The sequence below is a fragment of the Eutrigla gurnardus genome, assembly GCF_963514095.1.
Source record: "Eutrigla gurnardus genome assembly, chromosome: 18".
Lineage (NCBI taxonomy): Eukaryota > Metazoa > Chordata > Actinopteri > Perciformes > Triglidae > Eutrigla > Eutrigla gurnardus.
Window position 1 is genome coordinate 15260945 of NC_139929.1, and position 144179 is coordinate 15405123.

The 144179-nt window shown below is 41.3% G+C and overlaps 5 protein-coding genes across 9 annotated transcripts in view; 2 read left to right on the top strand and 3 right to left on the bottom strand.

The window, feature by feature from the left end:
• Positions 1–784: 784 nt before the first annotated feature.
• On the bottom strand, positions 785–29811 carry prkdc (protein kinase, DNA-activated, catalytic subunit). Of its 2 annotated transcripts, none has more exons than XM_084034346.1 (86): positions 29545–29811; positions 28597–28673; positions 28411–28515; positions 28074–28148; positions 27783–27891; positions 27577–27689; positions 27367–27466; positions 27203–27258; positions 26889–26919; positions 26651–26808; positions 26384–26530; positions 26080–26244; positions 25760–25928; positions 25593–25642; positions 25332–25433; positions 24786–24935; positions 24437–24546; positions 24101–24260; positions 23874–23960; positions 23659–23778; positions 23123–23279; positions 22893–23002; positions 22378–22465; positions 22097–22260; positions 21865–22017; positions 20476–20583; positions 20159–20385; positions 19799–19893; positions 19485–19587; positions 19109–19242; positions 18744–18971; positions 18366–18592; positions 18077–18285; positions 17753–17885; positions 17344–17502; positions 16905–17108; positions 16595–16783; positions 16268–16372; positions 15979–16146; positions 15654–15781; positions 15253–15460; positions 14924–15102; positions 14667–14835; positions 14445–14504; positions 14281–14344; positions 14031–14179; positions 13799–13939; positions 13510–13629; positions 13277–13420; positions 12977–13128; positions 12231–12362; positions 12040–12151; positions 11734–11858; positions 11450–11599; positions 11060–11233; positions 10779–10877; positions 10448–10658; positions 10196–10370; positions 9907–10104; positions 9685–9800; positions 9470–9601; positions 9148–9327; positions 8679–8887; positions 8389–8527; positions 8092–8280; positions 7706–7930; positions 7441–7549; positions 7157–7259; positions 6913–7075; positions 6652–6826; positions 6019–6212; positions 5710–5893; positions 5383–5543; positions 4721–4932; positions 4531–4618; positions 4299–4442; positions 3990–4206; positions 3723–3790; positions 3399–3619; positions 3089–3181; positions 2889–2969; positions 2642–2713; positions 2357–2558; positions 1885–2073; positions 1505–1644; positions 785–1386 (listed from the first exon to the last, which is right to left on the bottom strand). In XM_084034346.1, exons 1-86 carry the CDS (start codon positions 29705–29707, stop codon positions 1182–1184), a joined length of 12309 nt encoding a protein of 4102 aa, XP_083890472.1. In that variant the 5' UTR covers positions 29708–29811; the 3' UTR covers positions 785–1181. The 2 variants fall into 2 exon arrangements, with proteins under 2 accessions (XP_083890472.1, XP_083890471.1); XM_084034345.1 differs by having other exon boundaries at positions 14445–14510.
• Positions 29812–31959: 2148 nt separating this feature from the next.
• Positions 31960–63217, top strand: arhgap29a (Rho GTPase activating protein 29a). The gene is made up of 23 exons (XM_084034347.1): positions 31960–32132; positions 33296–33702; positions 46329–46472; positions 49306–49402; positions 49961–50033; positions 50451–50511; positions 50922–51068; positions 51850–51914; positions 52010–52120; positions 52234–52314; positions 52767–52949; positions 53587–53724; positions 53862–54052; positions 55718–55887; positions 56004–56132; positions 57491–57589; positions 57717–57880; positions 58860–59048; positions 59680–59817; positions 60151–60386; positions 60540–60843; positions 60967–61075; positions 61238–63217. The coding sequence occupies exons 2-23, from the start codon at positions 33390–33392 to the stop codon at positions 62209–62211; spliced, it is 4116 nt and encodes a 1371-aa protein (XP_083890473.1). The 5' UTR covers positions 31960–32132; positions 33296–33389; the 3' UTR covers positions 62212–63217.
• A 329-nt stretch (positions 63218–63546) lies between these two features.
• abca4a (ATP-binding cassette, sub-family A (ABC1), member 4a) lies at positions 63547–95077 on the top strand. Of its 3 annotated transcripts, none has more exons than XM_084033458.1 (51): positions 63547–63674; positions 64131–64242; positions 64899–64992; positions 65112–65253; positions 65494–65633; positions 67064–67191; positions 67691–67888; positions 71293–71382; positions 72619–72853; positions 73018–73157; positions 75159–75275; positions 76024–76221; positions 78296–78501; positions 78583–78759; positions 78956–79178; positions 80143–80364; positions 80796–81000; positions 81104–81181; positions 81328–81516; positions 82175–82352; positions 82439–82570; positions 82744–82883; positions 83054–83191; positions 84298–84476; positions 84598–84700; positions 85221–85426; positions 85792–85846; positions 85974–86054; positions 87054–87229; positions 87504–87628; positions 87759–87857; positions 87941–88130; positions 88230–88324; positions 88651–88683; positions 88856–88961; positions 89066–89140; positions 89298–89467; positions 89598–89775; positions 89971–90086; positions 90312–90459; positions 90547–90670; positions 90881–91010; positions 91126–91246; positions 91358–91420; positions 91518–91624; positions 91732–91873; positions 92192–92326; positions 92448–92551; positions 92657–92749; positions 92836–93085; positions 94141–95077. In XM_084033458.1, exons 2-51 carry the CDS (start codon positions 64177–64179, stop codon positions 94258–94260), a joined length of 6960 nt encoding a protein of 2319 aa, XP_083889584.1. In that variant the 5' UTR covers positions 63547–63674; positions 64131–64176; the 3' UTR covers positions 94261–95077. The 3 variants fall into 3 exon arrangements, with proteins under 3 accessions (XP_083889584.1, XP_083889585.1, XP_083889586.1); XM_084033459.1 differs by having other exon boundaries at positions 81367–81516; positions 94141–95076; XM_084033460.1 differs by lacking the exon at positions 85974–86054.
• A 195-nt stretch (positions 95078–95272) lies between these two features.
• tecrl2a (trans-2,3-enoyl-CoA reductase-like 2a) lies at positions 95273–103520 on the bottom strand. 2 transcript variants are annotated; one of them, XM_084033462.1, is made up of 13 exons: positions 103393–103520; positions 101246–101296; positions 100958–101009; positions 100322–100366; positions 99106–99209; positions 98652–98767; positions 97603–97708; positions 97323–97395; positions 97116–97159; positions 96971–97028; positions 96707–96795; positions 96582–96627; positions 95273–96504 (listed from the first exon to the last, which is right to left on the bottom strand). In XM_084033462.1, the coding sequence occupies exons 1-13, from the start codon at positions 103414–103416 to the stop codon at positions 96377–96379; spliced, it is 936 nt and encodes a 311-aa protein (XP_083889588.1). In that variant the 5' UTR covers positions 103417–103520; the 3' UTR covers positions 95273–96376. The 2 variants fall into 2 exon arrangements, with proteins under 2 accessions (XP_083889588.1, XP_083889589.1); XM_084033463.1 differs by lacking the exons at positions 101246–101296; positions 103393–103520 and having other exon boundaries at positions 100318–100366; positions 100958–100993.
• Positions 103521–144057: 40537 nt separating this feature from the next.
• The window catches only part of olfm3a (olfactomedin 3a), a 19728-nt gene continuing 19606 nt past the window's right edge, over positions 144058–144179 (bottom strand). Inside the window, exon 6 of the mRNA XM_084034348.1 lies at positions 144058–144179. This exon is cut by the window's right edge and continues 1151 nt beyond it. The gene's annotated coding sequence lies outside the window, so the exon portion shown is untranslated.

Here is a 144179-nt window from a genome sequence, read left to right on the forward strand (position 1 = left end):
GAAGGAACCCGGGCCGACCCGGGAATCGAACCCAGGACCCTCTTGCTGTGAGGCGAGAGTGCTACCCACTACACCACCGTGCAGCCCAAGTGTATATCTGTAATCTTAAAAATATTTATTTATTTAATACATTTGCATGAGTCAACAAAATGCATTGCAAACTTTTCTGGGTTTTACTAATGAAGTATAGAACTGATGTGAAGCATTTTGGCAACCAGCGCTCCATCAGTTCTGCTTTTGTGGGCCTTGCAGCTGCCATTTCCTGCCTTGCACCAAGCAGGTTAACATCTCAGTTCAAAGGGAACTACTTCTGCTTTTTAAGGCTCAACTTTCACAACTTGGTTTTATATGAAGCCTTATTTCTAATAACAAAGCAGCAGTTTTTGTTGCAGTTGGCCTACAGTGATTTCATGTTTGTATTTATAATAATAATTGAATAGAATCTATGAGAAGATGCATCGAGTATTACTTCAAACACCTGTTGTGAATTTGGCCGTTCAGCTCCTCGTTAGTGAACAGCAAGTTATGCAAAAAGTACTGAAACATTGAACAGTTGGACATGTGCATTCCAAAGTTTAGTTATAGTAATTAAGTTCACCTGTAAAGGTTATAGTGCATTTTAGGTTCATCCTGAAGATATAACTCAAGTAATATTTAATGTGATATTCATGTCATATCAATTAATTTCTACGTTTGTGATATCAGTCTGTTGCAAATAGATGACCAAAGTGTTTATATATTTAGTAAATCAGCCTCTCACGCATTTTTAACATTCTTATTTTATTTTAAACTGATGTAAAAGACATTGATACATAGTGGTGATGACTGGTTCTCTTCAGTGCTAGTGCTAGGTTACCAACATTATGGTGTTTATGCTCATATAGCCTCTGATGCAAAAAGAAGAATCTTAGAATTTGACAAATTCCATACTTTTTCATGCTTACATTTCTGGATTTGAAGTCAACAATGAGATAATATGGTGATCCTGCCATACAAACTCTGCCATCACACAGTATATGAAAATTATCATTCACAACTACAAAATTCTTTGACATTATGACATTTTTTTATCACATTTTTTCTAAGATCTGTATATTCCACAGCTGTTCACCTATGATACGATGAGTTTCCCAATAATTGTAATTAATTACTATCTTGGAGAAATGCTACATATTAAAGAATCAGACCCACGGTTCCCAGCCCGCCCAAACTCTGCCGAGCAGATTCCGATCCATGGCTTGGTCAAGCAGACAGTCCACCTGATTCTCCACCGACAAGCCTGCAGCCGGGAGCTTAGCACGGATGTTGAGCTCCTCAGTCCCCAGGACCACAGACAGCATCCCCGGGAAGGCAGCGTCCTTCTCAAAGCCCAGCTTCAGCTCCTCACTGACAAAATAATGCAACATCTAATCACACACAAGTAGAACTGAAATGATGCCAGTAAAAATAGCTTTCAGTAGTTTGGATTGAAACCGTGAGGCCATGTTGTGTTTTGATGATGTACCTGGTTATAGCAGCTGGATTTGCTCCTTCTAGTTTTCTTCTCGCAAAGTTCACCTTCTGTAGGGGATACCAGTTGATTTCTTTGGTGTTCACGTTGTCCGTCCATGTGCCTCCTTTCTTCATCTGTTTCAACTCAAAGTTCTGTTCAGAGCAATGAGAAAGATCATTTGTACAACATAATTACTGTTTACACATTACAAAACAAGCTAGAGAAAACTTCACACCACATATTCTGAATGTATCACATTTAAATTCCCCTATCTACCGACATCTCCAGAGATTTTTTTCAAATAACCTTCTTCATCTGCAATTAATCTATCAGACCCCGACCGTTCAGAGATCCCATGTTTAATGGGAGCGTCGCAGCAGTAGTGATGTTACCTTCCAGTCCAGCGAGGGCTCCTTGACAAACACATCCATGGTGTTCAGCAAAAGGTCCGGCTCAGCACTGTAAGCTCGGAGGGAGTGGACCATGATGCTCTGGATGAAACCAGACTCCTTTAAGGGTTGCATGAGATTCACAAACTGTTGGGTCAGCCGGAAAGGCATGAGCTCAGGCACAGGGAGGAACTGTGAGGAAACACCAGAACGCACAGAGAGGGAGCTTTTATACAAGAGATGGTGGTGTCTTATTGAACAAGGTGCTGTCCACATGTATACAGCTGGACATTTTCACATAGAACCAGAAAACACATAGTAAAAACACAGAGTAAAGTCTGACTTCCTTCCTCCAGGTGTTGCTCCAGAGCCTTCACTTCCTGTTATCTAGCCTACTTTAACCCAGACTGAAATATCTTAACATTTAGTTCAAATACAATGTTTCCACTTCTGCCCTCAATGAAACACGACTAACCTGTGTGGCTGAACCAAAAGCGTGACCAAAGTCGATGCCGATCATGCCTCCTGTTTCCATGTTGATCATGAAGTTGGAGAGATGGCGGTCTCCAATACCTAGTATCCAGTGGCTAACACACAGCAAGGCATGTGAGCTGATGAAGTGGGAGCGCAGGGAAAGAAACGCTTCAGGACTGTTGCACATCTTCAGAAAGGCTCTCCTAGAAAATAAAAAAAAAGGGAAGAAGTCATTTTACTGCAAGTGTTAACATTAGCAGCTTTATAATGCAGAGTTTCAACTTACTTCAGGAGATCATGGGGGACATGCTGCAACACTTTTGAAAAGTTGTTGACCGTCTCGGCATGTTTCGCTTTCCTGTCAAAGGATGAATATGCTGTGTTTCATATTTGATAAAACAATTAATAAAGTGTTCCTGCTGTGGCAGTGTCTAAAGTTAAATAAAAGACTGAAAAAGGTTGTTTAAACAATAAACACAATCCAGCCATAACACTTTAGTTTAAGGGGGAAAAAAGACATTCAGGAGACTTACTTGTAAGCCAGTCCATACAGTACAAAGCCACTTAACTTCGGAGCAAAGGTTTGGAGCCAATTATTGTAGTCTTCAGGACACCTTTAAACAAAATGTATCTCAGTACATGTACATTGTATATTATAGCTCTGAATATGACATTCCATCAATAGACAGTGGACTGACATTGAAGTTATTGGAGTGAAAAGTATATATTGTACCTCTTTGCCCTTTGCTGTTCCTTCTCAGTCATTGTGCTATACAGGAAGTCTTTCAGAGTACTGGTGTTCTCCATCCATTCAATTAGACCAATTCTGTAAAGGCAGTGAAAGTGGCAAATTTCTCATTCCCAATACCTAATAAACAATTTGACAACATTATTCTCAGGAAACCGTGTTGAGTTTTATCGGTTACTTGTTCGCTGCTACTATCGAAACTGCAGGAAACAAGTTTAATCTAGTGGTACTTCAACTCGTGTAATCAGTATGCATGACGTTTAAGGGAAGGACAAAATGCTGGATGGACAGATACCTTGTGGTGATGGGAATGACTTGATAGGTGCGCAGCTGCATGCCTCTGCGTGTGCAGGCGGCGTCATGACTCAGCAGAATGTTCATGACAGTGAAGAGCTGCTCGATGCGTTGGTCCTGGCGGAGGTCCTCTCCACCCTTCACCAGGAAGGGGTGGTCACGTTCATCATCCCCACGGATGATCAGACGTTTGGGCCGACGGATGGAGTGCATCACTTTCACCTGCGGGGTGGACATTTACACTCATATACTGACCAGCCCTTACATGGGAAGTTCTTAGAACATTTACAATGTTATTTTATAGTAAACATCAATAAAAGCATACCCTTTCGTCAAAGCCTGTTATTTTTGCATGATACTCTGGCAAAGGTTTAGATCTGCCATCATATTGTCCTACAACCAGGGGAAGGAAAACATTTTCATCAGTGAACAGAATAGAGTTCTCTAAATCCATCGATGAACGCAGGTACGTCTTCATCAACACCACCGACCGTATTTCAGTTACTTTTATTTTACAACAAATGAGTTCGCTCCTCTCACGAGATTACGTCAAAACCGTCAATGTGCAACACTGGTTTTTAACTGCACTGACCTGGGATCTCCAGCTCATTGCTGAATGCGTCTGCTTTAAATCCACTCAGCCAGGGCGAGTATTCCTTCAGGTTCCCTGGTTCACTCTGAGAGCCACGAGAGACATGCATGGACCTTGCCAGCTCATCCACCTGCTGCACAAATCTTTTCTCTTTCCTCTTCTCAAACAGCGTGCCGCCTTTACATCCTAGCAGTTTCTCCACATCTTTTGCAAATTTCTATTAAAAGTACAAGAACAAGTATTTAAAAAGGGCATTATTTTTGTATACATGTATTTGCTGTACAAAAGAGATCGAAACAAACTACAAACTTTGATGAATTTCATCCGAAACGCTCCATGCCGGCCTCCGCTACAATCCCCAAGTGACGAGTGCATCTCGTCATACATTGCGCCCATCTGCTTCTTGTTAAAGCTCGGTTTTTCCAGTTCAGTTTTCACACAATCCCACCAATCCTGTGTGGACCAAATGGGTAATAATCAATGACAGGCCAGTTACCAGTAGGTGGCAGCTTGGTGCATTCATGGTTTCACTTATAACTACCCTAAAGAGCATCTCAGGGTTTGTCAGCTGCTGCAGTGCATCCACAAAGGTCTTCACAGGTCCTCCCTTATCCAGCATGCCCCTGAGCCTGTTGACATACATTACACACATCAATAAGCAGATGTATACATTATATATATATTATATTGCCATTCTCCTTACTTCCCCAGGCACAACATTAGGCATTTACCTGTTGACAAATCCCTGCTGCTGGTGGCCTGTAGCAGAGTCCTCAAACTGGTAACTCTCACTGCTGATCATTAGAGCGTAAACCAGTGCCTGAGGGTAGCACTCAGCTATCTGCCCAATGCAGTGCTGCACGGCCACAGCTTCTGGCTTGTCCAATATGGCCACCATTTGACTTATCCAGCCAATCAGCATCCAGCAAGGAACTGACACCAACTACAGATGGAAAGACAGCAGCGTCACCATTTACAACAGCAGGTTCTTCACTGCAGGTTTGACTCCCTTCCAAAGCTGAAACATTTTCTTTGAACAAACAACACAAAAATGGAACAGTCTGGTTTCCACTGCAGGTGTGAATTTTAACCTGAGACAGGGTGAGAAGAGGAGGGAGATGGGAGTAGAGTCAGAGCCCCTTAGCATTAAAAGAGGCTAGCCAAGGTGGTCAGGGAGGTGTTATATATCTCCCCTGGCCTGGAAACGCCTCTGGGTCTCCCCAGGAAGGGCTGGAAAACATTGCCCGGGAGAGGGATGTCCTATAAACCCCGTTAAGACCGCCGCCACCGTGACCTGGCCCCAGATAAGTGAAAATGGATGGAATGGAACATGCGATAAACTACATTAATGTGGCCTTATCTTCCACGCCATCCCTGGTTTTAACATGCTCACCTCTTTCATCATGAGGTCCAGTGTCTCAGAGGGGTACAACTCAATGATCTGCAGCAGACGGGGGAACTTGAGGCGAGCTTCCTCCGAGTTCATCTTCAGTGCTTTCAACAAGTTCTCCACTACATGTACAGGCAGCGCCATCAGGTCTGGAAACTGGCTTTCTGCAACAAAACACAACATGAACCAGGTTAGAACAGTGCATCAGTCAAAGTGATGGAGGGTCCTGTACAGGCAGGGGAACATAATTTCATCTCCATAGTGCATTCATCGGTAAATCAGAAGTAAGTGTTCAACAAAGGCATATACTTGGTTAGTAATATTACTCACCAGTGTCACTCTGCTCCTCCTCTCGCAGAAGTCTGTCACAGAAGTTAGCCAAAGCCATGTACGTGTCAGAGATGCTGCTGCTCTCCACAAAGTCCTGAGTATAAGACTGAAGCTCTTCATCAGCCTTTCTGGTAGCGTCACACAGCAACGCCAATGCTTTCACCTGCAGCCCCACTTTCACTTTCTGCAGAGTAAACAGTTGTTTACCAAATAAGATCTGTCATTTACACACCATTTGCATGTGCATTCTTTAGTCATGTTGCACACTATAGAGTATGTTTTCAATACGTTAACGTTTTTGTAGAGTACCTTTGGATTCTCATCGGGCCAAGCAGCTCCAGAAAGCTTTGCAACTCTCTCTGCTTTCTCAGCGTCAACGGTTTCCAGGACGGAGGGGCTCCTGCTCACAGCTGTGGCCAGGATGTGGAAAGACGTACCTTGGAGTATCTTTTGGTGTCTGAATAGTTTCGCTGTGGCACTCTGACAGTCAGCCTGAAGGTCCTCTGCAGAGAGATAACAGCTGACATGAAGCATCTCAACAGGAAACAACAGCAGCAACATTCACACTCATCTTTATGTGAATGTTGCTGCAACTTGCACAGTGTTGTAGTTTTCAAAATTGAGTGAAATCATCCCACTGATGTCATAAAGTGATCACCTTTTATCTAAAATGTAAAACTAAAATAAACAATGTCTTGTCAAGTTCAAGGGTCAAGTTCCATCACTTGAATACTCCAGAACAAAGTGTTAATGCTTAAAAACACCCAGCAGGTGGCGTATGATAGTTTCTGCTGCTGGTTTCATGCTGTTCTGCCGATCGACAGTTGGTGGCGGTAACGCACAGCAAACGGAGCAATACACCGACAACGGCAGTGAAGAAAAAGACAAATACTGTAATCACGTTGAGGCTGTCTATGATTACTGAGTCCTGTCCCTGCTTACCCAGGAGTGGGATGGTCTTCAGCATGGAACTGATTTGCTCCACAGGACCCTGGGTCTGGCTGCGTTTATGGTGCAAGCTGCTAAAACTGTGGACCCACTGCAGCAGCCAGCCTCGGTTCAGTTTGGCTCCTTTGTGAAGTTCCTTCAGCAGCTTGTTGGCCACAGGAAAGTTATTCTGAAAACATTACAAAACATTGGTAGGTGAGTTCGTGGTAAACATGTGACATCATGAAAAAGTAACTTCCAGGCTCGTTTCTTCACCTGCTTCCAAGCGCTGTCGGCCATTTGTAACTTCATGTTGAACTTGCAGTCATTTACTAATGTGTCAATGTCGCCTGATGGCTCTTGTGAACCGTCCACCTCCATACTATCACTGGGAGTGTGGCCTCTCAGCTTAACCCTGATCTTGTCCAAGAAGAAACATCTGAAACATAGAGATTATATTATTATTATTATAATATCTGATCATTAAAAAGAAGTAAAATACTAAAGGTATTTTTCTTACCGAGATGTTATGATATCATCCCATAAATTCACTGGATCTGCTTTAGCATCAGGGTACCGCTCGGTCCATAGTCTGGTGAGCCGCTTGAGTGAGCTCAAAGACACTAATGAATGAAACACAATGATAGTAACTCAATTTTGAGAGTTCAAAAACAGTTGCAGGGTTTTGATTCTTTAGTTCTTCCATAGAAAAATAAATCGAAGGATAAACCTTTCAGGTGTACATTTTCACTGTCGATTATATTTGGATGTTCATTGTGTTGAGTTTTAAAGATCTTCGCTCACCCTCTCCTTTAATGAACAGCAGGAAGTCCTGGATTTCAGTCAATGCCTGCACTGACTGCAGGATGGTCAGCCGACTCTGAGTCAGCAGCGTATCCACACTGGAGTAATTCTATAGGGTGGTGAGACAGTTTGAGTGCTAGCTGTGGTTGATTTGTATAAATGCCATCTGCTTATATTATACATAAACTGTACAGTACGTTGCTTTTAAAGTTATCATAAAATAATAATGATCTTTGTCAGACAGAAAGGAGGTGTAACTGCAGACCTGCATGAAGAGCTGCATGGTGTAGTTGGTGTAGTAGGTTGCGCGGTCATAGTCCTCCTGCAGGATGTAGAGCAAGCTGAGCTCTTGGCTGTAATGACTTTCCAGCAGCTTTTTGCGCTCCTCCACCCTCATGGCTTTGTCGATGAAGCTGAGGAGAGTTTGGTCCGTCTCACCCAGCTGCAGCTGCTTCAACATGCTGCGAATCATGTGCTGCAGGTACATATCCTGGCAGAGACAAAGCAATGTAGGTTGTCATTTCGAGCCATCCCTTCACGTTCAATAAGAGATGAAGAATGCTGTTTTGTTGGAATCGAAACCTGCAGGATGTCAGATCTCCCTGGTACATGACTGGGAAGTCCTTGACTGTGAAAGGTGAGATCTAATACCTGGTAAAGCGGGTCCGACCACATCATCTGGAGGTCGGGTGGGGAATTTGCATCTAGTTGCACAGTGGAGCAAAACTGAAGAGACTTCCACTCAGTCAGATGACTGTAGGCCTCCATGGCAGCTGTATCCCAGAAGTCCTTCTCAGAGTCGGTGGGCTCTTCATCGCTCCATTCCTCAGTGTTCAGAGCCTGCCGGTGTGGAAGAGAGTATGCAATTTTAAAGTTTTACTAGAAATGTGGTCAAACTGCACCAATCCACAAGCATGATGCTAGATTTATTGTACTGGGAAAAACTACCTCATTGTAAAGCTTCACAGCTTCTGCATAATCAGTGTTTGCTTCAGCTTGAAGCGCAGCACAGGTGATCGACTTGGTCCCAACTTTGCCACCAAAGATGCCGCGCACGACATCATAATCCTCCAAAGATCTGTAGAGCCTGAAGAACAGGGTGAACAAAGAGCACTCTTACTACTACACTTATCCATATCAATCACACTCTGAGGTCAGGTACGTGAATCTGGTAATATTACTGTCTCTATTTCATCATGGTATTGTCCGATACTGCTCTTGTATCAAGCTCAACACACTTTGCTAGGTGGATCCATTTGTTGGTGTCCGGGGGGATTTCTTTGCGTCCTCGTGACCTCTTAGCAGGAGGCCCATCCTGGCCACCGGCTTGCAGCAAGCCCTCTTCCAACAGCAGGATGCCCGACGGCTGCTGGAGACTCATCAGGCAAGTGGAGCTGATGGCTGCTGGACTGAGCTGGTGGAGCTCCTTATGCTGGTAGCACATATCCTAAAACACAACCAGTATTAACTCGACCCATCAGCTTTAAGCCTTAATCAAGCTGTAAAAAGACAAGGCTCCTACAATGCAAAAATCACATCAATGTAAATCAAGTACTACGCACTGACCATAAATGCAGTGCAATTGTGGATGTAAAAGCAGTCAGTATAATTAGTACAGGCACTACCTTCATTTTGACACCATCAATAAATGCTGTCATTTTTCAGATTTAAGACTTAAACTATTCAAATACTTTCTCAAGGTCACACCTGCACACATGCTATGAATGGAGGGAAGCACAGGGTGCTCTTGCTCAGGAATGTATTCATGGTGCAACGCAGCTCCTCTTTAATCCTCCCGCTCTCCTCTCTTGGTTTCTGCATTTCCATTTCTTGGAGGACGCCGGCAAACAGGGAGCTGAACAGCTGTTTGGCTAAAATCGGATCTCTCTGAAAGAACACGCAGAGTTAAAAAAATCAATTGGATGTGATCAAAGGTGCTTGTTTGCTGTTCTTTTGAGTATATTGTTTGTATTCATGTATATTTTCAGACGGCTTCTTTGTGGGGAGGACCCAGAGAGGGCAGCGTTACCTGGGCTAGAGCTTGAAGGGGGGCGATGAGGCTACTGAAAGGGATCTGGATGTCTGGGAAGTCTCCCACTCTGTAGTTACGATACAGAGTCACCTGAGCCTCTTTTCGCAGCCGTTGTTCAGCTTTTTCTTCCTGTGGGACACCGAACAGAACCACTGATGGTTATACACTACCGTTTTTAATAATCAGCATATTGGTTGTTGCATGCTTGATACCTTTTTCTGTCTTTGGTGCCGGATCTCTTTTTGTGCAAAATTCAAGCTGACTTTCTCCTGATCCTTGAGAAACCTTCGTTTCAATCTTAGGATGCTATTACGTTGCTCGTTTGCGGCTGTTGATACAGATAGAGACAACATGAAATATTCATTTTACAGAATTCCAATTCATTTGAAACACTGTTTCTCCCTTGCAACGTACTTCCTAACTAATAGACTAACCTCTAGTGCGACTGTCCACCTCATCGGTTGATGCAGTAAGGCGCTTTAGGCCGAAGCCTTCTCCTACTGGTCTCCTTGCTGCAGTTTGCCTCTCTGCTTTCTTATCAAACACCAACAATGAAGACTCGGAGCCAAGCGTGTACTCTGCTAGTGTGTCCACGCTGCTGCCCGTCAGCCAGTTATATGCTGCACGTCGACCTGGGAAAAACATAACAGAGGTAAATATACCTGTGTTGACCGGACTGCACAGCTACAGCTACAGCACATGCATATTGACCTTTAGCTGTACCTGCTGTTTGGGTTTGGCTGAACTCTAATGAAGTCTGAGTGGCTCGGAGCTTCCCCTTCATGCTTCCAGACTGCGATGCTGCCACGCTCTCTGGGCCTTGAGTGCTTTGGGTTTCAACAAACATGGGAGTCATCACTGTGCTCCTGAAGCGCCAGTTGGAGTCAATGACATAGTCCTAGAGAGTGGAGAAACGTTATTAATACGTCAGAAATGCACAAATAAAAATCTTAAAACTTGAACTCATCAACTGACCTGGAAGGTACACTCTGACAGCGGATACTCAAACATGTTCCGTTTGAAATCAGGACTCTGGCTGGTCATTTCAAGCAGCAGGTTGGTAGCTAGGCTTAAGAAACACCTTTCTATCTGACAGGAGTACAGAGAACCAAGCACCGTCAACATCCGCTCAAGGGTCGCTGTGGGGAGCCGCTTCTCCTGACTCCAGAAGTTACGAACATAAAGCCTGAAAACAGAATGGACAGGGATGGGTTTTTGTGGGATTTCATATGAAAATGGTTGAGATTACGCTTCCTTGAGTTATATACAAAAGGATAAATGCAAGTGAGTAATAGTGGGTTCTTACTGAAGGCCTTGGTTTTCTTCAGACAGTCCCTGAATTAATGTTTCTTTAGCTGCATTCAAAACCTCAACGGAGGTGTTGTCCTCCATGCTCTCTGCATCACTGGAAGCATAACAGACAGTATATCAATAAAGGCCATATCAGTGAAGTAACAATGGACTGCAAACAACAATACACCTGTCACTGCACATGCAGAATGTAGTGCAGTGAAAATGAAAAGCACTATATAAAAGTAACGCTTTTAGTGTAGTAGTAGTTTACCAAGCCAAAACGGCTCACAGTACCTGTAGTTGTCCTGGATCCACATGAGGATGTCATACATCCTCTCTCTGCACACTGGCGAAGGGTGGGAGACGAACGCCGTCACAGCTCCCAGAAGCTCCTGAAGCTCAACTGGAGTCAGACGGGCAATGATCTTGTGGATGATATCAAGACACGCTCTCTGCCTCGCTTCATCCCTGAATGAGTGTGCAGAAACATGGTCGCAGCACAAACGAGTCCTCAAATGTCTTATTCATTTACATAAGTACCACTTTAGAGTCGAACAGAAGTTCAAAACTTATTTAAAAGCATGCTGGGAGATTTCCTACCAAATCTACAGTAGTAGTAATACAAACTAGCCTGTAACAGGAAGACAGTCAACATGCAGATCAAGGAGTCTGGTTAGGATTTACCTGTGGCCCATCATCTGAATGAAGCCTGTCGTCTTCAGATGCAGAAAGATGTCTGGGATGACATCAGCTCGGCTCAGCACACACTCCAAACAATTAGTCTTTAAGATGCCGTGCAACTTTGGCAGGAGGGAGAACACATGGTTGACAAACCTGAGAAATAATAAATACAATAAGACTTAGTCACGATGGAAATACACTTCCCAACGCATGGGATTAAGTTTGCAATGCAATTTCCATACAGTAAGATTCATTCAATTATTAATTGAGAGGGAAGTAAAACTCACCGATCCATAAATGGAGGAAAATGCTTTGACACTTTGTTCAAGCAAATAATGAACTTGTCATCCATGTCTTTTTTCTTCAGATTTGTTATCTTAGTTGCAGCAAGACTGAGAAGCTCTTGACGGCGCTGAGACAATCATCAAAAATGAGAAAAATCAGATATTCAGTGAATAAATTTAAGATTATTGCCGATAACAGATAACATTTGAAGGGATATACATCTTATATTATTATTTTGTACTGAGGTGCTTTGAGGTGTCTTCAGACACAAACCTAAATGAAGTGTAACTGTAATGCAGGTCTCCTACATTGTCTGTTTCAGTCATATTCTTCAGGACGAGGCCGATAATTTCTGCAGCAGCTGCGTAGACGTCTTTAAACCTCACAAAGGACAAGTTGTTGGTGAGAGACTGGATGTACCTGGAAAAAGAACAGTCCATACAGAAATTAATAAACATTAAAGCTGCCCGGCGACATTTTGCTACACTATATATTTTACCTGTCATATTCAATTCCACATGAGGCATCGTAAGCAGGGAGGTTGTTGGCCAAGATGATTCCCAGCAGCTGAAGTCCAACAGAGTTGTCTTTGCTATTTGGGTCGAGGCCACAAAACTGCTCGTGTATCAGACTGTAAGGGAAGAAAAGAGATGAAGTCAATTCAATTTAATTTTCTTGAGCCAGGAAATACAGTGTATGACAGTATCTTACAGAATTACACAATGACAATACATTTCTATTATTCATAATTTGCATCTCAGGTCAATTTTCTATTGAGCTTTGAACTAGCAATTAGCATTTCGTCACACTGTTAAAATAATCGCCAAAGTAATTTTTTTTTTTTCCTAAATCATCTCCTCATGACGCCGGCCACCTATGGTAAAATCGCCTATCAGTTGATCAGATCATGTGATTTTACCCCTTTAAAATAATGGCCTATGTCAAGTGTGTTACACTTTTGGTGAAGTTTTTTGTTTTTCCTGAAAAACTTGAAAAAATGAGTTAGGCGATTATTTATCAGAGTGACGATTTATAATTTGGGTCAGTGGTTACAAAATATGTTTTCAAATGATAATAAAGTTTTGCGTTTGTCAAAAATCCAGCTAAGAAGAATAGGCAAATAAATGCAACTTTCAGCAACAACTTTGTGTCTATCTGGGAGTTCATCTTGAACTGACCATTCCCACAGAGAGACAGATGGTTGTCCAATGCTTATCAATTGTTCAGTGAGACTACAAGAGTTACCTGTAAGGCACGTAGAGACAATCTTTCCAGCACTCGACCAGGGTGCGAATGATCTCCAGATTGTGTCGGAAAACTGCCCTCTTGGAGTGGAAGCTATTCTTCATCAGGAACTCGAACAGCCGGTTAGCGAGCACTTCATCTCTGGGGTTACCCTGGGACAAAACAAGCCTGTTACTAATGATAATCCACTAGTGTGCCATCGTTATTTCATATTCTAAAATAGGCTTGGAGATACTCCCACACTGTTATTGTGTATTAATGAGCATATGGTTTATATTTAAAAATATAAATATTAGCAACCTTGGGGCTGACCAGGCTTGTCCAAGAGAGCGCCGTGACGATAATATCCACCACCATGAAATGGATCCCCTCTCCTCCGTTGTTTCCAGAAACAACGACCTGCAGGAGCGGCCCCAGCCAGTGCTTGGCATATGGTCGAAAAACCTGGAAAGATCAGTCGCAAAGATTAAATGGCCAAACAAATAGTGAACACAGGCAGAGCAGCAGCATGCAGTTAGTTGAGGTGCATTTACCTCCTCTGTGTTGATGATCAGCTTTGAGATGAAGAGTCTAATATTCAGATGTGTCGCCGGATTTGATAGTTTTGCATGAAGAAATTTCATCCAAGGAGGAAGTTCACTTGGCATATTTCCCTGTTTCAACACAGAGAGCAATGTCAGAATAATATTTTTATACAATTATATTAATTCTAGAAAATGACTAAATGACTGTAATTGATTGGATGTAAAACATTTGATGTGAAGCCATGTGCTTCTTTTCTCCAGCGCCACTTAAAGATATTATGGACAAAAAGATTCAAACCTGTTCAATCTGGGGGGTTATGTTGTTCCTTAGCATGTGCCCAATAAGAGCAGTCATGGTTTCCATGCATTCATGCTGATTCAGCTCATCCATTTCTAGATCCACCACTGCATCCTGTGAGGGATTTGTCTCTTCTTTCTCCTGGATGTACAAACAATGTTAAGACCGTCATATGACACAAAGCATGTTACAAGCTCTGTGCAGTTTTATGGAGAGAAAAAAAGTAACTAACTGTTTTAGCTGGGGTGCGTCTGTGTGCTTCAGGGTTTTGGGAGCTGATGGAGAAGCTTTGGACTCCGGTGGAGAAATCAAACTGACTCATCTCCTCACTCAGGCTGCTGTCAGCCATGTAAGACTGGGAGGACAGATACACCGGTGCTTCTGTGGAGAATGCAGTTGGATAAAATATAGTAAATTCAACCAGCCTGTGACAAAAAAATACATAATTCCAATCATTTAAAGCAGTTTGTAGCAGTAAATACCTCCATTCTCCTCGCTCACTTCTTTTCGAATCGTGACGTATTTCTTCTTTCTCTCGAGTGGGACCTACAGCGCCATATACATTAACAAACCATGACTGCAACTTAAAGTATAGTGTTAAACAACCAGGCATGTTAAATAAATAAATACATACATACATACATACCTCAATTTCAATAGGAAAGTTATATGTCCTTGCAGCATCAATGATATTCTCCAGAATGAACTGATTCTGGAGGAAAGAATACAAATCAGTCGTCCTGAAGCCTCCAATTATGAAAAGAAACCACTATCACCATGGATTAAACAACTAAACATGTCAAGGGATGTAACTGTAGTGCAACACTCCACAATGAAAGATGTGCTGAAGTGAGTTGGATAGAATTACCTTCTCTGGTTTCTCACTGAAGATGAAGCCGTGGTAGAATTTGGGCTCATTGAAGCTGCAGCTGATGACGGCGATGGCACAGTTGTACGCAGCACAGTGATAGAGTCTCCTGAGGTCGAGGAGCTGATCCTCACCGGCCATGTTCTCAGTGTATGCTTCAAAGCATGACCTTATTGAAATAAAATCCCCATTAATTCATGGAACAATAAGGACGTTTTAAATCAATGTCGTGTCACTGCTGGAATCCTGAGTCCTACTTGATCAAGGTCTTGGACAACTCATTCCCCTCCGTTTTGTCTAAACGACAGTAGGCTCGATTAATGCGGGATTCCTTGGAGTAAACCTCTTCTTTGGGAAGCCGAGAATACAGGAGCTCCATCAGCTTGTAGCAGCCGTTCTTCTTTATCAACTGGATCTCAAAGTCCATTACATTCGACTGAAATTGAGAAATAAATATACCAGAGTAATGAGCAAATATCTCCAAAAAACATAAACGTAGACAATAAAATCACAAAAACAGCTATTAAAGTGTTTATCGTTCATCTTCATAACATTCCTTCAAATGCTACGATGTTAAGAAGCAGACCTTTGTGAAACGGCTGAGCAGCAAAACAATGATGTCGGAGACATTTGCCACAAAGAAGTCATTCAGGGCCTTGGTGCTGCAGTGAGAGGTGAGAGGGAGCAGAACCCTCTCCATCATGGCCTGCAGCATGGAGCTCATCGGCACGTCACCCTGCTGGATCACCCCGTATGTTGTACACAGTAGCTGCAGCTGCCGCTCACTGCTTGACCTACATGTAGTCAGACATCGACAAACACACGGGTGTGGACAAAAAACAAGTGGTTCCTGTCCAACCAAATAATGCAAGGGAATATAACAATAGTGTGTTTACACAATTTAAATTACTTACACCTCAATTCAAGTAAGAAAGAAATAAACCTTATGTGTAACCTTATGGTCTCCCATGAAAAGGCTTTACTAACCGCTTAGCGATTCTTTGGAAACAGGTTTGGAAGGCCTCCTCCATGATGTGTTTTCTATCGCGACACAGAATCCCTGCCATCAGTTTGAGCAGGAGTGGACTCTGAGAAAGCTCGAGGGCATCCAACAACTAAAAGACAAAGAAATGTACGATTGGTCCAACCTTACAATCTGCCAAGTAAAACTCTTCTTACATGGCTATGCTCACATGGAAACTTGCAACCTGTCTCTTGACAACCTGAGACACTTGTTGTAAAAAAAAAAAAGAAAAAAAAAAAAAAAAAAAGAAAGAAAAGTCTATCAATCGTAAATCTGCATCCCTCTGACCTTTCGGACACAGTCCATGTAGTTGTTGCGGTGAAGCGAGCCCTTGGCGAACTCGTCTGACTGCATGGGGAAGTGGGACGCGACCAGGGCCTCCAGGGCCGTCTGCAGCTCAGCCAGCGGCCCCTCTGGCAGCGTTGTGAAGAAGGGCAGCACCAGCAGGGCCTGACTCTGAAGAGTTGAGGGAATACAACAAAAGAAACGTATACGTTTTCTTTCATTTAGTAACCCAAAGTAAAGTCATTTGAAGCAATCCATGACCCGGAGTCAAAACATAACCCCTCTCCATTACCTTGAGATTCAGAGGCAGTTTCATGTCAACCAGCAGCAGAGTGAAAGTGGAGAAAACCGGTCTGAATGCTTCATGGTTGATATCGACGCAAACAGAGGAGTCAATCTGATCACAGAGGGAATAAGTGTTCATATAGTAACATTAGTGGAAATCAGACAGATGGTTAAGCTTATAATGTACTGCACTGGATATTAGTTTCCTAGGCCTGGGCACACAAATGACTATATTACATAGGGGTGTTAATGTATTACTTTACTTTAATTTATTGATGAGATTAAGGTCGATTTTCTAGGGGAAATTGCAGAAGTAACGGCAGCTCTCTTATACCTGCAGGAGCTTGGAAAGCAGCAGAATAGTGGCAGTTTTGCTCTCTGGAGTTGATGATGGTCCTTCCCACCACGACTCCAGACCATTCCATCTTCTTAGCACCTCTTCAACCAGCTGTTTTCCCTGAGTCTTCCTCACTGAGCGCTCTCTAAAGCTGTGGTCCAGCATGCCATTCAGCAACACACTCACCTAAAGAGAAATCATTCAGGAGAAAAACCCACTTTAAATGCAGAAAAATAATGGTTCTTCACGGGTGCATGGCTACGATGCAGAAATTCAAAAAGGTGAAAAAAAGAGGAGAAAGAGTTACCATGCTGGGGTTTTGAGAGGAAGCTTTCATGAGGCGTGGTACTGCCATGTCCAGACTCCTCAGCAGCTCAGTGTTGATGGTCATCTGGAAGAGGCTGTAGAAGTACTCACCATGTGAGAAGCTCAGGAATTTATTGCTATGACTTCCAGAAATTGGCACAGACAGCATGATGGTGTTCAACAACAAGTCCACCAGTTGCTCACTCTGCAGCGAAACACAAATATACAACAAGAAAGCTTTGAAACACTCATGGAAAAGGAAAACTTCAGTATGCACTAGTATATTGGTACCATCGTATCATCATACATCCACTTTATCAGTTACATTTGTTATTTTCTAACTTTTTTTTCCTTTAGTCAGCTCCAATAACTCACCATATGTAGTGTAAATTTCATCTCATCTGAAAATCGAATCTAATCCAAAGAGAGGTAGCACTGACCTGCTGATTTATAGAGAAAGCAAGCTGAAGCAGTCCATCTGCCAGGTTCTTGGTATTTATGTTCAAGGATGGAAGGGCCTTCCTGTCCTCACCGGGTGCTATTCCTTTGTAGACGGTCATCAGGAGTTTGGACCCAAGTGATTTGCCATAGGTGGCATCCTTAAGCACAACAAAAACAACAACAAAAAGTGTACTTTATTGAAGGATATGCAGTAACACTAAGGAAAAATCCATCTAAGATCTACTTTTATTGTAAGTGATCAGTACATAAAGTAAAATGATTTGCTTAAGATCATTTTTAATATGTTTTGAGTGCTTAATTAATATGAAACTGAACTGCATGGCACATAAAGCTTATTGTGGATTAATGGTCACATGATCCAGCTTGAATGCGTCCCTGGTCACGTACCTGGCTGTGCAGAATAGAGCCGAGGAAGTCTGCTTTGTGGATCTGCTTACAGGAGGACAGAACCATTTCCATCTGGTCATGGCGGCTCAGGGTGCTGGACTGGTAGAAGTCTACAGCACACAACTCCTCTACACTGGAAGTTAATAAAGAAAATAAAACTTGATGATTCTACTATGATCCCAATCATTACGGCTCAATCATAGAGAATGCTCTAAGAGTTAGCCTCAGAAAACAATGAGAGCTTGTTTGTTCAAATGTACAGTCTATTTGGTTTTATTGCATGTTACCTCAAATGACAGTAAAAGTCAAAGATGACAAACATACCTTTTACAGGAGATTCTTTTCCACAAACTGCTTTCAAGGCGAGAGCGGTAAGGTGAGGCTAGCAGCTCTTTTAGTAAAGGAACACACACTTCTGGTAGGTTCTTCATTACCTCCACATCTGCCATGTTGAATCCTACAGTGGATGGCTCACACACCACCAGTGCGGTCAACTCAAAGAAATCTGAGACAAAAAGGTCTTGTTCCAGGAGCTGTGAATAAATGAACAAATATTGATAAAAAGAAGAATAGTGGCTTAATTAATGTTAGAACGTCTTAAATTCAGTGATACCTTCCATAACTCCTGGTCTCCTTTGACGAGAATCATGGTGGCAAACTCCAGCAGGCGGACGATGATGGTGCACTTGTTGAAGTTGTATTGGTCCACCTCTCTTGGGCTGAAGTGAGAGGTCTTCTTGCCGAGAGGGAAACAGCTCTCTGCTGCTGACAGTTCGTGGTTTGCCAGCTCAGTCAAAAAGAAATGTATAGCTTTCAGAAAGCTGGATTTCTCTTTTGAGCCTTGACCATGAAAGAAGAAAAAACTGTATTTATTGTCATATCTGCTGGGCCAAAACATTGATTTAATTTGATAATGCTTATAGGATAAGTCAACAGTGTAAGTTCCCTTTTACATGTAATACATATATAAATAAATCCACTATACACCTACTGAGCATGTGAGGCTTGATTATGTGTAAGTGGATGAAGGTGTTGTAACAGTCCAGGGCAGCCAGCAGGAGGTCCATCCACTGCAGGGTGGCTCTGACACTGAAAGGACCAGCCAGGTCCTTGAGAGTGGGCTGAGAGAGGAGACCTCCCCCCTCGAATCGGGAGATCAGGAAACCCTGGCCATTATCCTTCAGCATGCCATCTACCCACTGAGGTGGAGACTTCTTTCCTAATTGAGTCACACATATCACATAATGTATTCACATATATAACCAGAGTAAATTAAGTACTGCATTGTTGATTATGAAAAATATGATTTGAATTATGTTTGTTTATTAATCAGGTGAACAGTGTTGGATTGCTCACCTGGGAGGAGAGGAATGAACTCATAGAAGAGTTCCATGCATTTGTGGCGACACTCTGTCTGAGGCCGGCCACATTGTTCCAGAAGCCATAAAACCACATCAGAGAGGCACAGCTTTGCATCAGGTGGAAAGCCTCTGAGATGAGATAGTGACGGGACATTTTACATGCATTTATACACAGACATTACAAGGTCTTATCTTTGCGTGAACATTGCAGTAATTGAGGGGAGGGCACACATATAGACAATTTACCAGACTACTGAATTTATTTCAAAGCAACTATATCTTGTCATTTTGTTGAGTTAGATTCCCTAAGGCAAGGCATGAGAAGAGTCATGCCTTGTAAAAATCTAGCTGATACCCGTGCACATACCAACCTTGGGATGCGTGTCTTAGCACTGTGCTGATTAAGACTAGGGGCCTTTTGATTGATGATTCTTTTCAGATGATCAATGGCACTGCAACACTGCTGCAATGTACCTGGGGATGGAAGAGTGGCAAGAACAGCTTTCTGAAAATGTAATTAGAATTTTCATTGATGGAACCTCGTTGAACCCAAAATGACAGCATTAAAATAAAACAATACATAAATATCTTTTTAAATACGATCTCCATAAAATAAAATGCTAATGGTAATGATAGGAAAATCAGTGAATCCTGTCCTATAAAGCTGAAGTGGAAGAATACTTACCCATAGATCGCTCATCTGAATGTGCAAGAGCAAGACTTTCCACAAATATGACGAGAACTTCAAAGATGAACTGCTCCACCAAGGACTTTTCCTCTCTGCAGAGACACATACACCAGCACTGATCAAATACAGTACAACGCTCCAACATTTTGGTAACATTTTTTGGCATGAAAATATGGATCTAAAATATAAGGATGACAAAACCTTATCACTATCAGAATCAGCTTTCAATACCAAAACAGTCAAACCTCAAATATCAAACTAACATAACACCAATATAATATAACAAGCTTAGAGTTCTGTAAATGGAGGTCTGCAGAGAAGAAGAAATAAAGGGTCAAACAGGGAGAAGAGTCGTACCTGAACTGCCTGTAGATACTATTGAATGCCAAGGCTGCACCAAGTCTTTTGAATCCGTTGGGATGGAGAGCCAAGCTGTAGATGCGCTTAAACAAGGACTTCATGTTGGTAGGGCTCTTCTGTTGCTGCTTGGGAGTGGTTTGTTTGATTGACCATTTAACAAACTCCTCAATGCAGCGGCCACAGAAGTCTCTGAGAGTGCTATCTATGGGGTCAACCACACCGTTCTGGAGAGAAAAACAAAACATGCTAATGTGTGTACTGCAAATGGTAAGGCAGATCCTCTGGAATCCACGTTAGAAAAGACATAAACTTACCATAATTGCCTCTAGAACAGCTACTGTATCTTGACTCTCAAACTTCTTGTTGTTTGTGAACCAATGAATCAGCTGCATAACCAGCGGTTCAAAGAGCTGTCTGGTCACCTGGTAAAGAAATAATTAAATGACTGTAGACATCGTTACATAGCTCTCTGTAAGAACCAGGTTCTGTTCTCTCACATGCTTGTGTGCAACAATGATATATAAAGGAGAAATAAACCCACGGCTAATATGAAACCAAAATAACCAAGTGGAGGCTAGTAGGCTGCACATGAGACATGCAACTTTCAATAAGTTTGTAACTGTAGCGGCAAAGTCAACAAACTAGATGGCACTAAGCCTGTGGTGCTCTCTTTCCAGAAATCATAACCCAGTTACTCAAGAAAATCCACAATTTCATGTACAAACTCCTTTCTTGCCCTGCTCTCTGGTCTCCCGAAAAAGAGCATTTCACACCTTCAGCTGCTCCAGAACTCGGCTGCACGCGTGCTGACGAAGACCAGAAGGCGGGCTCACATTACACCAGTTTTAGAATCGCTGCATTGGCTCCCTGTGCACTTCAGGATCGATTTTAAGGTTCTTTTACTAGTTTTTAAGTGTCTTAACGGCCTCGGGCCTTCTTATCTGTCTGACCTGCTTTTACCGTATCGGCCCTCGCGGACCCTGAGGTCCTCCGGTACTGGTCTTTTATCTGTTCCCAGTGTTAGAACCAAAACCTTTGGCGAAGCCTCATTTTATCATTAGGGCCCTCGCCTATGGAACAACCTGCCGGAGGGCCTCAGGGCCACTGAGTCTGTTGATGCTTTTAAACGGAGGCTCTGGTGTAGCGTGTGTGTGTGTGTTACATGAATGAGGGTGCGGGGAGTGGGGATGTTAAAGGGGTTTGTTGTATTTTATTTTAATGTAAAGCACTTTGGGCTGCATTTTTATATGTATGAAAGGTGCTAAATAAATAAAGGTGACTTGACTTCTTTCGATTCGTTTGTACATGACATTGTTCAAAACGAGGGCTGTGGATTATCTTGAGACATTGCCGAGTCAAATGTATTTTTTTTGTCCCATTATATTCAAGAGAAGGAAGACTCATGTCACACCAAAAACATGTAGATAAACGTAAACGTAAGTGTAAATAACACTACAGGTAAGAGGGAAAATATGTATTTTAGATTGTGGGGTGCCTTACACCATCCAATCACATTTAGCCCCTACAAAAAAACTCAAATCTACACTGAGTACTACCATCTAATAAAATGTATTTAAAACAAGATCTAACAACATTCTTAAACTGTGTCTGTTAAACGTGTCTCTCCCTGTTTCAAGACATGAGGGAATTTTTCTTTTTTGGGGAGTTTTGCTTTGGGTTTAATCTTGTAGGATAGCACATACCTGATCCACATCACAGGCTAGACGCAGTAGCACAGGAAACAGCCTCTTGTGCAACTTGTACATCGGAGGCAAACTTTTCTGCCCCTCAACCATCTGTGCGCTCTTCCCAACCATGTAGACCACCAAGCTGTGGAGAAGCTCACAAGCTGCTACCTGCAGCACAAGAGAGACTGGATTAATATGATCGTTTGGACACCATTGTCATCACATCCGAGTATGTTAGTGGACGTACTTTGGTTTGTCTGTCACTTGTGGACAGAGCCAGTTCACTGATGTGAGGCAGAAACGGGTCGAGGTAGATGACTGGCTTCATATCAGTGAATGGCACCGCGAAGCTCAGCCTTTTCTCAGGATCCCAGGCCACAAATTTCTTCATCGTTTCCTCTGATGAGACCCCTAAACGTGAAAATAGAAGCCTATTGTGAACAAAAACAGCTAAATTCTCACAGTCTTGGTCACATGTTCTCAAAACATCACTCTGGAGCATGGCATGATAAGCCTGGATATCTTTACCAGTTACAAGGTTCCTGTTCAGCTTCCCTCCCAGGTGACCGAGCAACTTCACCACCCTGAGCCTCACCATGGCAAGAGGAGCGTCGTCCTGCAGTGAGGAAGTCATCAGTAAGCGAACAGAAAGGATTTCTCAAGAATATGAAGCAACTACACTCGTATCCATTCATATACTGTGCAATAACAGGTCATTCATTAGCACTTGCCCTGAAGTATTTCAGTTTGATAAGGAATTTTAATAGAAGTTAAATGACTCCTGCAGGAAATCCTCAGTCATTTTGGGAGTCTGTAAATTCCTGCATGCACGTTCTCCTTCTGTATTTGTATTGATGTGCTAATGCAGCGAACACACTGCTCTGTGGACTGAAGTTAACCCTCCATTAACCCTATTATACAATAACTGCAGTCAAATTGTAACGACTGGACATATTTCTGCATTAAGGTTGGAACATGATGAACCAAAAAGCAAATCACGCTCAAAAAACTGAAAGATGTCTTCCCACTTCCCCACCCAGTACCGTGGTGAGCTGGTTAGACTTTTTCAACAGCCTCGTCATCACCCGGCTGTATCCTTTGTCTTTTCTCGTAGACATAGAAGACGTGACCTCCCAGTTGCTGTCGTCTTTGTCTGAAGTCAACAACATCTGATTAGACTTTGTGAATTTGACCGATATCTTCATTTAATCATTTCATTTCAATCCAACCAAACAGAGGTGCCTGACCTCCCCTGATGCTATTATGGGCTTACTGTCGGAGGTGGTTTTCAAGTATCCATCCAGCAGAGGAAGGACGTTCACGTAGCAGTGCTGCATTGTCGCCAGAGGAATGTAGGAGGACCATTCCTCGAGGGCATCCAGGGCTACGTTGGCCAAAGGAACATGGCTCAGACCCAACTTCAGAGCCGCCTACACATAGAGGGGTTGTCAATGTTTAGGTTAGTTTGCATTCATAGTAATACCACTTGGAGTGACTATTTACCCATTAATATGAACTAACTACACAACAGTTTATTATCCACTATCAGCTATTTTAATTACTTATCCACAACCTTTAGCCAAGTATTCAATTTCACACAGTCTTAGTTACAACATGGTATGCGGACATATGCTTATTTTCAAATTGTAATTTCTACTTGATCAAATTACACACATTTTTTCACGTACGTCCTGGCAATTGTGAATTACTGCACTGAACATCTGTACATCTGCATTTTACGTTTTTTTGGAAGCTGTCTTCATCCATCCTGACCATAAAAACACAATGAAACAAGTTAAAGGATCCCACCTCTAGAGCAGGACAGTAGGCCTTGATGTCCAGAGCTACGATACTGTGGTGCAGCGAGAGGACAAATGTCAGGCAGGATGCCAGCAGCTCATCTTTGTATTGCTTCATTCTCACACACACCTAGTGGGAAAGCACACGTTACACACATCTCCTGCATGAAGCTTCTCAGTAATGACACATTTTAATTCACAGGAAATATTATAAAGAGAAGTTACCTCTTTTCCGAACTTAGAGAAGAGAGCAAAACAAGCACTTTTCACTGTGTCACTCTGGGGGGAGGTAGAGTTGCTCAGACCAACTCCCTGTTCAAAAACAGAAGAACGTTTACACTGAGTACTTACTAGTAATACAAGTAACAGTAAAGTATTGTAATTATGCCACAAAAAAACTAAGAACACAATCCAGTGCATTTAAGTGTAGTTTGTACTTGTTGAAATATCACCTGGTAGAACTTGATTCTCTTGGCGATTTTCATGGTGACAGAGAGCAGCTTGTAAAAGCCACTGACGAGTGGATTTCGAATGGAGTGGAGGATAAGTTCATGGCTTAAGGGATACATCCAGGACTGAAAATACTCCAGGTGTTTATTCAGCAACAACTCGCTGCAAAAAAAGGAAAACATTGTTCACCTGGGAGTGACGTCTGAACACAGAGTATGTTCAGTTTAAAGGTGATAACAATGAGGGTGTCTTTAGGTTTCATTAAGTTAAATTGGACATTTTTAAAAGACCCTTCTAGTGTCTGGTAGACCGATCTCCCATGTGTGGTGTCCCAATACCTGCAGAAGTCAACCAGGTTGATAAAGGCAGTGAAATCTTTGATCTTATTGGGCAACAGATGAGCTGTAGGGTCGGAGGAGGGCAGGACGTGGGCCGCATCGTCTGGAGCCTGATAGACAAGAGGCAAGTGCCATGTTAGGAAAAGCCTATGAGGAAAACATTATTTTTAAATTAAAGTTCTTACTCCATGTAAAAAAAAAAAAAAAAAAAAAAAAACTGTGGAAAAGGTGTCTGGGACACATATCTTGTCCACTCGCCAATCTGATTGTATGCACAACTTTGCATTTTTTTATTTGACCTGTGCATCTTTAATGGCCGTCAATTAAGTATATCAACGTGGGATCTCACCTCATCTCCCGTTGTCACTTTCTGCACAGACAAGTCCAGTTTTTCCACAATTCGGAGAATTGATTTCACCAGCTCATCATAAAGCAGGCGGCTCAAAGATAGGAGGGTAGCGTTCTGACTTTCAAAAGCTCCATCCAAAAATCCTGAATCCTGCGGAGGACGACACAATTGTGACAAGGACATCAAATAAAATGTGCTTCCCTGCAGCATAACCAGCAAAGTGGAGGAGACAGTGGTGGTTAGTAAATATAATCTGTCTCAGGATACAATGTAGCTATATTTGATTTTCAAAATGATGGACATGCCTTTGTAGAATTTATATCATGCAGTTACAAGCATTCAAAGTAGTTTACAGCAGTACAGTTGGTGATGAATAATAATATGAAAATAGGTTATTTGATAGTATTTATAAAATGTATAACTACAGTCTTCAAATGGGATGCTTAGTGGCCAAATGATATGTAATGTGGAAAAAATAACAGGCTGTCCAAACAAAGCTTTTGAAGTCAACTCTAATAAAACGTTAAAAAAAGCAGATTGCTATACCTTCAGCAGGTCACAGTCTAGCAGGCTTTTAAACAGGGCGAGATAATTCTGACTGGATGGAACTTTCCACTTTCCAGTACGAACTTGGGAAGACTCTGTGTCCTGAGAAAAGAAGGAGAGAAGACACATTTCTTCTACCAACACAGTACAAAATTGGCACTTTTTATTTAAGGAGCAATAATTAAACTGCAAATAAAACATTCAGCTGAGTAAATGCAGACAAGGGTGTAAATTCAACAATAATAATATCAGAAATCTGACCTCAGAAAGCACGATGGGTTTTGAACAGACACGAATCAAGCCCTGGTGCACTGAAAAATGAGCGGAAGTGAATATTTTGGCCAATTATGTGTCTCGTCTCAGATAAAAAATATCATCATACAAAAGCAGCATGTGCTTAAAATCTGAGCAGCTAATGGTGGACGTACCCACGGAGCTAATGAAACCCCACAGGACTGGTCCTTTAGAGGCCACGGCCACCAGCACCTTCAGGATGGACCTGCAACAAGCAGTCTGCATCCTCTCGCTGTACTGAGGGAAGCTGTCGATCTGCACCACAAGGAGGCGCTCCAGTAGTGGTGTATACACCTCTGGAATCTGGGACCATGGACAAAAATCAAATTAGACAAGCATTCGGGTGAGAACTTGAAGAGTGTTTCTTGCTACTGTAGGATATAATGGTGTATATTGGCACAGATAAGGATGGAAAGAATGGAAGCTTGTCCTACTGTTATAGTGACTGCGTTACCTTGTCCAGGTGAATCAGGACACTGGCAATGGAGTCCAGGAAGCTGGGCAGCTGGTAGAAGCTCTCGTCCTCCTCGTCACACTCTGTTAGGTACATCTGCTTACAGCGCTGAATCAGCTCTGTGTACATCAAGTCCACATCTTGTGGGCAAACTTTCTTGCATGGCTATAAAAAAAAGAAAATGTTTTTTTTTTGCATTTTGTATTGAGAAGATTGTACACGAACAATATGAGAATATAAAATGTTATATTTAAGATAGGTTTTGGCCTTTACAGCTGTAATTAGAGAAAACAAATTGACATACGGCTGCAAAGAATCCATATCCTCGTATGGCAATGGACAGTTCCTTATGTGTTGAGTCCATGGTCCTAATGATGCCGCAGAACTTCTGCATGAAGAACTTCAACTTGCTTTTGTGCTCCTCGATATTGTCTGCCACCAGCATTGCGACCTTGAAATGATTAAAAACAAATACGTTTACAGCAGTGGTTTGGGAATGATGAGGCGTGAATGAAAAACTGTTTTATTTTCATCATCTTGGTCTACGTGCTTTCTGTGCCTGTGTGTTTACCTGCTTGAGGAAGGCCTCAAGTGCATAGTAGCTCGTCTTCTTCATCTCAGCGTTTATGTGTCCACAGAGCTTGGACATGACCTCGAACAAATCTCTGTAGTGGTCCATGAGGCAGCTGCTGAACTGGGGGGCATGTCTGGAGAATAATCTGAGCCCAGCTGTTTAAGAAACAGAATCAAAGTGGTGTAAGAATTCGAGAAGCTTCACCGGACGTTGCTCTGGAAATGGCAGGCCTTACCAAATGTGACGGCATAGCGAGTCATTGACATCTACAGCAAAAGAGGGGAAAACAAGCGAGTCATATTACACAGTATCACATTTGATGGAAGAGGAAATAAATCATCAGGAGTCAGCGTGCCACAACAACTCTCAAATATGTGTCCATCCATCCATTGTCTACCGCTTATCCTGTATTCAGGGTTCTCAAATATGTGTTTCAGTCCAAATTTAATCTGGATGTTATGTTATCCACCTAATGTGTCCGACACATTCCAGTTGGTCCCAGCTCTACATTTGCAACTGCCAAGGATTTCTAGAGACAGTGACATTTACCTGCGGCTTGATTGCCTTCAGGGCGTACTGAAAAATGTCCCGAGACGTTGCTGGGTCTGCAAGACAGAGACGTACGTGTATCATGCACCCATCATGCACTAATCATACAAACAGTATTTTAAATGCAAAAAAATATGGACACACACACAAACACACAATCTCACCTTCCTCCATGGTCTTAGGGAAGTTGACCATTAGAGCAGTGAGTCCTCTCAAACATCCAGCTACAACAAAAAGTTTTGGTTCCTTTGTCGAAGAGGTCATCTGAAATAAAAAGATTCAAAACAACTGAATTCACAAGCAATTATGTAGATGTGTTGTCACTGAATTACATAAAAATATACATTTTATACACATGTCACCTGTTAACATACCTGTTCTTTTAGCTCTCCTAAATAAGCTTTGTAGAGTTTATCAGAGTTGGGGACCATCTCGCTGGGGTGAACCTCTGCAAGAACTCCCAGCAGCTCATAGATTTTGCCGAGGACTACAACAAAAGATTTTTAAAAATGTTAAGGTAATTATTCTAAAAAGATATTTTCACCAAAATCTTGGTTTCAGGCATCAAGGAAAGAATCACCTGAATCTGGTAGTTTGTGCTTCTGACAAAGTTCGCCGTAATATTTGTTGAATATAGTGGAGATTCGTAGGTCTGCAACCAGACTGGAAGCCTTGGTTATTTGGAGAACCTGTGGAGAGTATTAACGAAAACAAGGTCGAACCAGCATATAGTCATATTCACAAAAAACAGACTCTCACAGGATCATATGAAGAAGGGATTGAAAACAGTGGGTCTTTTTGTTCGGTCTGAATGCAGTCATTATTGCTCGCCTAGCAGACTACGTTAAAGATGATGCAAAGAGAAACCGACCTTAATAAGAAGCTCCAGCAGTAGAACCCTACACTTGGCTGCTTTTTCCTTTGTATACACGGCCATGCATGTGTCCTGCACAAAAAGACAAATGGAGATAAACTACAGAATTCATTTGTGGGATTACACGTATACGTGTATACAATTTGCCAGTTTGTGGAATGCTTCATTTGTCCTGTGTTATACTGAGAGGTGTACGCAATACTTTCAGTATTGTTGTCATGCACAGTGGAAATCAGATGAAGCCATACACTACAATGGCTGTAGAATGAAGCTTTTAGATTTGGCACTAGAAAAACCCCCAAACATTTCATCTGGCTCTGAATGGGACACTTACTCTGATATCAATGGCATAGGTCTTCTCCCAACCTTTGACTCTTGGTGAGACCCTGTCCAAGAACTTCTCCAAAAAACCCAAGATCTCAACTCGGGTGTCCCGGAACTGGAAAACAAGAGGTCTCTGTCAACGACAGAACTTTTTATGTGCCGCGTTATTGTTCACTAGATGTTCCTTGATAGCTACCTCATCTGATACCAGGGACTTCCTGAGGAAGGTGAGTAGTCCATGGTCTTTTGAGAACAATAGGGATGTCTGTAAAGCTTCAAGATGAAGACACAAACATGGAGTCAGGGGGAAATGTTCATATTTGTTTTTGCATTGCTACCTAGGGCATGTGTATCATGAAACACTACATTCTGCACATTGACAGCAACTTTACATTTCATACATCAGTGCAATTTTAAAGCCTCTATAATTGATTCTTTGCTTCTGCCTCCCAAAAATAAATACCAACTGTGTGTTTCTAATGTGCTATAGATTCACAGAAAAATAAATGGATCAGTTATATGGACCTAAATCTAGATGATGGGAAGAACACATTAGTTGGAATGATGATGGGAAGGCAGGAGAGAACACATATCAGATAAAGAGTGAGTGACTCTGTAGTTAGAACTGATGGGAGAAGATGTTTCCACCACTCTGGTGACAAGATGCTGAGCAGAGACAAGAAAGAGAGACGACCAGGGTCATAGGTCATACATGTAATATGAAAATATGACCATTATGCTGTGTTTTGCATGCTATGAAGTAAAGGGGGATTTAAAGTGTTATGTAGGTTAAGCTGTGGACCTGTTGGTAGTTTAATTTTGCATAACTGCCATGTAGTAAACACCTGCGAGCTTCGCTTATTGTCACGTGGTGTTTGTGATGCGTTGTGAATGAGCGGCAGCCCACTGCGGTGAGTTTTGGCGGAAGAGCCTGCAGGCAAACTAAATAAATAAAGGAATATGATATTATTTCTGAACGATGAATTGACAAGTAGCTTCTACAAAACCCTTTACCACCTTGTTCTACAGCGTGTTTAACGCTCGTCCACAACAAAAGCATCACAAACATTAAATTGCCAAGGTTGTTAATGGAGTTCGGCGCGGAGCTCCTGAGTCGAGTATTTGACGGACTTCGATGTCTTACCGAGTTCATTCCCGGTTGGTGTTAGCATGCACTCCTGACCCAAGTCACCGACAATGTCGTGACACTTCAGAGCTGCAGCTCGAGTGTCTTCATCCGAAAGTGATTCATGAAGTTTCAGAAGCAGCCCTTGAACGCCTCCGGCGGCGTTGCCCTCGGAAGACATAGCTGCAGCGCGGATTTAAGCTAACATTAGCATCAGAGCAGCCACATTATTTTCTCTCATAAGTACACAAATCGGGAATGGACCTCGGAACTAGCTAAACAACACACACACACAGACGTGCACGGGTACAGCCATTCAATTTGTCATGGGCATGCACACACACACCCACAAACAGGAAGAATCGGGATAGGATACTTTTTCTTTCAAAATAAAAGCCCTGATGATAAAAGTCCCATGGACTGACGTAGGGGTTTATCACTAAAATAAGCATCGTCTACCCAGTTCCATTGTGCTCATTGTGTGAAAAAAACAATGAATTCTCACTGTTCAACAAATGTATTTAAAAAACGATCAAAAGCACCTCTATGCCAGGAAACATTGTACACGTATATCTGAATATAATCTATTCTCTATTTATTTTTTTGGCTCAACATTCTCCACATATTACTTAATAGTACTATTAGTGTAGTATACAATACTTCTCTGCTATATTCTTTTTGTTTTATTCGATTATTCTAATATTTTGTAATATCGTTTGAAAATATTCACCAGAAGTACTATTGCGTAGTCACGTCTACAATGACGTTACCTTGACTAATTTTAATATATTGCAGTTTCTCACTTTGACCACTAGAGGACACCAAACACTTATGATTTCACACTGGCGGATACAAAACAGCTAACACTGAATCATCTCCTACTCCTTATATAGTGCACTATAGGGTTTCGATGTTTTTTTGGGGGGGGGGGGGGGGGTTACAAAATATACTTAGCATAATTCAAAAATCTTCAGATTAATCTATTGATTTAATTGAATATATTTATTAAATTATTTAAATAAATAAAAATATAGCCTATGTGTTTTAGGACTAACAGCATGAAGTTCTCAAAGAAAGACACTGCAACGGTTTCTACTGGTTTTTTGCTTGTTTAACTCTGATGATGATAATGACCTGTTTAATTTTTCACACACACACACACACACACACACACACACACACACACACACACACACACACACACACACACACACACACACACACACACACACACGCACACACACACACACACAAACACACACACACACACACACACACACACACACACACACACAATGGCTTATATAACTGTGACTAATATAATTGTTACTTATAGGCAACTCTAGAATAAATTATATATATAATATTATTTTGAGTCAACATTTCAAGTCAGACAAGTCTCTGATAAATACAATTAATACTTTTCTCCTAATTTTCTCATTAGAATTATTTCAAATTATAAGTGTTGTGTATTAGTGACAATGGAAACACAAAGGAGACAGAGGCTAAAGGTCACAAAGGGAAAGGAGAAAGAAAAAAAAATCAGATTCACACTAGTTACCAATAGTTATAGTTAACAATATATATCACAACTATACCGTAACAACTTTGCCTTATTAATCGAAAAATATCAAGATTCACGTCTTCCTTATGTGACTGCAGTACAATAATTTCACCAGCAGATGTCAATGATGTGATTTAGCCTACTTGAAACCTCCAGTGCTAGATTCACTTTTCCACGCTGCGGGATAAAAGCATGAAAGATTTATGAACTTTTTTTTTTACCATATAAAGTTGAGGCATATCTTAAGATTCATATATATGTTACCACATTTCTTTTTATTTCTTGTTTAAAGGAGAGAGAGTCTTTCTTAAGTGGATGTCAAGCAGTATTGCATCTCTATCTCTGTACGGTAAAGTAAATGCTGATTGGGCTACTTAACGCTTCTTACTGGATGTATCCTATTGGTACTCAATATGTTTCACAGGTTTCAGGTCGAAAGAAGTCAAGTCACTCAGAATAATACCGGAAGTAAAGAGATTATTTTTGTTGTTGTCCAGAGTAAAAATTTAAAAAGACGCCATTCAGAAAGTCCGTTTGCACGTGCCATTTTACGTTTAGATTACTGTCTTTATGTCAACTGTACACGTTTAAAATCGCAGGGTACGTTGTTTGACATTGGTGACACAGTATATGATGTAAGGATACGTATTATTTATTTATATATAAAAAAAAAAAAAAACATTGACAACAACATGCCGCAAGATGTTGAAAAGTCATAGCAGTGGATTTTATTTTGAAAGGCATAACCGGATGCGTACCGTTGAATCGTGGGCTGCATCACGCTGTTAAACTCCAGGCACCTGTTGTTGAGCTCCACTAACACATAGACATTACACGTTACCGCCTACATCACATGGAGAGAGGAGGCGAGTGAACACGGTGGAGCTGCGCCGGACGGTGACGGGTTTTTGGGGATACGGCTGTGAAAGATACGGGAAGCCCAGTGGTTGTGGATTAATTCGTCTTTCTCAAGACTGGCCGCCGGACACTTTTCCGCTGCAGGCTTCTTTTTCGGCTGAAATGTTTCAGGATCCGACGGCAGGTGTGTCATCGTGTCTGATAATATGTAACATGTGTTTGTTTTGGGGAATACATAGCAGCCTATGAGCTAACATTTAACGGAGAGGAGATGTCCAGAGACCGTGTACGTGAAGTTCGCTTCATTACGTGGGCTAACGTTACTTTTTACATTGAAATTCACGCGCACTCCGTTCGCTTAGCTTTGCCTTTTTTCCGACAAATGACCTAACGGAAATTAAAATGACGTTAAAACGTTCCATTTCTCTTATCACGCAAAATCGGCCCCACTTTAATACATAAAGCGCGTGTTTCGTCAACAAAACGCCAAAGTTAATAAAGTTCTTAGAGACCGAGCGAACGTTAAACCGGACGCTGACCGAGACCCAGCTGTGAGAAGTGGTTGTAAAAGTCGATATATTATTATGCTTGGTGGATTTTATGAACGCCGAATTAACCAGCCGACCTTCACGATCATAACGTCTTTAATGGGATTACGTTCGTCTTGTTTTATTTAGTAATAAATTAGAAGTCATCACATCTTTGGGATTTTCAAGCAGCAGTATCGCGTTCTTTACGTTTGCTATCTGAGCACGGGGAGGTGCGCGTGGACCACCTATATTTAACTCCTTTCTTTACTGTCTTCTTCTTCTTCTTCTTCTTCTTCTTCTTCTTCTTCTTCTTCTAAATCAATTTAGTGAAGTTGTGAAATGATAATTGAATAGCGTCCTGTGTCGGGCGTTGCGTGTTATTTAAAGCCACACTGAGAGACCGATGTTTGATAACTCCACGTTTCACTGAAGTCGCAGTAAAAGACTGGTTTGCTCTGTCAGGTTACGTCCTGGGTTGTAATTGTTATATAATTATTATGACCATCTCACCTCGCGCATTGATTGTTCAAAAATAGTACATAACTTGCGTAATATTGCAGCCAGACAGCAGCACTATTCATGAACTGTCAACCTGCACCCCTCGTTTTCATCTGATTGACCCATTCAAACGCTCTGCAGGTTCACTACAATTTAAATTTTGAAAATCCACATGTAGAATATTGTCGACAATAACATTGATAGTGAAAGTGAAGCAGGATGAAGGACAGTCCAACTGTACTTGTTGCTGTGAGGGTGAATGTGAAACGGCTGGTAATGCATTCTCATCAGGATTAAGAGTCTTCTCTCTCTTTGGCAGAATCCTTCATCCCTGTCGTGGTGCAGTGCTGGGTCTGAGAACTGAGCTGAACCGCAGAGGCCACCAGGCCTGAGGGCCCCTGGACCAATAAGACATGCTGGCTGCCATGCTGCGCCAGAGTTCTGGTGGAGGATCAGGAGGAGGCGGCGGTAGCAGCAGCAGCAGTGGTGCTGGTGGAACCAAACCATCTCTAAGCATCTCCAGACTCTCCAACTCTAGCTTGGGCTCAACAAGCCCTGCCACCATGGGCCCCTGGTCGACGGGCAGGTTCTTCAAGAGCGGATTGGTGGGCTCGGACAGCCCAGATATCCCGGCCTCAGACCCAATCTATATTATGCAGCTGGTCAGTGATGTGCGCAAGTTTGCCGATGTGCTTCTACAACTCAAAGAAGTTTTCAACTCCAAAGGTATGTTTGAAAAGACTCAACGGTGGCAGTAAGGGGAATGTGGCAACATGTGGGCTTCTTCATTAACTACCACGTCCTAACATCTATGACTTGTGGAAACATGAACAAAATCTGTACTTGTGGTTGTGCAGAGGGGAGACTAGTGTAAGCACAGTCCAAGGGATTTCTAATGGTACACAGCTGCCAGTCAACTCTTGTGTACACACTGTTGCTTTCACCACAATGTCCACAGTCTCAGGTCTATCTACCTGTTTTGTCCCGCTGCAGCCTTGGCTGCACGGTCAGTCAACCAGCCTTATCTCACTTTTAGTCTGGTTCTTGCCCTCCTTGTTTCTATCTGTACTCATATACACATATTTACAAGTCTCAATAAAAATGTTAATGAAGGATTTGATAAATTACTACACAGTACGAATTCTCAATATTCTGGTTGGCTATTAAGCTCACGGCAAATTCTTACATAACTTGGAGTAAATTTTCCTGAAAAGATATTGTGACATGACATGATAAGGATTGTACACTGTAAAAAAGAAAATCCATGTCCTCTCTTTTATGTGTTAAAAAAGTCCTTACACAACAACAGCAACATTCTGGCAGGACTGTTTAAAGCCCAAAGCATTTTGGACAGAATTAAACTCCCTTTAAGCTAGTAATTAATAGGCTTCCTGATGATATAACTTCCAAACCATAGCGAAGACGTGATGCTATTTGTGTCGGTGGTTATTGCATTCCTGGCGTGGTATGATCGGCGTCGGCTTTTGGATCACACCTAGATTTGTTAATTGCGGTATAAAATGGTGCTGTTGGTGATGGTACGCTTTATTCCCCTGTCACCACTGTGCCATGACACCCTCGCCCTGGAAACAGGAATCCCCAGCCTGTGTTTTTTCATCTGGAGAGGTCAGCGTAGGTTCTTGACCCGGCTGGACATGTCGGCGTTATAGAGAGTAGGACTTGCAGAAGGCACCTTTTTTAAGCGTGATAGTCTTTTCAGTCCTGTCAGCGTGCCACGCATCAAAGCAGTTAGTCATCATGTCTAAGAGATCGACGATACCTTGAGCATTCATGACTCAACATTTTCTGTTTCTGACCAATTAGCATAAACAACCGCAGATACAGTTGCAATGTTGGTGTGTTTAATGCAGATTGACGTGATCAACCCACAGCATGCACTCACAGGTTATTGCTATGTACCAAGGCTGCATAGCTGTCATACTAGACATTGTGCCCTTGCTGCGTGTTATTAAGAAACCGGTTTATAATCTGTGTTCTTTCCAAATTACATGGAGCCTGAGAACATCATACCTTAAACGGGCTTAAAAATAAACTCATGACGAGCACAATTTAGAAACTGTCGGCCCTCTCTCTGCCTGCGAATGTCAACTGCACATCCGACAGGCACAAGCTCAATTATGCAAATGTGGTCGCTGAGATGCCAACACATGATTGTAAAGCAGAGTATTCCCATTAGACGGCTTATTTTGGCTAAATACAGGAAAGGCCGGTTTTGTCAAAATAGGCTGATTATGTAGGCAACAGACATGTCCACTATTGAGGAAAGTAGCAAAGAGACTATTGTGTCTCAGAGTAGTTTCATACTGTCGGACAAAAAAGTGCACTGAGGAGAATGTTTGACAAATCTGTGATTTTTCCTTTGGGGTCTGATGTAAACACAGACCTCATATGGAGATCTTGTGGATTTTAGTTTGTTGTTTGTTGTTGTAAGTGACTCCAAAGTGTCATTGTTGAGGTTTAGCACCCTCAGGCTTCAGCAGAGCTTGCTAACAAATTGTTGGGAGTCACTGACTTGTGCTGTGATTGGATGTGATTTAAATCCCCTCTCTAATTTATGGCCATATTGTCTCTGGAGCGCTTCACAATAGTTAAAATCTCGCATTACCCTGCCACTTCTTTTTATTTTTTTTTATTACCACGCAGAGCCAATAGTCAAGAGCAATATTCAGCATAGATCCTTGTACTCCTCGCAACAGTGCCTGCATTCATAGTCAACGACATGAGTCAGACACCCATTGTCCTGCATCTGCAGGCTAGCATGCAGCTGGCAGCTTTTGCAGAAATGATACTTTCCCAAGTCAAGAATAGCTGTGGCCTGTGGGATTGGTCCCTCGGGGGGTTCTTCAGTCAATTCCTTTGAACGTTTTATTTATATATTAAAAAAAAAAAAAAGTTTATTTCTCAAGCAATGCTCATCAACCTTAAATGGCAATTATGATACAGTTGGTGTTCAGTTTTGGTTGGAGGCAATGACGCATGAGTGAAGGTTTTTTTTTTTTTTTTTTTTTTTGTAAAAAGTAGTGCCTGAGAAATTGTTAATCAGTGTTTTCTCGTCAGTGTTGAGCACAGCATCGCCAGAGTGTGACAGGTATTTAAATTCTTCCTCAAGGTTGTGACCTTGTCCAGTGGCCACTTGTGAAGATTCAGTAATTGGAAGGGATTATGATTTTGAAGATTGGTCTTAACTGGGGGTCACAGAGGACGTTTGGAGACCAGATGAACTGTGGAGGTGGTCCCTGTGTGTCCTTTTGTGTTCGATGGCGAATGGGCTCTCCGAAGCTCTCCATCAAAAGATAAGCGTGACAAACATCTGGACCGAGTGTGTCCTCGTTCACCTCAACAACCGTTTTGGAGTTGCTGTGTTTTGCAGAAGCCCTGCAGAAGATCGCCGTGCGTCTCGGCAGCTATTTTTGGAGTGAGGGTGTATTGTTGTGGCTACCTGTCTTACTAGGGGCAGACGTGTCATCGGTGTTACTCTGACGCTGCCAAGCAGAATGACGACCGCATTTGTGCGTCAGCGGTTTTAAGAATGAAAGCAGCGCCGGCGAGTGTTTGGGTGAGTGAAGCTGAGGAGGACACTGTGTTAGAGGACAGCTTCTGTCTGTTTTGTAATAACAGAGGGTTGATTTTACGTTGAAGCAGGTCAGATGTGTGGGATTCCTGTTGGGTTTTTCAATTTAATAACTCAATGTTGTTCTCTTCTTTCCCTCTTTTTTTTTTCTCTTGTGTTGTTTGCTTATGCACGGATTATCACCACTATAAATAACAGCTTCCCCCCTGGGATATCTTTAGAGTCATATAACCTGAATACCTACAGCACAAACACGTTGTTTCTTAAAAACACGCTGTGACATTAATTTGTTACATAGTCGTGTATTAACTATTTTATTTTTTGTATTAATCCAAGTCAATTTCAACTGCTCAAACCTAGTTGCATTCAATGGGCTCTCCTCTCCCAATGACTCTCCTAAATATTGTACAACCCCAGGCTTTCTTTCTAGGAAGGATGGCTGACATGCACGAAAGCAAGGTTTGTTCACAGCTCCATCATCGTTAGTCACAGGTTAATTTGTGTTGCTGTATGACTCGTATGGGCATACGGTGTCATACCCTTGTGTCAGTTGTGTGTTTTGGTTCGAGTAACAACCACTGAGTCATAAGTGACCTCAGGTAAGCAGCTGTGTGAATGCATGGTTCTGGGTAATGATTAACAGGTTCCTACTAAAAATGGTCTGCAGGTGTTGTGTAATGTTCTTCTCTGTAATGTACCTGACCAATTAGGGGGTTTCATGTTTGTGCCCGAGAGCCAAAAATGTTTTTAGATTTTTACCTAAATCTTTTGTAAGTAAAGAAAATTGTAGATTGGTTGCATTGATGTCAAACTTTACTTGCATCTTGGCTTCATTGCTATGCTGTTTGTTGAAATATACTGCATAAATGTGGGATATACGTTGGAAGCCTGTTGAGTAGTCCTCAAAGATACTAAAGCTTTGTGGGAAAGTCACTCTGGTCTGGGTCCTCAGAGAAAGCCTAAATGCTATTTTAGCGGTTTGTATTCTAAATCACCCCTTGTGAAATACCAGCCTAAAATTAGCCCTACTTGGACATTTCACTGACCATTCCAGGCCTTCTTAATGGCTGTAACTGTGCTCTGTTTAGACAGTCTATCCCACTGGGTCTGCGATCCACTGTAAAGCACTGCAAACTTCTTCTTGCCTCCAAAAAGTTCCTTTTATGGTTATTTAACTGCACTCATATTTAAAGCCCCTGTAAATTATCTCGAGCACTAGACAACTAGGCTTCCTTACTATAAAGTCGTCTTTTGAAGATCAAGTTACATTTGTGGTTTGGGAGTCTTGATTTAATCATTACTCTACACTTATCTAGCTAAATAAGCTTCAGGACAGGATTTATTTCATTACCTTAATTGTTTTGTGGCAGATCTTTGTTCAAAAGCACAGCGATTGTCTTTGCATTAGTTGATGCAGTGCTAAGGTCAGATCTTTGGATTGGGATTAAAGGGCAGAGTATCGTGACATATGGCAGCTCTATTTATCCCCTCTGGCTAAGGAAAGAAACCATGAAATCACATACTGTACTGAGTACCATCAGCTTTTAACAAAGTAAGATGTGTGCAATTATACCATGCTGTATGCAGGTGGCAAAACCATGTTGACATGTCAAGTTTAATAGCCCAACTGCACTTGAAGATTTGTAAGTTGTTTTCAAGTTGTAGCCCAAGTGAGCTCCCTCTCTGTGAGTCCCTCTCCTTCCTTCCCTTTGGTAAGATTTACGGTTATGGGCTCTGTTTTTGCTGGGGCAGCTTTGTTCCAGGAGGCTGTCGATGTCTGCCACACACTAAGATAGAGCCTCAGGATTCCCACACTACAAATGAGGGGCAAGGCTTGTGGGCTGTGATGAGGGGCTGTACTTTTAAAACTCAGTACTCAGTAATTGGGATATTGAAGATGGCAGCAATCTCTGTACTCGAGCAGATTTAACCAACGCCCATTTAGTTGTGTGATCAGAAGACCTCCCCTCTGCCTTTTTGGATTAAGGCTTTGAAACAAAGATGGCAAATTTATCCTCTGAATAAGCTTAAGTAGCCCTCAAATCTGTGGCCTCCATGATTGCATTAGATTAAAGTCCTCTAGAATTAGGCAAGCATTAATTCGACATCCTGCACTTTTAATCAACATCTGTGGTGCAAATGGTTGATGCACAGTAATATGATTGAGATACACCCATTAGTAGGGATGCAAAAGGTGAGGTGTCTTTTTATTGACTTTTGGCCATGTTTCAAGTTTGTGATTAAAACATCGCTTGTCAATACGAGCTTTAATAACACAGAGTATCTTTTATTTGTGATTGATTCATTCTTTGTTTTGAAACTAAATTATTTGAATTAGAAATCAAACATGCATTCAACATTGTTTCTCTGGCTCTTGTTCTCACTGTTCTTACAACTGGCCATCACAGATGGAATATTTATGGATATAAATAAGACGGCACTAAACATGCGTTGCACTTAGATCACTGTCTATTCCTTGTAACTGTGTGTTTTGTCAGCAAGAGAGAATTTATACAGAAGAGCCCTCAGCCATAGTGAACTTGTTAGATGGCGCAAGTGACAGCTGCATTTCAGTGTCAGCATGTCTTGAAGGTAAGTCATGGGTTTTATCAGGCTGTTGTCATCTGGAAAACCAGGTGGCCAGTTCATCACAGGTGTCAGCCTAACTGTGTTGACTCACAGCATGACACAGGTATCCCAGCGTCCCTTGTTGCTACCGTTAGTTAGTTTTCAAAGATATTCACGTTAATAAAGTAATTTTCTTGTCTGCATCAGGTGGTTTTGTAATTTGCTAATACCTCGTTTAAGGCCAATGGAGCTGATTGGGGAGAGACGAGGTGTTTTTGTCGACAACGTCACGTTTAGGAACTAAGTTGATGTGCTCGGTGAAAGGAACAGAGGCCCTGTTTGATGTGGAGGTAGACAGACTGAGCGTGAAGCATAGCCAGGACCAATTTGAGTCTGTCGTGTCCTGTGAGACTCAAATTAGGTCCCATTGGGGTGTAGAAAGGGCAGGGGAGGAAAGTGGAGCTATTGGGGTGTGATTGAACTCGCCAAAGCACAGAAGCAACAATAGCCTTATCTCTCTCTTGAATCTGCTTCTCCAAACTGATTATGGCATCCTAGAACAAATAGTGTCGTTTTAATCTAATCAGTTGTCCATATTGAATCCAGGAGCTTTTAAATCTGCATATTTCAAAACTGGCATGCAATCACTGGGCTCGTATCTGCAGGATGTGCCTTGGTGATAGATGTTTAGTACCTTTGACAGGACTGGCAGGTGTCCATCATCATTGCCTCCACAGCCCCGAACACCTTCACCCCCCTGTAAGGCCGCTGTCTGCTCCAGCTGTTAATTGTAACTATGGTAAGAAACAAAGCAGTGCCTTGTGTTCACAGAGGACGTTTGTTTTTCCTGATTTATTGCTGTTCTTCATCCAACTGAACCTGTAATTAAAATGCTAGGTAGATTCTGACCCAATGTCCTTCTATATATTTAACTAATAAAATGCCTTGACAGTTATGAGTGTAAGTTTTCTAGCGCAAGCTTTCCATCACACAAAGCCAATCCTCTCAGGATTAGGATGCCATTAAAGCTAAACAGTGTCCTCTTGTTATCAATGCAGTGTTTGTCCTCCAACCTCGGCTCCCTCACCTCCCAGTTCTGCCCCTTGACAGGTGTACTAAAGGGGCCCCATCTTTGAACTTGTTGGACAGCTCTCCCACCTCCCCGGCCTGCTGATGTTCCTTTTTCTACGTTACACAGTTAAGGGAGCAACTGTAGTCTCTTCAGCCTAATGCCCGGCCAGTTTCGCTGCCAGCTCGAGGTTGCACGGTGGGGGGATTTGCAGATTCTCTTAAAGAAAGAATAGTTGGAATGCCAAACTTTCAGAGCTTTGCATCAACAGTAGGCGGTGTTGGTGGTGGTGATGTGGGGGTATACCCATAGAGAAAGGTTGCCTGTCTTTCCACAGTGACAGACAGTTCCAAAGAGAAATGAAAGAGGGGGAAAACAAATTCTTCACTCCGCACTGGGTCTCTCATTTATATGCAAAAGACAAAAGAGAAATATCCAACTTTTCTTTTGACTAAAAAGAGATATTGGATCATTTTAACAGGCCATCCTTTGATTTTAGGATAATTGGCAATATATTGTGATCTTTATTACTGGATTTGCAATTTATAGTTATGTCTCCCTCCAGGAGACAAACTTGTAATGTCAGACATTTCCTATCCCCAGCCTTCATTTAGCATCATTTTTTATTTGCTTTTGGTTTCCTGAGCTAACGGCTAACATGCCTGACAAAGGCTGCAGCCTGCAGAGTGGGAACATAAAAGCCCCCCACCTAGGTGGAAGGTGCTGTGTGTCTAGCCTGGGGCTCTTTTTCTAAACACCAGCTCTTTGTGCATGCAGTCATGGGAAAAAGAGCTTCAAAGTTGAAGCAACGGGGAATGGTTCGGTAAGAGCATAGAAGACTGAGAAGGCAAATGTCCCCTGCCTTTTACCAGCTGCATGTAATCTGCTAATCCGTAGACTGGACCACCTGGTGGTCTGTCGACAGAGGTGGACCAGGGCCACTGACCACAGGAAGTATGTTGAGGAGGAGGATATCAAGGGCTGTATGGCCCACCCATTGCAGTGACCCTGCCCAAGTGTTAAAGGTTAAGTGGACCCATTTAGCAAGATCCCCTTATAGTCAGGGCAAATAGTTCAAATTTGGATTGAAATGATGAGGTAATTTTAAGCAAGGATCAAAATACCCTAGTTAAGATGCGGTACTGGAGAGAAGGTAATGTGAAGGAATGTGGCATTTCACCCTAGCCCATTAAAGAAGAATCCATTTGAACAAAACAAAGGTTATTGAGTCACACAGTGATTGATTATTAGACTCACATGCTGGTGCTTGTCTTTTGAAGAAGGGGCAAGTCTCAAAGGAGCCCCTTGAAACCTAGCCATACCATAGCTTTTGATGAATGCACAATTTCTTTGAAACAACTGCGAAGTCACAGAGTCATAGTTGGTTATTTAGGGGTGAGTAGCTGGAATGTCCAGCTGTGGTCTGACTGAATAGTACACATTGAGAGGTTTTGATTGACATTGGTCAAGCCTAACCTGTCCAACATCCTATTTATCCCCCTCCCCCATGAGCTGCTTCCGTTTGATCGGACCTCTGCAGACCCAGTTGTGACATATTTAGTGATTTCACCCTTGTTTTGTGAAAATGATCACCCCTCCGTTCCCTCAAATGTTTTGAAGCATAGATAATACATTGCTCCCATGATTTGCAATGCATGATTGAGCATAGCTAGGGCCGGAGCAAAAGGAATGTTGCCAAGTCATATTGTGTCAGGCCGTAGTGGAAGTTTTGTGCTTCAAAGAGTCAAGCAATTGCTGCCGAGTCCCCAAACTGAGAGTGTTTCCTTATGGTACAGAAAGGGGGAAAAAAAACATGTCTTAAACAAACCAACAGTATAGAGACTTGATGCACAGCTTCCCTTTGGTAAAGAGAGTATATGCATTAAAAGTGTGGTCTGTTATAGCAGTTGCCTTGCACTACTTTTGGTTATTGCAAGTCAAATTTGACATTAGTTGCGTGACACCAATAGATTTACCAGTAGATGTTGTACTGTGTGTTAAAACTGGACCTTTGCATCAGTCCTGCAGAGGCTTGTACTGTGGTGGGGTACCAAATAAATAATTTCTCATTAAAAACACTGTAGTGACCTGGAGGTCAGCGGGTGTTGGGGAACCTTACAAAGTGAAATATCCCAGCTAGAGAATAGTGCGATGGCTACAGGTTCCATACTCACCAACATTGCCTCCCCACATACTGCATTAACTAAATAAACAAATGTCATGTTCTTTCTATACCAGAATCTTTAAAATGTTATCAAATGGGAGTCTATGGCCTTATCTTTGTATATTCGTCGTTCCATAACATTTAAATGCCGGAGGGTCTCCACTCCAGAAGAGCATCAGAATGTTTTGTATTGAGGTGTTATCTCGATGGTGAATGATCCGACAATGTTTTCATTATGGATCCCCCTCCACCCTTCTCGCTCCTGCAACTCCTGTCCCCACTCCCAAACAAGAGCCTGGAATGCAGGGTTTCCATGACGCTAATGAAGTAAAAACCTGGCAATGTGTTACTGGCAGCCTCAGAGCAGCTCCTGATCCGCGGCCTCCTTCTCATCAGATCTGATCCCCCTGTAGCCTTCATTCACTAGGGCTTATTATACCCAGGAATGTCTCTCATTCGCTCCTTCTCTCATAACCCCCACTGAAGCGGGGATGTGGGGTGCAGGGGTAAATTTGGGACAAATCCCAAGGGAGAGTACTACCCAAAATAACCCCCCTCCAAAACTCCTCCCCTATCACTCCGGCCGCTAACCATCACACATGGACAAAGACGCATACACACAGACTCCACTCCAATCCCTCTTTCTGTGCTGTGATTTATTGTTCCATAAATGCTTCATGTGGCAGGCCCATGAAGCGACCAGCCTACTGTTTGCTTGTGGCCACACAGACAATAGTGACTTTTTGGGTCCTCATGCAAAACTCAGTGGTCTTCCCTGGGGGGAAACAGAAGGATCTTCCCAGCAGCTTGTTGGGTTTCCAATTTTTAGATGGCTTATTATTACCATTTGAATCATTTTCTGAATATTGCAACTTTTCTCAGAAAGTTTCATTCCAAACTAAATGTTCCCCATCTTAAACATGATAATGCCACTGCTAAAACAAAATAGTCAGATGTTTCTTTAACCGCCCCTCCCTGGTGGGAACAAGTCTCCTTCTCTTTGTGTCTTACGCAGAATGGCAGTTGAGGGGTTAAATAATCAGTCTCTGTACATTATCCCTGGTCCTGCTGGGCTGGTGGACGCAACCATAATGTCTTGCTAATTAGCCTCCATTTAGGATGGTCCAATAGGCCACACAACCGCCATTGAAGATTGGAGCCCATGGAGCTTTGCAAAGGAAGACACTCTGTCTCGTGGGCATTCATGGTTTAGGCTTGTCCTTAATAAACCTCTTGCTTCTCCAGGCTTGATGCCTCCAAGTTGGGATTCAGTTACTCGGTCGATGAATGGGGTGTATAGCCTGTGTAGAGATGATTTGGGCCATTGTGTGTTTTTTGTCATTGAAAGGATAATGTCTATAAATGGGATCTAAACTGACCAGGACCAATTAAGGGCTTTAGGGTTGAAGCGGCTCATTGTAAACTTTGACGCTTATCAAATTATTGTGGGTTGTAGTCCCTGTATAATGCTGTAAGAGATATTTGAGAAGACGGGTTCTGTTAGTAAAGAATAAACAATGCAAAACCTTTTAGGTAAAGGAAAAATATATATAACATATTTAACATTTAATAAAATAGTGGTGATTTGTTTGTTTTAAAATCCTTTTTTTCCATAAACCCTAATTAAAAAAAATATATTTATATGTATACTCGAGATGTACAGTCATTTTTAAAATTAAGGCCAACAAAAAGAATGACCTTCTCTGTATGCCCATGTGCATTAATTGTATGTAAGTATTGAGTCTCAGTTTGATGTGTGTTTGTGCCAGAAGCACACCGCTGGCCCTTTTCCTGCCTCTTGGGGAGTTGGACAGCTAAAACAAAAGGACGAGAGGCTTTCATCATCAAACACCACAATAAGTCCTTGGCACTATAAGGAGCTGTGCATGACATCTGATGAAGATGGATGAAGATGGTTGCTATGGTGAAGGATAGAACTCTCCAGGTCCTGAAGCTTTTGGAAAGCTAGACGCAACAGGGTATATTGGCATGGGCTAGTCCATGTGGTCGTGGAACAGTGAGGGATTTGTGTTTGTCTTATGTAATCATTTTGGTGCGTCCTGGGTTTTAATGTCTGTTTGCTGAGATGTGTTTGTGTGGAACTTTTGCAAGTGCTTCATGTTCACCTGGAATTCCCTTGTGACCCACTTGCCGAATTGTTTCCCGGAGTTATTGCACCTAATCCAATCACTCGGGCTCTTTGGGTTTATGTTAAGTGGCCCATTGTAGATTTGCAGGGTGTGTTGATTGGCTGCATTGAAGTTGTCAGTAAAGCAGCAGCATGTATGGCCATTTGGCACATTATGACTGCAGCGTCTCATTCGTTGAGACAAAACAGGGGCTGCCAGAGTCCTGTAAGAAAGCTTGAAACATGTATACAGAAAACACAAAAGTGCAATCCTCTATAGCTTTTTGTAGACAGTTAGTGGGGGAATTCTGGCCTGCATATATACAACGCCTCATATTGCTTGTTTGATTGTTGTTGTGACCTGTTGATCAAATTTGAACTTGTCACCTGCTGGTCAGTTGGTGGTCAGTTGGCTGGATTTCCGGACCAGGACTCAGCTAGCATTGTCATGGTGGCCACACAGACCCAGCATTATTAGCCCCACTGGCGGCACTATTTGTCCCACTCCAAAAAAGAGGGCTAATGAATAAAAGAAAAAATGGGAGACAGCTAAAGTCTTTCTGATCCCCCTACCATGAAGGGGTAATCCAGGGGTGATCGTCAGCACAAAATGTGGCTTTGACTGCCCGTATCCATTCTTTGTGTGTGTGTGTCTCTGTGTGTGTGTGTATGGGTAAACTCATTTATGCACATGACTATGATAAACACATTTAAAGCATTACATGAAAACAACCTGCCGAGCAGCCTACTGTGTATTTTATGTGATTACAGCTCAGGACCGGAACCTATTTTAGTCAAAATGCCATTTACATTTGTCTGCGTATGTTTTTATGTCTCCATTTCCCTTCTTGTATTAGTCACCTTTGTGTCAGACGCCTGTCACACTTGCCTGTTGTACTCAGGATGTTTCCAATAAGTAGTTAAAAAAAAACACCATAACCATATGTATGTACTCACATTTTCCTGTCATGACCTCATTCCTTGAGAATGTCAAGGTTACCTGATAACAAAGTGCTTTGTGTCCCTTTTGTAAATTGTGGTGACTCACTGTTAGTAAAGTCACATCGAGTACACAAAACCACATAGTTGAGATGCCGTGTTATCTTTGGTTAACTGACTAACTAGGTGCTAATTGCAGAAAGTGCACAGTAGGTCATGTTTAGTTATGCACTTGACTGTCAGCGTAGCACCATTGTAGGTCCATGTGTAGGTTTGCTGAGTTGTGTGCAATCCCTCCACCATCTCTGCTTTATGGTGTAGTTGCATAGACAAACAGTAGTCTGTCATGGCTGCCATGGTCACTCTTTCAACCAACAAAGCTGGAATGTCATGTAGTAATCCTTTTACCAATGAGGTTGCACCGTTGGTGTAAAGCAGGGAGATTTCTCAATAGCTGGTTTCTAGGTCCAGTCTGCTCAGGTTCTTATTTCATACCACAAGTTACATTTTTATACCTCAATCGGGAGATTCTGTAACGCAATTTGAAGTATTTTCAGCCTGAAGAGACAATCCATAGCATGGAATAGTAAAAACACTGCATGTTCTATAGTAAAACAAATCTGTCTGAATGCACAATGTTTTGTAACAGAGAGACTGTGGGCAGCATTGATCTCTTATCATGTAATTTGTCAAAGGTTAACCAGGCTAATGGATAATGATGTAGTAGCTGTCAATGAAATTTCCGTGCTTGATATCTCATAGTTTGAGGTTTTTACTGTCTTCAACAATACCATCATGTTTAATTGAGTGCCACACTGTACTTATTACAAAATAGATTGAATGCAATGTATACATTAGCTGTTACATTAAAAGTGTCTTTATAACTTTCCAGAGCACCAGGACTGCCTCCATCATGCGGTACATGAGCGTCTGGGGGAGCTGCTGCGAGTGCTGAAGGCCATTATCGGCAAACACCAGAGCCTCAACTCGGTGGAAATCCTCAGTACAGCTGGAACAGTCATCGCCACGGTCAAAGGTGAGCCATGATGACCAGCTCTCCCTTGAAAATGCACCCACAGCTTTTCTGTAAAACACCAGTTACTCCCCCATTCTTACTTTGGTCTGTTTCCTGTCTCTGCTTATCTAATCCCCCCCTTCTCTCATGACAGTTTTCTCTCTCCTGGACATTCACTATGCCCCCTCTCTCATACTGTCATCCTAGGTCTTAAAAACAACTTACCGTGAAATTATTCTGAATAGTTTTATTATAACTGCAAAGCAATGCAGCCCTTCAAAAGTCACTCAAGAGCTTAGAATGCAGCAGCATGTGCTAGAAACCACATACAGAGAGTAAGAAAATAATATTTGGTAGTCGGATACCTGATTCAAGATGCAGGGAGAAGCGGGTGTTCCTTTGTGCTTTGTCTGCCAGTCCAGAGGGAACTACACAGAGGAATCCTATTCAATCTCTCATTCTCTGAGATTATGATCTGGCATGCAGGTCAATTCTTAACTTGGCCGCCACACAAGAATCCCCTGAGTGTACCTCGTCTCAATTTGCATTGCAAAGAGGGGCATGCAGAGGCTGCATAGCTTTTTTGAAAAGCTTTGACTTAATAAGGAACGGTGACATGTTGAAGGGAACAAAGCCTAAAGAGGCTCTGTATATGAATGTAGCTCACCTTGAGTGAAATATTTTTTTTAATAAGTCCACACACACACATGGGTGTGTGCAGGCATGTGTGCCATAAACAAGTATAACATGCAACTCTCATCTTTCATGTAGTAACTTGACTATTTGCTCTGTATAGACACATAGTGTACAGCCCTTCCAATAAGGAAGCCTTATTCGACAGCTTAATAGTTGTGCAGTACAAACCTTTGATTTATGATCTTAATCATATTGAATTTATGGAAGGTTATAATAATTATATAGATTACAAATTGCAGCTGTTTTTCAAATGTAGCATTTACAGTAGCTGTCATCTAACCTTTGCAACTCATGTGCAATGAAGCATGCTGTTATGTCTTTTCTGCCACTAGGTGGCCAAAACTGCTCACTTTTTGACCCTCACACAGTGACCAATATTTTCACTGCCAAATCTTAGAGCTGCTGATGTTGCATTACTGCCTTTTGTTCTGACATGATTTTTTGATTAAATATTAAATGTATACCGTTTGACTCTTTCTAGTGGAGTTTGTATTGCATTTCTACTTCGTCACAATCTAAGCTGCACCTCAATACATGATCAACCTCACCCCAATTCCAATTGCATGCCCAAGTTGCTACACCTTCACACTATTCTTTATTGGAAGAAAAGTTCCTCTTTGACCTGAATACTGCGTAGGACTTTGCAGCTGACGAGTGTTTCGAGAGTGTTGTGCTTTTCCCCTGAAACAATACCATTTTTCCCCGATGATGTAACTTCCACGTTTGGACCACTGGTTGGGGCCTGAGCGCGTACTGGCATTGTATTCCAGCAAGCCTCAGGATGTCCTGTTGGGGGTAGGGGTAGGACAGAAGAGGTGGAGATGTAACGGCACAAGAGAGTTGTGTGCTTGAATGGTGGTGGCTACAGTAGCTGACCTGAGGTTGTAAGAGGCTCCCAGGGCCCCATGGACATTGGAAACCTTTTGGGATCCTTTTTGCACCCTTCCGACAGAATCTCAAACACTTCCTGTGCCTCTGAGAGAAGAATTTTCGTTGGATTTAATACTGTCACGTGCTCCGTTTGCTGGACAGAGAAATGGCAAACTATTGGACCCCTGATGAAAAATAACTTGTTCGTGGCACGTTTAAGGTCTTTGTACAGAAAAATCACCTTGGAGTATCGGTTACTGTTACAAGCAAGAAGCCTTGTTTCTGCTAAAGAGGAGAAATGCTGATAAATGTTTAGAGGTGGGTATTTGGTAGTTTTGTGGCAAAGACCTGTGTTCAATTTAACAAACTACTGAGGAAGCAGCTTTTGGTAGGCATTGGTAGGTAGGTGCTCTTCAGCTTTCCAGGACCTGCTTTAGATTTAGGATGGTGAGTGTGAATCATTTTGGGACCAGTCCTCCTTAAAGGTTTGAGAAACTATTCGTGACAATTTGGAGGTGGACTCTTCCCAGCTTGAGGTTCGGCCATTGATTTCTATTTTTTCTTCTCTTACAAAGACAAGACTCACTGCAGAATCTTTCCAAGAAAGTCTAAGCTACACTTAAAGAACCAAAAACGGTATGTTTTGTATTTAAGATGTCTGCTCCGTGAGTCTTTGAACTCTAGAAATCCCCATTGTTCTCATGGAAAGGAAAGACTGAGGAAATCATGGAGGCAGCGGAGTGGTTAGTGACATCACTGATTTATTGCTTGGTGTTTGGGCTCATTTTCTGAGCATCTCTCTCCTAGTTTATTTTCTCTTTGCTCAGTCAGGACAGGAAGTTTATTGTGAAGACTGATTATAGCCTTATTTACGCTGGTGTTTTTCCTCCATTCTGTCCTCAGTCATCACCGTGTTTAGACTTACAGCAGGAAACTACTGCATTTCCAGATTACAGCCAAATATATACACTAGCAGTCTTTGCTTATCTTTTCTGATTTAAGGTACAGCGTTGTTTTGGGATGTCTCTCAGGGACTTTTCTATTTTAAAAATGCCTCCACATTTGAGATGTGAAGACAATTAGCTCTCAGTGTGATTTGAAGAGCACAGCATGACTAAAGGGAAATTTGTATTGACTCCATACTTGACGTCATGGACAGGATGATGAATCATACCTTGGGATTAATCCGTGAAACAGAGCTATATCAATGATGCCAGTGTGGGATGTATTCAGGATGAAGGGTTAAGATTTGCTGCCGACTCAATCCCACTTATTCAAATTTTGACAGGGGTGAACTTTAAGGAGGTGAACGAGGAGAACAAACCGAAGCTTTTTGGAGAGATCTACACTGCTATTGACACATTGGCGTTCACCTTTGGCAATGTGTAAGTATAATGTCATGGCTCATTTTTTACTTCTTTCTTTTAATTTATCAAACTTCAGACAAGTTTCACGATTCTTAATATTTTCCAAATGTGTTTGTTCCCTGTCAATTCTGAGATTATTTAATGAATGTAGGTACATTTGCATTAATATAGCAAATTGTAAACAATCCAGTGCAAGACAGAAAACAGGTAACATAAAGAAAGAAATTAAGAATAAACAATAGTCACAAAAATAAGAGATACTATTAGAAAATACAGCTGTGCCTTAAAATTGCAAACTATAAAGGAGAATAGATCCACTAGATAATAAAAGCATTACAAAATATTGATGTGTGAATACCAGGCGAATAAATATGTTTATAGGCTTTTTCATTTCAATGTCAAAGGGCACTCCACAGATTTTACCCATGGCACTTTCCAAAGTTTAAAAAACAATAACTGATATAATTTCAGTTTGGGTTTAAAACTGTATATTTTTAAACAGAAGTCTTGCATTATAAACTGCAGGAGTCTAAACAAGTCAACTCAATTTATTTATTTGTGTCTGTTTTCCCTCAGAGTGTCTGACTTCCTTATGGGAGATGTAGAGAATGGATCGGTGTTGGGGCTCCCCCTAACTAAGAGAAGCAGGGTAAGAAAAGTACATCTATGTTGTGTAGTTCTGTCCATCACCCCCAAATAAAAAGGTCTTATAATTTAGCACAAGTTCTTAAACATACATTTATCGTTACTTCATTTACTGTCCCATGAAACCAGGATGCCCCTAAATTGTCATGCAAAAGATGAAAAATGACGTAGCAGGGTGCAGAGTTCATAGGTTAAGTGTGCGCTTTGCTGATTGATGCATGTTCCCTACATGGTTGAGCTGCAGTTGATGGATTGCTGCTCCGTATTGTTGTTTTCCTGCTGTAGATTTCATAACAGCTCTAAGGAGGAAGTCGTGACTCTGATAAGATTTGTTTTAAGTATGTGAGCAGAGCGTTCCGTGCTTTGAGTAGGAAATTCATCCTCCCCATTGTACATCCCCCCCAATCTGTCTGTTTTTCAGTCTTTTGAGAACCTCTCTGTGGAATCTGGAGGATCCGGTCCAGAGAAAGATGATCCGCCAGGTAAGACGGATCTCTATAACACACAGCTACTGTACTCTGGTGCTGCTCTGAGAAAGTGGTGGGGGGGAATGTAATCCTGGCAAATACTGTTGCTGCTTTATCATTCGGTGTTTGGGCTGTGTCGCTGCCATCGGAGTGTTGTGGGGTTATTTGGGGTAAAGGGCACAATTGGCTCTCAACTCTGGATGATCAGCCACTTATTAAGTCAGTCAGTCTCCTGTCAATATGACTTGTCCTCAAATGGTATTAGCTCATATCCTGCTCACCAAGGTCAGCATGGGCTTTTGTCTCTGACTCACTGTCACAGAAGTTAACTCACATGTAGATAGTTCAGCAGTGGGGATAGGCGTGTTGCATGTTTAAGGCCAGATTTTACAACGTCCCTCGTGGCATTGCGGTGGTTTTCACAGGGCCGTCTCCACCGGTTCGGGCAGAAGAGGTGGACAGGACACTGCAGCGGCAGGACAGCGGAGTGGAGTCAGCATTGCTCTACGCCAAGGCCTGGTCCAAGTACACCAAAGAGCTGCTGGTATGGGTGGAGAAGCGTGTCAGTATGGGTGAGTTGGAGCAAAGCCTCTCTGACATGTAAGGGATGCAGCAGCAAAGTGGTACCTTTTACAAAAGTCAGCTGTCATGCATTAGTGTCATGGACTATGTGAAGTACATCATTACATACTTATGTCTGAGTAGTCACGTCAGGGAATCTTTATTGGATAAAACACAACAACATACTATAGAAAAAGCAGTGAAAATATATTCTGACTATGGATAAGTACCTCATACAAGCCCACGTCAAAAACTATCCCTTTAAATTGGCTAATTAGCCTTAAGTGTGGGGATTAATTGGGGGCCAATTCCCTGAGAACTGGGTTTTCTCGATCACCTGAGCCGGACTCCAATCTATTATAGTCTTATCCAGGCTCAAGGTTGAGTGCAGTGTGAGGCCTTTTGTTAGGCACTGTGGTTAATGAATGGTTTCAGTCTAATACTTAGTCACTTGGCCAGTCAACACAGTGACACAAAGCACCCAGTCAAGCCGTACAGTACATTTGTTATCAGGCAAACATAGATGCTGTTTGTGGAACACATCCACTTTGGTTAATGCTTTATTTACTGATTAGTTGTATAGATTTGTCTCATGACTCAAGGTCATTGTAAGCTTCAATCACAAAATGCTTTGATCATCTTTAGTTAGTGTTGTTTTTAAGGAAGATCTAACGGTAGATAGAAAATGAACCTCACCCAGAGTTTTGCATGCACATAAATGACCATTTCTAGGCCAGTAGAGAGCACTGTATATGTTGCAAAACTCAACTGAACTTTAGTGTCTATTTGCAGATATCGAGTGTGCAAAGAGTTACGCCAAAATGGCTGAATCTGCAAAGACGCTTGCAAGTCAACAGGTGAGTTGATTTGACTCACACTGACATTACAATTATGCCGATGCCTTATTTTAGCTTTTAGGATTGACATTTAATCTCCCCCCTTCTCATTGAAGGAATTCATGCCTTTCCGTGAGATCTACATGGCTGCCTTCAAAAATGACATTGAATACAGCCAGCTGGTACTTCACACGGCAGCAGTACTCCAAAGCAACAAATTCATACAGGTAATCCAACAAAGTAAACACTGCATTTCTGAACTGGGACTTGGGTGGCATAATGGAAAGAAGAGGACATACTGACTGTGTGTGGTGTCGGGGGTTTGTGCGTTTCTCTCCAGCCTCTCCTGGCCAGAAAGAATGAGCTGGACAAACGACGAAAAGAGGTCAAGGAGCAGTGGCAGAGGGAGCAAAAGAAAATGGTGAGTCGATTGGCGTAAAGGCTGCATTCTGTAGAGGGCCACACACAAACGCACACAGAATCTCAATGTTTCACTGACCAAGGATGCTCTTGAAATGCCTTAGCCTAATATATGCATGTAAAAGAAAGGCTTTGTTTTGTCATGTAGTCACACAGCCTGCCAGGGAAATCATTCTGTTCCATCTATGACAGAATAATCATAAACTAAGCAATTGTGCACAATTATTTAGTTTTGAATTAATTACGATGTTATCTTTAATCAGTTTAGTCCCAGTAGTTGAGCTCCCACACTTGAACATCACTCTGCACTGTATGTTATACTGTGTACACTAGATATATCTTTGCATTGTTGGACGAGTTGTTGATTTAATTTAAGTGGACACATCCAGTAGCAGAGATATACTTATCTTTGTTTGTCTGTGTATGAACTTTATTATATGCTTGTGTCTTTAGAACGAGGCCGACAGTGCTCTGAGGAAGGCTCGGCTGCTGCAGGCCCAGCGGCAGGAGGAGTATGAGAAGGCCAAGGTGTCCACCAGCCGCCTGGAGGAGGAGCAGATTGGAGGAGGTGGAGGAGCAGCAGCGGTCAAACAGCTAGAGAAGAGGCGCAGGCTGGAGGAGGAGGCCCTGCAGAAGGTACAGCAACTCATCCGTTGGCTCTAAAATGTGATGCAGTGTAGATTTCTATGAATTAAACTTGTTTTTTTGTTTGTTGATTAATTCCATTTTAGTGTGTTAATGCTGGCTTTAATGATAGGATTTCACCTACGTAGCTTTGTTTGGCATTTCAAAAATCCATTTTTCTCTGACCGGTAGAGGCTGATATTCTGTTCTTGTACTGTTGACCTTTATTGGACAATTAAAGTACAGAGAGACAGAAAAAGGCGGAAAAGAAATGACAAGGATTCTCTGCCCAGCCCTAACATTTATGCCATTGCCACAGAGCAGGCTCCCCGGACCACAAACTCAGCCCCAGTTGCTCTATTCAAAATGCGTAATGTCAATTAAACTGTAGCTAGCATGGTCACATTCCATGTAAGCGGTTGCGTTTGTTATTGCCTCATTATTATCCTGTGACACTCAGATAGCATTTCATTCCAATCCCTCCCATCACTTGTGCTTTGTTCTTAAAGTGCCCACGTGAGCCGATGAGCATCTTTTGGTCCAACAACTTTGGACCGTGTGACTGACAGCAGTTGCAACTTATCTTGCTGAAAAAATATCAATCATGGAAATGAGAATTTTAATGATTTTTTCTCCATTCTGGTGACAGGCTGATGAGGCCAGGGAGCACTGCAAAGCATGTCAGATTGATGTCGGGGACAAGAGAGGCGATCTGGCCAACACCAAGAGTGAGATCATCACTCAGATCCGAGAGATGGTTTCCCAGTGCGACCTCACCCTCAAGGCTGTAAGTTCATGTGCTGATCAAAAATGTTTATTCACATTTTAGACCAACTTACATAACAGGAATAATGCACTACATCTCAGACAGACTGATGAGGAGGCACTCAATGTCTGACGCACAGTTAATGTTACTTGTTTCAGGTGACGGTCAATTGGTTCCAGCTGCAGCAGGCCCAGGTTGTTTCCCTCCCTGTCAACCACCAGAGTCTGTGTGAAAATGCCAAACTGTACGATCCGGGCCAGCGCTATATCGACTTTGTCAGGAGTCTACCCACTGATGGGGCTCGCCTGGAGTCCCACTCGTTTGATTCAGCTGTCACACACAGCACAGGGTGAGACAACAAGTCACTACTGCTGAGACACACTTGGGTTCAATGGCTTGCATTGTCATTATGGGGTTTGCAAGGAGATGATCTACTAAAATATTGCAGTGCATCATGGACGTTTCATGCAATCAGTAGGTCTCAAAGGAAAACAGACAATTGATCAGGAGTGTTTTAAAACATTCTTTTTCTTATTAATAATCTGTAAACAGCAGCAACTTGCACAATATTTCCAGTAAGTTAGTCACAGTCCCTCATATTATAGAGTAGGTAGCTATGCAACCAACGACCATTTCAATTTGACCGCTCGTAACTTTAACCTTGGCAGCTCTCTGAGTTATCAGTGTGATTGTTTACTTTCTCAGATTTATCGAGGAAATTACTGAGTTATTTTGGCTCTTATGGGGGTTAACAGAAAATGTCAATGTTGTTTAATTAATTTCATTTTTCTATAAATTTGAAAATATTTTAGCCTCTTCACATGTCGTGTTATTCTACAATTACTTTTATATCAACAGCTTAGAGCTTGCATCTTAGGATTCTGTGGGAACTGGAGTGTTTATTTATGGTCAGCCAGTGGTTGTAGATACAGTGAAAATGAGTGGTTGTGATGTTTGTGGTCCTTTAGACCTCACTGGTGAGAGAGCTTGTTTTGGAAAGCGTAAAACAATTGGGTTGGCCAGAGCTTCCTGCGGAAATGATTGTGGTCACGGGAGAGAGCAGCCAGGGCAGCAGGCTTAATCAGTTTCACTAAACCGCTGTCAAATATCCAGTAGCTTTCCAGTTATATACACAGCATTGTTTCTGAATAATATGAAAAACATGATGGTGGTTTTAAATGTGGGTGATTTTTAGTAGTAAATCTTATGGTACTTACATGAAAAAAAGTGTTTTCTTTTGAGTGAGTTTTGTTGACACAGGTTTGTCCCTCTCTCTCTTTCTCTCTCACACACACACACACACACACACACACACACACACACACACACACACACACACACACACACACACACACACACACACACACACGCACACACACACACACACACACATGGAAATAAGAGTGCTTTGTTCTTAGTTTTCTCCCCCCACCTCTGATCCTTCTAATCAAAAGAATCCATGCTCACATGCATCCTCTGCATTGGTTAAATATAGACTGCTGACCTACATACTGTGTATTGTGAGATACATCAAACCTATGCATTTAATGAATGTTAAATTCAAATGAACTGCTGTCTTTGTTGGTGAAATGGGGCTGATCTCATGATTATTCAGGTCTCTATTCAGTACTGATGGAATTAGGAAATTCACTATTTAAATTGATCCTGCATTAAAGGCATAGGAGAGATCTAATTTATTGTCCAGAAGAGAGGGGTGTTTTGATATAGATGCTGTCTATAATGTTGTATTGCTTGTCTTAAATGTGGACATTGGAAAATGTCAAGATATATTCTAACATAGTCAGAAAAGAGGAAGAACTTCAATTGAATGGAATAATAGTGCTTTGGTTTTGGTGCTCTGGTTTTCCTGTCATCATCTGGGGTTCATCCTAATACAGATTATATTTTTGTCTTACATACATTCTTATGATTAGGATTATTACACCTCAACACAAAGAATGTCTCAAGATTTAAAAAACAATTCTTATTTTCATTCCATAATTTTCCTCCCTAGAATGCTATTCAACAAGCGCTCGCTAAGTGGCAGCCACTCGTCCCACAGTAACCTTTCCCAGGCATCTGTGACCTCTGACCTCCTTGGTGCAGATGAGGTGGAAAGCCCGACCACTGCCCAACATGCCAAGATTGCAGAGAGGGGCTCCAACAGTAGCACTGACATCCAAGGTATGCAGCGTTAATGGATATAATGAGGAGAAGACATTAAAGAGTTAGATTTGTACAATGCCAGTGGGCTGTATGATTGTGCCTATCAGTGTTGTAATATGTTTTTTTTTCTCCAGCACTTCGGCTTCAGGCCTCATTTCGTCCTTGGGCCTCGGCCAGTCAGGGTGGAGGGATGTGCAGCGATTCTGAAAGTGCTGGAGGAAGCAGTGAATCGCGGTCTATGGACTCACCCACTGCAAGCCCAGGTAAGCCCGTTCAGGTAGCTTCATCCAGCAAGAGCTCACTGCCTAAAGCTCACATCCACCTGTCATTTTTGTGTTGTTGTAAGTAGAATTTAGCTTTTATCATTGAATAAATCTAGTACTGCTTTATTTTAATAAAGGCATGTTGATTATATATTGATTATTACTTGTAACCATCTCTGTATACACTATGTTGTAAAAGGTATTTGTAGCCTATTAAAATTATAATCTAACAACTTCAATCTTCTGCATAAATCTTTACATTTCAGAAATAAAAACACATTTACTGCCTAGCCAAGGAAGCCAAATCACCTTGTTTATGCCAATTGTTACGCAACACTAAATATCAGGTATATTATAGGCCTTATGTCATGACAAAGAGACCTCACATTGCAGAAGATAGACAGGAGGGGCGTTCCTCAGTGCTCACTGTCAGCCCTGGGGCCTGAAAACATGTTTATTCCTATGAACTTGATGTTCACCCAACTTTGTTGGTATGTTATCAGAATCAAGTGGCCTAGCAACCACTGACAGTGGTGCCTCTTTGTTGAACATTAAGCAACTCTGTTAGTCTACATCGCACGCAAACCCATAAAAATGACAGTTTAGGTGCAGGTTGAGTTTTCCAATGTTTCCTCACACTCTGTGTGTCACAGACAGTGTAATGTCTTGTAATCTGCTTAATCTGCTTCCTAATAATAAGGATGTGGGAGGTTTCCAAGTGTTTGCAGAGATTTTTAACCAAATTAGATTCATATAGATTGATGTGTTCTCCTAATGAGGTGGGCTTTGACAGCTGATACACTGTGTGTCCCCTTTCTAAAATAATAATTTGACAATGGGTCGCAACCCAAGGACATAATACTCATTATTAAATATTCACCATACTGATTGAATTCTTTCACACTTAAATGTTAATATAACAATCAATATAATCATTTTCTAGTTAATTAGTAAGATCAGGACCGGTATCAGCTTGGGGAGGCTGGTAGATCGTTGGTGCACTATTAGCAAAAACATCAAGATGGTGAAGATGAGCATTTTTTAGCACCTTCACCCCCACCCATCCCTGATGAGCCAGTTTAATAGGCTCATTAGAATATCAAAAACCTTATAACATCGGGTCTGTTGGGAATAACTGATCAGTCAATAGAGGTGTGATTCACCAACGACCCCCTACTGGTAATTTGATTATCAACATCGACGACGCCTTTTCATTTGGCGCTTTAAATTCAGGAACGTTGTCTCACTGCTCATTGCCACTGCTGTTATGTAGACCACAGAAGACAGAACCCATTTGAATTGTCCTGATATAACCGTAGAGATGTGGTCTTACTGGTGTGTCCTGCCTTACTTCTCAGGAGACTTCAAGAGGAGATTACCCAGAACCCCCTCCACCGGCACCATGTCGTCTGCTGATGACCTGGATGAGAGAGAGCTTCCTTCACCATCTGATAACGGTGAGCCAAAATTAATGCTGAAAAATATATTTGACTCTACATTTGTATGTATATATTCTCCAGGATTCAAATGGCTTTTAATGATAGTGTTTGTCCTTGGTTTCTTCGTTCTCCCTCCACTCTGCAGGTTTAAGTGAGATGGTAATCGAAACAGCCAGTTCACCAGGTCCCTTTCGAAACACTCAGATGTCCAAGGCTGCTCAAACCCACAAGTTGAGGAAGCTTAGAGCGCCATCCAAGTGTCGTGAGTGTGACAGCCTGGTGGTGTTTCATGGAGCAGAGTGTGAGGAGGTAACCTTGGTTTCTTTTCTTCTTCTTTTATTTTAGAACTAGTAGAACAAAACGGCAACCATAAGACCCTCATTGGACCTTCATTTAATCTATCGAGTCCGCAGCATTCAGAGTATTACAAGTTCAAGATTAACATTGCCAAAGTTTCACAATGGTGTCTTTATCACTCATGGTGAGCAAAAATCAAACAAAACTGAAAAGACCACCTCTTCCCTCATTAAAATAACCTTTGAATAAAGGGAAAAATGTTGAAACTGGCCATACGCTCTCCTCCGAGACCAAATCCACCATCTGGTCTCACTCGGGGCAGGGGCAGTGGAAACTGAAGACCTTTTGTTCGTCTTCTGAGGAGCCCGGCCAACACCCCAGTGCCCCCTGTCTATTTTAGATCCAGTTTCTTTCCAAATGTCTTAGATAACATGATGATACACAAGGCCATAACAATACGGTCATTGAAAAAAAATGTTTTTAAGAGGTGTTATGTAATGGTGTTAGACACATTGAAAAGAGAATATTGGAATCATTCCATAGCTTTGGTTCAAGACCAACAAGTTTTCCGTGTTGGCTTTTTGGTCTTAAATTTAAGGAGTAGTTCAGAAATTACTTTTGAGTGCAAATCTTTGTGCCCAAGCTATAAGATGGAGAGACGTAGAAACATTGTTGATATCAAGTTTTTTTTTTCTACATTAGTTATTTAGTTCTTCAGAACTGAAGACGCCTCTTGGATGAGAGGCGAAACGTCTTCAAACACCTAAAGCAAGTCCCGTTGCCTACAATAAAGCTTTCTAGATAGTCAGTGTCTGTTAGTAGGATTGTTTTGATTGGTTGTGTAATTATTAACCTACACTTTGTCCTACTCTAATAATCTAAATGTTCAACTGGGAATTATTCAGTGTCATCTTTTTTATTTAAATCTCTGACATTCAGTCGTGTGTTGAGATGTTTTTCTTAATTGAGATACTTTTCAACATGTTTGCAGTGTTCGTTAGCCTGCCATAAGAAGTGTCTCGAAACCCTGGCCATCCAGTGCGGGCATAAGAAGCTCCAGGGAAAACTCCACCTCTTTGGCATTGACTTCACACAGGCAGCGAAGAACAGTCGGGATGGCATCCCCTTCATCATACGGAAGTGTACGTCGGAAATCGAGAACCGAGCGCTCAACATTAAGGTACTTTCAGTCAAATATCAGACATAAGAGTGTAGATTATGTTGCTCACAGTTAAAATCCTTTTTTTTTTTTTCATACGATGTTGCTTCTTCAAATATTTCTCTTTAGCTTCCCTGAAGACGGTCCAATACTATGACTCAGCAAATAAATTGCAATCAAAATCAATGTTCTGAGGACTAATAATGTACTAGTTACCTTTGCAAACATGATCCTGGCAAAAGATGCTGCTTTCACCAAATGAATGCTAATAAAAACAAATGTTCTGTAATAAATATAATTAATCCTGAATTTCAGTTATTTTGTATGTGACTTTTACCCAATTTCAAAGTTAAAGTTTGCAGGCATTTGTTGTAAATGCATATACTACTCAGATGAGGACCTAACACTTGTTCTATTTTTTAGCTCTTACTTTATCGGAAATTATATGTTGTGGTTTCTTTGTTTCTTTCTTTTGACAAAATGTACTTATTGTAAGTCGCTTTGGACAAAAGTGTCTGCAAAATGACCTAAATGTATATACTGTGCTGTACAGTGCATCCTGCAGTGGTGCAAACCCAGATTTGCCATGGTGATCCTGAGAATTGCATCTAATTTTCCTGTGTTGAATGCATTTTGTTTTTGTGCTGTGAAGGGTATCTACCGCGTGAACGGTGCCAAGTCTCGGGTAGAAAAGCTTTGCCAGGCGTTTGAGAACGGCAAGGACCTGGTGGAGCTCTCCGACCTTTACCCCCACGACATCAGCAACGTACTCAAACTCTATCTGAGACAGGTGGGCTGCTTTTCATACATTATCCTTAACTTACCGGGTATTGGTTTATTGTAAAGTAACTTGCACCCACAAAGAGGGTCATCCAAATAAGGAAACGAGACTGTTAAAATTGTATTCTGCAGAACAAAACAAAACCACAGCAGTGGTATTTATTTGTCTTTGTTTGATTTGGTGCATACCCCCCACCATTCATCCCCGGATTGCTTATCTGATTTCTAATTTTGTCCCACTTGCCCATTTTACTCACATATCCCAGTTGTCTCTGTTTATTATTAAGTTCTTTGTTTCATTTGTTTTTCTGGGTCTTTTTTCCTCTCATACTTTCCTCTGCAGCTTCCAGAGCCGCTCATCCTGTTCCGTTATTATAATGACTTTATCGGTCTGGCTAAGGAAAGCCAGAGTATCATTGTGGAGGAACTGGAGGCACTGCGACTCAGTCCCAACCCCATGGCCCTGGCCCAGGTCAGCGTGGACCTCAACCGGGTCCTTTTCAAGATCAAAGACCTACTGAGGCAGCTGCCACCAGCCCATTACAAGACACTGCAGTTCCTCATAGAGCATCTGCACCGGTACGGCCAACACAGACAAATAACCCATAACACATTTCATTGAATTGGTTATTATTGAATGTGAATCAACTCAATGTAAAATGCCATTCAATAGAAAAAGATCAGGTCAGGACTTTTAAAGAATGTGTAAGCAATAAGCCTTCCTCTTTCCAGGGTGACAGAGCTATCAGAGGAGAATAAGATGACAGCCAGCAACCTGGGGATCATCTTTGGCCCAACACTGATCAAACCAAGGCAGACGGACGCTGAGGTTTCCCTTTCCTCTCTGGTCGATTACCCATATCAGGCCCTCATTGTTGAGCTCCTGATCAGACACTACGAGATGATCTTCGACACCCCCCTCAGTCCCCTGAGTCCCACCTCGCCTACGGATCTTGATGCCCAACCCCGCCTCGCACACCAGGAGAAGGAGCAGCAGCTGAGCAGGCACTCCAAGTCGCTGGGAGACATTAAGGAGGTAATTAGAAATGTGTTTTTATGCATGTTTTAACATGCATACATGTCCATTTGTCTTTTAACATTAAATGATGGGTTGACGCTTTGTTTTCTGTCCTTATTCGTGTATGTTTTCTCATTACAGCAGAGCTCTAAGGTGTATAAGAGGCATTCCTCCATAATTCCTTCTTCCCATTTATTGGCTGAGGTTCAGGAGATTATGCCACGCCTCGATGGAAACGACTTTGATCCCGGTCAGTATTGTTACAAAGCTAGGTAACCAATAAAAAGCATTAGTATTATGCCAATATATATTACTCCAGAAGTAAATTTTTCTGTACGCTATCTGCTGGATATTGTCTATATATCTACATAATTTGCTCAATATGTTAACGTTTATCTCTCTTTTTTTAAAGTTGATGAAGTGGATTCGGAAGCCTTTAATGGGGTTCTGTCATCTAGCGCTCTTGAGGCCGCCAAACCTGGTGAGAGAGGCCTCTGTCGTTCTCAGCATATTGCTGTCGCCAGGGTCCAGCTTCGACACCCTCGCAACAAACTATCCTCCCGGCCAGTGAGCTTGCCAGCTGAGCGGATACTCACCCGAGGCCAAGTAGACGAGAATAACTCCCGTAACAGCACAGACCAAGATGACAGGAAAGGAGGAAGTTGTGACCAGTCCATCGAAGAGGTGGATGAAACGGAGAATACAAAATTACGTGCAGGATCACATTACCGGAGTACATTTATTGACACACAGACATTACGCAGGACTTGGGACAAACAGTACAAGCATGAAGTTGCTTCAAGAACTGTCAGAATTGTGGCCAGTTCATCCACAGAGAGCACAGCAGTGGATGCCAGCAACTTGTCAGCCTCCGTGCCCATATCCTCATCGTCTTTCTCCCTTGGAACCGCTGGGAGCATTAGCACCATCTTCCCTGATAGACCTTACACTGTCGCAGTGCGACCTAGCAGGACATTAAGAAGGGAGGACAATGTAACCAAGTACAGCCCTGTTGCAACAACTTTCAGGGCTCCCAGAACTCTGCAGCCTCCCCCAGGGACCTTCTACAAGCCCCCGTCAGGGAGCAAAGCTAAAGAGCTGCCCAACTATGCTTTAGCTAACAGTGCAGAGGAAGAAGAAGAGGAGGAGGAGGAGGAGGATGATGATGAGGAGGAAGAAGAAGAAGAAGAGGAGTTGGGGATTGAGATAGAAGTGTCTGTAGATGAACCTCTTGAGGAAGACGATGAGGCGGAGCAAGCAGCCATGTCTCAGTCTCCCAGCTCTAGCCCTGAGGAACTGGGCCCGAACCAGGCCAAACCAGTGTACCAGAGACTAAGGCCCAGGCGCCTCCAAGAGGTAGAACATCGAGAGGCTCATTTTGTGTGATCACCTTGGAGTCAGCAGAGATCTTTAAAAAAAAAAAACATGCTCGAATGTCAACAATTTTGTGCCATATTCTATTAGACAAAGAGTAAGAAACATCTGCATTGACTCTACAAAGACACTTTTCCAGATGTGCTATGATTGTGGGCACTGTGTGGACAATTAAATGTACCTTTGGTCCTCAACAGACAAACAAGATGCACTTAAACTGCTGTATATTTTTAAACATGATTCACCAATATTTCATTTACCAATCACTTGCTCAGTACACTCTGGCACCCAGTCAGAATATTTATAATTTTTTTTTTTAAACTGTGCAATTACATTTTTATTTTAATATTTTGTACCATGTTCTTACAGGCTCACTATGTATGTTTATATACCAAAAACCACTATGTTTGAATAGTGCATGTAGCCACAACACTGAAAAATAGTTTGGTGCACTTATCAATACTCTTCCACAGAGTCGTGTTTCTACCTACTGTGAGTCAGAATGTTTTAAACTGTTACATTTAGGTTACAATTAATAATTTTGCTAATAACTTCCGTATTAAGCAATATAATGACCTTTTTTACATGCTGTACTGGGTATCTGCATTGGCATTTGGTGATGTTATGAAGCACCAGTTGCAAAGGGTATACATCCACTTGTTTTTATACTGTTGAACTTGTATGGTGTCAACTTACACTGATCTGAAAAGCTTTTAGAAATGCCACTGGATTGTATAATGGCATTATCTTTATTATTTTGATATACCATTTACATTTATTAATAGCCAAAGCTGTTTTCCCTTTAAGTGAATTCGATTTTTATCAATAACCGAAACTGAAACACGTTCTTTGTAAGTAAAAGGAAGTGCATCATTTATTTAAATGGTATCTGTTTTTCATGGTAATGTACAAGGTTGGCAGAATGTTGAAAGTTCCAGGTTAAAAACAAAAACAAAACAGGTACATGAAAACAAACACCCTTTTGTAACTTATTAAAATATATCTGACAACTTCCAACTTTGATGATGGTCTGGTGTGTTTTTTTTTTTCTACAGAACTTGAAAACTTTCAGCGACATGATTACTAGAAGTTATGCAACCGTATACTGATTAGAAAGACCAGATTTATCCATGTAATACAGTAAACTAAATATTAAGCAGCATGACATCTCGTGAATCTATGGAGTAATATTTGTTAAATTGTAGTTAAAAGATGCATATGTATAGTTTACCAGTTGTAGCAGATTATAGCAGGTAGGATTACACTGTATAACGTATACTGTTCGCGTCATGCATGCCTCTACAAGCAGATGAGAGCATTAGCAGACTCCCAGCATTGAGAAAGGAGATTAAATCAATCTGCTTAACTATTCACAAGGTCTGGATTGTAGCAGCCGTAAGGAGCACACGGTAGAATATGTGGTCTTATGCTTTGTGTATTGGTTATTGCTCTACAGTGGCAGGTGATTTTCTGAGGTAAGTGATGTTATTCTGGATTATAGCCGTGTTTTGGCATTGAGTCATTGTATATTTAATTTTAATGTGATGGACATACAATTGGATGGTAGTTGTAACTGACATAAATCAAAGTTAATGCTGTTACATGCACCGTGCATGTGCGATATTCATCGTAGTGACTTTCATCATGAATAGTACTGAGACAATGTTAAGAGACTGGAGAGGTATGTTCTTGTTATGCTGACCATGTGAAGGCTATAGCTCTGTAATGAGGTCAATGAGCTCAAGACACTTCACATGGTCAGCATACTGACAGAGTACTCTCAGCATGAATGGCTAGACACTGGACTTCATCCACTAAATATGGCTTTCCACATGCAATTGATGTGCATGGTTTAAAGTCATGAATGTCCTTGTAAAACACAAGGTAACTTTATTTAGCTCACAAGAGTATTGTGGACTGGTTGAATACAGGTTTGTTGGCTGGTCCCAGCAACTGCTGGGCTGAAACAGAGGTCCCATGGGGGCCGGAACACAGGTCAAACTCCTGCTGTGGAAGAACTGGACCATCCGCAGGAGGCACAGGGTAAAATCCTCCCATCCATCAATTACTAACTTCATTGATCCCTGTGAGGGTTAAAATGCCTTCAGGTCAGGTGTGATTCTTTGCTGACGATAACATTTCCTGAAAATATGTTTTTGTCTGAAACATGAGACTGTGATCATCTGCAATCATTTATACAATTGAATAATGCAAACGCTATAATGAACTAAAGGAATACCTAAAGTCAGTTAATGCTTTTTAATGCCTCTAATGCTTAAAATGGCAACTAACATTAGCAATATTGCAGTCTTGCAAAAATGGAAGTCAAAGGTCAGATTTCATGAAAATATAGACCTACAGAATATTGTGGAGTTCTTTTTGTCATATCATGAGCATGCTTTCTATTGTAGCTACTGAACCTAGTTTATTATATTTTATCAAATGTAACATACAGCTGCACGAATGGGAGATCCATTTTCTATTGAGAACAAAGTGCTATATTAGTGCATAATTGCCCTATTTCACCAGTTTGCCAATAAGGACAAACTAGTCCAAATGTAGGCCTACGTATATGCATTGTCTGAAGGCACTTTTTATACAACAATCAGTTGAACATCTGCATGACTTACTCAATGCCTTCATACAACATTCAGAAAAAGTTTCAGTTTTACAAAAGTTACGGTGTTCTCTCCAACCAGGTGCGTTTCTTCATGGAGATCATGTGGCCTGTTATGCTGTTCATGGGGCTCGTGTGGCTAAGACGAGTGAATCCACTCTACCGTCAACATGAATGTATGCAAGCAGCTCTTTACCAGAAACTATCAGAAACATTTGATATATGACATATCATGCCTTATTAATAAATGACTTGTGCAAAGCACTGAAAGTCAACGGTATCTTCTCTACCTCAGGCCACTTCCCAAACAAGGCCATGCCCTCCACAGGTGTCCTGCCATGGATCCAGGGAATCTTCTGTAACGCCAATAACCCTTGTTTTCAATACCCCACCCGTGGTGAATCTCCTGGCCTCGTGTCCAACTACAACAATTCCATGTAAGCATCGCCCTGGGCTGAGAGGGAGGTCGTTTCAAACTAGAGGTGTTGAATTCCGATAAAACATTTTATCTGCGATGAAAAGGCAGAATTATGTAATGTTATGTAATGGGATCAAAAAGTATATGTTTCAATGTCTCTGGATAATGTTCTACATGTTTAAAAGTCTCTGTGTGTGTATGCAATCTGTTAATTTGCTGTTAAACGAGACTTAATGTGTGTGAATGTGTGTGATCTCAGACTGGCTCGGTTCTACACGGATGCCCAAGAGCTTCTTTTTAGTGACCCGGAGTCTCTGCCGCTGGGGCGCCTCTGGAGGGAACTGTATGCTATGAGTAACTTCATGGACACCCTGCGCACCCATCCCGAACATGTTTCAGGTTAGTGCTCCAGCCTTTCATCAACAAACTGCAAGAACAGCATTGTTTGCAGAGGTTAGTTGCGTCACTGGAACTTTAGTTGCGTCACTGGAACTTCTGAATTTCCACATTAAGGATTTGGAAGTTTATGTCTTTAAAATACAGCCTAGCTACATTTAGCATTGCAAGCTATTCTTAGTGCCCTGCTCCTGGAAAACCATACAAAGAGTTTGGTTCCAGGTACTTATGCGTTTTCTCTCCAAATTGCTTTGTAAATATTGTAGTTTGATTTGTTATGACACTTTTAGGTGCGCTAATCATGAGGAAAATGCACATAAATGTCAGGTCATGATGTTAAAACATTTGGAAGCATCACCTGGTCACAACTTACATATCTCGCACATTTTCCCATCAGTCATAGGTGTGCAGCCTAGCAGGATTATATTACATGGGTTTAAGAAAGGCCCGTAATGTAAGCTGCTTACTTTCACCACCAGTGTGTTTGTTTACTTTGGGGGAAAGCAATTCTTCCCTCCTTCCATGCTTCACTTCAAGAGAGAACATACCATAGAAACACTGAGCCCATCGCCATGCAAACAATCTATTCATGTCAACATATTCACGTACATCCACATATCTATACAGCATGTTCCCCAGCAAACTAAACCTTTATAATGGGAGTGGAATGAGGATGAGTGCATTCCAGCCTGTGAATGGTTACGTCTGGTTGCTCCCTATGCTGCCACTCTCATGGAGAAATATGTAGATGTTTTAACGGAGATATGGATCCACATTCCACACTAGTACCCATGAGGCCCTGGAAAGAAAATGTAATCATGTTGAGAACCGAGTTATGTAATTGTGGAAAAAAGAAACAGAAAAGGGTTTGAGTGGATGTGTGCATTTTGTATAAAGGAATAGTTCGCAAATACAGTTTGTTTTCAGTCAGATCACCACTCTAGCTTCAACGTGCCTGAGAGTAAAAAAGTTTGTGTCAGTAATGAGTGTGTTGTAAATGTTCACTTGGTGTGCCTAACCCTATGGTTTCAAGTGGGTGCACGATGACTTCATCACAAGCCAAGTCAATCTAGGGCTGAACCTGGATGCAGGCCACACCGGCACTTTGCTTGAAAGAGCAAAGTTTATTCAAGCACAGACAGGCCACTGAATAATGAGACCAAGCAGAGGTGGAGTGTCTTCATATGTTCCGATCCTTAATACAACAGGTTTGTCACAACTTGCCCCAAATATGTGCCACTAAGTATGGTGATTCGTTCATTGTATTAATTATCCACTGCCTGAAAATAGAGTGTTCTTTTGTGAAGCACAGAAGACAAGATCTGGGGTAAATCCTTATTTTGGTGACTGCCGTGGTCGATCGGTTCTAACTAGAGCCATCACACACATCATTTGTGTCATTTTCCTTCACATAACACATCTCTCTCATGTAGGCCGAGGAGTAAAGGTGGAAACTATCCTTAAGGACGATGAGACTCTGACGTCATTCCTACTGAGAGACATTCCTCTGTCAGAGTCTGTGGTGTATCAGCTAGTCAATGCCCAAATCAGGCCTGAACAGGTACACACACAAAAACACACACACACACACACACACACACACACACACACACACACACACACACACACACTGTAGATTCTTATGACTAGAAAGCACTACTATCTGATTCAATGCTATCAGTAATTCTGTCTGAAAAACAGCTGGAAGAAATGTGCCTTTGGCAATACTCACAGGAAAACACATAAATCCTCCAAGCATATCCCAGCATGCATTGCACAAGAGCTCAACATACTCACAAACAAATACATTCAGATCTTTAGTTGCTCAAAAGGGCTATTTGTTGTTTCCACTTAAAGGGATAGTTTGGGTGTTTTGAAGTTGTAGGTGTTACTTATCAATAGTCAGTGTATTGTAGCCACGATGGCAGTCAACGCGCCCCCAGCTTAAAGAAAAAGATCATCCAACACAGGAGAGAAGGGATGTGCTGACAGTATGTAATGCTTAAGATCTTCCTACTTAACCTAAGCACATCTCCTTAATACTTACATTTTTTTGTCAGTTTGCCTTTGGGGTTCCAGCCTTGCATTTGAAGGACATAGCCTGCAGCCTGACCCTGCTGGAGCGTTTCCTCATCTTCCCCAGCCGCAGAGGACTCTACGCTGTTCGCAACGCCATGTGCATGCTTACCCCACAACGGCTGCAGATCATTGAGGACAAATTCTACGCTAATGTCGACTTCTTCAAGCTCTTCAGACTGGTCAGTGTTGGATTGGATGTTATTATTATTTATGTAGCAATTTTGCAAACAATTAGATAAATAATACCTTCATTAACTACCACAGTAGGTTGTGGATATGTGCCAAAGCTCATTGCTAAAAGCTACAGCCTATTGTTTAATGGTTTACAAATTTCACTGGGAGCCCTTTCTCGACTTTTACACAGTGCTATACCATTGACAGCCATCCATTGTGCTCTCGACTGCATCTCACAGAGACCTCAATTTAGATGAGCGAAGCTTTATGAACGGCCATTATAGAGCTATGGTTGGATGAGTACCATCTGGGGTCTTGCCATGTATATTAGCTCATTTGCAAAAATCATCAATGGCTATTCACAACAGGCTGAGCCAAGCTTGCTGAATGACTTGAGGTCAAGCTAGGCAATATAGCATTTGGCAGGATGTGCCATTTGCAAAATAGTTGTCAAGCAGTGTCATGAAAGTCTTAACTCATGTGTCTGAGAAATCCATTAATCCTGTTGACAAGTCAATTTATTAAGATCTTTTGTTTTTTAATGGTTTGCGTGGTTGGCATTTTACAGCTGTGTTCATTGTAAGAATATTTAAAGGAACTATAGTGTTTAAAAGATGCACCTACTGTTTTTATTACAAGTAAACAATAGACCTTATTGCATCGTCAAACAGCTTCAGCTCTGTAAGATGTCCCCTCATATTTTGTACATTCAGTGTACCAGCTCCTGGTTTCAGTTTCTGTCATCACATCAGGAATATGTGCTTGAATCACATCTGGATCGAAACGTAACAAGCCCACACAAGCCTATCATGCAGCATTTGAGGTCAGAGCAGGAGGTAGTGTTTTCACAAAGGCTCTGACTCATAGGGTGGGACAAATAGTTCTCAGGAGAATACAAGTTGGCTTTGTATCTTGAGATTCTTCAGGAATGTTAAAGAACTCTGTATTACAAGAACGCAAATCAATAAGCATAAAAGATGCATTTCAAGTTTGTTTTTATATTTCATAATTATAATAATATGATTAATACAATTCTCAACCATAATCTATTATGACACATAACAAATACTAGTAATAAACAAGTAGGAAGTGTAGATGAAAAGGCATCTATTAAAATATATGGATTACAATAATCATGTCAGATATTGTAATTTGTAATTTATTTTATTTTGAGACAGTGACAAGGCACAATAGAGACATTAATCTTGTACAACAAGAAAATATGCATTATGCCAGGTTGTACCAAATTGCTATTTCCCATTCCCTCGAGGAAAAGATTAATAAAATAACAAAACAAAGCAGAACCAAAAACAAAACCAAAGAAAAACAACAGATAAAACAGATAAATAAAAAGAGGGAAACAGAGACAACATGTGATCTGTCAGATATTATACATATTATTGAATGCCCGCCAAGCTTCAGTTGTTTACCTGGGACTTACTGAGTGCTTAGTCTAAATTTTCTAAATACAGCAAACAAACTCGAGACAAAATTTCAATCTGAAAACTTAATAAAATTACCTCCAATAATGAATGAACCAACAAGACTTAGTGTAGTGGAATACATTGCTGGGAAGACCTTATCCCATTTAAGCAGGCCCCATTTATGTACAAGAGACTTAATTAAGAGTATGCAGCTCTGCCAGCGTGCCTCAAATAGGTACGGCTGAAACAGCAGTGAGCATTAGCTGAGCAGGCAGACGTGGCCTCTGTCTGTAATTAGCTTAGAGAAGAGATGCTCCTCTGTTTAGTACTCACAGAGTAAACATGGGCCACAAGGACACACACACAGCAACAATGGCCGACCTCTGCCTCATCTTCATCAAGGCACAATGACATGGGACCGGGCCAAGTTTACTCGTCTGGCTGTCTCGGTCTTGTGCTGTAGAGAGAAAAGCTAAAAAGTTTTCCCCCGAGATAAATTCATTTCCTCATTTAAAATATATGGTTGAATTGTGTTCAGTGTAAGCATGAGGTGATATGAGAATTAATAAAGATTATTCTGCTCACAATAATTGCAATTCACGATATTATCCTGTGATTAAAACCCTTTAAAATGGTAGCAAAGCATCCTGGAATCACTTTACCTCACATTATGTCATCAATTAAATATTTTATTGCATAAAATTTAAAAACAGCAACATTGTGTGAGTCTGTTCTGTCTGATAATCCATGGAGGCCCCTTTAAAAAAAAAAAAAAAAAAACAGCTTCATTTTTCACTTCTCTTTCATAATTGCGATCTAGAAATAAACTTGCAAAAATATCCCGACAATGGAAATTCACAGAGATCAACTAAATGTATTTTATCACAATAAAATCTTATTTCGTCCCATCCCTAACTCTGTATAAATCCAAAAGCGCTCTCTGTGGGAACAGTTTGTGTACAATGTTCCCTCCCAAAGGGGATGACATCTTTTCAATACCCTAGAATTTGAGGGTAGAGGCCAATCCATGATTAGCATTGACATAATGACGTGCCATCGCATTCTCAACATTTTTAGCGCTTAGTGAAGAAAATACTTTGCATGAGTGGTGTTTGAGCAAAAAGCAGCAGAAACCATGGTGAACTGGTATCCGAGTGGTCAATGGAGGTTTGGAAAATGAAGATGGTCTTTTATCCTTAGAGGAGGTTCAGAAAAGACATCCCTTAAAGATAAAAAGCCTTGTATGACGTGCCAGTGTTTATGTTTCGTTTGAATAGGAAACTTTTGAGGAGGATGGGTTTGTGCTCACTGAATCTAAATATGTAATAGGAGAGGATGTCTTCTCTGGCACTTCTGTCTTGGCCTTGTGATGCTTCCTGGAACTTTTAGCCTATTGTGTTGTGAGCTGGCGGGAAGATCTCTGACCAAACCAACAGATCCTTAAGAGTACGCTGTGCTCAGCAGATATAATGATTAAGGTCAGAAATGATTCTCCAGTTGTTTCTCTCTGGTCGGTCCACCAAAACATGTTCATGTCACTGCATATGTTATCATCTAATTATATATGCCAATACATTATTTAATGTATAAATCCGCTTGTTATCAATCATGAGACATTTGAATGAAAATGAAGAACATCAGTTTCAATTGCTTTACGGCACAAATACATGTTGCTTTATGTAACAAAACGAGAGTGTTTTGTTGTTTAACCAGACAACCTATAAGACATATCATTTTAGTACACGCTGTATCTGAATACATTTAACTTGTTATCATGCTACCTGGTCAGACTACAAATTGGCTGTTATCAAGGGCCGCTATCATCGTATCCTTGTTATCTTGTTCATCAGAAACAAAGTGACGCCAGGGAGGGGGTGTAACTTCCTCTGTGTCCTCAAGACACCGGATGTATGTGGAATGTGGTGTTGATTTTGAGAAACAGAACATTATTCATATTATAAGAATGCATTTTTGTTTCTCTCCAGCTTCCTCTTGTGCTGGACAATCACTCTTCAGGCATTGAAATTCGGCTCTGGGTACGGGTCGTCTCTGCTGTCTCAGACAAACTGAAAGAGGTAAGGCACGGTCTGGTCCTGCTCCATTCAAAAGATCAGCGCCTGCTAATTTTAGCTGTCAGGAAACAGTTGCTTCCTCTCGCCTGAGTTTTTACGCAAACACAGACAGTAGGGGGATATCATTTAGTGCGTATGAGGAAGGCTAAATCCAGAACCGACCTCTTAAGCCTCAAAAACACATACATCATCATTATGGGACCATCCCTATGGAAACAACACTGAGGCTGCCAGTGCAGGTGAAGCCTTGAGACAGGGAAAAGGTTAAACATCAGTGGTAATTGATGATGCATTTGTTTTTGTCTTTGGCCTTCTCTCACTGACATATAATACTTTAGCTTACCCTCATCAGTGTCACCATAAGTTGCATGCAGTGAACATGTTTCAGTGTCAATAGCAATTTGGACTTTAACACACAGAATATATATAAATTGTCTAATTGTATCATGTCAATTAGGGTGCATTTGTTTTTTAAACATTCGGTGTACGTGCGTGTGGAAATAATGTATTGTTTGTTGTGGATGTCACCATGGAATATCTAGTGTAGCTGACAGTCAGACATCCTGTTGGCAGGACGCTTGTCTTTGTCTTGACCATTGACAGACTGCAGTGGAGACGGATGATGTGAAATAATAAAATAGTTGTGGCCAAATAAGAAATCAAATAGTTATTCTTAGAACATAATTGTATTTTAAGGTACCATGTGTCACTACCCTTTGAAAACCACGTATCTCTAAAATAACAGCTTTGTGACAATGCATTTTTTAGTAAGTAATATGAAAATCAGTTACACATTTTTTCAACTTATAAAGGAACACATGCTTCAGTTTATCTAAGAAATTAATTTGCCGATTCATAAGGACAATAGGTGAGTAGCTGCCTCTTGTGAAAATATACAAAACAGCTTTGTTCACATTTAAACATTCCGATGCATCTGATTACTTCATCTGATAAACAGGTAGCCATGCAAACAGCAACATACACCACATTGAGTTGTTTTAACTATCAAAACAATGATCTGTGGTTAATGGAAGTACAGTTTTATAATCAATGTACCAGACGTTTGGCCTTGCATTTGCTTATTCAAGTTTTTTTTTAATATTTTATAAATAATTTTATTGTTGTTGGGATTGCTGTTTAGCATATCTTCAACATAAAAGAGCTGTCATGTTATGTATTATGTTACATCTCAAATCTAACACTTACCTAAGATAAGTTTTCCTTTCTTCCCCTCCACAGTTGTACCAGATGAATAGCTCCAGGGAGCTTCTCCAGGTCATAACTCCTCTCTTCCAGAACAATCTGTCCTTCAGGCAGGTGATGGCTGCTGCCTCCAGCCTGGTTTGTGGCTACACTGAGGGCGCTTTCTCCCGAGTTGCCTCGTTGAACTGGTATGAGGACAATAACTACAAAGCCTTCCTGGGCATCAGCAGCCGCAGGGCACAGAGTCACTACACATACGACAACAGCACCAGTGAGTTGACCAGATATTAGTATGTTAGTATGACACATGGGAGTAGACTAGACGTTGTCATTTTTTCAACCACTTTTTAGCCCACCAAATATGGTGCATTTAAAAACCCATATTCTCTTTCAATAGAATGTATCGAGTATATAACACATTACCTCTCCTTGAAGGTCCTTTCTGCAATGATCTGATGAAAGAGCTGGAGTCCAACCCTGTCACCAGGATTGTGTGGAACTCTGTCAAGCCGATGCTGATGGGACAGATCCTCTACGCACCTGACTCGCCTGCTGTCAGGCAGATCATACGAAATGTAAGCAGTATTGGTCACTTGGTGGATGTTTTCATCTAAAGCAAGGTGTCAAACTGTGGTTTCATACACTTGAGATGCCGTAAGACATGCTCTTAACAATATTAGTGAATCATTTTGGTTGGGTTGCATTTTGGGTTCCGAAAGGCATTCAATTCTACTTTTGACTCTATTGCTCTTCTTTTCGACAAGCATGTTACTTTATTTTTTTGTCAGATAACCACTTCATCTATGATGTCTGTTACTCCACGATGTCCGTATCTTTGATTTTCTTTGTAGCAAGCAAGCCCACTGCAGTGAACAATGCGTTTTCCCTCCAAAGGGGATCAGCTTTCCTCATGTCATGTCCAGCCCTTTGTATCTAGATGTAGATATGTGTTGGTCAAAGCCCTTCAAGGGGAGCAGCAGTCATGGATGGCTTGGTTGCAATGGAAGAACACAGGCTGATCGGCTGTGGTGACTACCACATAGTCCACTGGCGCCACAGCTCTTTCAGTGTTATGTAAGCAGCAAGGGTCTTTCCTTAAAGACGTGTGATCACGCACACAAAGAGACACGCACACACTTGTGTTTCCTCCTTCCTGACCTTTAATGCCCTCTTTGTTTTCCTTTCCCCTCAGATTGGGATCTTAATTGCACTAAGAAAGTAATGACTAAGGGGTTAATCCATTCCTTTACAACACCAAAAACATGGCCTCTACAGGCTCTTTGCTTTCTTCCTCTCAACTCTGTCATGCATCAGAAGTTTGTTTCAGAAGAAACTCCAAGTGAAGCATTTAAACATATGTTTTCACGCTTTATGTGACTGCTCTTGTGTGATGATGACCGTTCCAGGTCTTCCCTGCATCCTGCCATCAATGCTCCCTTACCTGGTTTGAGACATTGAACATTTGCAGACTGAAAACCAAAACATAGATGTGTTGAAAACTTTCTTCTGAGCATTCTGTGCTATACCGATCTGTCCCCCAGAAAATCAGAAGGCAGGCATAGCTGATAGGCATTATGTTTACCTTTTAGCTGAAATACTTGAAATGTTTGTTGCCCTCTCGCAAGGCAATGATGCGTCTCTGTAGATGTGACCCCTAGTATTTCACTGAGTTTAGTAGATCACACTTGTGGAACTAAATGTGCTACAACGCTTGTTCCACCACTGTATAGGCTAATTTAGGCACAAAATATCCCACATCAACTACAAGATTCCTCCGCTGCCCCCTTGGAAGAAATCACTTCAAGAAATCCCCCTTTCCTCCTCCTTCTCTTGCCTGCTGTTTTAAACGGCCCCGGGGAATGAGGAAGCACTCACTTGTGGGAACCTGACTGGGATTCACTGGGCCGGCTGAATGAATTCGGCCAGTTGTCACCAACAGCCTCCATTGTCACCCCAGCTCCATTGTCCCCATTGTCACCCAAAATCAGACACACAGAAGAGGAAGGCGTTTAATTGGGTGTACTCTTGAGCGCTTTCATCCCCCACTGCGCATGACTGAATACTGAAATAGCCGGTCTTTGGTATTTGCCGCACAAAGCACTGTACCCACACACATCCAGGGTTTTAACGATAAGCGTGCAGTAAATATTTGACGATTTGGCACAGAGTGCGTTTGTTGCACAGTTTCTGGTTATCTGAGCAGGCCCGCGGGAATTCTTTGTGTGAGAATGTGTGTGTTGTCTTTGCAGAGCATGTTTTCACAGAGAGTTTAATGTGGGAATGGTATGTAGCGGGAGATTAGGAGAACTGTGACAACGTGTGTATTTGAGTTTCTGAACACCGTGTAGGCCTACACGTGCGCCCGCATACCTGAGTAGACTTGAAGTATTCCTGCCAACATGTTCTTCTTCTATACATTTGTTCAAAATGTTTTTTTTCCACATATATCTGAAAGGTGTGCACCCATATATGGGCATTTGTGAGAATAGTTGTGTGCATGTTTCTTTTTGATAACAATTTCCTGTCCTTCCTATGTTGACACACTCTCACGCACATTTTTTCTATCTCTACTGCAGGCAAACACTACATTTGAAGAGCTGGAGAGGCTGAGGACGATGGGGAAGGCCTGGGAGGAAGTGGCTCCTCAGATCTGGGCTTTTTTCCAGGATGGAGTCCAAGTCAACATGATCCGGGTAGGACGCTGATACAGTGTGCCTGTATAAATAGGTTCAAAACAGTACACCATTACGTCGTAAGTAATGAGGACACACAAGTAACTTAATCAAATCATGTTTTTGTTGTAGAAACGTCTTTAATATGCAACCAAATATAGAAAGGATCAATGAACAAACAGGATTGCATGCAAGATCACTGCATTGAAAAACTCAGCTGACTTTATTTCAAGTATGATATCAAATGACATCAACATCAGCCCTACTGTGCCGAATACAGTGGATATGATATGTTTCGATTCAGATGAAATCCAATGCCAAACAACTGTCCCTTTGAATTAGGTGATTGATGATGTTATTTTATCCTGATCTCTTTTTGCTGAGGTCTCAGAAGTTAACAAAGTTTCCTGCTTGAATACAAAACCTTATCTTATCAAAATATGCCATCTCTTTCCCATTTCCATCCATCTCCCTGTCTTTGAGTTTCTACCTTTCCCTTTTATTTTCTCCTTGCTGCCTCACTATAAACCTCATCTACGTCCCTGGTTAATTTACCTCTTGCACTCTTATACTTCCTGGAGGCTTTTCTGTCAATTTGAATATGAATGCTTTGATAAAATATTTGTTTGATGTGTGTTGCTTTTTCTTTCTTCTTTTTCTTGGATTTTTCGATGTGAAATGTTTATTATGTTGCTACTCGTGTCTCAGAAACAGCTCCCTTAAAAAACGCTTGTTGCTCTTCATGGATCCCTACTTCTTTTTGGTTCAGGACACCATCTGCAATCCATCGGTGATGGATTTTATTGACAGGAGTCTAGAGGAGGCCCCGTTCTCCTCCAAACACATCCTCAACTTCCTGTACAACGGCCCACCAGAGGACCGTCCAGCTGACATGCCTGACTTCGACTGGCGAGACATCTTCAACCTCACTGACCGGGTCATTCGGATGCTCAACCAATATGGAGATGTGAGTTGAGATGACTGAAACACATCTATCGTTTTAGCATATCCTTCATCTTAGAGTATGCATTACCGGACTCTCAAATACCGCTGCCTGAATGTTTTGAGGAATGCGTGTCAGCATCCTGAATTATACTGACTAGTCAAAGGGGGCTCCACATTTCCAGATGAGAATAAGGTGCCGGGGTTGTTTTTGCCAACTTCTCCCATTGGGCTCTGACAGGAAGAATGTGGACTGTTTTTCCACATTCACTCCACCTGAGATGTCAAGTTCTAGGGCAGGCCTATTCATGAAATAATCCAATTAAGCACAGGTCTTGTCGCTTGTTGATTTCAATACCCTGGTTGGCTGACCATGATGTGCTCAATGCCACTTTTGACTTAATGTGAGCATTTAGATAAACCGTCTTTGGGCTCAGCAATTTGTCTGCCCATCGAGAGACATGGAAATCTACCCAGGTGGGCGAGAGCCAGAGCAGCAAACTAGCTGTCGGCTCTCTTTTGTTACTGCTGATGGAGTGGAGGGTTTATAAACCCCCAGAAAAACATCACAAACCTTCTCTTGTGAGTGCCCTCCACATTTAGTGAACCAGTGCATTTGAAACAAAGTTTAAATCACCCCTGTCCATGTGGAGCCTAATCGGGATGAGAGGCCTATCACACTGGGGGGTGACACGGGGGGCACCTTGGGGCATGGCTGGCTGGATGGTTGGTGCTCTTTGTTTTTGTCCAAGTTGAAGCTTACAGCACTTGAGTGTGACAAGGAGAGTGGGAACGATTGAAGCCGATTAGATACAGCTGTCACTCCATCCACCATCCTTTATAAAGGGGCAACAATGACCGTGGGCTGGATGGCTGGATGCCTGGTTGGCTGCATGTTGGTGGTATGCATGCGTATCACACCACACAGTGGGGCCGCAGTGTTAGTAGGTGAATGCTTGGGCAAATTAATGGACGGTCTTTGAGATTTGAATAATTTGCTGGGTGTGTTTAGTATACATTGTGTCTGTAAATGTATGCATTTTGGATACATGCCTGTGTTTGCACAGCAAATTGTGTCTATGTGCTTTTGGGGTTTGGAGGGGGCTGGGTGTATGGGATCTCAGGGGTAAATTGTTGTTTTAGAGTGTTTCCTTTTGGATCATGGCCCTCCCTATTTGCATTAGCCTGCAGTGAGTGGTTATATCAGAGATGCTTTGAAGAGAAGAGACAAAACCTGTTGAAGCAAATGTAAATGCAAATGTACAGAGGCAACGCTGAGCTTTTCACCTTTTTATCCACACTAGCTGCATGACTCTAGGGGTGGCAATACCATCGGTCGATCAATACAGACTTTTGTTCAGACTGAATTATGTTATAATCGATGAAATAGATTGCCATTGAATTTTGTACAAACATTCATGGTGTCCAGAGGATGAATCATGATGACTTTAGTCACCTTTGGTGACCTTTCTGTAGCACTAACATTTCAATCAAAACATCCACTTATTCTATACAGTATTTCATGTGACATTCATATTTATCTTATTGACTTAGTGATCTTCAGAGCTTTCTTCTACTGCCACCATGAGGTTGATATTTTTGACTGAAATATTTTGGGAACTATTGGATGTTTTTATACTTTGGTTTATGACTGTATACCTGCAAAAAAAAAGAGGCATTCCCGTCAGCCTCAACTGCCGCTTACTTTGTATTTTGTTAGCAAATGTTAGCATGATAACAGGCTAAAAGATAGCGAATATGGCAAACATCAGCATGTTAACATCGCCATTGTCAGTTTGTTAGTATGCTGAAATAGCACTGGGCTCCAGTCACCGCGGTGCCTACAGTAAGTACATCCTCTCAGAGCCGCTAGCATGACTGTTTATACATTACACTGCCCCGAGGTTAAGTTAAACTCTATAACCCAAAACATTAACCACTGAGGGCATTTTGAGGCCTTTTTCTAAGTACTTTTTCTATAAGAAACTTGTATAAGAGACTTATTGGTCCACTTTTTTGTAAAAGAGACAACACTTAACATTTCCAGATGTCCTGTCCATTCATGCGACTGTCTCTCCTGTTTATTCTCCCCCACTCAGTGTGTACTCCTGGATAAGTTTGTGGCTATGCCTGACGAGGACACCGTCACTTACCGGGCCTTGGACCTGTTGGAGGACAGCAAGTTCTGGGCGGGCCTTGTGTTCGTAAATATGCACTCTTGGACCACCAATGTCCCGCCTCATGTTAAGTTCAAGATCCGTATGGATATTGATGCAGTGGAGCGGACCAATAAGGTCAAAGACAGGTTAGAATCACGGTCGAGTAGAAATGATGGGTTTAGTAGAATGATGATAAACTGAAGACTAAATATATGTGTATTGCTCAGGTATTGGGACCCTGGCCCCAGAGCCGATCCTATGGATGACTTCCGCTATATTTGGGGTGGCTTTGCTTACCTCCAGGACATAATAGAGCATGGGATCATCAAGACTCAGACGGGAAAGGAGTGGCCTCTAGGTGTTTATCTACAGCAGATGCCCTATCCTTGTTATGTGGATGATCTGTGAGTGAAAACACGACCATTTAATAACTTAAAACAAAGTTCAATCACATTTAACAGCCATTTCAGAATTCCTTGTCTCTTTTATTTTTTTATTTTCAAAGTATCATCACAATCATTGGTCAAGCATCACACAATTCTGGTTCCCCACCTCACTTCAATAACCGCATCGTGCTCTTCCTTCCCCTTCTTTATCCAGCTTCATGCTGACATTGAACCGCTGTTTCCCCATCTTTATGGTACTGGCCTGGGTCTACTCTGTGTCCATGATAGTGAAGACTATTGTCCTGGAGAAGGAACTCCGCCTTAAGGAGACCCTGAAAGCCATGGGGGTCACCAACGGCGTCATCTGGTCCACCTGGTTTATTGACAGCTTCCTCATGATGGGTACTAGCACCGCTCTCCTCACCGCCATCATCATGGTGAGGAAGGATTTTCCACAAAGCTTCGAAAGATTCTCATTCCTGTGCCATCCAGTTCTTCTCATACAGACACTGTATGTTTGGGTAGATGACCTGATGCCATAATGGGTGGAACACTGAAAATGCAAAGCATACAATATATGAATGGAGACAGCTCAGGCTTTCCTCCACTATGTTCCAATACATTTCTGATTACTTTCATTTTATTTGAATGGCATTTAGTTGCTAGGTTTTCTTACAATAACCTTTTGTACTACAATCCAGTTATGCCAGAACTACCATATCCACCTGTGAAGCTAACAAGTATTTTATGATGTTTTTGATCAGGTTTACTTCCCTGGTTATAAATGTCAAGATATCAACCGGTTTTATTTTGAATCATTACCAGATTTTCTCCTTGAAATAATAAATTAGCCTAAAAAGTTGCGTACTTATAAATCATTGATGAAAGAACCCTGAATACCATGACATAATGAGAATTATGTCAACTTGCAGGAATGGACTAGTCAATGAGTAACGCCTCCATGTTAAGAGTCATCACTTGTTATCAGCCAGTGGCTCAGCTGACATATTGTTGTAAAATGGGCTGATGGGACCTCTAGTGGATGATATGCATAAAGCAATGTATTAAGATTACCCAAATAATGTCACCAATATTTACATGTCACCAATGTGGCATTTATTAACCGTATTGCAACTGGCAACTACTTTTTATTATGGACTATGGAACAAATTAGTTTGATTCAAATGATAAAGCAAAAGACATGTAATGCTGTAGATTACTTAAATCTGATTACAATTACGTTGTCCTATACGGGGGGGCATTGTAATTTGCTAGTTATATAAATATAAATGAATCCCTATGCCCCTCTCCTGCATCCACAGTATGTACATTTGGTATAATTTCTACCCACATCTAAAGTGAATTGCAACTAACCCCTGTTTCTCTGTCTCTGGCCTGTAGGGAGGTAGGGTACTGAACTACAGCAACGGAGTCATCCTCTTCCTTTTTTTGCTCACCTTCACTATGGCTACCATCATGCAATGTTTCCTGCTCAGTGTCTTCTTCAACCAGGCCAACCTGGCTGCAGCCTGCTGCGGCATCGTTTACTTCGCCCTTTACCTTCCACACATCTTCTGCTTCGCCTGGCAAGACCGCATCACCAAGGACATGAAGGTCTTGGTGGTGGGTGTCACAACAATGCATCTCTTTTAAGGGGGCTTCAATTGAAAACATGAACATACCATATATACAGTAATTAATCTATTTCAGTTACAACACTTATTAACCTGCTCAGAACCTTCAATTCTTGACTCTTCCAGCCTTTATTATCAGAACTGATTTTTAGATTTTACCAACCATTTTTAAAAACTAGTTGTTGCTTCTTAAATGTATCACAGTTTCATTTTATCCCAAAGACCTGACGCATTACAGCTATGCCTAACTACACTCGAGATTAAAAGTGATTCAGAAGCACATCACACTGAAACTCAGTCTAAACTTCTTGCTCCAAGTTTTAGTTAAAACACTGAATACATTAAGTTTAGACTATAGATGGTTGAAGGGCAGGCCTAAAGGTAGAGCAAAGAGGGTTTTCACATTGCCTCTCCCTGCAGAGTCTGCTGTCCCAAGTGGCGTTTGGCTTTGGGACAGAGTACCTGTCGCGGTACGAAGAGCAGGGCCTGGGTCTGCAGTGGGACAACATCCAGACCAGCCCTCTGGAGGGGGACGAGTTCTCCTTTCTCACCTCCATCTGCATGATGGGCCTGGACACTGTGCTGTATGCTGTGCTGGCCTGGTACCTGGACAATGTCTTCCCTGGTCAGTGCATTACAGAGAAGTTAAGATTTGATGTTCAAATACTACTTAAATTTAGTTATTAGTATATTTACTGTAGTTGATGTATTTACGGTTTTTATTACAGGACAGTATGGAATTGGTCGACCATTTTACTTCCCCTTACTGCCCTGTTATTGGCTCAACAGTGTGGCTCCAGCTTCAGGTAACTCATTTCCCCTATTCACTAACTGTATTAAGAAACATCTATAAATGGTAGAGTATGTTATCCAGTGATATAATGTACTGATGTCAGCCCGAAGTCACTTTTAAAATCCTTTATTTTGTCTCCAAAACAACAACAACAACTAGAGCTGGATAAAAAAGGCTTTGATAATCTGACTAACAAAGAGCAAGGAGGGCTGCAGAAGCAAGAGGAAGAGGAAAACCAAGACCAGGAGAAACCAAAGACTCAGAAGACCCCCTCATGTGAACACCTGGATCCACGTGCGAGGCTGGAGGAGAGCCAGGCTGAGGCAGAGGAGAACCAGGACAAAGATGGTATAAAAGTTACATATTGGTTCTGTGTACACAGCTTTTCTTAGAGAGGTGTAATTTGTTAAATTCACAACCAAAACCCTGTCAGATTGTAACTTCCTGTAAGCCCTGATTTCAAGTTCTACCACTATTACACAGTTCTCACAGTTCTATCACAATTTAATTTTTGCACATTAAAGCTGCATTTGATTTCCTATTAACCGCTATTTCTGGTACCTGAAGAACACATTACAGCATAATTCTGCATATAGTACATTACATAGCTTATTTATTGTGTTGATGTAATATTTCTCCAAGCAAACACATGATCGCCATTCAGGATCGAAGCAGTCTCTATTTGCTCTCACTTTCCCTCTCTGCCAGAATCGGTCAGATTCATTGTGTGGGAACTCAGCGCCCTTGTGTGTGTTTGCACTTGCTGGCATTTGGGAACACACCTACTGCTAGCTTCCTAGTTTTGTGGTTAGTTAATAAGTGATTGAAACAGTTTTCTTTTCAGCGTTATGGCATTCCAGTCCGCTGATCTCATGTCTCTTTCATAAGGACGTGGGCGATGACATGAAAGGGACAGATGTTTTGACAGGATATATATTTTGCTTTTTCTCCAGTATTCACTCCTAGTCCAGTGAAATTAGTAACATACATGTGGTTGTCTTCACAGGTCAGCCATACTTTGAAGCAGAGCCAGCTGACCTGGTGAAGGGGGTTTGTATCCAGAACCTGGTCAAGGTGTTTGGAGGTAGCTCCACACCGGCTGTGGATGGCCTTAGCATCAGCTTTTATGAGAGCCAGATCACTGCTTTTCTGGGCCACAATGGGGCTGGAAAGACCACCACCATGTATGTCACACACACTTGCTCACAACAACAATAAGGGCTGAATATGTAGAAAGTAGTCTCAACGTCTGTCTCTCTCTTCCTCCCAGGTCCATCATGACTGGGATGTTCCCACCAACCTCAGGGACAGCCACCATCTACGGCAAGGACATCCGCACAGACATGGACGCCATCCGTCTGTCTCTGGGAATGTGCCCTCAACACAACATCCTTTTTCAGCAGTATGTAACTCTCTATTTGGAGAATTTGGGGTTGTTTGGGGAAATAATATGTAATGTTACCAACATAAAGTGTGATTAAAAAGCAACAAAACATGCATACAGTGCATCACACGTATAATTCCAGAGGTGAAACTGTATTATTGCTTCCCACTCTTTCTCTTGTTCTCTGTCAGTATGACTGTAGCGGAGCATATCCTCTTCTACTCGCTGTTGAAAGGCCGTCCAATAGCAGAGGCTGAGGAGGAGGTGGAGAACATGCTGCAGGATCTGGGTCTTCCCCACAAGAGAGATGAGCTGACCCAGAACCTCTCAGGTCTGTCAAGATGTGTTGTTTGTGTGCTTTTTTTTTTTAAATAGATGATCCAGACCTGGTATGCAGGTGTATGCACAAATGAACCTCAACCACACACACACACACCACACACACACACACACACACAATGATCGTTACACTGTCAGTACATTCTGCTTTCTCAAATTCAGGGGGCATGCAGAGGAAGTTATCAGTTGCCTTGGCGTTTGTTGGTGGGGCCAAGGTGGTGATTTTGGATGAGCCCACCTCAGGGGTGGACCCCTACTCCAGACGCTCGATTTGGGACCTGCTACTCAAATACCGTGCAGGTAAGACTGACCCTCGCTGGCTAGAAGAGCCCAAATGTCATGGTGCTGTGAAAGTTGTAGCCCCTCAGGAAGAGTTAAAAAAGGTTTAAAAGTTATTTCCAATGTCAAGACAAATAAGAGTTTTTCCTCAAAATAGGCAACATTTATTGTCTTATATTGTGCTGTAATATCATAATGCAATGTGTCATGCTTTTAAGCACTAACATGGACACCGTCCATCTGTTTATAATAGGTAGCAGTTAATTTATTGTTTTCACATTAACCAACCATTTAACATAATGATAAATCCATCCATCCATCCATCCATCCATCCATCCATCCATCCATCCATCCATCCATCCATCCATCCATCCATCCATCGTCTACCACTTTATCCTGTATTCAGGGTCACGGATGGGCTGGAGAGACAGACAACCGTTCACAATTAAACCATTACAACATTCATATTTCATTAGATAACAGATAACTAAATATTATTGCCTTCATATTATCAATTAGGTTTCATTATCAGGTTTACTTGCCAACTACTAATGAACATTGCCAATGACACAATTAGATGAGATGATGAACAAACTTGACCACTCTGGTACGCTAAAAATGATCTTCCCACAACGGAACTTCATTGTAAAATGTATTTAAAGGGAAGCATATTTAGCTGTGGATAGCGTTTGGTCATGATGAGGTTTCAGAACTAAAGTTTCAAACGACAAAGGGAGGAGGACGAGGAAGTGGACACATCAAAAAATGCAGGACTTTCCCCTAGGAGACTGCTCTTTGTTGACTAAACATGTTGCCTTAATGTTTAAAACCATAATTGTTCAGCCCGGAATTTTTTTTCCCGGAAATGTAATTCAGTGTGCAGTTAAGTGGTACGGGAACATCATTTTGTAGTAGGCCGGGTCGACCCGACAGGTTTGTCTAGTTAGCCAACAAATAATTCAACCAAGATGGGGATAATAAACCTGATTTCTAAAAACATCCTGGACTAAACCTCGTTTCCTGTCTTCAATTTGTCAAAAATGCTTCCACTTTAAAACAAGCATCTACCCTTCTTTCTTGTGTTTCTCCTCCTGCCTCATCGTCCCTGTCTGTTGCTGTCGCTGCAGGGCGCACCGTGATCATGTCCACCCACCACATGGACGAGGCCGACCTGCTCAGTGACAGGGTGGCTATCATCTCTCAGGGTCGCCTCTACTGCTGCGGTTCGCCCATCTTCCTCAAGAACTGCTTTGGTGCTGGCTTCTACCTCACTCTCGTACGACGAATGAAACATGACACTCCAAAGGTGGGAACTTAGAGCCTTGGGTGTGTTTTTATGTGCATTTGGCTTTAAAAAGTCCAAAATGGCAGGTTTAAAAAGAAAACAAAATGTAGATTATGGTTTCTGACAACATGTTGTCCTGCAGGCCAGCTGTGACCGTACAGAGGATTGCTCCTGTAAATGTTCAAAGTGTTCAAAGTTCAAAGTGGACCAGGAGGAGAGCCAGCCTCCAGACAGACAGATGGATGGTACGTATTGTAATATCAGAGATTGGTGTGTTATGCCAAATTCATGTCAATCTCCTTTCTCCTTCATACTTTTTGTTAGTCTATTCAACTTCTAAATGAATACTGCGATGGAGCATAATCTCTTTGTCATGCTGATGAATAGCTCCTTTGCACTGGTTTGAAGTCAGTCTACTTCCTGTAGCTGCTGCCAACATACCTAGAAACACCCTGTACTGACAGTACTTAATGTACTTTTGTAGGTTTCCCTTTTAAAGGTCATGTACTATACACTCATTTTTCTTCATTTCCTGCTGTGATTTTGGACATAGTCTTAATTTTATTACACCACATTTCGACTGAACACATGCCATCCATCAGCTGTCAGATATTCTGTTTTCTTATCTTTGTACTAATACTGTCAGTGCTGATTTATACTTTATGAAAATGTAGAGAGGTAAATGACAGGCAATAAGATGTTAGATTACAAACATCAATGCAATTAACGTGATGGAAGTTGTCATTGCCTCCCACTCATCTCCAGGTAACATGGAAAGCATCACAGCCCTGATTCACCATCACGTACCACAGGCTCGCCTCATCGAGGCCATTGGCCAGGAGCTGACCTACCTGCTGCCGAACCGGGACTTCCAGGCCAGGGCCTACGCTAGCCTCTTCAGGGAGCTGGAGGAAACCCTGGTGGACATCGGCCTCAGCAGCTTTGGTGTATCTGACACTTCGCTGGAGGAGGTAGATGAAATAATAATAAATTATAGCAGCTGTAGTAATCATAGGACCACATCCAGTTGTGATTTATTAGGAGAATCAAAAATGTTTTTCACGTTTAAAAAAATGATTTAATTCCAGGATTTAAAAAAAATAAGGCATCGATCAAACTCAGAATTAATGCCCCTTGAATAAGACAGTTTCTTAGTTACTGGAGTACAAATTATACTTTCATTTTCAGAGATAAACAGCAATTTGATAGTGAGGACAATCTGTCATACAGACATGCCTGGCATTCAGCTCTACAGTGTTCCTGTTACACGGCTTGGTAATGAAGAGCATCTGTTCATCTTGGATCTTGACAATAAAAATACGCTTTTTCTTTGTAGATCTTCCTAAAGGTCACTGCTAATGGAAATGCAACCAACAAGAAATGTATACAAGGTAAAACAGAAAAAAACGTTTCTGTCGTTCTTTTCCTCGTCCTGTTGTGTCTGAATGTGTAGTTGTACCTCTCGTAGCCCCTCATCATGTGAACTACATCCTTTGTATCTCATTCTCTAACTCTCAGACAAGAAATCATTGCGACAGATCTGTCGAGCTAGTCTCTGTGGATTCAACAGAGTGGCAGTTGCTATGGAACCACCAAGAGGTGACCTTGACTTTAAGCTTACAGCTCTGGACATGCTGCTCTTGCAGGAAAAACACATCAATATTCTGCAATTTAATGGATTTACAGTCGATTATATAAATATCATCAAGATGACACCTATTCAACCTTCCTTTGTTGAATAAAAACAATATGTGAAGGTCAACTCAGAAAAACAGAATAGTTCGTCATTTTGGGAAATGTCAACACATTTCAACTTGCAAGATGAGAAAATTGATACCACTCCCATGTCTGCACAGTATATGAAACTGCTTAGCATGGCATCCGGGTGGTGGCAGGTAAAGTGTTTTCCTCAATCTTAACATAATGACCGTATGCAGTCAAGTTACCGTTCCCAGTGAAAGAATGCTCTCGCGTTTAACTCCCTGTGAAACTGCAATGTGTCGTATCTGCACTTCTTCTTTTGTATGAGGTATAACATTGAGCAAACACAGTAAGAGGGGCCAGGTTAGAATCTGGCCTTTTGTGTGGTTTGCATGTGTCAGCGTGGGTTTTCTCTGACTTCCTCCCACAGTCCACAGACATGCGGTTTAGGCTAATTGATGTTTGTGCTAAACTAAGCTAACCAGTCGCTGCCAGTAGCTTCATATTAATGCATAGACACAAAGTGGTATCAGTCTTCCCAATCCAACTCTTGGCAAGAATGCATTTTTTTTTAACTTCATTTAATTTATTCCTGAAGTGTTTTTCCTGACAACAGTGTAATGCCGAGAGCTTCTGCTTGGGTATTCTGACTCGTCAGAGTTGACCAACTGAGGTTATTCATCATACATATTTTGAAAGAGATCTTTCACTGGCACACCCGTAACATGCTTAGATGATAATTTACATCCCTGAGGCTAGTAAAGCACTGCTGGTAAATGCTTTTTGATCACTGTTCACAGAAGCCATGCTTGGCTTGCCGGCTATCCTCTTTAACCGCGTATATGCACTGCATGTGTCAGTCAGATTGTGCAACTTGACTTGAGCTCTATATTACAGAGACAGATGGGTCAATGCCCCTCAATGGCCAGGGCCCGTGTGATGTCCCAGAAGGCAGTGCAGGCAGGGGATCCCACCAAGTCAGAGGCCTGCGTCTCACCATCAAACAGTTCTTGGCTCTGTTGATCAAGAGGTTGCATCATGCGACTCGTTCCTACAAAGACTTCTTCGCCCAGGTTACCTTAATATCATTTATCAAACCTCGATTCAATGCAGTCCTGTCAGTAATCTTTATAGCATTTTATGTTTTAAGTGTTGCTATATTTGATGTTAAATTTACTGGAATCTACATTTGTAAAACAGGTTGGTTAAGGTAGATCAACACTGTTATATTAGTTTGGCTGTCTGAATTAGAGTTGAGTATCAAAGAAGTACCAGGACCTTGATCCTAATCAGTATTACATCATTTGTCTGGTTTTTAAATTTCAGTTATATTTCTATCTTTGGTAGATTGTGCTGCCAGCCAGCTTTGTTTTCCTGGCACTGACCTTCACTTTGATCGTTCCACCTTTCGGGGAGTATCCAAGTCTGACTCTCAGTCCCTGGATGTATGGGAGACAGTACACCTTCTTCAGGTGGGCAAAATGGACATGAGGTCACCGGTCTGATATAAAAAAAGTACCAATGAGTGTACAATATGTCCTAATAAATGGCTAAAATATATAAAATACCTCTAGAAACATTTTCTAATTTTGTCCATTGCAGTAATGAGCGTCCTATGGATGCTCAGTTGAGATACTTTGGTGAGGTGCTGTTGGACAAGCCTGGCTTTGGGACTCGTTGCATGGTGGATGAACCACTGGAGTGAGTCACCTTCCGTAATTTCTCCCACTCTGTTCTTGGTGCTCTTTTGTTTGACTACATCAGTCATTGTCTCCCCCCGGTAGAGATTTCCCATGTAACAACATCACCACAGAGTGGGAGATGCCCCTGGTTGACCCTGACCTGATCGACATGCTGGCCGACACAGAATGGAACTCCCTCAGACCGTCTCCAGACTGTCAGTGCAGCAGATCCCAGAAACTCACTATGCTCCCTGTGTGTCCAGCGGGAGCTGGAGGCCTGCCACCTCCACAGGTAGTGGTTGAGTCAGGAATACTGAAAAGGCCCACAAGGAGGTTCACCATTGCATTGAGTTTCCAATATGAAATAGTGCATGTTTATTTTGTGCACTAGAGGATCCAGTCCACAGGAGATGTTCTCATGGACCTAACAGGCAGGAACATCTCTGACTACCTGGTGAAGACATACCCCAGCCTCATCAGAACCAGGTATTCTGTTCACCAATTCAAAAGGAAGAACTTACTTCCAAAAAAATCACAAGTGAATGGAAATTGAGATGAAGTTACTTCATCTAATAGCATCGATTTACTATAGTGTCTCCTCTAGATTGATTTAAACTTTTAGAAAGTTGTAATATATTATAGTAACAAAAGAAAATAAGGGAAACTATAATTATATTACATGAAAGGTTAATATGAGTATGGGTATATAATGAAACATGCACAGTATTGCTAACGTGAAAAAAACGGTCTATTTTAGTAGCAATTTATGGTATTTTAGTATTTTAAAAACATTGAATGTTAATCTCTTTCAGCTTGAAAAGCAAATACTGGGTGAATGAACAAAGGTAATTTCACATTTTTATCTTACATGCATTTTGAAGTTTATTACATGGATTGCATTGATGTGTTATGCGTAGTGGTGCAGTTCTTCCTCAAACTGGTCGTAATGGTGGGGCAGTAGCTGGAGTTACAGTAAAGCACTGCAGATGTCAGCTGGCTTTTCTCTGTGGTGCCCAGGTATGGAGGTATATCCGTGGGAGGACAGCTTCCTGTTTTAGAGCTGCAGCCAAAGACCATCAAGGATGTAGCAGCACAGCTTGGACAACTACTCAATGTTACTGGGGTATGGCTTTTTAATCACTATGCGTTAGCTAATGTTTTGTGCACTTATCCATGCTTCTGTGTGTTCATCACTTTTGTAAATGGGCCTCAAATTTTCGGTTGCAGGGCAAATACTCCAAACAAACCCTGAAGGACATAGGGACGTTCCTCAGATACATGGAGACTCAAAACAGTGTCAAGGTCAGTCCAATAAAGGGCCTTACCATCAGGATGAAACACATCACTGCGACCCATTTCTCTCATTGTAGAACACAACGCAATTTTTCATTATTTGACAACACCTCTATGTTATTTACATTATCATTAGCAATCCTCAAAGTACACTGTCTTTCGCCAGGTGTGGTACAACAACAAGGGCTGGCATGCCATGGTTTCTTTCATGAATGTAGCCAACAATGCTATCCTTCGTACAAACCTGCCCAAAGGAGCTAACCTGGACGAATATGGAATCACTGCCATCAACCACCCTCTGAACCTCACCAAAGCACAGCTCTCTGAGATCACTGTGTGAGTGACCAATGGCTGGACATGTAGCCAATTACATTTCAGTAGTGTTACCAGTGTTACTTGTACAACAACATTTTCTAGTGATCCAGTTTTTTGTCTCTGATAATCTCCCTCCTTGTCCTTTTCCCAGCCTGTCGACCTCAGTGGATGCAATGGTAGCAATATGTGTCATCTTCGCCATGTCCTTCGTTCCAGCCAGCTTTGTCCTCTATTTAATCCAGGAGAGGGTCACCCAGGCAAAACACCTGCAGTTTGTCAGTGGTGTCAGTCCGTTGGTTTACTGGATGGCCAACTTTCTCTGGGACATGGTACAGTGACCCTATTACCTTATGAGAACTGCACCAAATGCTTGGAAAATGTCAATAATAGTCAAGGGCATGAAATAATGTTTGTCAGAACAGCCAACCACAACACATCGATAGGCTTTCTGCTCTCTGCTCACAACATTGCTTGATAGGCACTAATATCTTTGGTAGACATTTTTCTAATTGTTGTTTCTCCAGTTGAATTACTCAATCAGTGCAGCGATGGTCGTGGAAATATTCATCTTTTTTGATAAGAAGTGCTACACCTCACCAACCAACCTCCAACCACTTATCTCCCTGCTTATGCTTTATGGGTACGTTTTTTTTTTTTTAAACAACTCTAACATATCCTAGCCTTAGTTGACAGTGCCATTAACTTATATTTAGTACCAGTGTTCAATCTTTTCACGTGCATACTCATCTGTATACTTATGTATACAACAATATTTGCATCCTGTGTTTTTACTGTAATATCCAGAGCTGGTTAACAAATACCAACTGGTGGCTGGCATTTGATTATTTTTTCTCTCTCTTTCTAGCTGGTCTGTGACACCCATGATGTACCCCATGTCCTTTATATTCAGCATCCCCAGCACAGCCTATGTCTCTTTGTCATGTATCAACCTCTTCATTGGCATCAACAGCAGTGCCATCACCTTCATCCTGGACCTTTTTGAGTCCACCACAGTAAGACCACAGGGCTTGTTTTTGTATACCCCACCTTCCATGCGTCCTCCATATCACCATGTCATCCTAATTTGGATTTCTTTCCAGGCACTGTACAAGATCAACCAGCTGTTAAAGGCCGTGCTGCTCATCTTCCCCCATTACTGCCTGGGCCGAGGTCTCATAGACATGGCAATGAATCAGGCTTTGACGGATATCTACGCTCGCTTTGGTAAGTACACATGCTCATAAAACTCACAGAGCCTCCAACTGTCAGCCACATTCTCAACACTGATGAATGTTGGGTCACTGGCTGCATCAGAAATGTGATGTGCCCCCCCCCCAATAATGTCTCATATTATTGAACTTCCAGTAAATGTCAAGGGAATCACCCAACATTTTAAAAAGTGTGACAAAAAGTGTTTTTTGTGTGTTTCCTCAGGTGAAGATTACAGTCCAGACCCCTATAACTGGGACTTTATTGGGAAGAATCTATACTGCATGGCTATTGAGGGATTCCTCTATTTCATCCTTAACATTCTGTTCCAATATCGCTTCTTCATGGACCACTGGTAATTTGCACTAGAGCTTTAATTGAGAAACCACATTTGCCATTTACAATAACATGTCCAGATAATAAACTCTAATTAAAGTTTTTGACAGAAAAGTAAATTCTTTCATTGACAGGATATCAGATTGCCCAAAGCCTGATATTTTGGAAGAAGATGTAGATGTGGCAGAGGAAAGACAGCGACTTTATAAGAGTGAAAAAACAAATGACATTTTATGCATACAAGACCTGTCCAAGGTGAGACAATTTCCTTTGGGCAAAATGCTAAAATTGATCTAAATAAACAGATTTCAAACTAAAATATACTTTCTTTCTCATCCTCATTTTGTGTGCATCTTGCCATGCCAGACTTATCCAAGAACAATCATCCCTGCAGTGGATCGAATCTGTGTTGGAGTATCACCTGGAGAGGTTTGTGTGGTTAAACCGATGCAATTTACTTCACAGAGGAACCATTCTGGTCAACTCATTGTACATCTATCATGTTTTGTCTCCTTATCCTTGGCAGTGCTTTGGTCTACTGGGGGTGAATGGAGCAGGGAAGACCACAACATTTAAAATGTTGACTGGAGACATTGATGTGACCTCAGGGGAGGCTTCGGTAGCTGGTCACAGGTTAGTAATATTTATATATATATATTGTTTTTACAAATAGTAACCAATATGTAAAGGAAGATATACATTTTGAGGCTTGTAATCATTAATTACCCCTAAATCATCAGCATTTTATCCAACATCCTGGACGTCCACCAGATCATGGGGTACTGCCCACAGTTTGATGCCATAGATGAGCTGCTAACAGGTAGAGAACATCTGCACCTCTACGCTCGCCTCCGTGGAGTTCCAGAGTCTGAGATCAGCCGGGTGAGCTAGAGCTTTTGCCAGGAAATAAATCATTTTAAACTGGATATGACAGTTGTAAGCAGCACTGTGATATGATAAACATGATGTGTATCTTACATAGCATATACAGTACAATGTTTATATCTGACACAATGGAGGTGGTTAAAGAATCAATACGTTTTTAGTAATGCCACAATTGATCCACAATTGAAGACATTATTACATATACATGTTTGGCAGGCTTATTCCTTCCTTCACCAAATGCAGAGTTGTTTTGGACAGAGAAGAATACCAGCTATTAGTCATCTTAACCAGCTAGTCAAATATAATACTGCTCAGGTTGCAGAGTGGGCCATCCAGAAGCTGGGTCTGTCCGAGTACGCAGGCCAAAGTGCTGGGACGTACAGCGGAGGCAACAAGAGGAAACTCTCCACAGCCATCGCCATAATAGGCTGCCCCGCGCTGGTGCTGCTGGTGAGATCTTTGCTAATGACTGTGCTGGGTTGGAATTCACAGTTTAGGATGGGGAATGGTGACAGGATGCAAGATGTTTCTGTGTGTATGTTAACGTATTAGCTGTTGCTTTGTGTAATAGGATGAGCCCACTACAGGTATGGACCCTCTGTCCAGACGCTTCCTGTGGAACTCCATCATGAGCGTCATCCAGGACAGACGAGCTGTGGTCCTCACCTCACACAGGTAAACTATCAGTTGACTGTGTGTGTGTGTGTGTGTGTGTGTGTGTGTGTGTGTGTGTGTGTGTGTGTGTGCACAGATTTCTCATTTCCCCATCTGTCTTTATAGTATGGAGGAATGTGAGGCGCTGTGTACCCGCTTAGCAATTATGGTTAATGGATCCTTCAAGTGTTTGGGAACCATTCAGCATCTCAAATACAAGTAAGTAATATCACTTCATCTCATATTGCATCATTCTTCAAAACGTACATTCATGCAACAATGAGCATACATCGCTGTAAACGCAGGTTTGGTGATGGCTACGTGATGACCATGAAGATTAGGGCAACTAAGGCCGGTTGTGCCCCAGACCTGAACCCTGCCGAAGCCTTCATGGAGAGCACCTTCCCTGGCTGTATCCAGAGTGAGAGACACTACAACACTCTGCAGTACAAGATCTCCTCCTCCTCTCTGGCCAGGATCTTTCAAATGGTCCTGGCTAACAAAGACATGCTCAACATAGAGGACTACTCAGTGTCACAGACCACTCTTGACCAGGTAAAAAGCATAAGAAAACATGATGAATTATCAAATGGGACTGGGGTGTATATTTCTTCCTTTCACATTTATTTCACGAGGATCAGATTGTTCAGTTAAAAATAACCAAATTGGTCAAAATGTGAATTATACACGTTTAATTTTTTTAAAGCATTCTAGCAGTTTGACTCCAAAGGTGGTAGTGTTGGTTGGTTGGTCCACCACTTTGATCCAGACTGGTTTAAGTGTTTGTTTGTGCTTTAGAACGTAACTGCCGTGAAACAAACAGAAGATAATGCTTTATCCTTCTGATTTAGGGGTTTGCATTAACAACTGAAGTCAGTGGCAACATGCATTTTTTGGCACTTCCATGTTGGCTTAATTTTTCAGTACCGGAGGTTGCAACTTGTGAATTATAATCACTTAGGTGATCCCATCACTTCTCATCTGGCGCCATCATCAGGTCGAATTTTGAAATGTTCCTTTAGTTATGTTCGCAACAAAAACTAAAGCCTCAGCTTGTGATTATTGCTAATTAGCAAATGTTAGAATACTCACACGCTAAACCAAGATTGTGAACCAGGTAAACGTAAGACCTGCAAAATAGTAATTTAATTGTATTTCGGTGTGGGCCACCATGCTGACATTAGCATTTAGCTGAAACAAAGCTGTGCCTAAATACAACCTCACAGAGCCGCTAAATCATTTATATCTTTGCTTTTTGATTTGTCATTGTATTTGATGGATTACATTTTTTCAGAAGACTGATTCCTGATTATATGTCATCTGGTATCACCCTTTTTTGGGAAATCATGGTAGTCGGTTCAGAGGACGACTATGATATAATATGTCATCGACAAATGTCACAGTTCACATTACATGTGAGGTAGGTTGACACAGTTGGCCTACAGTGAGCTGATCTGTGCCTTTTTTGGTGACACAATTTTTGTAACATATAGACAAAATGTCATTAAAAAGTCAGAGTATGTCAATAAAATGTCACAAAAAGCTCATGGTATGTCTTTAAAAAATCATAGTATAAGTTGATCCTAATGTTTCTATATATTTCCTTGTAGGTTTTTGTGAATTTTGCCAAGCAACAGTCACGAGAGGATGACGCCATTGTCTTGCACCCAAAAGCTGCCGGGGCACAGCGATATATTGAAGCCACACCACTCAAGTCTTTACAGAAGTGATAACCTCAATGAGTTCAGCTGGAAGACTTTCTTTGGTTTTGATTTGAGGAACCACCATGTCTAAAGAATGCACCTGATGTGTGCTTCCAAAGACTGAAAGTTATTCGACTGTCAAATGAGACGGTCTAGAAGATTCTCCACAGTCATCATGACATCCTGCCCCTATGGAGACAATCGACTGGTGCATGATCAGTTTTGGAATGCTTAAAACTGCGTCCATATTTGATCAAAAGAAGTATTTCTCATTAGCATTTGGAGGAGCCTTTGGAATGGAACGGTCCTTGTTGCTCCATTGTGTGGTGTTAGCTTTTGAAATGCAGTCTGTGAATGAGGTAGCCCTGTGGTACATGACATATGTCATGTTTGGCTGATGGTTCAACATGTGGCAATACTTTGCTTTTCCAGTAAACAGGGTTAGTGGGCTTTGAATTTGGAAAGTGTGGAGCATTTATGTGCCTATGTTCCACATTCTGCTCACCTTGTAGGCCTTGCAAGCTAAATGAAACAGAGCTTGAGATTGATGACACGATTCATGACACGTCAAAGAAACGAGTGGTAATGGGAATTTGAAGAAAGCATGGATGCTGTTTATTTTTTTGCTTCTTTGCCTTTTTAGATATTTGAAGCTGGTAGAAGTAAAGCAATAGCACTTTAATGAGGCAGCTTCATTGATGCATCACAATTCGTACCAAGAAGTTCTGCTAGTGCAATACATGATTTGTACAAAAATTCTTGCTGCTATGGAATTAATTTTGATATTGTGATATTTTATGCCACCAATGTCTTGTTGAATCTTTGCGCTTCATCATTATGTTCAAATAAAGTTAAATTTTCCTTGAGACGTGGGACTTTTTTTTCATAAACACCCTTTTTAATTTGTTTTTCACTAGAATCGCTCCAGATAACTCTCATTCACATCCATACAAAACAGTTTTTGATAGTTTAATAAAACCTGAGATTAGACAGTAAGGGCTGGAGAACAACAATTATCACTGACTACCTGCTAAGCCCTCTACACATAATGCCAGAAGTTCCACTTCTACAATATAGTTTCTATTTCTCTGAAAGAAAAAAAACAACAATCTGAAATATACGATAAGGGAAGGTTAATATTGGCATAATTAAATGTATGCTTTATCAGCATTTCTCCTGAGAGCTTGAAAGTGATGTTGCACTCTCAGATGGATGCATTGACTTTCTAAATTCTATGCTTCAACAGGCACTTTGTCATGAGCTCGACTTTTTTACGTTTTATTTCTTTCACTTAAAAATTCATCATTGAAAAGACGCGGCACAACCTGTGGGGTGACAAGCCAGCTTGCAATGAGAACTACTCATTGGCTTGAATAAGGGTTGCTGAAATGTTAAGGGACCATTATAGACCTTTAGTCCAGTCATACAGTTTGTATAAATATCATGGCTGGCTGCTTCTGCTGCAAGGTTCACCTGTTTCCACTCACCTCATCACCCTCACAATAAAGCCTGGTCTTCACTCCAGCACGCTGCCAGATAGTCTGTCGGAGGCTGTCAGTCTTGTTCAGTAGTGCATTGCATGTTCATTTTATATATTTTATTGTCTTTTGACAAGTTTTTTCTCTGGCATATTACTTTTTGTGTTTACCTGTTGTTCTCTCCATGTGCTCAGATCTCCAGCCAACCAGTTTGCTGCTTCCACTGCCTGCTCCTGAACTAAAAAAAAAATATTTTGTACATACTTAGGCGTACCTGCTTTATACTCTGCTTTGGGGTCCAAATAAAACCATCAGCCTTAACAGTTAGCACAGCATAGAGAATATGGCAGCAGTAAAGATGTATCTAATCTCATTACTTCCTTCTTATCACAATGCCAAAGCTAACTCTGAGGAAGAAACAAAACTCTGTGTAGAAATTGAACAGACTATAAGAAAAAAATCTCCAACATTAAAATTCTCCTGTATATTGCCATTATATTATTGCGGCCCCATTTTGACTCCTTTCATTCAGATATATTAAACAACTTGCATACTGCTGGCCTTGGCAGCAGCAAATGTCTTTTGTTTATGCAAAGAAAAAAAATGCTTGTGGGGTGTGAATATACACGTGGTATATACCACAATAGTTCATGTTTTGATGTCTGTCAGAGAATCAGGGGGATAATGGCCATCCGGAGGCTGGGATAGTCCCTGAACTCCCTGCTGTAGACTCGGTGCTTCCCTTTGGCCCAGATGGTCATCTGAATGAACCCCAGTAATGTGCACAACGCCACTGGGATGGAAAACATAGACATATTAGAACAAACACGTTTGGTTGCAGTAAGTCTATGTCAACCATGCTCTACATACCTGGCAGACACTGGGTCATAATGGAAAAGCTCACCCAGGCTCCAACCTAATGTCAAAGGCAGAGACGTAAATACATAATGTGATATTTTCAGCCGTGATGAATTTCTGTAAATGCCTTCTATTACCTCATATGTGTAATTTGGACAGGATACAAAGAAGAATAGCCATGTGAAGGGGTTCTTCGTTGGCACAGGGAACCGTCTGCCCCTGGATCCTGTGAAATGGTTTTGGAACAACCACCATATTGTTAACATAGAATACTAAGCAAATGATCAAATGACAACAAATGAATGCTTTTAGATGGCTGTCTCACACAAAATCAAAATTGATTAATTGGACAGAATAAAGAAGAATAATGGAAATAAACAGAAGAAAGCTCAACAACTCACCCTCTCCTTTGAGATTATTAAGAGTCAAGTGGATGGAGAAGTTTCCCAGTTCACACATCTGGAGCAGAAATAAGCATTTCACACCTTACAGACATGCATGTACACTGGATTAATGTTGGCGCTGAGTAAACACCAGGATACGTACCACAAATATGACTAATGCATAGTTGACTTGGAGTTCTCCATATGCTGTGAAGAGAGAGAGAGAGAGGCTGGTGATGATAAGTTGACAGGTGTGTGTGTGTGTGTGTGTGTGTGTGTGTGTGTGTGTGTGTGTGTGTGTGTGTGTGTGTGTGTGTGTGTGTGTGTGTGTGTGTGTGTGTGTGTGTGTGTGTTTGTGTGTGTGACTTACATGGAGGCGTATAAAGAGGGTGGTTGATATAGTAAGCCAACCAAGCTGAGGAACCCCAATAGTAGGAACAATTCTAAGAGGAAACAAACAATACAGATGCATGAATATCAAGATAAAGTCCTCTGAGATCGTTGCAAGCAGCATTCTGTATCAGAGGCAGCCCTTAGGCTAAAATCACTACCACAACAGCTGGTATGGGACGGGGGAAAAGAGGCCACACATTGTGTAAGCGGTGAGCATATTTTCAGACGCTCTTCTTTTCAAGGTTAGTCATCCTCACCCTGACTATTGTCCTGAGAGGCATGGTCCCATGGGAGAAACGATGCACAAAGATAGTCTCTATCAACCTCTTCACATAGTGGAAGGTGTGACAGGCACAGGCTAGTCTGAGAGACAGAGACGTGAGGATGAGGTCAGAAGTACAAGTAGGTACAGGTATGAGGCGCTAACATTCTTGTTGTTGTATCGTCTTATAGCTTTGTCACCCTTTTTTTGCAGCACATTGTCAAATTTGAGATGAGAAAAGATTATATTTAAATGATCCCCGAGTTACAAATTAGGTCACTGCAGCAACAACACTTTTGGATTCAGTACAGAATGTGCAAACCACTGTAAATAATAGAATACAATAGAATAATGTTAACATACAGAACTAGATACTACAGTATCATGAAGAAATGTTTAAATGACTGAGGAGTTTAACACGTGTAACATTTGTGAAAACAAACAAAAAAGAATGACAATAGTTAAAACGTCTTTTTGTAAGGTTTGAAAATTTGCTTGAGGTGCAAAAGGAGTGTGGATCGATACGTGCATCGACATGAATAAAAGAGACAAACCATCCTGTAATAGTAGCAACAAATATAGATTTCTTTCCAACAACATTATTTCATGGCCAGGTGGTACACTGACATGAGATAATAGTTTGTTTTCAGATTTGTATTTCATTTTACAGACGCTGCCCTTTACTCCAGGATAGATGTAATTCAACATATAGAGAAGCATTAGATGAGAAGAGTGATAGCACACTCATGTCTTTTTTGGCTCTGTCAAAAAACAAAATGTCAAGCACCTCTAAAGCTCACTAATTAACATGTTTTATCATTTATTTTATCTATACAAAAAGTGTTGCGGTTTGATGCTGGTTATGTGCCACATTACTTGTTGGCTAGCTAGGCTAGCTCTTTGTGCTTAGCTAAAGCTAAGCCTGCAAAAGTTAGACATGGAAGTAGGGTTATTTGTCTAGAAAACAAATCTTCCTTAATGTGCGCAGGTTGAAACTGTCTTCCACAACGTGCACCTTAGTTAGCATTTCTTTGTTCTACTTACCTGACGACAACATGAGGACTAGAGGTAAAGGCATATCTGTGTGAGTAAATGCATGGTACACGGAAATAGAAGAGGAGGTAGGTGAGAAGGGGCCCGATGCACTCTGCTAGAAACACCTGCAAGGAAAGAAAAGAAAAAGTTCCCACTTCATATTATCCCTCTTTAAAAAAAAAAACAATATAAGAAAGGTGGAATGCAAACAAACAGATCACAGTGTGTAGCATTGTTACAGAGATATATCTTGAACCAGTAGTAAAATAATTGAATAATTAGATTTATTTCCAAATCCGTTATAGTTATTTATATCCCTATATCATCTTGCAAACAGGAATTCAGCCAGATGCTCCCAAAATAAAGTACCCCAATATTATGTCAGCCGACCTTGAGTAAAGGAACTTGCAGTGCCAGACAATGATCCCTCACTACTACTAATCTTTGACTGTGCTCTTCTTACCATAGTCCAACCTAACTGTGGTCCAAGATCTCTGAAGTACATGGTGGCAGAGGTCCCAACAGGTAGATTATGTAAGATTTCCTCATCTCGGAGTGATTTGTCCTCTGAAAAAGAAGAAGGGGAAATGAAAATGAAATCATAAGTGGTTCTACTATTTTAGCTTTGACCATATTGACAGAATGTATGTATGGACGTTTAAGCAGCCGTGTGCAAAGCATTGTTGCTTAAACTGAGGTGTTTTTAATGAGTGTCTGATCAGTTTTTCAGCGCACGTCCTCTCTACCTGCAGCTCATGGTGGCACGGCCACAGATAATGTTGCTCTAATTGGATGACATTTTTAGAATATCATCAGGGGGAACTGGCCCACATAGCATTAGCAAAGTCTCTGCTCTGTGCTTTTAAGTGACAAGATTGTTGCTCAAAGCAATGCAACTTCATACCTCATGCTATGTCTTTCTTTATGTCCTTGATGTGCTGTATTTGCCTTTACTGTTTTAATTAGGGAACAGGATGAACATCAAGCAGTCTACCCTTTTCAAGTGAAAATAAAGGAAGAACAGACAATGGTTTCCACGGCGATGTGGTGGCTCGTCAAAGATGCAGGGTGCATTTTAAAGGCTTTTATTCACCTCCGGAGCGAGGGTTTTTGCAAATATTAAATATTAACATTCTTGTGTGATTTAACTGGAAAATAATCCCATTAAATTCACATCTAGGTTTTTTCAAGATGTCATGATCTCATGGAATCCATTTGAATTGTAACTGTGTCATTTTTCCAGTTATTTCAGTGGCGTTGTTGATCATGCATGTCTCCTCTAAACTATGCACTTCACATTATGGACATGGACTCCTTGGAATGCTGCACTGGTGCACCAAGCTAAACATGTCTCACATCACAAATTGCATCAGTGTCAATGACAAAATGGCAAAACAGCAGTGCCTGTAGAACATATACATTTATCAGTAACTGACGTTTAATCACAGCACAGCATTCACAGAGTCTATGCCTGGATTTTTGGTTCAGGCTACGGCTGCATAGACAATTCTGTGGTACATTTACAGCTTCACTTTGCAGGGAAACATGGCATAATGGCCCTTGAGTAAAAGGATCAACACACTAAAGACTAAAATCCTGTTAGAATGATGATGAAGCAGCTGTAATGTTTATATCTACACGAACACTAATACATGCAAATACAGTAAATAGATACTTACTAGCATCAAGCATCAGGGCCTGTCTGGATGGATACCAGTGAGGATCTGAGCAGATCACACACACACACACACACACACACACACACACACACACACACACACACACACACACACACACACACTCTGGGTTGACACAAAGCTGGCATTGCACACAGATTTTGGCCTCAAGCCCAATAGTAATTGATCACAATGGAATAACATTGAACTCTGCTGCTCTGATGGATTCTGATCTCAGGCTTGGCAAACACTGAGTGACATTCCTGACACACACTGATGACCAGGCTTCAGTAAACAAGTAAACAAGAAATTGTTTCAAACAAAACTTCCATCTGGATGGAGTGGTGTGATATGATATAGGACTGTAAGATAATAGCCAATTATCAGTTCTATCTAAAAACGGGTGAATTAAAGTTGTAGTTTACAGTCGTGTGCAATAAAAGATGCACAAAACCATCACATCATTCTAAAATTAATTCCAATCCATATCTGGGATGAGCCAAATTTACAAACCATGCATGTTTTAGACGAAAAGACATTTTTAATATTCCCTTCACTCAGGGATCAAGATAAAAAATAAAGGCCAGCAAAATAGTGAAATACAGAACGATACATTATAGAACCACAAACTGCACTCACTTGATTTGTGAAAGAGGCTCTTGATGTCTCCTATTGTTGAGTGAGGCTCCACCTGCATATGCAAAATATTAATATCAGGCTGACATGGGAATCTGAAATGATATTGGTGATATGGATATGGAATCTGGGGTTTGAATATTTCACTTAATGTAAACATAATTTAATGAGGGGTTGCAAGCTAATAGAGACTTTATATGGTCAGACTGTTGGAGTAGATCATTTTCTACCTTAAGGCAACCTGAGGTGAAACAAAAAAATGTGTGTTGTCATGGTAACATGCCAGCATACCTTATCTAAGAAACAAAGCTGCTCTTTGGTCTTGGCATCCAGGACCCTCACCTGAAGAAAACACAAGATTTTTGAAATATTTGCTTCTCAAAGCAGTATTCTTGGATCAACCATAGAAATATGAATGAAATATGATACAGCTAAGCTCATCTGACACCTGTGGCCCTCCTGCCAAGTGTGTCCGGTTTTCATGGTCAAATACCGTCATCTCAATCTGAATAATCAGGCTGGAAAAAGGGATTTGTGTTGTCCTGCTGCTCTCTTGCACGCATCTGTTTCATCTTAATTAGACCATGTCAGTGGTGATGTACAGCATACGCAAGGAGGGCGGTGGGTGGCGGCTCGCAATTTGCCCTGAAAGCACTCCATACTGTGTTGCTCAGCAGAGCTCCTCTAGCTAAATTGGTTCCCTTACTGGAGAGTGTAATAACCCACTAATGGATACCTAAAGATCTGCTGAGTGCACAGAGAGCGAGAGAGCACGCGAGAGAGAGAGAGAGAGAAATCATTTAATATTGTGCTCTGCCTTATTTTGCAATATTCAAGCCATTCATTTATTTTTGATTTGTGACAGTATAGCATCTTCACCATCATTATAACAATTACACTGACATTGATTTTGTATTCCTCTTTAAAAAACAGCAACAAATGAAACTATCCTGGAGCTCTTTCTCAAACGATCCAATGCAGTTGTATATTTCCACTCTGAATTACCTTCAATGGACTTCTGGATTTAAAATCCGATTATGTCACCTTGTCACTCTTGGATCTGAGCACAGGGCATGCTGATGCCTCAGTAAAGTGCATCCTGGCAGACAGGTTTGTTTTACTCTCCGCTAACCTTCCCAGCATGCATTCTGGGGCCCATGTTGATGTATCTGTGTGTTCCCAGAGAGCATCAAGAGTGTCATTAGGGCTGTGTGTTTTTAAACGGTGTGCACTCGGTTGTGCTGTGCCCTTGTAAATCTGATTATCAGACGCCCCTCTCCTCTCATGGGAATACAGGGCACTGCTGACAGCACAGGTCATACAGAACATGTTTATGTGCTTGTGAGGGCTTTGTGTATGTGAGGGGGATTTTAAGTGTTTTTTCAAGTACTGAAAAAATGTTGACTTCAAAGGTCATCCGGTTTGTTCTTTTCTGGATATCTTGCTTCAATAACCACTAAGAACTGAAGAAGCCTCTTAGCCATAATAGCCCCTCTTACTGTGAAAGCTGATGAATGGAATGGCTGATCTTGAACCACAGGATCATTACTTCAAACACCAAGCATGGTACTATCCAAGCTGATTAGCTGCATATGGCTGCTCAGCTCTGAAAGCAGGAGGACCGTTTAGATGAAGTTACTAAGGTGCTAAATAGAAGCTGAATAGAAGCTTGTTTAAATCGACAAATGAAGTTGCAAAGATGGGTGCTAAGCCTTCAAAATGTATTGCCTGTTGTCCACACATCTCGAAAAGTAAGCTGCTAAACTAGAGCCAAAGCAAAGGTTGAAGGAATTGTTCAACAATTTATGCTTATTCTTCTAGTTTGATGAGAAATCAATACATCAGACATGAGTGGTATTCATTTTCTCATTTAATCTTACAAAAGGCTTAGGAAAAATATACATTTCTCATAAACCATGTTAATATTTAAGCCTTTATGTAACGGTTACTGAGAGCATGGCCCACATACCAGAGCATGTTGTAAATTAGCTTGAATCCATAGGCCGGCTGTCTCATACGCTAGCTCATGGGAGCAAGGATCGCTCTAATAAATTTGGACTGACAATAATTTTATGATTTTAGCTCTTAACAGTAAGTATCCCTCTATGTCCATGCGTGTCTGATCAGATGAGTCAACATGTGGTAGTTTGGACGGTCATTTATCAACAAATTATAACTCTTGACAATGTTCAAAAACTTTGGAAAATGTTTCCAGGAACGAATGAGATGAAAAACAAAGAGGAAATTTGGACCTTATTAGTGATTTCACAGATTCTGCCTGATGTCTATCACATATGCTCAATGTGACTCTCATGCTCAAGTGAGGCCTTGTTAAGCATTTAAAGTAAAACATTAATTTCTCTATCAGAAAGTGTCAGTTAAAAGTTTCAGCTCATTCAAATGCATTCTGTGGCTTAATACTGGACGTTTAGACTTACCTCAAAAAAGGTGGTCCGGCTCATGGTGATGAATGATTATGTCCTCTGTTTACAGGATGAAAATATCTGCACAAGCAAACAAAAACACATGCACACACACACACTCATTCCTCACACACATACAGAAGTAGTTCCTCTTCTATCGAGAACAATCCCTGGACTGACCCCTTATTCTTCCCAGCCTCTTTTTCTCCCTCTCCCTCCCTCTCTCCCTCTCTCTCTCTCTCAGATAGTGCTGGGACACAGAATCACTAGAGGCACTCCAGAAACCCAGCACATGCTCACCCTCCTGCTCTTCTTTCCTGCTGCTTCCTCCTGTTTTCATCTCTCTCCCCCTTTTTCTGTTTGTATCTTTGGAGAAAAGCACTTGGCAGTCCAAGTCCAACTACGCTCAAGTAAGCAGATACTCACCTGAGATTGAGGCAGCTGAATTATGCAACAATGTTGGATGTAATTATTAATACAGAAGTTGTCACAAAACTTTCAAACTTCCTCCATAATTAAATTCAGTCTTGAAAATGCAACAAAGACATTAAATAGATGTGAATGTAAATGCTATGAATGTATTCCTGATCCATGAACTGCCTTCGTCCACAGCTGCAGTGCTTAGTTGTGTCAGCAGAAGATGAGCCCTGGGCCCCGAGGCTGGACTGAGCACCAAAATATCCCACACAAGTAGATGTGGAACCACTGGGGGTTAAACGCAGTAGATCTCAAAGTGAAATGTATACTTTGCTGAAGCATGCTCCAAGTTGAAGTTGCAGCATGTAGTTTATGAAAGAAGGTGAACTAAAATGTAAACTGCAAGAACGGACATTTTATTTTATATTAACAAGACTGAAGTAGTCTGGTGTTCATGAGAAGGTGCTCTGTAAATCTAATAAATTAACAATAACATTTAAAGTGACCATAAGAGTTTAATAATCCACCTGGGGGCCACCAAAACTCTATAAGTCATTCTCTCTATGCCGGAGTGTCAAAATGATTTCAGTTCATGGGGTATACAGCCCAGTTTAGTGTAAAGATAGAAAATTAGAGATATCTAGATCATCTTTTGACAAAAGCAGTCAACAAATCACAAAACTTCTTCTCAGTTGTCTTTGCAAGCTCTTGCATTTTCTGCCATGATGCGTCTGATTGTGATGCTGGATATGAGATTCCTTCATCACTGAAAGGTGCTGTGAACACAACAAGCACACTGGCTTCCTGTTTAACTCTGTGAAGAAATACATAGCACTCCATGTTTCTTCTTTTATGACAAAGACAATTCCCACCACAGATACGTGGTATCTGCAAATAGGAATAGCAGTGTATTTAAAAATTGGAATGAATGATTTCTCAACTATTTTCACACTTTGCAAAGTGATCCAGTTGCCAAATTGGATCCCTTTTGCGGTCCAGCCCTTGGGCCATATGTTTGACACCCCTACTTAATGGAGAATGTGTGAAACATTGTTGTGGACTATAACCTAATACAAGTTTTTAGTTTGTTTTCTTCTAAACTTTCTCTGTAAAATGTGAGAGATGGGAGAAAGTCTGCTGGGGTTTGTGTAACTCAAGGTGGATCACATATCACTATACTTTCTCATTCCCCTGATGTCCCTCTGTGTTGTTTTCATTTACTGTATCTTCATGTGCAGAGCGTTTCACCTTGAAAGCGAGCGTTCATTGATAGATTGTGTGGGTTTAGCTTCTTTAGTGAATGAAACAGTCTAAACATGATTAAGGAGTAAGTGGTTTGTATCCAGGAGCTTATTCTACTTGCTACATGATGGGATATTCAATTTATTTTTGTATTTGCAATAAAAGAAGAAGTGAAAACAATTTGCAATTGCACTTTGGATGGTAACATAACAGATAGTTCTTCAACGGGAACACAAGACATAGAGACTACAGTGTGTTTTACCTGCTAAATGCACATGTGGACAGTCTGTTCTGCACATACTATGTGTTTACAGGCTAGAAAAAGGTTGAACCTGTTTTTTGACAGAATGTTTATGCTCCGAAGGCTTGATATTTGCCTTTAGAACACTTTGCATGACTGCTTTTTGAGTGATTGAAGGCTTTTGTCTCACAGACAAAGTGCCATTTCCATGCGTCATACATCGCCTTGAGAAATGTCTTCGAGCTGCTTTTATGTTTTCATAGTAAGGTTTTCTTTTAACCTGCTTTGCCCTCTAGTCTTTCACATGTGCTTACTCAGCTGTATTTTCCTCCACCTGTGACGATGAAAATCAAGTTGAGAATGCATTCACTCTGTTGTTGTGCTGCCCCAGATGATTCGATTTGTAGAAAAAGGGAATACACAGAGCTGGACAGGACCATGAAGGTCTAAAGCAAACAAAAGCAGGAAGAGTACAGTGAAGAATGAGACAGAGAGACAAACAGCCTGAAGACATGCTAAATGTAAACATCTGTTATTCACAATGTGAGCTTATAGAGGAGGAGGATTCCTAACCCTTTGAATCATGCTTTCTTTTATATTCGTTTTAATATGCGACCACAAGGTAATCTATAAATTATAATTTTATTTGTCTTTTTCAGTCCCCCAAGACCAGCCCTAACCCTACCCCACATGTGTGTGAAAGAAATAAAGGAAAAACTTGCAGGCATTTTAAATCCCTGAGCCTTACCTAAAAATACCAAACCAGCAGGCAGCAGTACGCATTTTCAAACAGCAGAAATATATATTTCTGTCAACTCTTTTTGAAATAAATTCAGGAGCGCTAATAAATGTACCCTTTTAAAGAGCGGCCTCTTTGGAATAGCATGATAGCAGGTAATTGGTACCCCTAGAGGAGGTCAAAAGACTATTTTTGAAGCTTTGATACATGAAAATGGCTTTGAAATTTCAAAGCTTATGGAGCTATCTGGATTTAAGAATGATGTTATGCACACATTGGGCCTGATTCACAAACAGTGCATACGCCATGTTGTTCCACAAATATTTTAGAACTGACATGCATACAAACAAACGATGAAGACCGTCTTAATGTAATCACATACTTTTTAATTAACTCCTCCTCCACCTGTTTCTTTATTTATCTTCTTCTTCTTCTTCTTCTTCTTCTTCTTCTTCTTCTTCTTCTTCTTCTTATTATTATTATAACTATATCTCCACAGGGCAAACAATTGTCCTTTTCCACAACTTCACCTCTTTCTCCATGATAAACCTTCAGGCAAATGTATTTCCTTATATAGAGAAATGGGGGTATGACAGTATGCTGATTGATCAACCCAGTGGTAACAAACCTAACACATCTCATGAATCTGATGGTTATTTTGCATGTCATAAGGTATCTGGAAGATGTCATAATTTGGGGTTTTTGTTCAGTGAAGTTCCCTGCCTCTTGTTTCCTGCTGTTTTTCCTTTTTGCTGTGTTGTTTTAGGCTCGTCAGCCCTGCTCTGCTCACACCAATCAGCTCTCAGTCTTATCATGTCAGCCCACCTGTGTGGTGTTGTCTGATTAGATTCTTGTGTATTTAGTCCCCGTCTTTCCACGTGTCGGTGTTTGTCTTCACTGCCTTCCTCCTGTGTTCCTCCAGCCTGGCTTAGTCCTGTGAATTGTTTTAGTCTGTTTTGTTTTGTTTAGTCCCTTTTGGTTTTTTTTTTTGCCTTTGCACTATTTATATGCCTCAGCCTGCTTCCTGGGTTTTATTTCTTCCTCCTTCAGTTTGTGTATCAGCTCTAGTTTTGTTTATTTCAGCTGCCTCTTTTTCTGCATTTGGGTCCTTTTGCGTTCCCCAGTCATGACAGAAGATATTCAGGTTTTTGATGAGCCCTGACCTTTTACACTATCAGGCCAAAGGTCTTACTGACACATGAGAAAGGCAATAAAATCTGCAGAGCACATTCATGCTACCCAGAGGATGAACCATGTCCATTTCAGATATTCCATTCCTTGCATGGCTGGAAACAAAAAAGTGGTTTTACACATAAATAGAAATATACATAGAACCTAGAGCGTCTTGATTTTAATTAAAATAACTCCGGCATGTATCCCTATTATAAGACTTATTGGATACACCTCCACACTACAACGTGCTCACAGGCTTTATCAATATGGGATGACCCTCTCCTCTGTTGGCCAGTCTACTACTGTATACTCCCAATTTACACATTAAAGGAGACATATTATGCTAATTTCTGCTTGTTGACATGGGTCTTTGATGTCTAAATGGAATGATAGTAACATGTTTTGGTCGAAAAAACCCAAGGATTGAGCACAGCAGGGTTCTCAACATACCAGTTTCACAGCCCTGCTTTCAGCGGCCGGATTCAGTGACTTTCCCTTTAAATGCTAATGAGCTACTGCGTGCGCCGCCTAAACGGTCTTGGCACCGCCCACCTCTTCCTGCCGGGCGTAAGACGTGAGGACGCCATTTTGTAACCATAACAACGGTTGATTCGGGGGAGAAATGGCTGCCGGACTCGCCACCGAGAATCCTGCCCGTATACAGGCAATCGAACCGGGCCGGAATGTCGGGACCCGTGCCCTCAGACCCGGGCGAAAAGCCCTTGCAGCTCAGTCACGCTCCGGCCGGTCCAGGTCCGCGCCAAGCCACAATTACTCACCGCGAAGCCGGACTTCTGCTCCGCCGCAGACCCGTAGACCCTCGGACGCGTTGCGGGGAATCCAGACGTTAAATAGAGACCTCAACCACGCCGAACTGTCGGGACTCTCACCGTCAGAGCTTGCTGAAAAGCCCTCGGACATCGGTCAAACACCGGCCCGCCCAGCCCCACACGAGTCCACACAGGCGGACTCTCCGTCGAACGCGAAACGCCAAGACGCGCAGCACGCAAACCAGCCTGGAGACAGACAGCTGAACACGGCCGAACTCGGGCCACTTGTGCCCACAAGGCTGTGTGAAAAGCCCATGCACCTCACCCAAGCACCGGCCGGTCCAGCTCCGCGCCGCGCCACAATGACGCACAGCGAAGCCGGACTTCTGCTCCGTCCGTAGACCCGTAAAACACTCGGACGCGTCGCGGGGATTCCCGCAGGTAAATAGACACAAGAACCCAGCCGAACTCTCGGCCCTGATGCCCCCAGACCATGGTGAAAAGCCCGCAGTCCTCACTAACACACAGGCCCGCCCAGGTCCACAAGAGTCCACACAGGCGGACTCTCCGTCGAACGCGAAACGCCAAGACGCGCCGCACGCAAACCAGCCGGGAAACAGACAGCTGAACACGGCCGAACTCGGGCCACTTGTGCCCCCAAGGCTGTGTGAAAAGCCCGTGCAGCTCACTTAAGCACCGGCCGGTCCAGCTCCGCGCCACGACACAATTACGCACAGCGAAGCCGGACTTCTGCTCCGTCCGTACACACGTAAAACACTCGGACGCGTTGCGGGGATTCCCGCAGGTAAATAGACACAAGAACCCAGCCGAACTGTCGGGACTATCACCCTCAGAGCTGGCTGAAAAGCCCGCGGACATCGGTCAAACACCGGCCCGCCCAGGTCCACAAGAGTCCACACAGGCGGACTCTCCGTCGAACGCGAAACGCCAAGACGCGCCGCACGCAAACCAGCCGGGAAACGGACAGCTGAACACGGCCGAACTCGGGCCACTTGTGCCCACAAGGCTGTGTGAAAAGCCCATGGAGCTCGCCCAAGCACCGGCCGGTCCAGGTCCGCGACACGCCACAATTACGCACAGCGAAGCCGGACTTCGGCTCCGTCCATAGACCCGTAAACCCTCGGACGCGTTGCGGGGATTCCCGCAGGTAAATAGACGCAAAAACCCAGCCGAACTCTCGGCCCTGATGCCCCCAGACCATGGTGAAAAGCCCGTGGTCCTCACTAAAACACCGGCCCGCCCAGGGCCACAAGAGTCCGCACCGGAGAACCGGGAACTCTGCCGGTAACCCCCCCGATTATAGGCTCAAAACCCCGGCCGAACTCTCGGGCCTGACGGACTCATGGCGAGCTCCAGACGACCCCGGCACCAGGCGGCCCCGTGGACCCATATGAGGACCCGTGCATCCGATGACAGAGCAGCAGTGCTTGGCTTTTGGCTTGTACATGGTGGCGGTTAGGCTGTCGAGTACAAGTGAAGCGAGTAAGAAAAAATGGCGGATCCTTGTTCAGGTAGCCGGCGTAATGTGGGCGGGGATATACCATGAATATGCAATGACTATGCAAGAATATGCAAAAGACCGGATTGTGACGTCACAATACGGTCAAAATCCAAACGGCTCGTTTAGAGACTAAATTCCTGACTCTGCCAGTTACTAAATATTGACTTAGTTGTCAAAACTCATGTTTAAGGGGTCGGGAGACACCCCGGATACGCAAATATACAAACTAAAGCAAGGAAAAAGTCAGTTTTGCATAATATGTCCCCTTTAAAGCTTCAGCCACTGAGCTGATGACCAAGTAATGGGTTATTCTTTTGGGTGACTTTGAATGCTAATCCATACATATTAAGAATAAAGGCACTGGGATGACGTTTATGCCTTTTTTTAATTTACTTTTTTTGGTCATATTCAATATGCGATTAAATAAGGAGGGAATGTGTAAGCTTTAAGATTGTTGTGGCTTTAATAAACTAAAAATGTCATATGTTATAGTTTCATGGATGAATAACTTTTAGGAAAGTTTGTCAGACCCAGCCATGGTGTTTCTTGGCATTTTAAAGCTCAGTAATGACAGACAGTTGCCTTCCATGATCAAAAGTTGCTGTCTACATCAAAGGCCAGCACATGTGGACTGCTGGTCCGGAGGGTCATTATTTATTTTCCATCAGACTGACCTCTAACCTGTGGCTTTCATTGTAGTTTGGTGACTTTAAAAACAACAACACAAAGTGTTGTCATTGTTGGGCCTGTTAATGAGCAATTCAGAGTCACGGTGTCGTGATACGGAGTTTGTATGGTAAGTGGCTGAAGGCTATAGCTAAACGCAGTCGGCTCACAGCAGGGTAAGGGGGTGTGATGGTTGCCGGCAGGATGTCTCCTTCCACTTCACCAGCAGAGATCTGAGGCTGTGCAGGAAGATACAGCACATACAGTCAAAGGATGTAGAGGCTGCTGTGATGCTGGAAGAGAATACACTCTGTATGACGCGTGTGAGTGTGCATATTGATGTTGATATACATGATATTAGGAGTGGGCACCATTTGTTTCTTTTTAAGTGGGCATGCCACCATGGAGACATAAAATAGGGACTGAATTAAAAAATGACTGGGGCAATGCACTAGGCTGAACGTGCGTGTGTGTGTGTGTGTGTGTGTGTGTGTGTGTGTGTGTGTGTGTGTGTGTGTGTGTGTGTGTGTGTGTGACCAGGGTTATTGCTCCCTTTGAATCCTGTTCTTGATTGAAAAAAAGAAACACCTACAACACAGCATATTAAAAAAAGTCTTAAATTGATACAACTTGTTTAATCATGGGCCGTAATTAAAACCTCAATTTGGGACTTCTAATGTGCGCCACCGATGCACACAGTACCAAAACTGATATATTACAGACACAGAACTGTTTCCCTCTGCATATGGAAAAGTGTTCCTTTATGGACCAAATTTGTCTTTTTGATGTAACTATTTATGTCACTTTTAACTTTATAGCTAAGTAAGGCTAGCATAAAATATTAATTTAGGATGAGAAATCACATCCTTACATCCTACAGTTGCCTCTCCTCCCTTAATAATTAGAATCCTATAAGTTTTCATTTATATTCCCAGGAAATATTAATAATTAAAAATTCCATTGCTAAACTAGATTGTAGTCCGCCTACGTTGTGGCATGGAAAGGTTGAGGGCCCTGCAGCAGTTCTCTCACCTGGTCTCCATGTGAGTCTCTAGCTTGAAGGGGTTACAGACGCATGGAGTGGAATACAAATAAGCCTGAGTATACCAGTCCTATTAAAACTGATGCAGGCTTTAAGTCATTTATTTATTCATTTTATAGTCCAGCAATTATGCTGTTCAACCTCTTTACACTGCAGTGTGCCTGCTGCAAATTACAATCTATAAACTAATCTACAGTATAGAGACTACACATTACTCTTATATGGTCGACTGCACTTTATTTGATCGTGTTCTCCAGTACAAATGTGTTTTCTCCAGTAGGGGGAGATAGTAATCTAGCACTAGGCGGTACAGGTATCCTGCAGAATCAGTTATTGGAGGGATCGGGGAACTCTTACATTTTTAAATGGCTTTCTTTCATGTATTTCTGTTTGATCATCTGTTCTGGTTTTTGTAGAGGTATCCAGCTCACGAGGGCATCTATTCTGCCCACCTTCTTCTGTTCTTCTTAATGTTTCGATGGAGTCAAGTGAACTGAAAGTGAAATGTCTGCTGCAGGTGAAAGTGAATTTGATCAGATTTTAATGTTGTGCAGAAACGTGTTTATTACTAGAGGCGAATTTCCACTTTGGCTGCTATGAACAAAGTTTAAAGAAGAAGAATGAAAACATTGCATCATTACAAAAAACTGCAAGTGAATAATATCAAAAGACTTAATGGTAGAAAATAAACCAAGAGAGAATAATACATGATGAACAAAATCAGACAATTATGCCTTGTTTTCATCTCATTTTTCTCTCTATAGTAAATAGTAATGGCTGTGCTAGAAGGAATGTGACATGTGGATATTTGTATATAGATTTATTACAGTTAAGTATGGAGTTTTGTCTCACATTAATATGGAGGTAAATTAAAAAAAGGCAGGTCATCACTTCAGTTACTGTGTCTGTGTGTGTGTGTGTGTGTGTGTGTGTGTGTGTGTGTGTGTGTGTGTGTGTGTGTGTGTGTGTGTGTGTGTGTGTGTGTGTGTGTGTGTCAACAATTTATATTATTTAATTGGTTTGGAAGTTTTCAAAGTAGTGAAATATTATTTCCACAGCATAATGAGATACTTCTGTTTATAATTCTTCCTCCCACACGTCACCGAAGAATCAAATGAGCTGGCAAAACACTAATCTACCTTCTTAGGCAAAAGCCTACAAAAACTAATGGGTTGTTAAAGAGAAATCTGTGAAAGTACCTTAATCAAATTCCATTTTCAGGGAAAAATATTCAAATCAATTACCAGGGAAAAATATCAGTCATTCACCACAATGTCAAAGTGATTGATTTGTGTTCAGCCTGCAAAACCTATTGCAGATGATTGAGGAACCCTGATCCAATACAATCTAATTCAGATCAAATCCATACAAGCCAAAAGATTATTGCGTCTTGCAGTATACAAACATGAAGCATCTGAGCTAATCTGAGGCAGGTGATGCATGTATAATGTTTATTTTTTGCAAATATTACTGCTAAAGCTCATGATAAAATGTTTGCTCATTAACTTTCTATGCATAATTTGTGTTTGAATTTGACTCCATCACATAAACTAAATAAATAAATGAATAAATAAAAAGAAGCTGCTCTCTAATATTAAGAATAATCATCAGGAGTTTGCTGTGAGTAAACAATAGAGGCTGCGACGGTGTCGGTTGCTAACAACACTGAAGTCTGCATCACAACAAAGATGAAGTACATGTTTCGCCACATTAACTGCAGATATGAGTCTCTCGTGAGGGGGGATGACATCGCTGCTTTTTGTTGCCTTGTCAGAGCTACAGGGAAAAGATATTACTATTGCTGCGGACGAGATCCCAAGTTATCAGTCAACATATTAGGATGTGTCGCTGCAACCCCACACATCATTGTTTTCATTAGTTTTACTCATGTAATGTCATCTTCATTGTCCAGACTGATGGTAAAGCAGTTGCAGTTTCAGCCCTTATGCAGGTTTTATTTTGCAGCCCCCAGACTGTAGAGGCCAGCACCAGCTTAACCCCCCAACCACCAACACCTCTCACATCAGAATGGAGTCCCCCCTTCTGGTTTGGTTTCTGATTTATTTGTTTATTTTTATGATGGTGTGGTTGTCTGATTTATTTTAAGCCTCGTGTTTTTAGTGTTCTCAATATATACAAACAGCCAAGTGTTGCTTTGTAGTGTATTAATTTATTCAGTGTAATTCTTGCTTCAGTAGATACCAGACTCCTTACATCTCAGTATTTGTGTTGTCTAATGTGAGTGATGTCTCTCAGCTTCTCTGGCCCCTCTTTTTTTTATTGAGGACTCCCCGTGTTTTTGCTGCAAGGATTTCAGTAAACATCTATGTATGCGTTTGTTGATTTGGTGGATGCTGAACGATCTATAGGATGAAGCATCAGTCAGCCTCACTTCCTCTTTGTACCCAAGAATCATTATCTTTAAATTTCAAAATGAATGTCTCAAGTAATGTTCCAATTAATTTCTTTGTGTATCAACACTGAGTAATAAACTTGATTTAGATAAAATGGCATAATCGCCAGAATGGCAACATCAGGGTCCAAACACCTCACCATCCCTTTTCCCTTTTATTCATACATTATTTTATTGATACGAATATATAATTTCACATTCTTCTTCTCAATCTCTTGCAACATTAAAAGCTGTCTCAGGACATAAGATAAGATGGCTTCCAAAGCTCTTCATGTGGTCAAGAATGATCTGCACTTCATCCTTTTTATCCTTCAAAATTCATATTTTGTGCATTAAATAGTGCATTAAATAAAATGTTTACTTTACCAGAGTTAAGAGTGTATCTGTGTGGGTTTGATTCTGACTTTCAAAAGTTACTTTCTGTCCTGTCTCCAATTTTACATTTAATGAAGCTTTTTCAGCCGCCCGACAACAGTGCTTTAATTAAAAGCGTTTCAATTTCACCACCAGAGAAGCTAAAAAGCTCCATTTTCAAGACAAAACTAATAAAATAATGCAGGAGTAATTGCTTGGCACATAGAAACAATTGTTTTTACAAACTGTAAATGTCCTCCCACAATCATTTATTTTAATAAAGATATTTTTCAAACATATGCCAGAAATCTATTCCATTTCAGTGTTTAGTTTCAAGATATGAAATATATAAGATAAGATGATATAAGATGTTTTTAGTGCAATGCATTTAACACAAAAAAGAAAAGAAAGAAACAACAAAAAAATCACTGCCGCCAAAAATGTGTGTGCTCTCAATGCAGGAGGTCACTGCCTTCGTCTTCTCCACACGGCTGCTTAGAACCGAGAGAAGAATGCCTTCCTCCCTTCAGGCTCTGCTGCTGTGGGCCGTTCTGTAACAATCTGCAGAGAAGACCTCCTCCCTGGCTTGTGCTCGCTGCTCCTCTGCTTTCTTTTTGCTCTGTTTCCTCACTTTTGATGAGGATGTTAAGGTTATGTGGAGTCCCTTCTCCAGGTTTGGAGACGGTTTATGATCTCTGTGACTATGAGGCTGCAGGCCATCCGGGCAATCTTAACATCCTCCATCAGACCCTCTCTAGTCAGCCAGGTGTTAGGCACAGCCTCTCCAGCGTGACTTTCAGTGATTGGCACAGTTCCCGAAGTAGTTTGTTTTCTTGCTTTGGGTCCTCGAGGTATTTGAGGTTCGGAAAAAGACTGTTTATTTTACCATCTATCTTTCCGCTCACTGGGACAAACTGGCTGATGACCTGAGGTCTGTCACAACGGTGTTCACATTCAGAAGCAACCTGAAGTTTCTGTGTGTGTCAGAGGCAGCTCTGGCCCATTTAAACCAGAGAGGCCAGACCGCAGCCAGCTGTAATTTTAGGGGCAGACCATTAAATCAAAGGAATAGGGTCATATTTAGAGCGTTGGATGTGATGATCATGTCTGAGCATCAATTATGAAGCTGGCCAGCAGGCTATTACCTTAGCCTGGCATAAAGACTGGGATGCAGGGTGAAACTGCTTGCCTGAAAATCCCCCTAGCAACAGCTTTAAATTTGACTAATTAACATGTTAAACCCATCTAGGTATAGACATGGACATATGCCACATAGCTATGTTGTTGTAACTGTAACCCTTTGCCTCTGGCTAGTCAAGACATTAAGCACATACATTTTGCGGTAAACCAAGGTTGCAGAAACTAAATTAAATAATGTCCCAGTCTGGGATTAATAAAGTAATTCTATTCTATTCTATTCTAAAACTGAACGCATGCTTGTCGATGCATGTATCCTGGTAGCAGATATAGAGTGAAAATAAAATCAAAGGACATCTTTGATGTAATATTTTATTTCTAATATAATTTTTGATCTAGTTTCGAATGCATTCTAAGATGTTTGGAGAGCAAATTACAAAAAAAACCCACACGCAGTGAGGCATGATTAGAAACAAAAGCAAAAAAAAAAAGCAAAAAAGATGAATGCTGATGCCCAGATCCCACTGATATATAAATAAATATAGATTACTTTCATCTGCTTGTACAGGTTTGAGATCGCAGACTAAATAGGTCTGTTCATCTTCGAATTGTGTTAAGAAAATGATTTAACCAGTTTGATTAGAGGACTAATGGACCTCTATGAAACCTGCCTAAAGATGGATAATTAATGTCCAATCATGAACTCCACATCATCACTGAATCTTCCAAGCACTGAGGATTTCCATTCAATTATCACGTAGAATTTAACCTGAAACGTACCTCGCAGAGATTAATCTGGCAGAGATTAATCTGGCAGAGATTACAGCAGAAGACATCGAAGACAGTCCATAGAGATAACAAAAAAAAAAAAATCATAGACCTATAATAGAATAGATACAATATAAACAGAGTAATCAATAAAAGGTAAAGTTGCAGTAAAACCAAAACAATGAGCTGAAAGAGGTTAAAATGACCTGGAAAACCGAAGGAACAGTTGGGTGTCCCTTAAACATTACACATCATTCCTAATATTAAAAAAATATTTATTAGTGCACATTTAACTATCTACATAAAATGGTTATATAGAGATCATAAAACTGTTGAAATGTTTCCTGAGGGGATCCTTGCCAAGTTATGCTCAGTAACAGGTGCATCTTGATGGCAGCCTATGCAAACAGCAGGATATTCTTCATCTTTTTCAGAAAAAGCACAGATGTGTGGCTGCTAATGCTGATAGAGAGTTTTCAGTAAGCTGTACAATATCATAAAACACCATGTGATGTGAATACAGGAGCACTATTCTTTCTTCGCCGTATGTAAACAGCAGCTCACCTCAAATGATTTAGAGGCGTTTTAAAGGAAGTGAAAAGGAAAGAAAAACAGAAACCACATTTGAAGAGTCATCCAGGCATTTTTTTTTTCTGTTAACAGTGGCAGCCGACAAAATGCTCCGTGGGGATCTGAGATAAGATCAAATCCAAGACCTGGACCGGTGGGCTTACTGTGCATGTTAGCAGGCTATGAGATGAAGCACTCCTCTGATGGCCTTGTTAACGAAGAGCTACCTGGCAGAAAATCTAGGTAAAACTGCAAGAAAAGAGTCAAAAAGATGACATAGAAATGAACTTCTGGTCGAGCAGCAGCGTGTTGTAATGGTCAGAATCGGGAGAGCAGGAAAATGGAACAGACATGGAAAAGTGATAACCACTGGCACAAGATGCACATATTTCAAGCAAAGAGAAAAGTAACCAAAGCTCAGAGAAAGTAACACGTGAATAACACGTGAAGGCAGAGAGGCAGCAAGAGGAGACGAGAAACACAATAAGACGAGAAACACAATAAGACGAGGCAGGACAAGGACACAGCAATTGAAGAAAAATACAACATTATATAAAATTAATTAATTGTACATAGTAAGTAGATTAGAGTGGAGAATAAAGCACAACAAGAGTAAGAAAATTGAAGGCAACACTAGGAGATTTAAAATCAGAAAAGGTCTGTGCAAACAAAGTCTCACACAAATTTGGTCAGCTATTGGAAATAAAAAAGAAAGAAGAAAATAAATATGTTGGTTGTTAATCTAGTTTTAGAGTAAACTGCACAATAACATAATATTTCTTGTTGTCATTTAAAGTAACCTTGGTGTGTATCGTGTTGTAATCCTGGAGTGAACCACACGGTGATACTTTGTCAAGAACTTGCCACCTGTGTCTGTCCCAGTTACAACGCTGGGGGAAATTACAGATGAGGTTTGAACAGATGGCTCGCTCTGTGACCTCATGGTGGTCTTTATTCAGCTGTGACATGCCTGCTGCTGTGATGAACATATGTCTTTGTTGTAGCAAATACAATATGTTTTTTATTCAGTTTATAGGCCTTTAAGTTACTGTATGTTGACTGTCTGTTCTCTTCTACAAGCAGGACAACACAAGTATCCCGTCCACAGGGGCAAGCCAAGTGCTCCATAAATCTGATATATGACATTTTAGCAAATACAAATACTACTGGTACTGCATCTGTACCTGTAGTCAGAGACATATATTATTGTTGTTGTTGTTGTTGTTTTGCAAAGGATCAGCAGAAGTGGCAGCCTACTTACCCACAGTATTCAGGGTATCACCTCCTTCTCCATCTGAGATCTTGGCTACAGAATTGTGAATTTACCCTTACCTTTTCCTCTTCCTCACTCATACATAATGCCTACCATGCATAATCCTGTTTGATTTACAGCAAAAAGAGGTGTGTGTGTGTGTGTGTGTGTGTGTGTGTGTGTGTAGCTTACTTTTGTTATTCTGCTATAGGAACCTCCAACTGAAACAATGTGAAACCCAAGGAAGTGACTGCATTTGAACAATAAACAGTCATATAGTGCACATAAAAATCTGTTATTTCAACACTTATTTGTATGTGGATGTTGTTACCTTCGAACAGAGCCAGTTTCTAGTCTTTTTGCTAAGCTAAGCTACCTGCCTGCTGGCTGTAGTGTCATATTTAATTTATCAAACCTCTTGTGGAACATTCAGCAAGAAAGTGAAAAGTATTTCCCAAAATGTCATTAATTTCTCATGACAACATTTGACTTTCAATGATAGGACTTGGCTTGCAGAAGTGGAACTTCTATATATCTTTCATCTACCCTGTAGGTTAGGTTTGCACAGGTAACAAGGCAGCCAGAGTTACTCAGATGTTATATTTCTTTGAAAGGTTCACCATCATTGGTGGAATATGTCATGTCCAAAGAAGACAGTAAAAGTGCAATAAAAAAGATACATAAGCAAAATAATGATACAGCTAAAACGTTTTTTAAGCATCGTACAACAAATCAGTATTTTTAAGCCACGTTCATTTTGGCAGAAGGCATAATTCACCAATTTGTCCTTGGCCGATGGAGCACATCAGAAGGAAGAGAAGGCGATGTGGACAATGGATGGACTAAGGTCAGAATACATGGTCACACAATTCTTCCTTTTATGATGTCTTTGATTTTCAAGACATTAATTGATTTGATACCACTGGCTCGCACCATAAACTGATTTGCTTTAGAGTCTCTTCTGTTCTTTATGAGCAAGTCTTTGCAGTAAAGTTATATTATATTGTTAGTCCATTTGTTGAAATCTGAAATGTATTTCCAAAGGCTATTTGTCAGTCTTTACCCTGAATCAGTGCCAGACATTTCTGATCAGGGGGGTGAAAGCCTGGACGAACTGGATTACTGTGACCTCATTCTATCGACTGAAGTCATTTATATTCTTTACTATATTTTATTTTTTTGAACATTTGGCTGACCTTTTTAAGGTTTACATATTACACTCATTGTGTGTTGGGGTGTATTTGGTGTTTCAGTAATGTTCAGCCTTGTGGTCAGTGTTTTTTTAAATTTATTTCACGTATTTTATTCACAATGTGCAGCATCATCATGAGGCATGGAAGGCAAACTGCTGACCAAAGGTTTCATAGAAATGTCAACAAATCTTGATACTGTGGTAGTGTTATTTCCACTAATAATGGGTCAGCCTGGTGAATTTAAAGGAATGCACCAGTGGTTTTGCTTGTTTTGGCCCATTAACTACAAATTGCATATACATTGTCAACCTTCTTCCCAAGCAATACCCCAAGTCTTGATTGATTTTCTACCTGCCAGACAACAATTAGTTTCAGTTAATTTCAATATACCCCCCAATTTGCTTTAGATAGGCAATCAATCACAACTAACTTTTATTGTTGACTGAGACTTTTTGAAAACTCCTCCCAAAAGACCAATGCATTGCAACCTATTTTAGAAAAGTGACATGATCATGTTTTACCACAGCACACTGGTTGTCTCAAGTGTGCTTGAAGCACAGCTGATTAGAATTACAGCACATGGTAGGCTAATAGCAAAAAACAACACAACAGTTAGGTGTAATGGATTACTAGTCCTAATAACAGTTTCATGCAAAGGTGGTTGCCTGGATGATATTTAATTCTTGTTAAGGTCAACACAAGGGGAAAACTCCAACAATTGTGGTTTCACTAGGTATCTGTTTGTAGTACTCTTTTCAGGCATCACTATTACATACCATTACAAATGACTGTCATGTAATTGATAGTTGGATTTGGCTGAAATAATTGTCTGCCAGTCTCCTACAAGCTGGCTGATCTTTCTATAGCTGAGCCCTATATATACTCTTAGCTGTATCCTGCAATGGCACGTATGCAAAAAATTGATGCAGAGGCCCTCCTGCAACTTTTTCACTTCTGTTCTTGGGCCTTCATATGATGCCAAGTTCTTTGCTGCTTTTCTTCTATATCTCATTTGATCTCTATTGCTGCATTATAATCGTTTCCCTGGCGCCCTCATTATAAACTTCAAAAATATTTTTCATTGAAAAAAAGGCCAGCAGATGAGCTATCCACCACATTTTGTGAACATGCATAAGACTGCTCGTAAGATGTCTCTGGATTTCATCACACTTTCCCAAAATAGTCAACACGCAATTAAGGCACTACTATATCTTTGTAAAACCAAGACTTGCCTTGAGTATGCTTACTAAAGTGTAGGTATACAAACATGTGGGGTGCTGACAACATGAGTATTTAAAAAGTTATGCTCAATTAGGCAGCACTGATTAGCAGGGGTATCGTAAGCCCTCCCTTCTGCCTCTCTCCACTTTTAAGGCTAATCTGGGCAACTGATTGAAGTAGCTTGAGTGCTGTTGCCAGCGCTGTTCCTCCTCTGGGTTTGACAGCAAGATCTCTCCATATAATAGCCTGAGGCTGCCCTATGCCTGGGGGGATTGATTCAACACTGCTGTCCCAGGCCATGACAGGAAAAATGTCCACACATTTAGACTCATCTATGGTTTATTCAGCAAGCTGCTAGCTCAGAGCAGAAGCACACTGTTTTATAGCAGATGAGAGGACAACGATATCGGTGTAGGATGTGGGAGTTCATCATATCTGGTCCTTGTACTTGACACACTGTCAAAGTGTTAGACACTCCTCTTCCAGTCAGGATACGGTTATGAATATTTAACTCTGCAGACTGGTGCAGGAGTAACTTTAAGTAAAGATAATATGTGCCTCAAATAGCATCATTGCTAAAACAGCGTGCTTGACTTATTAGGACACGCCATCTACTGCATTCAATCAATACAATATGAAATCCTTAAAGTGGCAATAATAGGTATTTTAAAATGAACCACATGTCTACTCACCTCTACAACACCCATTTTTTGTTGTTGTTTTCCAGCCCGCAACTTTACCGTTCTTGTTCACTCTCACTAGCATGGATGCCACATGCAGCTGTTTTTGAACAACCCCTCAAATAACCTAATAATCGATCTGCTTAGCAGCAAACATGAGGCAATGTTAGCGACTTGGTGAACATAGAAGAGCATAACGAGCCAGATATTTCCTTCAGTTGTTGGAGGAGACCAAAAACAGTGCTAAAAGAGGGTAGCCTTTATTGGATGTGGAGGCAGCTTTATGCTTAGTTTGCAATCAGTTGACAATGATAATGTCCATGTTGTGTCCCAGCCTCTTTCTGCCGCCCCTAGGTGTCCAATAAATCTGTTATTACAGATTAACTGTTAGAAAATGAATTACCTCTTCAGCATATTGTTCGCAATCAGATCCCAGACTTCTGAACTGCTGAATTTTGACTTCACATTTAAATCTCTGGTGTTGCTTCTCATGAGTGAGGACACAGGCCATTCAGAGATTTTGTAGGTGGGATCAAAGTCGGGAAGGTCATCCAAATCTGCCATTGGACCTGAAGTCTTTATAAATCAGCAACTGTGGTTGATGGTGTTGTTTATGTAGAGTGTAATAAATATATTTAAAATGAAGCGAGCACCACATGGTAAGTGATATAATAATAATCTAATTTATCTGAAAACTTTGGAATCATTAAAGCAATTTCCACCTCTAATTTCCTGCAAGCTGTCTGAGTCTCTGCTGAATTTCTTTTGTAAAATATGCTCAATTCTACGTCTGAGATTCTTTGCATGGATCATGGCAGACATTGAATTTTAGGTCTGCTCTCAAGTTTTAAATCTGATTATAAAATACATAAATTATTTAAACTTTTATATGCTTTGATGTTGCATCAGACCAAACTTCTCTCAACATTATTCCAGCAATAAAGAAAGGCTGACAGTAAAGGTGACCTAAAGGCTATTGTTCTCCCAGTGAAGTCAGATTAAAGGTTTATGTATGTAGGATGGAGGTGACCTAGCCTTGGGCTGAATGATCTGGGTGTATCCCAGAAGTGATGGTTATCCAGTGTTGACAGGAACTAGTGGTTGAACTATTATTTCACGTCAAACCAATCCACTAAGCAGAGTAGGAACTAACACAGGGTTTACAAATGAACACTATTTTCTGGTATTTTGTTGCATAAATCCAGGCACTTCCATGGGCAACTAATGAGCAAGGTAAAGTAAGAAATAGCTCACATTTGCTGCCACAACTATTCTGCAATTCTTGGAGATGCTGTCTATAGGGAACGGAGCGCAGTGAATGATCTCTGACATAATGATACAACACTCGTTGTGGCATGCTATTATAATAGTAAACTCATGTTTTATCACAAATACAGCAATCTCGCTGTTCTCGCACAGTTGTTATATGGGAGTGTCAGTCAGAGAGACTGTAGTATAGCAGTATCCTATAAGTTCAATGAGTTCCTTACTTTTTTATCCACACCAACCCCAGAGGATTGTCAGAAGTAGGGAAGCAGGAGGCAAAAACAAAGCATAGCCTAAAGGCAAAGCCAAGCCTGCCTCAGAAAACAACAATGGAAACGGCTCCTTCTTGCATGTATTTTTCTCATGCTTCTAGCTTGGTAGCATAGTGATGAGGGCTGGGCATGGGTGATTAGCTTCGAAGACGAGAAGCTATCTCTTTGAAGACCAGGACTGTGTGATCTAGCAACTCCTGAGTATGACTAAATATGCATGTGTCTGAAAGGGAAACTTTGGTGATTGGATCAGTGTAGTCCAGCCATGTTGGTCTCCTGTTCCAGTCAACACATTCCGGCAAAAAGGTGATAGACATCATATCAACAGTTTATGTAGGACCTGCATAATCTAGGAGTTGAACATTTTCTCGATGGATTAAATAAACTGGAGGTACAGGTGACATAATCATGTTGCCTGAGGTGGAGCCACGCTGTCTTATGCTAAGAATTTACCTGTGAAAAAAACAGCATCAAGAGGGAGTGATGATAAGGGGTTTGTCAGTCTGTCCACAACAGTGAATAAGGCGCCTGCATTATTGTTTTTATTGATGATCTCAGAGAAAAAATATTGCCTTTTCAATTCCTACTTGTATATGCAAAGACTGAGGAAGGGCCTTCATATAATTCTATGAACTGTCATGACAGACAGAGATTTATTCTAGATAGCATTAATTCCATGCCAACAGCTGGCATTATTGAAATAAAGTTATAGTTGCTGTAACAACAATGAAGTATACATATTGACAAACTACTTAATGCAAATTCATGTTTCTTTTTAAGTTAGTATACAGACACATTTTACTGAAAAAAGAGACTTTGCTGGTTATTCTCCAGATGCCCAAAAAATGAAGGCTGCTTGGCTGTTTTCAACTTTTAAAGTGAACTTAGGTGATTAATCAGCACCATTCAGGCTATGATGAGGTTGGCGAGTATGCTGGTCAACCATACTCATTAATTATTGACCATGTTTATTGGGTTGGCGTTTCCTCCATAAATGCTTTAAAACTGATTATTTGGCTGTTGAACATTTTTCAAATAAAATTCCTGTGGGTTGAGGACTGATGGCTCCGACCCCAGTGGTGCAAAACAGGATGTGTCACAAGAGGATACCTACTCGTAAAATTACTTAAATTTAATTTAGATCCAAAATTGGTGAAAAGTTTGCGGCCCTGTAAATTAATTTTGATAATGCAGTTTTTTTAATGAAACTTTCATCAAATCTCAGTAAGAGTAGCGTCATACAGCAGAACTCAATAGAGATGGGATGACCGACTCAGTCTGACGAAGAACCGGTTGTTTGATCCGGTCTCCAGTTCGGGATATCATATCGACCACTAGGCCTACATTAACAAACTACACTGTGCACTACATTTAACACAAAAACATAATAGCTATTCTCCTGTGATACAGTACTCTTTGCCTGTAGGATTTAGCATGAACAAATATATGAATCTGGTACAGGTGAGTTGGCAAACAGGGTTATTATCTAATATAAAGGGTGGCCCTATCAAATTTTTTCAATATAAATTACCAGATTATTTTTTTAATTTGAAGAATTTTGGTTATCTTTGACCTATAAAATAATGTGACAGTGTTTCAACAGGTGTACAGTGTGTTATGGCAAACTTGCATCTGCAGACGTCGACTCTTTTTGACCAGAGGTTGATTCTGATACTTGAAGAGAAATACATGCCACAGTTAATAACAGATTGATACTCCCAGAGATGGAGAGGGGAATTTCAGTATCAAACACTTATATTTCCCTTGACCCTCCTCATTAACTCCTCAACATGGACTCTCAAATCAGCAATGGACTGGGTCTCACGAACATAACGTGCTGACATTTGGCATCTATTAGACAGAAATGCAGGCCGGTGAACTTTGCCAGGGACAAGGTCATCCACTTGGAATCCCTGATGGGCCATAACAGCAATGTCAGGACACATGAGAGCTATTATGTCTGACTGCCCCAAGATCGCTTTGTCACTCAAAGAGCCTTCAGAGAGTGCTGACACAAACGAAAGCACAACATGAGGCTATGGCCTTGAAGGTGCAGTGGGACTTGTATGAAGAGAAAACTTCAACCTCTGAAGTAGCACGGGGCGTTTGGCAGCGCAGCTCTGTGCTGTCAATGATTACCTGGGAGTCTGCTGTCCCTGAACTCATGTGGAAGACGAGCTCTAATTATTCAAGTGTCATCCATGTGCACACAGGTCCAAGGAGGCAGAAGAGGAAGTTGGCCCATGTTATAATGATTCTGCTGAAAGTTGTGGATATGAACGGTGGGCAAACCCCCTCTGGGTGCATCCAGTTGACAGGTAGTTCGGAAACAGGGAAAAACTCATCTATGAGAAAAAGCATGAATAATATTTTGGAGTGTGTTTTTTTTGTGGGCTGCACGGTGGTGTGGATAGCACTGTCGCCCAGAGGGTCTAGATATCGATTCCCAGGTCGGGTTCGGGTTCCTTCTGTGTGGAGTTTTTCTCCCCATGTAAGCGTGGGTTCTCCGGCTTCCTCCCACAGTCCAAAGATATGCAGGATGGGGATAGGTTCATTGGTGACTCTAAATTGCCCGTAGATGTGAATGGTGGTCTCTACATGTCGGCCCTGCGATGGACTGGCCACCTGTCCAGGGTGTACCCTGCCTTCGCCCAATGTCAGCTGGGATCGGCTCCAGCCCCCCCGCGACCCTGAATACAGGATAAGCGTTAGATGATGGATGGATGTTCTTTTTGTACTTCTATGGGGCAGGTGACTTTTGCACTTGTAGATTTGATTTGTAGCCCTAAACTTGAGATTCTCACACACACACACACACACACACACACACACACACACACACACACACACACACACACACACACACACACACACACACACACACACACACACGTCTTGTGACTGAAAACCTTTTGTGCAGATATTCTTTATGCACTCACATATTGGAAATGATTTGTTCAAATCTTTTTCACTTGACACATCATTTGACACATTTGAATGTATTCATGCAAAATGTTTTCACACATTCAGATATGATGATACTTTGGTGATTTAATAATGGCTCCAAAAATGTGACACTGTTTCTGCGCTGTGATTCATTTTCTTCCAGCCAGATGTATCAGTGCTATCAGATTTATTTTCCTGGGCTGGCAGCCTCCAAGTTTTTAGTTAGAGTGTGTAATTTATGTTAGCAGGGGGAGTGATGAGAGTAAATTTGAGTTGCAGCCTCAACACCTGATGTGCATAAAATCACAAGAATATTCTTATTGCCACCTTCTGCATATGGTTCTTTCTCTTTCCAGGCCTAGGCTGTTGGAGCATGATAAGGAGGCATAAACCAGGAGAGTAATGATTTTCCTCCCCCTCAGATGTTCCTTGTCTTTTTGTGGTTGACCCTTTAAAAATGTCACTGCAGCCCGAGAATCTCTCAGTCATTTCAATCAGCAGAATATAGATTATTTAATGTTGAGAAGTCTTGCTTCCTCATCGATCTTTAATACTGTCCCCTACCTCTGACCACACCATTCCTTGCCCCCTGTCACCGATGATGCAGTGCAGTCTTTCCTGTTCAATTAGTATGAAACAACTAAACAGCACATCGTAGTTTGCTTCCCCATGCTCCCCTAATTGCAAAGTGTTTGCACGATTACATGTTTGAATGTATAAAGAAGATAAGGCATTCTTTTATTAAAGCAGTATTTGTTTAAATCATTTATTAAAGAATGGCCTGGAGTGGTGTGTGTAGTCTCACTTGTTTTTTGTCAATGCCTTTTACTTGTGTTCCCTTTGCTCATTCTGCCTGAAGATACAACTCCTTCACTGCACTCTTTAACATAAATATGGTATCTGATAAAAGCAAGGAGCATACAAGGAATGTTCAGTGTTGGCTGGATGTAAGGTGATACATAAAACTCTTTCTATATTCACTATTACTGTCAAAGGTCTAAAAAAAATGTAAATCCCTGTAGTGCATTATTTAAAAGAAATTCATAATTTAAAATGATGTCTGTAGGCTGTTACATATTTTAAAATGTCCCTGGCTGTTGCAGAGGGGAACTTTCTTTAAAAAAAGGCTGTAAACCAACTTGTTTACCCAAGGCGACTTACAATGACAGATCAGCTAAGGTCAGTGGCTTGCTCAGGGACTTGCTCACGATACATGTCTGTCGATTGACATTGATTGTTGCAAGATTGAACCTGGAACCTGCTTCAGGTTAGAGGACAGTTCGTCTTCCCACAAGGCTGCTAAACAAGTGATACAGGAACAGCAGCAGAAAAAAAGAATAGCATTGGCAAAAGTAACTGAAAAGAGATTTTTAGAAAAAACCTGCCTCTAGCTGAAAAGGGAGGGTTTTTTAAAGTACTGAGACTTTACAAGACCTCATCAACTTTGGTTTCCAGCCAAGGCTTAACTTGATCAGACCTAGATAAAGGTTTTGAAATCCCCCAAAAAACAAAGAAATAGGTAAGTAAATCACATTGGAACAAAATTCCAATTCTAATCTCATAAACATGTAACAAGGACAGCAAGGGACACCAAAGCTATTCCTTTGTTTCTCTCTTTCAACTCACATAGGTTAACTAGGATATTCCGAGAGTCTTTTTGAGCCGTAATTGAAAAGGTCATTGCTGTATCTCACCCAGCTGCCTTGATTCTAAAGTGGGTATGAAGTTTTAAGAGTCTGTGATTATCTGAGAGGTCATTGCATTCATTTCATCCATCGCTGTTAAATGATCAAACCAGCGTCGCAATGTTCAAAGGGCTGATAAACCCACTCATATTTCCACATCAGAGTCAGAAACATTTTTACTCACAAAGCACTATGGGAACACAGGCATATAAACCTGGTTAATTGGTGCTGAATGCTAAAACGTTGGAGGACACTTATACAACACTGAAACTCTAGGTGCAGCAGGAAACATAAAACGCCTCTGATGCGGAGTGGTGCAGACATGATGTGACTTTTAAAAGTAGAGAATATACTGCAAAACAACAGAACTTTGAGAAGGATCAGTTTGTATTGTAGTGCTGTAAAATATACCTATGAATGATGTCAGAGGTGTGAATATCAAAGAAAATTAGATTACTGGAGAGTCTCAAAATACAGGAATATATAATATATATGTATAAATTCCTCAGATATTGAGATTATTTCTTGTCAACAGGCAACCAATGGCATGTCAATATTGTGTAATAAAATGCACACAAGATAGTTCAGAAAGTCTGCTACCCATCTTGTTATGAGTTGATGCTCGGAATTGAGCATCTGAGGTCATATTCATGAAGCCTCTTAGTACAAAGAGTTACTTCTAGTGATGAATTCTGAGAAAAATCTGAGGTTTAATAAGAATTCAGACAAGACAAGATCCTGGTAAAGATAAAAGTTATTCACAAAGCATGGTTGGCCTTAAGATGGCTCCTAAGATTTAAAAAATAAAAAATACAAACTGCCAGAAGAGTTTCAGAGTTTACAGAGGAGAATATTCTTGATATTCTTCACAATATGTTAATTAAACACTACAGATTAGATTGTGAAGGGATAATGTTTGTGGTCAACCTAACTCGAGATGCGCTCACATCTTCTCGTCTTTTTCAAGACTGTCCCGGCCAAGATAGAACACAATTCCAGGCATAAAATTCCAGCATACTTGAACATCCTTTTTCCAAGCTCAGTATGGACTCTAGGGACAGTTATGGAAATCATCCTGGGAGCGAAGACAATAACCTCCCATACTGTATTGAAGGACAACTGTGCATAGATAAGAAGGAAGTAGTCCAAGAACAGCCTTTGTTTCTCTTGATACCTGGCAACATCCAGGTCATCTCCACTGCAGCAGCAATACATTAGCAGAAAACATTCTGTTGGTGGCAGACATACGTTAGCACCGAAAATGATGTATTTGGATCCACTTTACACTTTCAGACAAACCATTTTTGACACCGACAGTAAACTAACATGGAAACTAATACAGAGACAGGGAACTAGAATGGGGCAAAAAATGAAAATCAAGGAGTGAAGGTTCTTTTTTCTCCGTGTCTCTGCTTGTTGTGCACCAGAATGTCCATATAGTAGATATTGGAGTTTTTTTCTCACATGGTTGAAAATGGGATTGCTTATTGTCTACGAAAAAACTGTGCAGCCATGAACTGCGTCTCCGTGGATCTGCTATCAGCAGCATGTGAAAGACAAAATACCCTTCATCAGCTTTTTTTTTGGAGTTTGAACAAATGGGTATAACACGACGGCATTTTTCTCTCCACTCTCACTTTTTCCTCTCAATACAGACAAAAACTTGCCATCACTCTCTATCACAGAGACCCGCAGAGTAATTTGAGACAATATATAGAAAATCAGGAGCTGAAATAGAAGCAGACCAGAAATGTGGAGTAAACAAAATGTGGCTTTACTGAGAAAATAAATTACAACGCTTCATCACAAAATAAGTCCTTCAATGTATTAAATAGCCCAGATACATGCGAGACCCAGAGGGGGTGGGGGTTATCCTTTTAAAGCAATAGTAGATGGGTTCAACATTGTCCATCCTCACGCAATGTCTCCAGCCTGTCACTGACTAGAGGATGTGGGCAGCGGATGCCTTGAACTTTACATGTTGACTGCAAGTGACACTTTTTTGGAATATAAAAGCTAACTGTGAGGTACAATGCCTATTTAGAGCTGAATTTATCTTTATTCAGCCCTGCCACTTTCTTCCTCTATATCCAAGCCTCATACATACAGCAGGGAGAGACTGAAAATGAGTCAGGGACAGACTAAAGGTAAAGAGACATGAGCTCCGGCAGTCTGTTTTTGCCAAAAGGGAGGCAGCAGAGAAGGCAATTTGTTCTTTATGCAAATGTTTCCACATGTTGAATATTAATATAAACAATACGATAACTGTATTGTAGCAAATGTATAGACAATATAACAATTACACATGCATTAGCAGTGTGATGGTAATTATGACCAATTTTAGACAGCATCTGTTTTTCGTTTGATCTTGACTATATTGTTCAATATAGCAGCACACAGTGGGATTATGTAGGCGGATGTCAACATCTCAGTGATGTGACAGGATTAGCAATGATGATTGGTGAAGGATACTCCGACCTTCTCTGATCACCAAAAAACAACCATGTATTAAAATCCAAATGTTCAAATACCATGTAATAATGACATGCAGGACCAGCTTAGAACTCCTGCCACATGATGGCTCTCTCCCAATCCCCATCGGCCACTACCAGTGTTCACACACTCGTAATAAAAAGCATTTTCACTGTTTGAATTAAAAGTGACCAATGTATTATTTACGCTAAATCACACTGGCAGCCATTATTCTGCATATCATGGAAATTGTATTAGTCTTACAAAACTGGACTGATTCCCTGCTTAAAGCGAGGCCTGGAGAGGGCCTCAGGGAGAGAAGAGCTTGTCCACTAGTCCTCATATTTCTATTTCCTTGTTGAGCTGATGCTTTTGCTGCTCTGTATTCCACTCTATTTTCTGCCTTGTGAACTCCCTCGATGTGTCTTCCTTGCCTGAGCTCTTTGGTAAACCATGGCTTGTTGCTGTAGCACACATGAATGCAAATTAGCTCTCTGAAACCACTGGAGTTTCCATCCTTAATCTATTTCTGTTACTGCAATGGATTATACATCTCAAAGCAGTCCATACTAATGTGAAAATTCACAGACATACACTATATTGCCAAAAGTATTCACTCACCCATCCAACTAATTGAAATCAGGTGTTCCAATCACTTCCATGGCCACAGGTGTATAAAAGCAAGCACCTCGGCATGCAGACTGTTTCTACAAACATTTGTGAAAGAATGGGTCGCTCTCAGGAGCTCAGTGAATTCCAGCGTGGTACTGTGATAGGATGCCACCTGTGCAACAAGTCCAGTCGTGAAATTTCCTCACTCCTAAATATTCCAGTCAACTGTCAGTGGGATTATAACAAAGTGGAAGTGATTGGGAACGACAGCAACTCAGCCAAGAAGTGGTAGGCCACGTAAAATGACGGAGCAGGGTCAGACAATTGCTACAGACCTCCAAACTTCATGTGGCCTTCAGATTAGCTCAAGAACAGCGAAGAGAGCTTCATAGAATGGGTTTCCATGGCGATCAGCTGCATCCAAGCCATACATCAGCAAGTTCAATGCAAAGCGTTGGATGCAGGGGTGTAAAGCACGCCGCGCACGCCACTGGACTCTAGAGCAGTGGAGACATGTTCTTTGGAGGGACCAATCACGCTTCTCCATCTGGCAATCTGATGGACGAGTCTGGCTTTGGCGGTTGCCAGGACAACGGTACTTGTCTGACTGCATTGTGCCACGTGTAAAGTTTGGTGGAGGGGGTTATGGTGTGGGGGTGTTTTTCAGGAGCTGTGCTTGGCCCCTTAGTTCCAGTGAACGAACTCTGAATGCTTCAGCATACCAAGAGATGTTGGACAATTCCATGCTCCCAACTTTGTGGAACAGTTTGGGGACGGCCCCTTCCTGTTCGAACATGACTGTGCAGCAGTGCACAAAGCAAGCTCCATAAAGACATGGATGAGAGAGTTTGGTGTGGATGAACTTGACTGGCCTGCACAGAGTCCTGACCTCAACCTGATAGAACACCTTTGGGATGAATTAGAGTGGAGACTGAGAGCCAGGCCTTCCCTACAACATCAGTGACCTCACAAATACACTTCTGGAAGAATGGTCAAAATGTCCCATAAACACACTCCTAAACCTTGTGGAAAGTCTTCCCAGAAGAGTTGAAGCTGTTATAGCTGCAAAGGGTGGACCGACGTCATATTAAACCCTATGGATTAAGAATGGGATGTCACTTAAGTTCATATGCGAGTCAAGGCAGGTGAGCGAATACTTTTGGGAATATAGTGTATGTGAGAAACTGACACAGTCCTTTAATTCAATGTTTTCAAGTGCACTCACCTGCACCAGCAATAGCATGGACACCCCCTGTGTCCACATAACCAATCAATCTGGAACTTTCTGCCAATATACCATTCTTGATGCATAGCCTACTTGGTTAACATAGCAGAGAAGTTTGCCTATCTATTCACTTGGAAGGATAAGGGGGGACGCAGCACCTAAGGTGCACAGTATTTAGGGGGTTTGTGCTGAATTTAGATGAGAAATTCCACAAGACCAAAATGCATACCTATAATGAGGGATTTTATTAGTGCTTGAACAGTGGCTTACTTAATTTTTATCACATGAACTGCATCTGCATGTAAATCTATGTTACGATTAGTTTATCTATTCCTTACTGTAATTTACTGTTCTACAGCTGTGTCTATATTTACTATATTTATAGTTACTGCTGATGCTAACCACACATTTCCTGCTGCTGGATGGGGTAACCTTTATTGTGACAGAGCCACAGGACATGCATTACATTTGTCATCGGACTTAACATCGACAGCGGCCGTGAAAATGTCCTTTTGTCATATATAGAGGTCATACATGTAAAGCTTGATATTGTTATTTTTCAACCTATAGCACTACAGAACATTGAGTATTAGTGGGAAAAACTAAATCAAACTGAAGATGATTTTCTGACTCTGAGAACCAATATAAATAGTTGACTTTGTGTGTGCAACTGTGTGTTCTCCAATGTAATATGTTGACTTTTGAACTTATGTGTTATTGTGTTTCATTTGAATACCTGTGGGGATGTTAATAACAGGGGCCACCCACTCAAATTGTTATCACTCTCCCCCGACTGATGGTTAGTGTTGGCAGAGTGAAATGATAGAGTTCTGGATCAAGAGGAGTCACTGCAATTCAGTCATGTTCTGAATGCTAAACATATATCACGGGTAGTGGGTGATATGCACAAGAACAACTCAAACGGCCTTTATATGCAGTTTGTTCCACTTGTTCAAATGGAAATTAAACCTCAGGACAAGTGCTTTCCATTGGACACAGAGGACACAGGGATGGAGTGTTTCCTTGCGCACTCCTGACAGCTTATAAAGTTGGTGAAGAAAAGTGGTGTCAACAGGCTTCTAAGGTGATTTCACATTTTGGCTGGAAGTCAAAGCATTTACAGATTCTGGGGGATACAAGTACTTTAAAGAATCAGCACAGGATGCCATCTGGCCACTCTGTCCATACTGAGATGGAGAAGTTTAACCCCTACAAAGTTTCTTTCCATTATAGATCAGTGAGCTCTGGTCTGATCTGGACTAGATATACACCAGTGGTGTTCAAGCCTTCCTGGCAGGTACTGTGGAAGTGAAAGGTTTCTTAGAGTAAATGTTTATATTTACAGGAAACAAGGAGTGTAGCTGTGAATCCTACTGACTTTGACTCCCCATAGGGCCAATAAGAGGCTGACATTTATGGTTAAGATTGATATTTATCAAAATCATTGGATTGCCTTCAAGGGGCTGCACGGTGGTGTAGTGGGTAGCACTGTCGCCCCAGAGCGAGAGGGTTCGATTCCCGGTTTGGGTTCCTTCTGTGTGGAGTTGGACATGTCAGCCCTGTGATAGACCTGCCTGACCTGTCTGTCTCTACATGTCAGCCCTGTGATAGACCTGCCTGACCTGTCTGTCTCTACATGTCAGCCCTGTGATAGACGGGCGGCTCCAGCCCCCCCCCCCCCCCCCCCCCTGCGACCCTGAATACAGGATAAGCAGTTGACGATGGATGGATGAATGGATGGATGGATTGCCTTGCCTTTGGTACCTGGTTCATCAACTGCAAAGTGCACCGTATTATGAACTTCAGTTTTTAATTATCTTGGCTAAAGTTGCTTGGTTCTTTATTGGCTCTGTCTGTTGCATAACCTTACAAAGATTTCTATAAGCACAGTACAAAAATATGTTTTCTTCTGGCTTTTGTACATGTCTCTTTACTTCATTAATCAATGTATCTATGCAGCATCACTATCATTTCTCCTCTGACATCACAGCTCTCAGACACTAATCTGCGCTGTCTCCTTCACTCTCAGAATGTGGCTAGAGGGCAGTCGCAGTTGCTGACTGCCAAAATTGGCTCCAGCCTGAGTAAATCTGGTGCTAATTACTCGCAGATTGCTGGTGTAAATTGAATGTATGTAAATCTGGTGTTGAATATTTATCAGAGACATTTAAAATGATAAGATCTATTAAGAAGCATACAAGCTGGACTTGGAACCTGGACTACAAGCCCTGGTCTGGTACAGCCTGTCATCATGTGTAGGCAACAAGTGTCAGGGAAAAGGACATGAGAAGATGTTTAAGGGATGCTCTTTTATGTTCTCTATTTTGACCTTTTGCTTTCTGTCAATTAGAGGAGAAACAATGTGAGACCCCCCTTCCAATTAAGAAAGAAATGAGTCAGGATATGGCTTTTTCCAACAAAATGAAACGGCATTTGCATTTCAGCCGCCCACATTTGCATTTATAGTGTTTCAGTAAGCTTGTTCAGTTGTGTGTTTAATCATCAGTGATATTTAGAGGAAAGAAGGGGCTCATTAAACTCCTGTAAAGTCTTCTATCAATGCAGTTGGCTTTTATCGACGCAAACAAGAGGAAACGGTGGAAACATCTCTAGACTCAAAGTTTTGATGAGGTTAAAATGCAGGTCCAACATATATCCAAACTGGAGACTTTCCAGAATTAGTGAGATTTATGACAATAATTTGGCTAATACAACTATGGACACATTGGATGTAAATAACAGCTGCAGTGATTAATTTACTCCAAAAAGTGACACACTAGGCAGAGAGTGTGCAGAATGACAAGTACGATGGTGAATATATTGAGTCAGATTTCATTATCAATTGAATTACTCTCCCCTCTGTTATTACAAGTGTGATAAAGACAAGCCACAAGGCTGCTGAACCCATCCACTACACTTCTGCACGGCCATACTTTTTAATCAGATGGCTAAATTATATTAGTGTTGGCAACCGCGGAATGTATCGCAGAGATGGATAAATGAGAGAGAGATCCAGAACAGAAATGAAATAGTTTCATTAACATTATTGTTTTGGACTTTGCATTGGATTTCAAAACTTGTCAAACTATACCAAAGTAGCAGCGGCGTATATATGAACCATGCAGGCTGGTGGGAGCCATCTTAAGAGTCCACAATGTGTTGATTCTGGCAGAGAACGTGACCTTGTGAGAAATTCAGATTGCCACCTTAAAAATATGTTTTTCAAAGAAAAACTCACATTATGTTAAATGGTGCCATTTGCCAAAACCTTGAAAAAGCAAACCCATTTTTTTGGGGGGGGGGTAGTGCTGAAATAATAAAAAACAAATCAATCAATGGATAATTAAAAAAAAATGATTCAAATTAATTGTAAAGTCTCTAATTTATCATGTGATGACACGATATGACGTATGGTGGCTAGTTTAGTTGCAAAATCTGTCAAGACTGCCACGCTGAGCTCACCTGGTATCTGAGCAACAATTAGAAAAAGAAAAGATGGCAGGTAGCAAAGGCCCCTAAATTAGAGCTTCATATAAACAGTTGCCAGACCAGCGTGTGCTAGGTACTAGCCTCCAACATAATAATGTGCAAATGGCTACTTTACGCCACTACAAAGTAGGGTTGATTTGTTAAGCACATTTAGTTTGATCCTAATTCCTTGCAGAACTGCATGCCACATCTAAATAATATCCTATCACACAAGTGTTTTTGGGGATAATTAACATCTTCAGGTTAGGCAGTGGTTAATTCATCCAGTAAAACGAGATAATCCTTTCCCTCACCACTGCAGTTCTGTGTGCATCTCGCAGTTTAACAGTCTACAAAAACATCAACACAGTTCATCATTTAGATAGCATAATTAGAAATTAGCTAACCATAACTTCAAATGTAATTAGTCTGGCTCCAATAACGTCTTCATATCTGCATGCAATCATTTGGTAGTAAGTATTCTATCACCTCAAAGAATATTCTGTCAAAAATTCAGAATGTCGACCCCAGACACTCATTGTCCGAGTCTGCCCTCTGTCCCGAACCTTTTAAGATACAGGAAATCGACGCTGCAGAAGAATACATCCCAATTAATGTCTATTTCAAATACACTCTTTCTGATGAACCTTCTTTGCTCTTTATGCATCACGATCCTGATTCACATGATGACCTTTTAAATGCATACATGCACAAAGCACAGCACAGCAGTAATTATAATTCAGAGCAAAAGAATGTCATGTGATATTATAATACACATCTATTCTTGTAGTTTAATGAGGTACATTGTTGACTGAAAGTTTCCCACAGGTGTAAATGGGAGAATGAATGATTGTCTGTCTCTGTGTGTCAGCCCTGTGATTGACTGGTGATGTGTCCAGGGTGAACCCTGCCTTTCTACCAATGTCAGCTGGGATCGACTCCAGCCCCCTGTGACCCTGTAAAGGATAAGCGGTTACAAATGATGGATGGATGGATGGATGGATGGATGGAGAGGCTGTCTGAATCCATTCCAAGCCTGCCACAACAGATCAATAATCCTACCGACAAATTACGACAGAACACTATCCAAAATATCATAGAAAAGCTTGCAATAATTAAAACAAAAAAGAAAACAAAATATGGATGAGTAGTTACAGCTAAGTCAATTGACAGTTGAGTTTTAGTTTCAGTGCATTAATTATCGGTCAAGACGACTGCACTCTTATTACAACATACGTTTGGGTTATAAATAAAGCAGTCCTCTGTTCGTCATCACAATGTAAAGTTCTGGGGTCAAAATAACACAGTCCCTTTTTCGCCACTTTGTCAAGTCATGCAGCTGTCTTATGTAAATCAGGTATAATTACACAGCAAAGGGGGCTCGACGAGGCCCCAGTTAGACAGGATTCATTTCTCCAAGGTACTAGGAGCAATTCTAATTAGAGTAACTGTAATAATAATTGAACTATTTGTTATTGTTAATCCCCTCTGGAGCAACCACGTAGTTTTTTTCCCCATCTCAACACAGGTTATTGGACCACCTTCAAGGGCAAATGGAAACAACAGGGAATTGGGGTTGAAATTAATACCTGAGTCCAGTCCACAGAGGCTCCCCTGGGTTTCCTTTAATTTGCACATGATTTGGGTGTCAATCATTCTGCAGCATTTCCTGACTGCCAAAGAGGGATCTTGTCTATGAGAAGGAAGACAGGCTGACATTAAAACTTTGGAGCAGTCACTTTCTAATTCATCTACCCTGATCCCATCACCAGCTATATGCCTAGGGAACCACGGAGGTGAACTTAGTCCCTCAGAAGAGGTAGATCCTGCCAGATGCTATGATGTGTCATAGTATTGAAAGCTACTGTATATGCCTACTGCATAACAAGCAAGGTTGAAGTCGGGAAAACTTTTCTGTGATAATTCCGTTCCATAAAGGTAGGTCATGAAATAGTTTTAGGTTTACAATGCAAAAGCCTTTTAAAAGTCCCCTGACACACAACTCATGAGAACCAATTTGATCTGTGGGTTAAAGTTGGGTCCCTGAGCATAACATTTTAACAAAATTAACTTGTAATGAAGAAACTCTGATGTTCCTTTCCAGCCTCTATGCTTACAGAGGAAACAGAGAGAGAAAACAAGAGAGAGAGAGAGAAAATCCATGTCGCTAAATAACAGAAAAGGATTGAATTCTTTATCACCCGTGTTCCCCCGTAATTCCGCCTGGAAGCGGCTCTACAGATGAAGTTTCAACTCTGTGACACATAAAGTTAAGCTACAGTAAGTGACAGTGACATTGACTGCAGGCTTACCCTTCCATATATCCAATAGAGAAGAATGTAACAAAAGCAGAGCTATAGCTGAGACAGCAAAGTAAGAAGAAATCCAATGAGGATGTCTAGGAAGCATATTGATGTGCCGTAGTTAATCTCTGGCAGCTTGCCATGAAAAAGCACTGGCTCTGAAACTAATGCACACCTGTGGGAATAAATCAATGACAGCCGCTCATTTTTTAGGAGATTCAATTGTAGGAAAATAATACTATATCCATTGAATCCCTAGATACATCTCATTAAGCGCTGTCTTCTTTCAAATTTCTTAAAGCAGGATCCTAAATGATTCAGCAAATCTTCCAGTTCTTTTGATTTTACACGGAGGCTTTGTGTACTCAGCGGTTCATTCTTCAGTCTTTACCAATTATTTTGATTATAACTGTTGAACTCACAATATCATGCTTAAACAGTGGATAAAGGAGGCAAAATCTCAGTGAAATGTGTGAAGCTGTTAGCTTTGCTGCTCTTCAAGAAAGACATGTTTCGCATAAATGAAAGACGTTCTTCCATGAAAGCAAATGAAAAGAGCTTCAATAAATCTCTCGGTGTGAGCGAGTGTGATACGACATGTAGCTGCTGTGATTTGTGTCCTTGGTTGTTTTTGTTAATTAATTTCCCTCTTTTGGCTCTGCTGTGATCTTCATGAGCCTGCAGTATATCTTACGGTGCCACTAACCTGATATGAAAGCCATTCATCACATGATAGGGGCAACAGCATGTCAGGTCACAACAGCTCATTTAACAGCATTGACAATGTGGTTTGTGCATGACAGCAGAGCAATTACAAATGAATGTTATGACTCCGGACAGTGCCATTCATATCAATCTGTATCCCAGAGGGAAACATCAAAGAATAGAGATTGAACAAGTGAAGCAACGAAGGATACCTATCTGGAGTTGTCCTGAGGAATTAATTATGAAAGAGTGTGCAGTTATTTTCATGAGAATAAAGACAGACCGAGCTTCATAATTCATAATAAAACCTAGAATAATTATTTTATTACGATAGAACCTTGTCCAATATGATTATCTTTAGCGGTTATGTCTTGCTCACACTAGCTTCAATTCACAGTTGTCTGGTGTTTGGCATCAGTGCCCCACCAGTCAAAAAAATAATAATTCACTTGGATGTTTGAGCTTCTGCAGAATCACACACGACGCTGATTTCATGCTGTGCTCATCTTCAATCTGTATTTAAGAAATGGATGAGCATCATTTTGTGACATCACAATTGGAAGCCAATCATGATCCTGTTATGCTTTCAGTTCAAAAGGGTTTGATAAGAATACATCTGCAAAAGATAAAACTCACAGGAAAACAAAAGTGAGGGAGCAGGTTGAGGCAGTATGAAGTGATAAATGGTATGAGGAACATCAATTAAAAAATGAAGACAGTCTGACACTAGAAAAAAAAAAGCATCTTGGATTTTTCTGAAAAACCAAGATAATTCAAGGATCTGTGGGAACCCTGTTAAAAGAGATGGCAGGAGTGGGCTAGTAGCGCATGTTCATAAAGAAACACACATCAACTGAATGGATATGGAAATAGCAGCTACAACCTTGTTCCAGCACATTTCACAACACAAACCCTCCACTGTAAAAAATGGTGACAAGGTCACTACGTGCATAATCATGTTGGAGATGGAATTCTGAATCACACTCTGTTGCACTTTTCTGTGTCGGAGGTTGTTTATTTCCAAGTAAAGATTCTTCTTGTTTGCAGGTTTAGCAGTAAATTAACTTCAAATATTCTCCTAAAAACGTTGACAAACATACACGTGGATATAGTTATGCATAGGGACTTGTCCTGGTTATGTCTTTAAAAGGAACATCCCTGCCTACATTGTCTGTAGCTGCTAGTACTAGCCTGCCTCAGTGCCAATCTGATCCTGTTTTTTTTTTTTTTCACTGCCCCCTCATATCAGCACAAAAGCCCACCTTTGTTTGCTGTTGTGTGATATCATTTTACATGTAATACCCTGTTGTGTTTACACATATCAGGCAAGCAGAAACTCATGTTTTGTGTAGGCAGTGATAAGGAGCCAAGTCAACACACTTATCCCCCCTGCTAGGCTGGTCCGAGGGTTTATTGACGTGGGTGGAGGAACAGGCTCTGGTGCAGGTTAACAGCTCCTCAGCAGTGATGACTTTCATGAACTACATACACCAATGTGCTCACTGGACAGCAGCATAGTGACAATCATGACACTGCCTCCTTACTTAGCTTTCATCTGCAGCTACGCAATCATTGTATACACCACTTTACAACAAGTTAAACAACAATGCTTAAGTTTTCAGCGTCTTATTAAAACTCTGTGTCCGTGACAATGATCAAGCAACAAGAAAATCCCATCCCATCCCTATCAGTGAAAGCAGATAACATCACTTCTAGAACAAGTTCAACACTTTATGTACATGGAATATGGCATGGAAAATACAGATAGCTAAAAAAAAAAAAAAAAGAAGCAAAATAAAAACGCTTATCTATGATTTAAATGGAAATGGAACAAGAGCTGGACTTTTCAACATGAAATGAAAATGTATACTTGGTGCTGATATGTGGTTTCAGTTACTTTTGTTTTGATTAGGTGAGGATGAATCACACATGGATGCCTCCCTTCTGCAGGGGAAGACAATGATAAAGGGTAAACACATGTTCCGCCTTGTTGCTTTACTTCTTCAGCCTACAGAGTGGCTGTTTTCATTCATTTTTACTTTAAATAGTTTTCAAAGGCTAAACTTTCCAAAAAGAAAGCAGAAAACATTTTTGCATTGAGTGAGCTTTTTTACATGGTGTTTGGGATCTAGAACCAATAGTTCCTGACAGATTAATGCCATTCAGCTAAACATGTCGTTAATCCACAGAGCAAAAGATAATGAAATAAGAGTCAACCGAATCATCTCCTGCAACCTTGTGGCTGTATTTTCAAATCCTGAATGAACTTTGATGTGCCCATTGAGACATAATGCATCGTTCCCAAAGGACTTGTCTCATTAGATCATTAAGGGATTTTAATGAATGCTTTCTGTGAAGATGACCATAGGATTCTGAGTTTGTGACACCAAGGTCGAGTTAAACTATATATATATATATATATTATACAGCATATACCTATAAAACTTCTTCTTTCTAGTGTTAAACAGGAGTAACAGCATCACTCAGGCAATTAATCTTTTATTAGCTAGGGGTATGTAAGCATGTGTTATGATAATTTGTCTTGTTTTTACACAACCTCTAGGCCCTCTTTTAGTAACAGATATTCTCGCTTCACCACGAGGCATGTCGAGGCAGTCATGTTAACAGACATGTTTACTCAGGGTGACATGATAATTATCTACTACAGCGACTGAAACTGCTGGGAGGTCATTCAAAGCCTATTTGATAGCTATAAAACTCACTCAATACAGTGACAGAAAGAGAGTGCAAGGTCAACAAAAAATATACAGAGCGCTGCACAAGCCGAAAGTGAAGTGGCCATGGATGTCTTTCATAAAACGAATATTACATTAGGGCTTTGAGGAGATGACAGGTGGGATTTTCACAACACAATTAGAATTTATCACGGAAACTTTAGTCTCTTTTGTTGATGTGTCAGCCAAGATAGGAGTTGAATTTCGATGTGCGAATGTAAACTAGTTCTGGCAGGTGTTTCCTGCTGCCTTTCCTTCACTTCAAGGAAATTACTGTCTGCAGCACAGTCTCACTTTAGCTTCCCATCTTCAGAGGGAATTGGCATACATCATGAGGCCCTGAGCAATCATATCGCGGCAAATGACAGAGAAAACACAGTAAAGCAGAAAAGCGAGTCTGAGTGCAAGCCTTTCAAGGGAAACTTTTCAAGGTAGAATTTCAAGGCCCCCTGGTTTGTAGTCCTAATCCAGGATGAGGTGAATTTCAAATCAATTATGAGCTCAGTCGGATTATTGACAGATACCACCTTGTCATTACAGCTCATGAACAAAATGACTTTTCTTGGGAAGATCCATTAATTTAGCTGAAATGGAACCGTGTGCAGCAGCCCTGCAAAGCCACATCTGGATCAATGAAGAGGAACCACAGAACAATCCCAATTGATCCCCTCTGCTGAAATACCAGAAGGGACTGTTATGGTACAGAACGTGTTCGATTGGATTCCACAAATCCTTCACACACACACACAACTATGAGAGGGCAACAGAGAGCAAGTGTGATGGACGTTAATGCACTACTGGCATTTCTGGAAAATGTCATTTTCTGTGGGAATATATGTGAACGACTTTGGTTTTAGATGTGCAAGCAGATGTGGTGTGAATATATGGAATCTGTCATAGGTATTTGTAATGAGAAGTGCTTTGGATGGTGACTAACATGGTGAGCACTGCCTTTCAGAGTAGCCCAGCAAACATGCAGATCAATATATAAAGTATATATATATATATATATATATATATCACCCAACACCCAAATGATGGTGCTGCATACCAGTTCAGAGGAAGGATTTTAATCATGACATCAGTTACAGTTGGATACTATATTACCACTGAATATCATACTACATCCAAATTAACCATCACCTATAGTTTTTATTTGCCGGTGTCTGTCGCAGTACGTTCTGGGCTTGTTCTTCCTCGACACATCTGTGCTTGCATAACATCTCACGAATTTTCAACCTCAACATTTCTATTCCTAAATTTGATCAATTGTTCGACAGAAATTCAAATTGCCATTTGTTGTATCTAGAAAGAAAGAACACTTTCTATTAATGGCTTGTCCCACTCAGCACATCTACTTTTGACTATTGATAGAATTCAAATGAGCCCAGTCAAAAACACATCACAGGTCCGGCCAGTAACCTGAAGCCAATGCAGGCCTGTTCTCATACAGTCTGATACAGCAACCACTGTGTATCTTGTGATGGCTGATGAGCACAGATAAAGATGCATTTGGTCATACATGCTGGATCTGATTTGACACATCAATGCTCATCCAGCTTGTTTTATTTAATATGCTGCTGATGAGAAGCCTTTGTTCCTTTTGTTGGTTGGTTGTTAGTGGTGTAGTTTGGAATACAATGGGGATGTGTGTGATTTTAGTCCATCCCGAGATGGGTAAAACAATGAATGAGAGAGAATAGCAGTTAGGGCCACATAGTGAGGGCCTCAACCACATGGTCAGGTGATACCCATATACTCCATACAGAGGCTGCAAGAACCAAAGATAATTACAAAGCTGCATTTAATTACAACTACTACCATGATGATACATTGCCTCTAATCTTGAGATATTGTTTCTTTTAATTGCTTCTGTAGCTAACATGCTGCTTTTTTTTAAGTGAAAACTTTCTCAATTTGAAAAGGCTTTTTGGAGGCCAGTCACTGATGTCGCAGTTCCCTGCGATTGCTGATGGTGGTTTATGATGAATTTAAATAGATTGCAGTGCATGTCCAACCATGTGTCTCTTTGTTTTTGCGCCCATTCATATGCTTTGCCTCAGGCATGTTTAATTACATGTGCGTGACAGTGCTGCAAACTCCTGAATCTGACCGAGCAGAGTCGAATTTCAACTGTTGTGGCCTTTTAGACAGGAAGGAGTGGTACCTCTAATTAAGTGAGGGTTTAACTTTATCTCGACTAATTTCCAGACAAGATGTCTGGCTGATTTAAATTAGATGTCTGAACTAAAATCAACAAAAAGCAGTAAAAAGCAGTCTGGTTTATGCAGAATGCTATTACTTTTCTGCAGGTGCTTAAGAGGGAGATGCATCATTGTTGATATGGCGTCACTTGCTCCGATTTTTTTGTGTAAGCAAATTGGTGTTTGTCTAGCATGGATTCTACTTCTGTACAGAGTACCTCGATCATAAGCCTCTCCAATGACTTAAAAACATTGGAAGTAATAGTCATTGTCCTCCTGGGGTCATGCCTTTTTGGGTACTGGAATTATGATTGATTGAAGTTTTGGTACCGCGTGCATGTCTATAGACAGCTGACATTATGCCAGACTGGAGAGAGTTCTTCAGTTCTTCAAGTGTTTAAGAAGAAAGGCAGACAGGTTGTCCGGGCTTGTTGCTTTGTTAAACACCTTTGTTACAGTGTGTGGTTCTATCACGATTCTGTCCAAGTTCATATTACAAATAACATTCTCTAACACTACCGAACATTCATTAGCATTGTCAATATTAAAACGCATATAAAAACCCTTCAGTTTGTTTGCCCTTTGCTGTTTTGTTCCGGAAAAACAGGGGCTTCTTTTTAGTGTCCATGTTGGATTCTAATAGATTTTGTTCTGCATGCCCGCTCCCTGTGTTGCTGCCGAGCATCTCTTCAGCTCCTCCATTTTGCCACTGGACCATACCTTCACAGACTGTGTCTGGTTTACTGGACTTGAAAACTGACCTTTATGTAGACAGGACTGTGTTCACCAGTAAAAAATACAAGAAAGACCACACTGTGACACATCAAAAACCACCATCAGGTTCCTTTAACGCAAACGTCTCCTTGTTACTGAAGATACTGTAGCGACGCAATGGTGAGGAGATGTAAATTAAAGTGAATGCTGTGAATCATCTCAGCGGTTGATTGCATCTTCAAGCTGATTGAAATGCCAAAGGATGACTCACATCTGGGGTAAGAAAATCCCTCACTTCCTGAGAGATACTGTCACCATCACTATCATCGGTTACCAGTGTCTATTCATATTGTCCTTATTTTGAGAAATAAAAAGAAGAGGCTGTTTCATTATGTATAGCCACGTCATCCTTAGCCCCATGATAGCCTGATTGAATTATGGGTGTGACTTTGTTATTCCTTCCACCGAACCTGTTTTCCCCAAACGCGGTTGATATGGTTTTGGTCTAACAAAAACACACGGCATAAAAGACAGATTAATGTTCCAGGGTTGTAATCACAGTTCCCTGATTGGATTAGGCTGGAATCATAACGCCCTGCAGAGAGCTGATTATTTCTCCATCAGATACATTTTATCAGCCAAAACCATGTTAGTGAAATGTACAATATTTTAATTTTCATGAAAATGCACAGAAATTCTCTTATGGGTTTCTTTTTATAAAAAATACAAATGTACTTCTTCCACAGATACATACATAACAGCAATATTTTACAGGCCCATCTGTCAAAGAATGGC

Excerpts from the sequence above, each read along its gene's own strand:
- prkdc (XM_084034345.1), bottom strand. The coding sequence starts at position 29,707 with ATGTCTTCCGAGGGCAACGCCGCCGGAGGCGTTCAAGGGCTGCTTCTG. Across the intron at positions 4,207-4,298 it reads TTCGGATGAAATTCATCAAA|AAATTTGCAAAAGATGTGGA; the intron begins GTTTGTAGTTTG and ends TACTTTTAATAG. Across the intron at positions 3,791-3,989 it reads CAATGAGCTGGAGATCCCAG|GACAATATGATGGCAGATCT; the intron begins GTCAGTGCAGTT and ends CCCTGGTTGTAG.
- arhgap29a (XM_084034347.1), top strand. The coding sequence starts at position 33,390 with ATGCTGGCTGCCATGCTGCGCCAGAGTTCTGGTGGAGGATCAGGAGGA. Across the intron at positions 57,881-58,859 it reads ATGGAGCAGAGTGTGAGGAG|TGTTCGTTAGCCTGCCATAA; the intron begins GTAACCTTGGTT and ends ACATGTTTGCAG. Across the intron at positions 60,387-60,539 it reads CTCATAGAGCATCTGCACCG|GGTGACAGAGCTATCAGAGG; the intron begins GTACGGCCAACA and ends TCCTCTTTCCAG.
- abca4a (XM_084033458.1), top strand. The coding sequence starts at position 64,177 with ATGGGGGCCGGAACACAGGTCAAACTCCTGCTGTGGAAGAACTGGACC. Across the intron at positions 71,383-72,618 it reads TCTCAGACAAACTGAAAGAG|TTGTACCAGATGAATAGCTC; the intron begins GTAAGGCACGGT and ends TCCCCTCCACAG. Across the intron at positions 90,460-90,546 it reads ACCTTTTTGAGTCCACCACA|GCACTGTACAAGATCAACCA; the intron begins GTAAGACCACAG and ends ATTTCTTTCCAG.
- tecrl2a (XM_084033462.1), bottom strand. The coding sequence starts at position 103,416 with ATGAGCCGGACCACCTTTTTTGAG. Across the intron at positions 100,367-100,957 it reads GAGCCTCTTTCACAAATCAA|ATCCTCACTGGTATCCATCC; the intron begins GTGAGTGCAGTT and ends TGATCTGCTCAG. Across the intron at positions 96,628-96,706 it reads GTCCAAATTACACATATGAG|GTTGGAGCCTGGGTGAGCTT; the intron begins GTAATAGAAGGC and ends CTTTGACATTAG.